The 144,179-nt window shown below is 36.4% G+C and overlaps 18 protein-coding genes and 1 pseudogene across 18 annotated transcripts in view; 14 read left to right on the top strand and 5 right to left on the bottom strand.

Moving 5' to 3' along the window:
• Positions 1 to 2,054: 2,054 nt before the first annotated feature.
• On the top strand, positions 2,055 to 2,981 carry LOC125353590 (olfactory receptor 2J3-like). The gene has a single exon (XM_048349279.1). It carries the CDS (start codon positions 2,055 to 2,057, stop codon positions 2,979 to 2,981), a length of 927 nt encoding a protein of 308 aa, XP_048205236.1.
• Positions 2,982 to 10,365: 7,384 nt separating this feature from the next.
• Positions 10,366 to 11,289, top strand: LOC125352212 (olfactory receptor 2J3). Its single transcript, XM_048347341.1, has one exon. It carries the CDS (start codon positions 10,366 to 10,368, stop codon positions 11,287 to 11,289), a length of 924 nt encoding a protein of 307 aa, XP_048203298.1.
• An 8,486-nt stretch (positions 11,290 to 19,775) lies between these two features.
• On the top strand, positions 19,776 to 20,705 carry LOC125352211 (olfactory receptor 2J3-like). The gene has a single exon (XM_048347340.1). It carries the CDS (start codon positions 19,776 to 19,778, stop codon positions 20,703 to 20,705), a length of 930 nt encoding a protein of 309 aa, XP_048203297.1.
• Positions 20,706 to 25,176: 4,471 nt separating this feature from the next.
• On the bottom strand, positions 25,177 to 26,115 carry LOC125352210 (olfactory receptor 2B11-like). The gene has a single exon (XM_048347338.1). It carries the CDS (start codon positions 26,113 to 26,115, stop codon positions 25,177 to 25,179), a length of 939 nt encoding a protein of 312 aa, XP_048203295.1.
• A 9,287-nt stretch (positions 26,116 to 35,402) lies between these two features.
• On the bottom strand, positions 35,403 to 36,341 carry LOC125352209 (olfactory receptor 2B11-like). Its single transcript, XM_048347337.1, has one exon. The coding sequence runs from the start codon at positions 36,339 to 36,341 to the stop codon at positions 35,403 to 35,405; it is 939 nt and encodes a 312-aa protein (XP_048203294.1).
• A 7,135-nt stretch (positions 36,342 to 43,476) lies between these two features.
• Positions 43,477 to 44,427, bottom strand: LOC125352208 (olfactory receptor 15-like). The gene has a single exon (XM_048347336.1). It carries the CDS (start codon positions 44,425 to 44,427, stop codon positions 43,477 to 43,479), a length of 951 nt encoding a protein of 316 aa, XP_048203293.1.
• A 3,988-nt stretch (positions 44,428 to 48,415) lies between these two features.
• Positions 48,416 to 52,528, top strand: LOC125353589 (olfactory receptor 2H2-like; the record flags this gene model as incomplete). The annotated part of the gene is made up of 2 exons (XM_048349278.1): positions 48,416 to 48,594; positions 51,808 to 52,528. Coding segments are annotated over 2 exons (900 nt in total), but the record flags the coding sequence as incomplete, so codon positions are not given.
• Positions 52,529 to 59,299: 6,771 nt separating this feature from the next.
• On the top strand, positions 59,300 to 60,274 carry LOC125353588 (olfactory receptor 2H2-like). Its single transcript, XM_048349276.1, has one exon. The coding sequence runs from the start codon at positions 59,300 to 59,302 to the stop codon at positions 60,272 to 60,274; it is 975 nt and encodes a 324-aa protein (XP_048205233.1).
• Positions 60,275 to 65,984: 5,710 nt separating this feature from the next.
• On the top strand, positions 65,985 to 66,920 carry LOC125353587 (olfactory receptor 2H2-like). The gene has a single exon (XM_048349275.1). It carries the CDS (start codon positions 65,985 to 65,987, stop codon positions 66,918 to 66,920), a length of 936 nt encoding a protein of 311 aa, XP_048205232.1.
• A 2,619-nt stretch (positions 66,921 to 69,539) lies between these two features.
• LOC125353586 lies at positions 69,540 to 70,128 on the top strand (annotated as a pseudogene).
• A 4,042-nt stretch (positions 70,129 to 74,170) lies between these two features.
• LOC125352206 (olfactory receptor 2H2-like) lies at positions 74,171 to 75,203 on the top strand. Its single transcript, XM_048347335.1, has one exon. The coding sequence runs from the start codon at positions 74,171 to 74,173 to the stop codon at positions 75,113 to 75,115; it is 945 nt and encodes a 314-aa protein (XP_048203292.1). The 3' UTR covers positions 75,116 to 75,203.
• A 12,510-nt stretch (positions 75,204 to 87,713) lies between these two features.
• On the bottom strand, positions 87,714 to 88,655 carry LOC125352205 (olfactory receptor 2G3-like). Its single transcript, XM_048347334.1, has one exon. It carries the CDS (start codon positions 88,653 to 88,655, stop codon positions 87,714 to 87,716), a length of 942 nt encoding a protein of 313 aa, XP_048203291.1.
• A 9,701-nt stretch (positions 88,656 to 98,356) lies between these two features.
• Positions 98,357 to 99,355, top strand: LOC125353584 (olfactory receptor 10C1-like). The gene has a single exon (XM_048349274.1). It carries the CDS (start codon positions 98,360 to 98,362, stop codon positions 99,353 to 99,355), a length of 996 nt encoding a protein of 331 aa, XP_048205231.1. The 5' UTR covers positions 98,357 to 98,359.
• A 6,412-nt stretch (positions 99,356 to 105,767) lies between these two features.
• Positions 105,768 to 106,736, top strand: LOC125353583 (olfactory receptor 10C1-like). Its single transcript, XM_048349273.1, has one exon. It carries the CDS (start codon positions 105,771 to 105,773, stop codon positions 106,734 to 106,736), a length of 966 nt encoding a protein of 321 aa, XP_048205230.1. The 5' UTR covers positions 105,768 to 105,770.
• Positions 106,737 to 107,855: 1,119 nt separating this feature from the next.
• LOC125353582 (putative olfactory receptor 2B8) lies at positions 107,856 to 112,629 on the bottom strand. The gene is made up of 2 exons (XM_048349272.1): positions 111,719 to 112,629; positions 107,856 to 107,892 (listed from the first exon to the last, which is right to left on the bottom strand). Exons 1-2 carry the CDS (start codon positions 112,627 to 112,629, stop codon positions 107,856 to 107,858), a joined length of 948 nt encoding a protein of 315 aa, XP_048205229.1.
• Positions 112,630 to 121,359: 8,730 nt separating this feature from the next.
• LOC125353581 (olfactory receptor 10C1-like) lies at positions 121,360 to 122,325 on the top strand. Its single transcript, XM_048349271.1, has one exon. The coding sequence runs from the start codon at positions 121,363 to 121,365 to the stop codon at positions 122,323 to 122,325; it is 963 nt and encodes a 320-aa protein (XP_048205228.1). The 5' UTR covers positions 121,360 to 121,362.
• Positions 122,326 to 126,930: 4,605 nt separating this feature from the next.
• On the top strand, positions 126,931 to 127,866 carry LOC125353580 (olfactory receptor 2G3-like). Its single transcript, XM_048349270.1, has one exon. The coding sequence runs from the start codon at positions 126,931 to 126,933 to the stop codon at positions 127,864 to 127,866; it is 936 nt and encodes a 311-aa protein (XP_048205227.1).
• A 5,774-nt stretch (positions 127,867 to 133,640) lies between these two features.
• On the top strand, positions 133,641 to 134,573 carry LOC125353579 (olfactory receptor 2G3-like). The gene has a single exon (XM_048349269.1). It carries the CDS (start codon positions 133,641 to 133,643, stop codon positions 134,571 to 134,573), a length of 933 nt encoding a protein of 310 aa, XP_048205226.1.
• A 9,287-nt stretch (positions 134,574 to 143,860) lies between these two features.
• Positions 143,861 to 144,179, top strand: part of LOC125352204 (olfactory receptor 2B2-like) — a 945-nt gene continuing 626 nt past the window's right edge. Inside the window, exon 1 of the mRNA XM_048347333.1 lies at positions 143,861 to 144,179. This exon is cut by the window's right edge and continues 626 nt beyond it. Coding sequence (XP_048203290.1) covers positions 143,861 to 144,179 — 319 coding nt within the window.

The raw sequence follows: 144,179 nt of genomic DNA, 5'->3' as shown, positions 1-144,179 counted from the left end.
GGACAAAGTATAAGGTCAGTACTGTGGGGTGGATGGAATATGTTTAAAAATTAAGCAGACAGCTCCTGTCATTCAAATTGCTAAAAAAAAAAATGTCCAACCACTTCTTTTGAGAAGACTGCTACAACCCAAATCATAGAAGAGATGAAGAAATATTGTACCTACCTCTTGCTTTTCATTAAGATAATGAGGAGTTCAGGCAACTATATAAGGGGGGAAAAATAGTCTGTGTCTGAGAATATGCACATAGCATTTGAATTCAGGTATTTTGTATATAGCCCCTTGGATCTTTCCTACATTTTACATTTAAGAGTCAAAATCATAACATTTGAGTTTTATGTATTTCATCAAAAGCCTGAAAGTGGATCTGTTGTGGTTAATTTTTTTCCCCCATGTTGTCCCAGAGTCCAATAGGAAGGTCTGGCTGTAGTGGGAAGACAGAGTCGGCATAACCCAGCTATTTAGAAATATTTAAATGGTAGGTTGCCATAGGGAAGAAAAATTACCTGTTTAACTTAAGATTAAACAGATTGATAATGCACAGTAGAAAATAAGCAATGCAAAGTCCAACTATTTGTGTATTTTATTTTTTTTTACAAAAAGATAAACATACAATGAATTTGTCATAGGACTACATACAATGTTCACATATATTAAATTATTTTTAGTATTCGTAAATATTAAGTTAGAAGTTGCATTATAAACAACAACTTCTGAAACACACAAAGTATAAATTATGGTTAGAATTTGTGGTCCAGTTACTGCCCTAGAGCATAAACTTTTTTTTACAAAGAAATTATCTTTAAGTATTGTTGTGCAGGTCTGACAGCCCGGTGGTACATTTATTTTACTTTCTTTTTTAAAATTAATTTTATTGTGAAAGTGATGTACAGAGGACTTAAAATTACATACAAACGGTAGTGAGAACATTTCTTAACTTGGTACATTTATTTTCCATTCTCCACACTACAGCCAGGACTCCTTTACTGTTTTCTGCACCCAAATATCCTCTATTTTTCTTGCCTATCTCTACATTTTCTCAAGCTCTCGAACTACCTTTTATATTATTTATTAATATTATTACATTTAATATTGCAAACATGATTTACTAGCTTCTCTAGGCTATATTACTCTCTATTAATTAGCATTGCTCATATCACAAAAAACTTATGAACTAGTATGCATGTGTAGATGTGTAAGTATCTGTTTATACTTCTATTTGGATATTGTTTTTATCTGGAACATGGATGCTAAAATGAGTAAATTGATATTCTACCTTTTCTTCTCATATTTGAGTAGTGTTGATTTTTTTCAGTGAATGTTCTGTTAATTCCAAATTTCATTTCTTCATATTGGAAACTCTCATCTGTCTATCTCTATTTATCCATCTATGTATAATGACAAAAACTATAGATACTCCTTTTTATATAACTGCAAAATTCAAATCACCTATAAGTGTAAAAGGAGAATAAATTTGAAACTTCTGTATAAAATAGCTTTTGTAAAAAAAAAGAAAGTCCTTTCTAGCCATGAAATACCTTGCTGTTTGAATATCTAAATGTTGATCATGTAAATAATGAAAAGAACTGGAGAAGGTATTTACAGTATCTATGACAGGATATATTTCTGAAAGAGACCTAGAAGGAAAATGATAAAGATTTTACTACTGTAAGACACACAAAATTACCTTCTTAAGAGACATGCCTCTATTTTTTTTTTTGCTAGTTCTAGGGCTTGAACTCAGGGCCTGGGTGCTGTCTCAGAACATTATTACTTAAGGCTAGCACTCCACCACTTGAGCCACAGCTCCCCTTCTGGCTTTTGTGGTGGTTAATTGGAGCTAAGAGTCTCATGGACTCATGGATGTTCCTGCCTGGACTAGCTTCAAACCACAATCCTCAGACATCAGCTTGCTGAGTAGCTAGGATTACAGGTATTAGCCACCTGTGCCTCGCTAAGTGGCATACCCTTTTCTCCCATTGTTTGCCAATGTTTGACAATATGTGGGCACTCTTTGAATTATATATGATTCTCTTTTCAGAAATAGGAAAACAATGAATGATGTGGGAAACAATGCTACTTCTGAAGACTATTTTATTCTACTGGGATTTTCTAAATGGCCTCACTTGGAAGCAGTTCTTTTTGTGGTCATCTTGATCTTCTACTTGATAACATTGATAGGCAATCTATTCATCATCATCTTGGCACACCTGGACTCTCACCTCCACACTCCCATGTACTTCTTCCTCTCAAACCTCTCCATTGTGGATCTCTGCTACACCACCAGCTCCATCCCCCAGTTGTTGTTCAACCTCTCTGGCCCTGATAAGACCATTTCCTATGCTGGATGCATGATCCAGCTCTATTTCTTCCTTGCTCTGGGAAGCACAGAGTGTGTGCTGTTGGTGGTGATGTCCTATGACCGCTATGCAGCTGTGTGCAAACCCTTGCATTACACTGTGCTCATGCACCCTCGTTTCTGTCACTTGCTGGCGGTGGCTTCCTGGGTAAGTGGCTTTACTGCCTCAGCATTGCATTCCCTGTTTACCTTCTCTGTGCCACTGTGTGGTCGTCACCAAGTGGATAATTTCTTCTGTGAAGTTCCAGCACTATTGCGATTATCATGTATCGATACCCATGCAAATGAGCTGACTCTCATGGTCATGAGCTTGGGTTTTGTTGTCATACCTCTCATCCTCATTCTGACATCTTATGGCGCCATTTCCAGGGCTGTACTGAGGATGAAATCAAGCACTGGATTTCAGAAAGTTTTTCGGACATGTGGAGCCCATCTCATGGTGGTGGCCCTCTTTTTTATTCCAGTCATGTATATATACCTCCAGCCTCCAAGTGAAAATTCTCATGATCAAAATAAGTTCATTGCCTTATTTTACACTGTTGTCACACCTAGCCTCAACCCTCTCATCTACACCCTCAGAAACAAAGATGTAAGAGAGGCAGTGAGGAGGCTAATTATGTGAGAGTGGGAGGTGTAACTCAACTCACATATCCTCCAATTAAAAAGGATAATTTTATTGTTATTCAGGTGTCGTGCAGAGGCGTTGCCATTTCATAAATCAGGTAATGAGTACATGTTTTTGGACCATGTCAACCCTTCCTTTGCTTTCCCCCAGTTTCTGCCCATTCACCAATTTTTTGCTCAAAAGGTCTGGAGAATTTTGGAGGATGACCTCTCCTTGAGATTTCGGTCCACAACCATCAAGCATAGATGACATTAGTTTAAAATTTTCAGTTTCTGTTGGCTAATTTGGAAGCTAGTATCATTTTGATGTACTCGTTAGCTTTAGTACTGACAGTTACCAATTTTTTTTTTATTTTGAAAGTTCTCTATTTCTATTCTTTGGAATGAAGTTCATATATATAATATTTTGACATCTATATGTCAATGTTTGCTTGTGTCAGTAAGAAGAGATAATTATAGACATTTTTGAAAGTATTATGAACTTCTGAATCTAACAGCAATTAATAATAATTAATACATTGGGGGGAATGCAAGTATATACAAATGTATTAACTGAAACACAGTAAAATCAAGGAAGATCTCAAATAATGCAATTCCTTAGAAAGGCAAAAATCAAAGTTCAGCAAAATAAAAGACCAGGAAGCAGGCACTCAAAAGGGGTGGGATGGGGCCAAGGCGAGAGGAATAAACAAATGAAGAGGAGAAGAAGGTGAAGATGCGATCATGAATCCAGTGTACAGCCTACAAAATTAAGAAGAGTAAGGAGAGAAGTGGGCAGGGGAGGGAAGGGTGAGAATGTTGAAGGCGATGACATTAATCAAGATGTATTGTATTCACAAACTGTTTTGTTAAATGACAACAGCAACCTCTTTGTACACTACTTACAGATATTGAATGAATAAACAAGTAAATAAATATAGAAAATCCAAAAATTATGTATTTTTCATACACTGAGACTTGGGCTAAAAGATGTTGTACTTATTGGACAGGCCTTATATTTAGATAAAGATGTCACAATAGAAACAAGTGATAAACACATTGACTAAACCATCTACTATATATAATACAGGTGTATGGAGAAATTCTTAGGTGAAACACATATTTGCAAGATACAAACTTAGTAGATCTAACAGTTTCTTGGAATTTTTTTTTTTTTTTTTGGTCAGTCCTAGGCCATGAACTCAGGGCCTTAGCACTGTCCCTGGCTTCTTTTTTGCTCAAGGCTAGCACTCTGCCACTTGAGCCACAGCGCCACTTCTGGCCATTTTCTGTATATGTGGTGCTGAGGAATCGAACCCAGGGCCTCATGTATACGAGGCAAGCATTCTTGCCACTAGGCCATATCCCCAGCCCAGTTCTTGGAATTTTTAAAATTTATTTTTAAGCAGTTCTACAAAGGAGTTGACATTTAACAATGCAGTTTCTGACTCCAGTGCATCTCGATTAATGTCACCCCTTTCAAAATTCTCACCCATCCTAGTCCATCACTTTGACAGTGCAAAAAGTTATCTGTTCAAATGGTTGATTTGTTCATCCATCTACTTTCTCACGTAACATTTTTCAATTTACTTCATTACTTAAGTCTCTTTCTTGTGTGGCACTAGATTTGAACTCAGGGTCTCATGCTGGCTAAACAATTGTTCTACCACTTGCATCATACTTCTAGCCCTTTGTCCATTAGTTTTTGTTTAAATAAGGTCTTCCTGTGTGAACAGAATATGCCTGTAGGAGCAATTGCATCATCAGATAAAAGATGAAATATTTGCATATGAAATAACTTGTTGGCAATAGTGCTAATAAGTTAAGGTAGCTTTCAAGTCATCCCAAGCGGAAAATTCCATGAAACTTCATTTCTCATTAAGGAGCAGAAATGTCAGACTGATAGCATTGCTCAAGTGGTACAGCTCCAGCTGTGAGTGAGAAAGCCAAGGGAGAGTGTGAGGCCTCGAGTTTAAACCCTAGTACAGTGAACTCTTAACATGATAACTTTTAGTCAATAGTACTAGTTTAACAATTGTTTATATTTATTTTTCAGAAATATTAAGTATTATTCACATAAAACTGTAGCTATTTAAAGTGCTCAATATGATGAATTGAGATACATGATTTGATATATGGCACATAGTAAAATTATTACTGAAAACGAATACAGCATTATATTGTGTGAATATGTGTTAGTATTAAAATTATGTGTGACAGTAAGTAGTAATTTTTTTTTTCAGAATCTCATGGACTTTATTACATCATGTGAAATATGTTATTTCTCCTCAGTTTTCAGAGAGTTTCTTTAGGAGTGGTACCCTGACTTAATAGTTGTTCAAAAGAATTCTTTAGCAATAAAGAATTATGTTAGGAAAACTTTTTCAATCTACTTGATGCTATTACCTATAAACTACCTTGTGGTATATGAAAGATAATGACAGGGAAATATAAGCACTGAAGATTTTATTTCCTGAAAGATAAAGATAAAGAGGGTATGGATGGTAAGTGATACCAGAAGTTGAGTTGTGGAGAGAAAAAGAAGTTAAGTGCCACATTGCATGCACAGTAGGGCAGCATCTGTATCTAGAGTATGAATGTGAGAGCATTGCCAAGTGTGTGGTCTGTGATGTCATCTACTGGAAGGTCTTGCAGATGGTAGCACATTTTCCATGGATGTCAACCGTCAGCAGGCTGTGCATTACCATATTCAGTGCCAGGAATGTGCTGAAGGGATTCCTAGGTAGCACTAGGTTGGGGTCCTATTTGGGTTTTAGATAAGACTACATAACATTGGTGGGATAGAGCCTGTTGGGAAGCCCATATTTAGTAGTGAAAACATGGCTCCTTGCAAAACACTAGTAGGAGAATCTGACAATATATACTGAATGGAGGAAACCATTCCTGCTTCTCAGGACAGTAAGCAAATGAAATGTGCGAAAAATCACAGAGAAAAATAACTCTAGAGAAGGATAGTCAGAGTAAACTGATATATATTGATATATATACACACACTAAATATAATATAACATTACGTGTAATGTGTGTGATATTAATATATGTTTCTGAAATATTAAAAGGCTGATTTTTTAACAAATTAATCACGAGCCCTTATTGTAACTGGGAATTAGGAAGAAATACTTAGATAACCCAATACAACCCATTGCTTTCCTGGTGCACATAGTTCAAAGCATTTTGCACTTCGGTTGGATTATTGATTCATTGTAATTTTGGAAAAACTGAAATAACATTTAGACAACATTGCTGGGAAATGATTCTAACCAGAACAGGTCCTTGCAGGACATTAATTGACACTTTGGGATTTACCCTCCCAATGGCCCAGTCAAGGAAATGCATTCATGTTCTTTGTTTCCACAAAGGCTCCATTTTCTTTTAAACGCAAATCTATCCCCTGATACATTGAATACTCTAGTGAGCTACAAGAAAATATTTTCACCTTATTCATTGCTTCATTTTCAGCATCAATAATGATCACAGATAGATTCAGAATCTACTGATCTTCAATAGTGGGCCAGATTCTAAGGAGCAGGCAGCCATTGGTGCTAGTGACTTTAAGAGAACAACAGTGACACTGGACAGACATTGGAGAGAGACACTAGTGGAGTTGTGCAAGTACTGCTGAAGATGAGGTAAGAATATGAGAGAAGTTATAGGATCAGAAAAATAAAAAAATATTGTCCACTGACAGAGTGGGGGAAAAACGATTGCTTTTATCTCTACAATATTGACTGCTGACCCTAGAGAGGAGAATTTATCCTCAGACTCCCAATGCAACTTTTAATAAAATATTTATTTCCTATACTTTTCAGTAAGAAGAAAATAAAACCACAAACTCCTAGTTTCTTCCTGGTTTTATGTGATATTTTATTCCTTATATTCTATGCTTTGTAAGAATGCAACTGATGGTTCCTACATTGAATCAGTCAACAGCTGACTTTAGCCAATGTATTGAATCATGGAAACAACAAACTAAATATATAATAAAAAGTAACTAAATTTGGGGCCCATATGTCTCATGGTATTTTGTTTCCCATTCTAAGGAATTAAAACCCTGAAAAAATATCCATCCTCTCTCAAATGGTAGTAATTTCTGAGTGGGGCAATTCTCTTTATTTACTGTTTGATTATTGCTGTTTGGAGTTTCTGTATTTCTGAAGATTAGCCATTCCCGACATCTTTTATAGGGGCTGCAGTTATAGAATATGAGAAATTAAGAAACAGTGCAAAGAGTACACTACCCCGGGTGTCTTTACTCCGATTTCTGTCTTCTTGTGTCTTAGCTTAGTAGGAAGCATGATATCATTGGCCATTGAAGGATGTGACAAAGTTGTAGGCAGAGAGTTCAGAGAGAAAGGAGACATAAAAATGGTGGTTCACTTTGCACAGTCACAAATAGCTATATGACAAGAGTCAGTATTCATCTTTCCAAGAAAAGATTAAAAACTTCCATGAGAAAAACAATCAAACCCACCTATAATCCAAATGACTCAGGAGGCTGAGAGTCAGAGGATTGTAATTTGAGTCCAGCTTTAGCAGAAAAGATCCATTAGACTCTGTTTCCAAAATAACCAGCCAAAAGCAGAGTTAGAGACAAGGCTCAGGTGGTAGAGGACAAGCCATACTACCAAGTAAGCCAGGAAATCTCAAGGCTCTGAGTTCTAACCCTAGTACTTTACCTCCCAACCACATGTAAGGACATGTGGATTATATTTTTCTCTATTGGCATATATTAAATTGTTTATCAGGATGCTTCCACATGTACATATAATATACTCTGATCTTATTGTCCCTTCTATTATACTTTCTTACTTCCTCCCCAGTTCCCTTTTACCTTCCACCTTCCTAAAATTCCTTCTTTTACCTTACTAACCTTGGTTGTTTTGTTTTGTTTCCCTCTAGCTTCCACGGATGAAAGAAAACAGGCAGTACTTTGTGAGACTGGATTAATTCACTGAACATGACATTCTCCAGATTGCTTCATTTTCAGAGAATGACATAATTTCACTCTTTCTGATGCTGAGTAAACATCATACTACATTTTCTTTGTACATGCATCTGTTGATGGCCATGTAGACTGATTACAGAATGTGGCTACTGTGATAAACATGAGTGTTGAGGCATCTGCATGGTAGGTTGACTTTGATTTAGGGAGGAATATTCCCCAAAGTGGTATGGCTGGATCATATAAGAGTTCTCTTTTTAATTTTTGAGGAACCAATACACACACACACACCATCTAAAAACAAAAACACCAGAATCAGTCACAGTACACAAAATGACAAGAATCCTTTAATTTCATTAACTGTTCATATTTCCTTTCTCCCATCCAAGTACTAACCAGGCCCGACCCTGCTTAGCTTCTGAGATCAGACAGGGTCAGGCTGGTATGGCCGTAGACTCATATTTCCTTTCTGAACATGAGAATAAATCCTCTGTAGTCTACTTAGAATTGACATCCTGTTTGAGTTATGGGCCACATGTAGTGCAGAAGACTTCCTCAGGCCTGTGTTTAGTTCCTCCAGTCCTGTAGCTGATGCACCTCCCACTCTAAGTTCTGTCATCAGCTCTTCTTCCTCCTCCTTCCCTTCATACCTTTCCTTCCTTCTATGTTCTCTCAGTGGGTTTTTTGTTCCTAACCTCACATTTTTCTCTTTTAAAATGTATTTATGCCCACTTCTCCTTGAGGAGCATTCCAACAATCTTTTCTCCAGATTCTGAGCTTTATAAGAGACATTAAAAGGTTCTTTAAATTCATTGCTCTCCCTCTATTATATTCTTTTTTTTTATAGCACATTATCTTTTATTTATTTGTGTGCCTTCTGGCCTCCCATCTTCATGTCTGATCCTCTATTATATTCTTTCAGATGGAAAACAAATTAGAATATGAGGTTCTTAAGTAGTACATCTAATTGGAAATAATACATTCCACCCGGTATAACAAGTGTGAAATCACTTCTAAATTTGGCATTCCCTCTCTTTTTTATCTTCATAGAAGATTGTTTATTTGTGATTATTACGTTTTCTAGTAGCACATAAATAGTAACACCTTAAAAATTCTGAAAACTAAAGTCAGTTATTTCTTGTCAAATAGTACATTTTTTTAATGTAAATTGTCTTCCCTAGATAGATGAGGTATTTCTTCACTTACCAATTATATGAGTATAATCTTAGGATTAGAAGAATTGGATAGTTAAGATATTTCTTTCTGTAAAAGGTAAGTTATTGTATGAAATGTAAAGTATCTTGCACTTTGGGCAATCTTTTATTTTGAAAAAAAATCTCAAATTTAGAGAACAACTAGAAAAAGCAATACAAAGAACTACCATTTAGCCTAAATTCAACTTGAGCATCTATAGACATTTTTTGGAAACCTTTATTATCATCTGTCTGTCTGTCTGTGTCTCTTTGACTAACATCTATATCTGTCTCTCTATCCTCTATCAATCTATCTATGTCTATACATCATCATACCTTTATCACCTACTGGGCTAGCTATCTAGTAACATACTTATTATCACTTTTCTGGACCATTTCAGATTAAGCATAGAGATTCAGCATTGTTTACCAATTGCTACCTTGGCTTTTACTTTTTATGAACAGGGACACTATTTTACATAAACTCTGCACAATTACTAACATTGGCCATTCTAAGTAGGACACAACTATGTAATGAAATATTTAGGTATTTCCAGCTATCTAAATAATTTTAATATGCCTTTTTTTCGAGTGCTAGATTACACACTGAGACACCAACCACATTGATTTTCTTTCCTCTGCACCAACTTGTAAATCTTTATTGCCTTACTGATCTTGAGTTTTTCATTTTTTTTACTTTTTAATTTTTTTTGCCAGTCCTGGGGCTTGAACTCAGGGCCTGGGCACTGTGTCTCTGGCTTCTTTTTGCTCAAGGCTAGCACTCTATCACTTGAGCCACATCACCACTTCCAGCTTTTTCTGTTTAAGTAGTGCTGAGGAATCGAACCCAGGGCTTCATGCATGCTTGGCAAGCACTCTACTGCTAAGCCACATTCCCAGCCCCTGATCTTGAGTTTTTGAAAAGTCCAAAAAGTCTTGGCTTGAAAATGTATGTTTATTGACAGAATTAGGCTGTGTATTTTTGACAGGGTATTGCATCAGTGATATCATGTTCTACTCTGGGAGCCTCACATCAGCAGACACACAATGTATGTTCCACACTGATGATGTTGGCCCACGTTACCTGAATTGGTGAATGTCGATCTTCCACACACAAAAAAAACCTTACTATACTTCACACTACAATTAACAAATAATTTGTGGGGTTTCAATCAATTACCACTGATGGTTTCTCTTAGTGCTCACACTGTCCTAGAATTGAAGAGAAAAAAATTAAAAAATACACAATGATGGGTATAAGTAATATGACTTCTGAGAACAATTTCATTCTAAAGGGCTTTTCTAATTGGCCCAACCTGGAACTCATTCTCTTTGTGGTCATCTTGATCTTCTACTTGCTGACGCTGATAGGCAACCTGTTCATCATCATCCTATCATACCTGGACTCCAACCTCCACACTCCCATGTACTTCTTCCTCTCAAACCTCTCTTTTCTGGATCTCTGCTACACCACAAGCTCCATCCCCCAGTTGTTGTTCAACCTCTGGGGCCCAGACAAGACCATTTCTTATGCTGGCTGCATGATTCAGCTCTACTTTGTCCTTGCTCTGGGAAGCACCGAGTGTGTGCTGTTGGTGGTGATGTCCTATGATCGCTATGCAGCTGTGTGCAAACCCTTGCATTACACTGTCCTCATGCACCCTCGCTTCTGCCACCTGCTGGCTGTAGCCTCCTGGGTAAGTGGTTTTACTGACTCAGCACTGCATTCCCTCCTTACCTTCTGGGTGCCCCTGTGTGGACATCGCCAAGTGGATCACTTTTTCTGTGAAGTTCCAGCTCTGTTGCAATTAGCCTGTGTAGATACTCATGCTAATCAGATGACTCTGCTGGTCACAAGCTCTATTTTTGTCCTCATACCACTCATCCTCATTCTAACATCCTATGGTGCCATTGCCCGGGCTGTACTGAGTATGCAATCAACCAGTGGGCGTCAGAAAGTCTTTGGGACCTGTGGAGCCCATCTCATGGTGGTGTCCCTCTTTTTTATTCCAGCCATGTGTATCTATCTCCAGCCTCCAACAGAAAATTCTCAAGACCAAGGCAAGTTCATTGCCTTATTTTATACTGTTGTCACACCTAGCCTCAACCCTCTCATCTACACGCTCAGAAACAAAGACGTAAGAGAGGCAGTAAGGAGATTGATGGGATAAGAATAGTCTGTTTACCTGTGACATTTACCTTACAATGGTACATATCCTTACCAATGGATTATAAGTCCATCCATTTATCAGCACCACACCTTCACCCAGCTCTTAGTCTGCATGTATGACATTATCAATTTAAACAATCTCTTTTCAACTTCTTTCTTTCTAGGCTGAATGTTTTTATACTGTGTTTCTTTTCCATTTATGTAAAGACTAGATAAAATACCTGATGTATTGTCTCCAATACTCTTATTCATTTTTGAATGGCAAATAATCAGGAGAATTTTACCTATTTTCATACCATATTTAATTAGCAATAATGTAACTAGTAAGACTATAATTTTATGAATCATTGCAACTTCATTCTGAAGCACAGAATGGAACTTATCATCTCACATACCTTTTATGAATAAGGCATTTTGAAGTATATTTTGTATGGAAATATAGCTTGCCAAGCAATAGACTTCAGTAAATGTTTAGAATCTCTTTGAGACTGGGACAATATCCAAATATCAGACATAGGAAAAGAACCAGGGAACTGACAAGGGAGCCAATTTTTTTGAAAATAAATTAGTAAATTTATAATAAAGATGTTATATAGGAAATTATTTTTCTTTATAAACTTGGACTAACTTGAATATTGGTAGTTAAGATGAACATCATGAAAGTAAACATGCATTTTCAATAAAAGAATGTGTTTAAAAAATGAATACTTTTTATTGTCTGATTTATTATCAATAATAGCCACTTGCAATAAGTGACTTTCTATGTCACCCTTTGAAATGTCAGTCATTTCAACTATAATAAACTAATGACTAAAGGACAAGTCTATGTAAAGTAACATCTGAGCAATGCTAAACTTTTATGGACAGATAGATATCAGTTGTGTTCCTTTAGGCCTTTAGAACTTTAGATCTGTGATGGATTAAAACATTACTTAGCACTTTGTAAACCTTCACCTAAAACTTCTTCCTGATTTCCCACATGGGTATCAGTGACACTAATTCACTTTGTTCTTTATCCACATCTGTGACCCATCTCAGCATGAAAGACATGTAGTGTGTCCCTTTGTCCATAACCTGATAACTATAGCTGTGCTTATAAAATAAATTATAGTAATAGTTAAACCTATGTTGAGTGAAATACACACAACTATCAATTCTTCTTTTTTGGGGGGGGGTGGGGGGGGCAGTACTGGGCCTTGAGCTCAGGGCCTGAGCGCTGTCCCTGGCTTCTTTTTGCTCAAGGTTAGCACTCTGCCACTTGAGCCACAGCGCCACTTCTGGCCATTTTCTATATATGTGGTGCTGGGGATTTGAACCCAGGGCTTCATATATAGGAGGCAAGCACTCTTGCCACTAGGCCATATTCCCAGCCCACTACCAATTCTTTAGGACATTAAAACAGAGTTCATTGATCTCAACCCCTTAGCAATGCACAAATCTTTTGTTTTTGGAGAATTCTGCACAACATACTGATCTTTCAGTATTGAATTCTTTTCTGTCATTTTTCTGAAAATATTTATTGTAAAGGTGATGTACAGAGGGGTTGCAGTTATGTAAGTCAGGTATCAAGTACATTTCTTTTTGAACTGTGTCACCCTCTCCCTCATTTTCTCCAAGTTTTTTCCCTCCTCACCCCCCAGTCACTCAAGTTGTATAATTCATTTCCAACATAGCCTTTAGTGAGTATAACTGCTGAATTAGTTCACCCTTTGTCCCACCATTTGTGTGCTTCCCCTTCCCCTCCCCAAATCAGATAAACTTACACACAGGACAAAAGATGCATAAATAAAAAAACAATGACAGTGTGTTAATGTGATATTTTGATGTATACATATGTTATGGACTTATTTATTCGAATCAATTACCATTTCTAGCATCATGTTGTATAATACATTTCAAAAGATCTAATGATATTGAACTGAAGTTTTGTTCCCTTTTACTAACCCTGTCTCCCATTTCTGAATCCCCAGCATCTATGGCAAATAGCATTCTAGTAGCCCTCTGTGCTTTTAATGTTTAACTAGTTTAGATTCACATATAAGTGAGAACAGGAGGGATTTTTCATGGTCCACATAGCTTATTTCACTGAATATAATGTTCTACAGGTCTGCTATGTTGTTGCAATACCAAGTTTTTCTTCTTTTTAAAGGTATTGTACTGTGTGCATGGATGCATGCATGCATATTACATTTTATTTTTTCATTCATCTATCAATAGGAAGTTTTCTTCTGTAGCTTGGCTACTGTAAACAATGATGCAATGAACATAGATGGGAAGATGTCTTTTCAACACAGTGATTTCATTTCTTTTGGATATATACATGTATACATGCACATATATGGATATATATAGATACACACATCTATGCAGAAGAAAGATTGTTGGATCACCTGGTAGATCTGTTTTAAGTGTTCTGAGTCATTTCCATAGTGTTTTCACTAGATTCATAGTCATTTCATTGTGTTTCCATCCGTAGCAAGAGATTCCTTTTTCTCCACATCCTTGGCAACACTTGTTACTCTTTGCCTTTCTCACAGTAGAATCTGTAAAGTATGAGAAAGCAAGTCTTCAGAAAGGGCTGCATTCCATATAAATTGGAAGTTCAGGCCATGGTGGGGATGGGGTTGGAGAACCGAGATGCTAAATACTAGATGGGCTGCCTAGACTAGAATTTTCTTGTGGAGGGGAGTGGAGGGAAATGTGTGATGCATAGCAAAGTTCACTCTCCATCCCCCTTGTGGGTCAATCTCTCTTTGCTAGATTGCCTTTAGGACCTTGAATAACAAAGGAATGGTCATACAAAACTGCTCTTCTCTTCTCAATGTGACTTTTCTTATTTCTGTTTTATACTAGGTACTGTGCTATCTGGATTCCTTAGCTGTCATGAGAATTTTTTTTGTACATGTGTGCATGAATACAATTCAAATGACTACTTCTGGGTGTAGGAAATCAAAGTCCCCTGGAAATATTTTTTAAATTATCTTTAGGTAGTTATAGAAAGGAGTAGCCATTTGACAAAGCAGTTTGTGAATATACTATCTCTTGATCAATGCTACCACTTTCAATGGAAATCTTTTTTAAAAGTTTTATTGTAAAGGTGCTATACTGAAGGCTTGTAGTTACATAAGTCAGGTAATAAGTACATTTCCTATTGAACAGTGTCATCTCCTCCCTAATTCTCTCCAAGTTTTTTCCCTCCTGACTTCCTACCCCACAAAGCTATATAGTTCATTTCAACATATTGCCTAGTATCACTGCTGAATTGGTTCACCCCTTTTCCCACCACTTCCGTGCTCCCCTTTCCCTTCCCCAAATCAGATAAACTTATTTGTTTGTTTTGTTTTTTGCCAGTCCTGGGGCTTGAGCTCAGGGCCTGAGCACTGCCCCTGGCTTCTTTCTTTTTGCTCAAGGCTAGCACTCTATCACTTGAGCCACAGCGCCACTTCCGGCTTTTTCTATATATGTGGTGCTGAGGAATCAAGCCCAGGGCTTCATGTATATGAGGCAAGCACTTTACCATACTCTCAGCCCTAGATAAACTTAAATACAATACAAAGAGTGCAGAAATCAAAAACAGCAACAGAGGGAATAAGCTGAAGAAAAAAGGAAGGAAGAAAAGAAGCAAAAAGAACTGCAAGCAGTACAAGTAACAAAAGACCCTCTTGCCTCCATTTCTTGGAGTTCATTTCAATAAGCATCATTTCATATTGATTATATGCACATAGCTATTGAGTCCTCACGATCATCTCCTAAGGATATCCTCCTTTTTTCTGACTGTGTGAATATATTTAGACTACTGTTTAATCACATCCAGATGTAATTATTTGTCTTTTACGATCTTCAATGGAAATCTTTATTCACCATCTTGTTAATATAACTCTCTAATTTTTCCCATTTAAAAATGTCCCATGTATTTTCTTTTTTCTTGCATTCCAAATCTGTTTTCTTTTAATGCATAATATATATTTCCTTAGAAATACTGTATCTATAACATATGTTGTATTGAATGCTACCCACACTTGCATTGTTTTACTTAATTAATAATGTAAACAGAATCAGTTAACACAACCTTAAAGATTACCACAGGATTGTCTTTAATTTTTTGTAGATATTGCCTGAATCTTGTTGAATTTCTCACAATTATAATTTTGTTCACTTTGTATATGAGAAGATTGCCTATTAATTCCATCAGGTAGAACAGCAAGAGGAGAGAAAAATAAGGGAAGAGATGTGGCTTACTTCTGCTTAAATAATGTCAATAAAAATTAGGGAAGGTGAATAGATAGTTCTGAAACTTTTTAAGATCTGCCAATTTTAAAACACACCAATGTGTAATGGTCCTTAGTGGTCCAAACTCCAACATAGTATTCTTCAGAACAAATCTGGATTATAAACGGTTTTTGTTTGGAATAATGTGGTGCTATTCATACTGATTATTTACTTCAATCTTGATTATAGAAGGAATCAATCTTTGATGATACAAAATTTTATTTCCACTTGGATCTAAATTTTATATCACTAAAAATAATACTGGGATTCCCTCATAAGTAATAACGAATCGAGGGAAATGTTTCAAGTAAAGGTTTCAGATAAAAATTTCAGGTTTCAGGTTTCCCTTTTGGTTACTGCCAGTATTTTGCTCAGTGGTGGTTTGAATATAAAGCTATGTCTTGATTCAGCAGTGTTGTATTACACTGATGACATTCCAGGGAAATGCTTCTAATGAGGACAATCCCTGAGGGACATTACTTGACACTTTGGGATTTACCCTCCCAAGGGCCCAGTCAAGGAAATACGGCCACATTCTTCTTTGTTTCCACAAAGGTCCCAATTGCTTTAATATAAAGGTCCATCCCCTGATACATTCAGTGCTCTAATGAGCTGCTTCTTCTGACTACAAGCACATAACTTTTAGTAGAGTAGGTTCTCTGTAGCTGTGATAATCACAGTTTATTGTCAAACTTTGCTTTACTAACTGGATGTATGGACCAGAATCTAAGGTGCAGGCAGTTACTCATTCTGATGACTTTATGAGACTAACTCTAGCCAGCAGATCAATCCACACAGGGAAGCAATAGACTCAGAAGATAAACACAGCAGAAAGAAGAGAAGGGGTTCAAGTACTGTAAATTGCTAGGTAAAAGCATAAAAAAACCCAGTTATATAATCAGAAACAAAACATTCTGATTAATGATTAAAAATATGGGACTACACACTGTTTTCACCTCTAGCATGCTGCCTTTGAATCCTAGAAAGCAGAATTGATCTGTAACCTCCCCCTATGGTGAAAAGAAAATGATACCATGAAAGTCCTGTCTTTACCCTACTTGCTTCCGGTATTTTGTCTTGTTTACTCTTACATTCTTTGCCAAGTTGTCTTTATAAGAATGTCGAGTGAGTCATGAAATAGAAAGGCATTTCCAACGTGGTGCTATGACACTGTGGAACCTTGTAAGGAAGCAGAAAGTTAACGTCTGTGTGAGTGGAAAGGACTACAGCTTCTTAAAAATGTATTGTTTCCCATTCTAATGATTTTAAAGAAGTTTTAAAAAAAACTCTATCATTTTTCAAGTGGCTCTGACCTCCAAGGAGTCTTCATGTTTTATTCTTTGATTATTGCTGATTCAGAATTCAGTGACTTCTTTTTAAAAAATTCTTTCTACTTAAAAATTAATTTGTTGTTATTTATAGAGGTGATGTACAGAGGGATTACAGTTACATGCATCAGGTAATGAGTACATTTCCTTTCATACGGTGTCTTCTGTTCCCTCTTTGTTTTCCAGTCCTTCCTTTCTGTCCCCTCATTGTTTTCCAGTCCTTCCTTTGCTTGCACCAGTGTCCAGTGAGCTCAGTTACTGCACTTTTCACCTTTTCCCTAGGTCTGTGCCTTCTCAACTCTCCCAAAGACACACACTTGAATATACCATACATAAGGTGAAAAGGCAGGACCACCAAAAACTTAAAAAGAAAAAATGTGAAAGAAATCTTTTGTTTCCATATCTTGGAGTTAGTTTCAGTATGTATATTCTTTTATATAAAGGTGAAGAGGTCTTTAGGCTTTGTGCCTTTGTGTTTCTCTCCTAAGAGTACCCTCTTTTAGTCTCACTGAGTGTGCGTATCTAGAATCCTGTACAATTTGTCAGATACCAGTGCATTTTAGATCTAATTTCCGCATACCAGAGAGAACATGCGCCATTTGTCTTTCTGAGCTTGGCTTACCTGACTTAACGTGGTTTGTTCTAGTTCTATCCATCTCCCTGGAAAGGACATTACTATTTTTTTCTCATGGTATGTAAAGTTCCATTGTGTACCTCATTTTTGTTTTTGTTTTTGTTTTTTTTTTGGATCCACTCATCCATTGTGGGACATCTGGTAGCAACTTCTTATAGAGTTCCTTTGTAAAAATGTTTTGACTGATTATTCCTGGATGGTTACTGACTTGTCAGAAATAGTCCAAATTAGTGTAGCCTGGTAGGTGATTATTTGCACTATTAATAAATTATAAACTATGAGAGCTGAATAATGTTGCAGTCTTTGAGCCAACCTGAATGTTACTAGTTTTTCTGCTAAAACACAACTACATTTTTGAGAGTTGCATTTTTACCAGAGTTACATTTGCATGCAGCACAGAGGCAATTATAAGACACCTTTCCCCTAAAGAGGACACCACAAGTGATTCTAATGTGATTATTTTTTTCTTGTGCCACAGCCTTTGAAGAAATAAGATAGAACCTGCTGACCATAGTACAAGTAGCGAAGAAGTATGTGGTAGAAGTGGAGGAGACAGGACTCAAGGTAAAAATAAAGATTTTAAATGGTTGAATCTCTTAACAAAACAATTATAAGATAAAATTAAATGTTAACCTTTCTGCTGAAAAAAATTGAAAACTCATAGAAGAAAAAGAATCACATATGAGTTATAGCTCTGTGAATTACAGATGGTAAAAAATGGGAACTAATGCTCAATCAGGTTAAGAAGTAAGTAGTGGTTATTTGTATCACACTTTCTACTCTTCTGTAAGGTAAACATGTGACCACATAAATGTATTTACAAAGTAACAACAATGAAATTTTATATTTCATATAGATATTTGTGTTATAATAGAATAAACTACTTTCTAAGCATCAAGGGTGACAGCTGAGTTAATGATAATGAAAGGTCTCCTTAACCTCACTAGGGAAGATAATTGTCACAAAATAGTCTGATAATATATTAGTAACTTCAGCTTTCTTTTCAGCATTTTCAAGGCTATTTCTATTTAGTGCATTATACAAAAGAATGATAACATCAAATAGTCTCACAGAGGGACGAAAAGTCAGAGAATGTCAAATTTAGTAGGATATCAAATGGTCTATGTAGAATAATGTAAATATAACCCCAATTAGATGTGCTTACAGAATTATCTTTATATTATGATGTGTTTATTCCACTCAAAGCTTATTTCTAAGTGAAAAATAAAACATAACTAGGGATAGTAAGAGAAAGAAAGACACAAAGATGCCTGCACAATAACTTATGAGTATGAAGCATAAGAATACTTTTTTTTTTTTTTGCCAGTCCTGGGGCTTGGACTCAGGGCCTGAGCACTGTCCCTGGCTTCTTTTTGCTCAAGGCTAGCACTCTGCCACTTGAGCCACAGCGCCATTTCTGGCCATTTTCTATATATGTGGTGCTGGGGAATTGAACCCAGGGCTTCATGTATATGAGGGAAGTGCTCTTGCCACTAGGCCATCTTCCCAGCCCGGAATACTTCTTAAAGGATGTGTGAATATCACTAAATTGGAAAAGAAAAAAATATAGGAGAAGATAAAAGTTCTGTGACAAAGCATAGAAAACCAAAAAGATATGGTAGTTAGGGTAAGGTAGAGGAGCAGACAGTGTTTAGAGTGGCAAGAGTGTGTACCACAAGGCTGAGAAATCAAAACACAGAACCTGAATACAAGTCCTACATAATATCATTTCCCTGTTGTATTTAAGTTATGCAGAATTTTAAAAAAATTGTTTATTGTCACTGTCACAGTGAGGTAGAGAGGGGTTACAGTTGCATATGTCAGATAAAAAGTACAATTCGTTCTTAGCAATGACACCTTTCCCTCTCTCCTAGTTTTTCCCTCCTGTCCCCACCCACAAGCTGTATAGTTAATTTTCAACAAACTATCTAGTGAATACCAGCGCTGCATTTACTTGTTCACCCTTTGTCCTACCATTTCTGTGACCCTTTTACTGTTCCAAAGCAGATAAACACTCAAGACCAAAACCTCAAGACCAAAACTCAAGACCAAAAGAAAACAAGAATTAAAATTCTAAACATAAATTTAAATTATGAAAATTTTGGTCTTCAGTTTAGAAAAGAATTATGAATCCTTAACAAAGGCTACCAAGTGGATTTTGCCATTCACTGTACTGTCCCTGTGAACCTTAGAGTATTTAATTACATATTTTTGGAGATGATGTGACATTTTCCTTCAGGTCACAGGGAGCAAATAATGATGGAAAAAATCAACACTTCTTCTAATGATTACTTCATTTTGCTGGGTTTTTCTAACTGGCCTCATCTAGAAGCAGTTCTCTTTGTGGTCATCTTGATCTTCTACTTGCTGACACTGATAGGCAACCTGTTCATCATCGTCCTGTCATACCTGGACTCCAACCTCCACACTCCCATGTACTTCTTCCTCTCAAACCTCTCTGTTCTGGATCTCTGTTACACCACCAGCTCCCTCCCCCAGTTGCTGTTCAACCTCTGGGGCCCAGACAAGACCATTTCTTATGCTGGCTGCATGATTCAGCTCTACTTTGTCCTGGCATTAGGAGCCACAGAGTGTGTGCTGTTGGTGGTGATGTCCTATGATCGCTATGCAGCTGTGTGCAAACCCTTGCATTACACTGTCCTCATGCACCCTCGCTTCTGCCGATTATTGGCTCTAGGCTCATGGGTTTGTGGATTTACCAACTCAGCACTTCATTCCCTCTTTACTTTCCTGGTACCCCTGTGTGGACATCGCCAAGTGGATCATTTCTTCTGTGAAGTTCCAGCTCTGCTGCAAATATCTTGTGTTGATACCAGAGCCAATGAGATGACCCTCATGGTCACAAGCTCTATTTTTGTCCTCATACCTCTCATCCTCATCTTCACTTCCTATGGTGCCATTGCCCGGGCTGTACTGAGGATGCAATCAAGCACTGGACTTCAGAAAGTCTTTGGGACCTGTGGAGCCCATCTCATGGTGGTGTCCCTCTTTTTTATACCAGTCATGTGCATATATCTCCAGCCCCCAACAGAAAATTCTCAAGACCAAGGCAAGTTCATTGCCTTGTTTTACACTGTTGTCACACCTAGCCTCAACCCTCTCATCTACACCCTCAGAAACAAAAATGTGAGAGGGGCGGTAAGGAGACTGATGGGGCGAGGGTAATCTGTGTGCTTGTTACACTGACTGTAATCTGCATCTCTTCTTGACCAGTGGTTCATAAATTCATCAGTTCACCAACTACACTTTTACTCAATAAACATTTATTAAGCCAAAACAAGCAAGGAGTTCTTTCTGGCAAATATAAATTAAGCACAATCTGCCTAAATCATACTGTTGTGGAGAACACAGCCATGTAAATTCAGGATTGTCACACTTTTTTCAATATTGCAATTAACATGAATCTAAAATCTTAATTAAAAATATTGTAAAACAAATTGTAAATATTTTTAGAAGAACAATTTATAATTTCATTGAAAAGTGAATATTTTAATTAAGAACATTTGTACAATGTATCCTAAATATGTTGTTTCTTACATAGCCAAATTAAAGACGTGAAATATTTTACATAAAGCTGTATGTGGTGGTAATTCAAGCACTCAGGAGGCAGAAGAAATATCAAGTTTCTGGACAACCTAGGTGCAGGTGGTTCATGCCTGTAATCCTAACTCCTCAAGAGGCTGAGATCCTTAGATCTCAGTTCAAAGCCAGTTCAGTCAGGAAAGTCTTTGAGACCCTTGTCTCCAATTAACCACCAGAAAACTGGAAATAGCACTGTGGCTCAAAGTGGCAGAGCACTAACCTTGACCTAGAGCTCAGAGTCAATGCTCAGGCCCGATTGACTGTACCCACTTCCCCCTTCCCCCAAAGAAAATTTTCAGGCCACTATTAGCTACACAATGAGTTCTCTTCCAGCCTTGGCTACATAGTATGATTCTGTTTGAAAACAAATTAAACAAAACAGAAAAAAGGGAGAACAAAACAGGAAAGAGATTTTTTTTTTTACAACATTAGTCTTTGTCGAGTAAGGCTGTTACTTGGGTATGAATTAAGTATCCCACAAAGGTTCCTGTGATTAAGTTTGCGTGTCACTGAAGCAGTGTTGAAAACTATAGATCAACAGGTCATTATTGAGTTGGCTGTTCTCAGAAGGGATTAATGTATGTGCAGAAACTTGGTTAAGACAGCAAGGGGTTATCACAAGAGCATGCCTGGCTCCTGACTTCCTCTGCCATATTTCTTGTCACATGATCTCTCTCTCCCCCACTACCCTTGACTCTTGCTATGTATCTATCAGAGGCCATCACTAAGCTCCTGGACTTCCATAACTTTGATATGAATAAATGTAGGTTTATTCCTATGCTCCCAGTCTCAAGTGTTTGTCACAGCAACATTACGTGGACTAATACAATTAGAGAACACTAAGAGAACTTTTGGTCTAGATTCTTTCATACACCATCATCCACAGTAAGAAAACAAGTTTTAGGAATTGTAACTAGAATAGCTCTGAAGTGGTACAATTATAGTATTTTTTATGAATCACAAACTGTGGAGGAGAATAAAATAATTTGGAAGCCCAGGACATCTGCATATTCTAAGGAACCACAGAGACAGATAGAGAACTGGGCTCTGAAATGATTTGAAAGGACTTTTATGATACAAGAGATTATAGGGCAAACATTTATTTTCTCTTAAAACATGACCTAATTTAAATATGTGTAGTTAAGAAGTGCATTGCAAAACCACCTTATATATCTTCTAAAAAAGAAATGTATTTTTATAAAAGAATATTTTTCTCTGACATTTTATTGGCAGCCATCTACATGTGAGCTAACTTGAATATGATGCTATCTCTCTTTTTTTTTTTTTGCCAGCATCACTGTGTATTAACAGATGCAACTACAACAATAGCATGGCAGACACCTCAGTTCATCCTTCTCATAAGCCAGTTGATGGGCTCTTCCCTGTTGCCAAGGGATATCTTCATTCCACCTCATGAATTTCAGTTTCCAAGATTACATGTTGGAAAAAACATTGGATTTATATTAGTTGTAAATGAATTTATTCTCCTCATCTTTCTTATAAAAAGATGATATATTTTTTTGCCCAGTCAGTATTATGCTATGCAGATCTACAAGGTTCTCTTAAGAATTGAGGAAACCATTGTTTAACCACCTTAAAGATTTTCACCCACCATTTTCTTTCAGTAAAGTGTTAACTGTTTTGATGCCTGCCTTTTGTTCCATAAGAAAGGCCTGATTGGCCTGCTTGGCCTTAAGCAAAGTTTTTGGATCTCCTTCAAGGAAAGTGTTATCTCAGCATTTGTTTTATCTCCTGCTTAGTTTCAAAGACAGAGCATATCTTTCTCACTCAATATATGCTTTCCCTTTAACGTATTTTTTTCTCAAACTTAACCAAAGTTAGCGTTCATGCTGTCTAGACTGAATATACATTCCAGAAATATGATATTTTTCTAGGACCTATAAAATATTACTGTGATTTTTGTACCTTTCATCACTCATAATATTTTTTATCTTGTGATATTCAATACAATTCTTAAAATTCCTCTATTTTCACAGAATTTGGATAAGATAAGAATATCTGCAGACTTAAACATGAATGCACACTAGCCCAGGAGAGAGGAAGACTGAAGAAAGTACACAGAGCATCTGTAACCTGTCTCTATTGTTATGCTTACAACACTCACACCTTTCTAGTACTAATCTCTGAAACTAAAAGCATACTAGGTTTCTCTGTATGTAACACTGACAAAAGTACCTTAACTGATTTTCCATCAGAGAATTTCAACTCTTAATATGGATATGATTTGTGTGTGAATGCAAAATTTGAAGTTTTTTGCAAATAGTCAGGAATCTGCTAATTTTTAATTACTTACAATTTGTTCTAACATCAGGGACTATTGGCCTTGAGAATTAAAGTATACTACATAATCTGTTACTTTACAGAATTAATATGGGTATATAGTTGTTTCTTGTATGGAATAATATGAAATTAATTTTCTTTCCAACTATTTGCTTAGATTTCTGGTTATACCAGAAAGTATGTCAGAAAAATCCTAAAAAACTGCTTCTTTCTTTTCTTATTTATTGTCAAAGTGATGTACAGAGAGGTTACAGTTTCATATGCTAGGCCTTGGGTATATTTCTTGTACTGTTTGTTACCTCTTCCCTCAACAAACTGTTTCTATTTACAAATGTTTATTTATTCATTACATAGGTATTGAATTCTCAACACAAATTCAACACCACATGACTGTACAATCAATTCATTATTTTTATAAGTTGTAACTAATTTAAGAATACAGCCTTAAATTTTCATTGTGAGTCTTACATATTGTTTTTAACATTTTCACCTTTTAGTGATACAGACTTTGAACATTCTTATTCTCAAAACATACATAAATAAATACAATTCAAATTGTTGGTTGAAGTAATTAATTGCATTCTAATTAAGGATACATTATTACTTTTGGATTAACAGTTTTATTTGAAGGGTTTCCTTATAATATTGACCATTTATGTTATTTATTAAGCTTATCACATGTATTTTAATTTTGATTAAATTCTCTTTTCTATGCCCCCTTCTACTTAAGGTTGTGGTGTTTTTCATTGTGTAAATAATTTTTGTTTCAATTAAACACTGGAATATTTCCAAGTGGTCAACCCAAGTATCACATCTTTCTTCAACTGATTCAGAAAACTCATGCTAAAATAGTTAAAAAGAATTTCCAGAAATGTATCAGTAGTATAGTTTCATTTATACTGCATGTTTTATAACTCAATGATGAATTCTTTACTTAGGAAGGCAACCTTAATTTTTTTGTGGTGTAGTGTTTAAATTCAGGGCCTCATAGAGCTTGATAGGGTCTCTTCGGCTGAGCCATCTATCCAGCTTGGTTAGTGTGCTGGTTGTCCTTGAGATGAAGTCTTGCTTCCTGCCCTGTCTGAACCTGGAATGACAACCATCTATTTCAGGCTTCCTGCCCATGGCTGGGATGGCAAATGTGTGCAGCTACCTCTCACTTCCTCGGAGGAGATGGAATCTAACAAAAGCTTCTGCTTGGCATGAATTATAGAGACTAGCCATTTGCACATGGTGTAATATCCTTTCTTAATTAAATAAAAAAGATAAAGCATCCAAATATATTGAAGTTGATGAAATTATGACTCGTGACTCTTTGAAACCTTGCAATGCTTTCCAAATGATGGCCTGCACGTGAGGCTGCTCCAGCCTCCTGGGAAGCTCAAAGAGTCATGGAATGTTTCTTCTGTGGCACAAATACGAAGCCCTCATGAATGTTTGATATGCTGTTTTGATGATTATCTTAGAGTATTGGAATTATATCATAGGTAGTATTTTAATATTTTTGTGATTTCAGAAGTTACTATTTCTGATAATGACAACACACATAGAATTATCTTAATATGTGTTCAAATAAGAGTGTCCATACTGGAACATTTTAGCCAAATAAAATCTTGACTGATGTGATTAAAACAATACCAGTAACACGACATATTTTACGAAAAAAAACATGTAACATTTAATGACACATGAGTCATGAGAAAGAAGCCTTTATAAGCCTATTCTACTTGTAAAATTAGAAGTCCACAAACTTTCACTTCAAACTGAAGATGCTCCTCGCCAGATTGCCCAATGCCCCTTTGACATCCTTATTCCTCAGGGTGTAGATGAAGGGGTTGAGGGTAGGAGTCACCACTCCATAGAAGAGAGCCATGAACTTGGGCTGGTCCCTTGTGATAGAGGAAGGAGGCTGAAGGTACATGCTAATGGCTGGGCCATAAAATAAGAAAACGACAATGAGATGGGAAGAACATGTTCCAAAGGCCTTTTTCCTTCCCTCGGAAGATTTAATGTTCAGTACAGCACGCCCAATGCTAGCATATGAGGCAAGTATTAAACACAGGGGAACAGCTAACACAAAAATGCATACCACAGAGAGTGTGAGCTCATTGGCCTCCTTCTCACCACAGGCTGTCTTTATCAGGACTGGAATCTCACACACCAAGTGATCCAGTGTATTTCTGCCACACAGGGGCAACTGTAGTGTTACAGTGGCCTCTGACACAGCATAGGTAATGCCACACAGCCACACAGTGGACACTAGTAAGATGCAGAGGCGCTGGCTCATGATAAGGGTGTAGTGCAGAGGTCTGCAGATGGCCACATAGCGGTCAAAGGACATGAGAGCCAAGAGCAGGCATTCTGTGCCTCCCATGATGTGAAAGAAATAAAGCTGCACTACACACCCCATGTAGCTGATGGTCTTCTTAGAGCTCCCCAGGTTGAACAGCATCTGAGGGACGATGCTGGTGGTGTAACACATGTCCAAAAAGGAGAGGTTGGTGAGGAAGAAGTACATAGGGCTGTGGAGCCGGGGGTCTAATCTGGACACCAGGATGATGATGATGTTTCCCATCATGGCCAAGGGGTATGTGATCAGAAGAACAATGAACAGAGGAAGCTCTAGCCAAGGTCTGTCAGCAAATCCCAGTAGAATGAACTCCTTAGGATGACTTCCATTAACGAGAGCCATTCTCTTCAGTTTTTTTTCCTACAGTAATGAGTAGGCTCGGGATGTTAGCATAGCAAGAAGTGACCCATTAGTAACATAATATATAAAACATAATTATAATGCCACTTTGAAATATCATAAAGGATCTGCCACCAGGTAATTTAAATTTCCTTCCTGACACTTAAAACTAAAAGAAGTTATTTTAGACAAGTACTCCAATCTCTACATACACACTGAATTTCTTCTTCTGTAGGTGACAATGGCTGAAGTATTGAGAATAAAAAAATGTAAGAATAGTTTCTTTAAAAAATAACAGGACACTCGGCTTTGACTGCAGCTCTGCGCTTGCTGGGCGCCCAGTAGAGCTGGGAGAGGGCAAGGCACCTGGGTGCGCAGCATGGGGGCCTGGTGGACCTGGCCCTAGAACTTTGACGCTCCCTTGGTGTTTTACCTGACGGAAGAGCAGCAGACACGCGTGTTCGGCCTAGGGGATGCATTCCTGTGCCGCACAGAGGAGCACAGCCACACCCTCATCCAGCTGGAGCCCTGGTTCATAGTCGCGGGCCACATTCGAGTCACGGTAGTGGGGCCCCCCAGGGCCAGGCAGTGGCTCCTCAACATGGAGTAGTATGTGGGGCACCAGGATGCCCCCTTGCAAACCGAAGGTGTTAGAGAGCACAAATGAATAACAATCAAGAGGGCATAAGTCTCAGTTTCAGTGGATTGGAAGTGGCTGTGTCTTCCATCCCAAACCTCCTGCTGGGTTGCCTGCAAGTTTCTACACACACTGGTTAAAGACATTTGAAATCTCCCAGTATGCCCTGGTTGAGGACTCTGAGTACTCTGGCTTTTGTAAGCTGGTGTCATACTGATTTAAGCAAGGTGACAACTTTTAAAACATTTTAGAAGGCTTGGGAGCACTCTAGCTAGGGGCTATGAGGGGCAGCCTGAGCTGTCAGTCAAGGTTGGAGGGCCGAGGGACCAATCCTAAGAGGCGGCCTAATTCTATGTCACAGCCCACAGGACTGCCTCTGGGTTCAACTACAGCCGCCATCTTGGCAACACATGGTCCCAAGGCTGAGGGTGGGACCAGCTAGAACCACCTTTCCAGTTCTGCCTAATCACCTAGGGTCGGGGATACACAGGCGGGGCCAGTGGGGCATGCCCCACAAACAACAACAACAACAAAAAAGCAAAGCATGAACTTATACTCCAAATAGAATTTGTTGTTAACTGAGGTTTAAAATCCTTCCTAAACACTAAAAAAAATTCTCAAACTAGGGGCTTGGAAAGTGGCTTAGCGGTAGAGTGCTAGCCTAGCATGCAGGAAGCCCTGGGTTCCATTCCTCAGCACCACATACACAGAAAAAGCCAGAAGTGGCACTGTGACTGAAGAGGTAGAGGGTTAGCCTTGAGCAAAAGAGGCCAGGGACAGTGCTCAGGACCTGAGTCCAAGCCCCAGGATTGGTTTAAAAAAAAAATCTCAAACTAAATAAATAAAAGGACACTTCGGCTGAAACTTCCGGGAAGAAGGCAGAGGCGCAGCAGAGCCCTAGATAAGATCCCTCCCACATCCCAGTTTTCCCACTCCAGGGAAAATTTTACTCCAAGAAAGACAGCCCAAGTAAGTTATAACCGTACAGGGATTCTGGTCAGAAAGGAAAAATCGACTTTGCTTGTCTGAAAACACAGATTTGAGCTCTGGGCGGCGTCACACCGCCATGCCAGTGCCGGCACCGACACAGCTTCCTGCACTCCGCGCAGCTAAAGCACTCAGCAGAGACCAGGGAGAAATCCTCCAGACGGCAGCAGACACATGCGGATCACAGGCTGAGCATGGATGGGCCGAAATCACAGAGAAAGCCTGAAGACCCCACAAAAGACATTCTCACTTGTGCCCACAGAGCAGCTCTTGAAAGTAGCCCTTCCCCGACCACCAGAGCAAAGCGCCATCTTTGAAACTGGCATAGGGTCTGACCAGACTGGAACTAAAGCAGGCCTGGGGAAAGTGAGAACGAAGGGGCCATCTTTGAAAAGGCCAAGAGGGACCAATGAGAGAGAGCCAGCTCCCCCCAGGAGAAAGACCCCTGCCCAGGCGGGAGGCTCGTCCTGGGCCCCGGCTCAGCTAGAGGTGCCCTGCCCTGTCCACCAGAATTACTTTTTTTTTCTAACTTTTTATTATCTAACTGATGTACAGAGAGGTTACAGTTTCATACATTAGGCATTGGATACATTTCTTGTACTGTTTGTTACCTCGTCCCTCATTCCCCCCTCCCGTCCCCCCATGAGGTGTTCAGTTCACTTACACCAAACAGTTTTGCAAGTAAAAAAAATAAAATAAAATAACAGGACAGAGAAGGAGAAAAGCTGGAGTTAATTATCAAAATAGGTATGCCAAGTTCAATCTAGTTTCTTGAAAAATCATACCATCTCTACAGAGAGGGAGATTGTGAACTTAATCAAATCTATCTTTGGCATTATAAATTAAGGAAGAAATTAAAAAGCTGATCACATCCTATTTCAGTAATTATTGGTGATCCACTTGTTTTCAAAGTTGGAAATCTTAAGGTTCTGAGGATTCTTTAAGGAGGATTTTGTTTTCTTATTTATTGTCAAAGTGATGTACAGAAAGGTTACAGTTTCATACGTTAAGCATTAGATACATTTCTTGTACTGTTTTTTGTATGATGTACTCCATATGTTTGCTGAAGCTTTTGGTGTTTGATATTTTATGTTGAATTTTAATTGCTTATCCATTCTGAAGAGATTTTTCTTTATCAAGTGACATATTTATTTCCTGTTATACTAAGTTCAACTGCTGGTGACCCTGTCCAAAGAGATCCTCAATTAGACATTGAGTGACATTAAAATCTAAAAATTATTTTGCAATTTTATATTTCTTTGTTTCTTCAACCTAACAATGGAATTAATGTAAGTATGAAAGGAAGAAAGGAGTGCTGTAGGAAAGGAAAAGTTAAATTTCATTTACCCATTTTCCTTCATTAGTGTTTCAGAAAAAGTACAATCTTCTGTAGAATGGTAGGTATTTAGATATCTAGTTGAGATAACATCTCATGGATTATAGTCATTATTATTCATGTAGTTAGAGATTTCATTGTTCTGGATTATATTGTGAGGGCTACAAACTAAAATTTCCTTATTCTTTATTTGGAGAAAGTCTCAAAACCATCACATGAGCTGCCATTCAAAGTTACTATGTGCCAAGATGCAAACCTTGCTTTTGATTGTACATTATTGTGAAGTAAAAATAATGATAATGTCACAACTTACATAACAATAAAACAATAATTCCAACAGGTTCTTAATGTGCAATTTATGCTAAACTCTTCTATAAAGATTTTCATCCTTTTAAATTGATTGCTCACCCCAAGTATTTCAACATACGAAATGCTATATTCCTATCTTAAGCTATCGTAAAATATTTAATCTGGTGTTCTGCTAAATAACTGGGGGTAATATAAATATCAATCTGTTCTCTATGCCTTAAGTGAGATATTGTGATCATCAATAAACACATCACTTTGATAGTCTACTGAAAGCATCAGTATTCTAAGAATGCCACTCGAAGCACTTGTGGCCCCTACGAATTGGTGACCTCAATGATCAAAAGGTAATGTGAACACAGTCAATTTAGGATCATCTTTGACCTAAATTGTGTTTCATGAGTATTCAGTTTTGTACAAGAGATACAAAATGAAAGCAGTATTACTTAGATTGACTTTGAAATGACAATCATAATAAATACAGTGATCTACCCATGTAACAGAAAAACTGTAATATTATACCTACTATGAATTCATTTAGCATGGCTGGATTCTTGTATTGTAATATACTAGATTTAGTCATCAACTGATGTTTTTAAAGAGAAATCCAAAATTTGTATATTCAACATGTTTTTCTAAAATTCCTCTTGATTTAACCCCAAAACAGGGTTCATTCAGATTGCCTCAGAAACTATAGCAAATTGGTGTTGTTTGAGAAATTTTTCATGTCACAGATCTGGTTAAGAGCAATTTTGTTTGTGAATGGTAATCTCCTTGAACTTTGCTCTTTCCTTCAGATTTACTCTTGCAGCTTATTATATAAAGGCTTGTGTATATTCTTGAATTTCTCATATTTTATGAAATTTTCATGACATTTCATTACATTTAGCTTATGAATTCCATAACTTTTGAATTTCTGTGATTTTTTAATTTATTATGTAAATGCCTAGAGATCTACTTATTCAGTAATATTCAACATTTCCTTAAAAAATCACCTGGCTGTAACATCTTGTTTGTATTTCCACATATTTTTATTCCATTGTGTCTTATTCCCACTTTATTTTCCTCACACTATATTTTATTTATACTTAAGATACATTTTAGCTTTATACATTGTAAAGTATAAGAAGAAATAAAAAGTAATTTTGATATCCTAGCATTTGAATGAAATGCATGTCAATTACCAAATTTTGAAAATATATTTCAGAAACTGCAGTGATTGAAGACTTCATACTTGAAGATTTAGCATTTTGTTTCTAGGAAAAACAGCACTTGCTGAAACTTAAGTGCTTTTTAAGTGAGAGACTAAGAAATAAATTAATAAGAAATAAAAGTCTAATTGTTTCTGAAAGCCACTAAATGAAGTCTTTCCAAAGTTTAGAAGAAGATCTTTGGAACACAATGCTTTTTTCTTTCTTAAAATTTTTTACTTTTTCTTTTTGTTATCTTCAAGCAGTTGTACAAAGGAGTTGTCATTCAACAAAGTAGTTTATGACTATAATATATCTTGATCAATGTCACTCTTCTTCTCAACACTATCACACACCCACCCCCTACCTACTCCTTTCCTCGCTCTTCTTAATTTTGTAGACTATGCATTAGATTCTTGACTGCATTTTCTCCTTCTCCTATTCATTCGTCTATCCTTCTCCCCCTTATCCCACACTTCCCCTTTCAAGTATTGGCTTCCTGGTGCTTCATTTTGCTGAATTTTTGTTTCTTTAACATGCACACATAATTGCTCACATTCTAACCTTCACTGAGAACATAAGACTTTGGAAAACAATGATCTTTTTACTCACCTTATTTTGATAATCTTTGATAAAAAAAATATGAAGCAAGACACTTGAATTGTTCAAACTTTGAGAGACGGACAGAGAAATTTTAATAGAACTTGTATAAGAAACTTACATAGGAAAATGCTTAGTTAAGGAAGGCAATATAGAAAAAACTAACAGAGATTTGTGAGTATGCTATTTGACTGCTATGCCTGAGGTCCCTTGAGCATTATTTCTTCATAGGACACTCATTAATTCCTCTCCCAAATGAGACAGACCCTAGGAATAGAACTCTCTATGGAAATGTTCCAATTAGGTATCTACTGAACTGAACCTGTAGCAAGCATCTTCTGTTGTTGGATGTGTTTTGAAATAAACTGGTTCCTTTGCCCAGCCCACTGAACACACGCTTAAAATAATTCTGAGGAATTTAAGTGAGGATTTATTTAAACTTTTACTTTATTGAACAAGAATATTTTTTTAAATGGATTATTTCTGATCACAATATGATTACAACATGTAAATGAAGTTAAATATTTACTTGTCATAACATACAAGATCATTGACTTTCTGTTTCTACCCATATCCTCTCACAATACAATCAAACAGTAATTTCTTTACAACAAAGTATTTACCCATTTTCCACTCTACTTTCATTCCTCAATGGACTCTTGCGAAGTATTTTAATTCTGAGTATCACATCCTCCTCCTCCTCCTCCTTCTCCCCGCCTCCTCCTCCTCCTCCCCATCCTTCTCCTCCTTCTCCCCCTCCTCCTACCTTCCCCCTTCATCCCCCTCCTCCCCCTCCTCCCCCTCCTCCACCTCCTCCCCCTCCTCCCCCTCCTCCCTCTCCTCCCCCTCCTTCCCTTCCCCCTCCTTCTCTCCTTCCTCCTCTCTTTTTTGCTGCCAGTCCTGGGCTTGAACTCAGAGCCTGAGCACTGTCCCTGGCTTCTTTTTGCTCAACGCTAGCACTACCATTTGAGCAGCTTCCAGCTTTTTCTGCTTATGTGGTGCTGAGGAGTAGAACCCAGGACTTCATGCATGCTAGGCAAGCATTCTACCACTGAGCCACATTCCCAGTCACTGAGTATCACATTCAATAAACTTAGAGCTCCCCTGTGATCCAGCAATCATACTTCTGGGCACTTACCAAAATGAACACAAACAAGGACTCACAACAATGCTCATTGTAGCATTATTTAGCACAGCTGAGAAAGATTAAGAAAGATTTGATTGGAATAATGAGAAAGGTTTTGATTACTTTCCTTGAAAATATAATCGTAGCATTGATCATGCTTGGTGTCAAGAACACAGCATATTTTCACCATCAAATATGTGCCGTTTCTACAATACAGCCTTTTAAAAGTCAACTAAAGTAATATATTGTTGACATGGAATATATACCCCACAACAACTGAGAAACATTCTGGAACCAATAAAACATTTCTATGATTCATAGTATTCCCTACTATCAATATTCTTCACTCTGAGACTTTTCGTGTGTGTGTGTGTGTGTGTGTGTGTGTGTGTGTGTGTGTGTGCCATTCCTGGGGCTTGAACTCTGTGTTTGAGTGCTGTCCCTGAGCTTTTGTGCTTAGGGCTAGCAGTCTACACTTGAGCCACAATTCTACTTTTATTCTTTTGGGTGGTTAATTGAAGTCTCACAGACTTTCCTACCTGTGCTGGCTTCAATCCACAATTCTGAGATATCAGCCTTCCAAGTAGATAGGATTGTTAAGTGTGAGACACTGGTACCTGATCTATTATTCTTATGATTCCTCATATTGTCAGCATCCAGATATCTAAACGCTCTTGAAATAAGCAATCTTCATAACCCTAAATGCTAGTAACAAACTTACACTACTGGAGAATGGAAGATGATTGAAAATAAATCACTCTGGACAACTTTAATCAACCTCTATCAATGTGGTTATGATGCACTAAATCTGCATTTCACCTCCAAAATTAAAATCACTATTTGTATTTATGTAATAATAATGTATTTTTAAGATATCATTATACATTATAGAATTATCATTCTTTACTTGCCTACCTATGTGAAAAATTTAAAATACTCTCAAGCAATAAGTCTGAATCTGGCAATTTAGTTTCTTAGGGTTTTTTTTCCTCAACTGTACAAGGACAGAACACAAAATGGAGAGACAAAGGGTAACATGTGAACCAATGCAACAGCAATACTTACAAGACTATATGCCATAATCCAACTGTACAACAGGGAGGAATATGGGGAGGGGAGAAGGGGGGAGAAAAATGAGAGAGGAGGTAACAAGTTTGATAAATGTATGCACTGCCTTATGTATGAATCTGTTAACCCCCCTGTACATCAATTTGACAATAAATAAATTAATAAAAAGTGAGTTGTTCAATATCAGATAACCTGGAACTTTTCAGAGGGAATCTGAGTTTGCAGTTAATTCTCATGTGGAATAGCATAAGGCTTTTCATCCAGTTATTTTTTTAGATCTAATTATATCTAATTAATTTGTTTTACATTAGTTAGCACTTTCAAATTGTAGCAATGCAGATTTTACAATTCTTACATCCAAAATGTGTATCAGTAGGTACTCATATTGTTTATCAAATAAACAATTATAAAGGTTTTGCTTTTCAAGTTCAATCTTTTGTACATTTAAAAGACATTTCTTCTTCTTTGAATTTATGCATGCAAAAGTTTTCAGGTTGTCAACATTTATACCAGCCAGCGTCACAGCCCAGACTCGGGAGCTGGAACTGTGCACCTATATCACTTTTTAATCCTTTCACTGGTTCAAAAGACTCAAAATATTTTTAAATATATTAGTAAAAACGAAAAAAACTCTCCCCTTCTTAATTCTATCCCTTTCAGGTTTTAGTGATACTTTCACTAAGTAGCTATATAAAATCACTGCATATTTATGCGTTCAGCATTTTTAAGGAGCTGATCATCTACATAAATTAAAGTAAACATATAAAACCCAGGAATTAATTTTTATTGCTATTGTAAAGGTGATGTACAGAGGAGGTACAGTTACCTAAGTCAGGTAATGTGTACATTTGTTTTCTTTTTTTCCTGATTTATTGTCAAAGTGATGTACAGAGAGGTTACACGTTGATACGTTAGGTTTTGGGTACATTTCTTGTACTGTTTGTTACCTTCTCCCTCATTCCCCCTCCCTCCCCCCTTTCCCTCGCCCCCCATGAGTTGTTCAGTTGGTTTATACCAAATGGTTTTGCAAGTATGTACATTTGTTTTCAAGCAGTGTCATCTCTTCCCTCATTTTCTCCCAGTCCCTCCCCTCCCCAAGTTGAATAGTTCATATTCAACATAGTGTCTAGTGAGTACCACTACCATACATGTTTACTGTTTGTCTCACCATTTCTGTGCTCCCCTTACTCTCCCCCAAACAGATAAACTTACATGCAAGACAAAAGATACAGAAAACAAAAACAGTGACAACTGAGATAAAAGAAATCCCAAGTAACACAAACTTTTGTTTCCAATTTTTGGGAGTTCATTTAGATAAACATGATTTTATATGCACATATGCTCTTAGCTGTTGATTGGGCCTTTGTCATCCTCTCCGAAGAATATCCTCCTTTGGTCTCACTGGAAACAAGGTATTTTTTGAAAGCCATTAGTGCTTGGCAAGGAATGATCTGTATAGCCAGGCTTCCCAGAGACATAGGACAACTAGAAGAGAGTGACGAAATATAGGAAATCAGCTGGTAAATGCTTGTAATGCTGTTTTATCTGACCATTAATTCACTGTAATTCAATAAATCGACTTAATAATTAAATCCTTTATGTCTATTATTAATAGAATGGTATGTAATAATATTCTATATGATTAATATTTGTTAACTTAAAGAGAATGTTTCAAGGTATACTAACTCAAATGGAATTTTTATTTTATTACTTTTGGTAGTATTGAGATAGAAACTCAGTGTCTTATGTTTGTGATCTATTTTGCTTCTAGTTTATTTTCAGAGAGAGTCTCATTTTTTTTCCATCAAGATGGACTTTAACCAGAATCATCTCTCAAGTATCTCGGATTACTAGGTCACACATAGGCCTAACTTAGATTACTTGTAAAATATCCACAACACAATGCCATAGTAATGCGAACTAGCTAAGTATAATCATTAGTATCATGATTACAAAACAACATAAGTAAAATGACATATTTTAAGGGTACGTGGTCTTTATAATAGAGTGTTAAACTATTAAGTTAATGTTTACAAACTTTCACTTTGAACAGGAGATGTTCCTTGCCAGTTTACGTATTGCCCCTTTCACATCCTTATTTCTCAGGGTGTAGATGAAGGGGTTCAGGGTAGGAGTTACCACTCCATAGAAGAGAGCCATGAACTTGGGCTGGTCCCTTGTGATAGAGGAAGGAGGCTGAAGGTACATGCTAATGGCTGGGCCATAAAATAACAAAACTACAATGAGATGGGAGGAGCATGTTCCAAAGGCCTTTTTCCTTCCCTCAGAAGATTTAATGGTCAGTACAGCACGCCCAATGCTAGCATATGAGGCAAGTATCAAGCATAGAGGAACAGCTATTAGAAAAGTGCATACTAAAGACAATGTGAGCTCATTGGCCTTCTTCTCCCCACAGGCAGTCTTTATCAGGACTGGAATCTCACATAATAAGTGATCCAGTGTATTTGTGCCACATAGGGGCAGCCGCAATGTGAGAGTGATCTGTGAAACAGCTATGAGAATTCCACACAGCCACACAGTGGACACTAGTAGGATGCAGAGGCGCTGGTTCATGATCAGGGTGTAGTGCAGAGGTCTGCAGATGGCCACATAGCGATCAAAGGACATAAGAGCCAAGAGGAAACATTCTGTGCCTCCCATAATGTGAAAGAAGTAAAGCTGCACTACACACCCCATGTAGCTGATGGTCTTCTTAGAGCTCCCCAGGTTGAACAGCATCTGAGGGACAATGCTGGTGGTGTAACACATGTCCAAAAAGGAGAGGTTGGTGAGGAAGAAGTACATGGGGCTACGGAGAAGAGGGTCTAATGTGGACACCAGGATGATGGTGATGTTTCCCATCATGGTCAAGGGGTATGTGATCAGAAGAACAATGAACAGAGGAAGCTCTAGCCAAGGTCTGTCAGCAAATCCTAGTAGAATGAACTCCTCAGGATGACTTTCATTAATGAGAGTCATATTCTTCTCTTTATTTCACCTATGACAGAGAAGTACCAAGGAAGTTTAACAAAGTGGTGAAAAGAGAAGGAGGATGGTACATTGTTCACATAGTCATTAAAATAGGGCACTCTTAAAATAACATACATGATCTAACACTAGGTGATTTAGGTTTCCTTCAAAGGAAAGTATTTGAGGTAGTTATCTTAAACAACCAAGATATTCAGGTATTGGGTATCGTCTTTTGTATGGAGAGGCTGTCAGTTCCTCTTTTCTGGTGACAATTACATGAAAATAAAGTGTGTTTGATAAAATCCAAAACAATGGGTTTCAAACTTTTACCACCATAAAGTCAGCTGAGAAAAGAAATTAATATCAAATTTAACATTTTGTGTTTCCATTTTTTCCATAGAATACCAGAGGCCAAGGAACTGGGTGGTTTAATTTGAAAAGCTTGGCTGTGAGACATTACAAAATCTTAGGAAGAAATAACGTGCTGATGGAATAATAGAAAAGAGAGAACATACCTTTATACGAGAATTAATAAAATAGACTTATCCAACAATTTCTAGTCAGTTGAATAATCATATTTTCTTTATGGGGAAAAAGACTGTGAATTTCAACAAATGTATCCTAGATATGTGTAATGAAACACATTTAAACACCATGAACATGCATTTCCTCATGTTTGTTCAGGATGGATGAAATTCTCACCAGTTGGAAGAGCTAAGTGACAATAACAGATTTTTTTTAAGCACTGGATTTGATTTTGTTTTCTTTTAGAATATATATTTTATTGTTATTGGAGAGGTGATGCACAGAGATGCTATAGTTATGTACACCTAGTAATGAGTACGTTTCTTTTTGTATTCTTGTGCTCTTTTGCGTAACTAGTTTAAGCTTTGAGAAATTAATATCTACTGTAAATGGTTAGCTAATGTATTCACCTTGTAGGGACTTTTTCTATCAACAACAAATTTAGTATTCTCTTCTGTCTAATAGTTTAGGTATTTATCAGGGGCCCACTGATTTTATCTAAGTACCAATACAGATTTCAACTTCAGGTAACTTAAGTCAAAGAAATCCTAATTTAGCTCTAGCAACATTGAAATCTCAAATTATAAATTTTCAGCTTTTTCTTTTTCTCTCTCTTTTTTCTTTTCTTTTCTTTTTTTTCTTTTTTGCTCTTCAGTTAAAAGACAAAAAAATCACTGAATTGAGTGAAGCAGTATCTTGGAAAAGAAAAATCATTTTTATCTACCAATTTTACTTTATTACTGTTTTGTTAAAAAGAAAAAGCACCCATCATCTTCTGTATGATAAGGAGTATTAAATTGAAAAGATGAGATTATATCTCCCTGACAAAATTAGGTCTTACTCTTTCAGTCAATCAACAACCTCATGGAATCAGGTTATATTGTTAGTTTTACAAACTCTAACTTTTGTGTTCTCTATTTCATTAAATTCTCAAAGCATTTCTATGAGTTTTAATACAGTTTTCATACAAATCGACTACTATTAACTACTCAATGGTAAGACGTGAATGTTGCCCTTTGATTATACATTATTCTACATCAGATATGTGCTATGTTAATTTGATGATGTAATCAGTTATAATAATAATTCGAAGAAATTCTTAATGAGGCCTTTTTACTAAACTCTAAAAAGTATTTATCATCCTTTAAAGCATTTAATATGCATCCAAAATATGTTGATAAATATTTGTTGTAGTAGTTTGTTAGGCATAATCTAAATATAAAACAGTTCTCAATGCTTTAAGCGAGGTAGCAAGATTGTGGACTATAAAAATCATTAATTCTAGATTTCACAGAAAGCATCTGTTTGCTAAGGATGTCATCTGAATAAGTGTGCCCCCATACATATGGATTAACTTCCATTTTTTTCAAAATATAATATATACACAGTTAATTTAGGACCATTTCTTGGCCTAAATTATATTTTTTCAGGAACAGTTCTGTGTCAGAAATAAGATAGAAAACTCTGGTATAGATTAATTTGATATCAATTAAATTAAATGAATATCTTAAAATTCTAATTCCATGCTATTGAACAACTAGATTATGACAACCACTGCATATTTATTTAATAGTGTTGTAGTTACCTTTTTAATCCATCAGTTTTCAAAGAGAAATTTTAGATTTGGTCCTCCATGAATTCCCCCATAATTCCTTTGATCTAACCTTATTAATAGTGTTCACTACAGTATGTTTTCAGTATCCTCATTAAATTTGTAGTTTGGAGCTTTTTTTCATATTATTCGCTGTATTTGGTTTGTGTATAGTGAGTCATCCCAGGATTTTTTTCTTTCTCTTGGTATTTTCTGTTTTCTTACCAATCAATCAATTTGATTTACTTTGGTAATATATTTACAACCCATACTACTATCTTTGCATTTTTCATTGCTTATGTGTTATTCTAATAATATTTTAATATATTTAGCTCTTGGATTCCATTATTTTTGAATTTCTACTTCCAGTGATTTTTCTTCATTTCTTATTTCAGTGCATAAGGAATTACTTATTTAGGCATGTTTAAAATCACTTTAATAAGTCAGGGCTCCATATTTCTGTTGATGCCTCATTTTGTCTCCACTTGCATTTTTATCTTAGGATATGTTATTCACATTTTATTTCCAATGTACACCATATTTTACTTATATTTGTAGCATTTTTAGCTTTATTGGTAGCAAAAGATAATAAAAAATAAAAATCATGTTACCTGAGACCATATCAATTGGACAGATTGACATAAGTAAATTAATTTATCAAATTTTAACCATAAATTTATAACTTTGACTGATTGGTAGAGCACTTCACAGTTTATTCCAACATTTAAAATCTGAGTGTTGGGCTGGGAATATGGCCTAGTTATAGAGTACTTGCCTCATATACAAGAAGCCATGGCTTTGATTCCTCAGCAACACATACATGGAAAAAGCCAGAAGTGGCACTGTGGCGCAAGTGGTAGAGTGCTAGCCCTGAGCAAAAAAGCCAGGACAGTACTCAGGCTCTGAGTTCAAGCTCCAGGACAGGCAAAAAAAAAATCTGAGTCTTTACTAATATTTAAGGACTTTTTAAAGTCTAGTTGAAGTGAAAGAGGGAGAGCGTTATGAGAAAGAGAAGTGGATTTTCTAAGAGCCAACGAAATAGGAATTTCTGAAGTTTGTGAATGCTTCACTGAAGATATTTGCTCAGTCTGTCATATGTGTATTGGGTGCTGAGCGCAACAGACATTCTAACTTTCCTAAGAAGGCCTGACCTTCAAAAGCAATTCTCTTTTCGCTTACCCTCTTTTGGTAAGTATCTCTCAGCAAAAAAGAATTGTGAAAGAAAGACACTTGAAATTTTCAAACTTTGAGAGGACAGAAAAACTGCTGTAAAGAGATGTAATTAAGAATTTGCAAACAGTGTAATTCTTTAAAAAGATTAAGTGATAGCCCAACAAAATAAGTACCAGGAAATGGATACTTGCAAGAGGGGTAAAGGGGAGAGGGGTAGGAGAAGGCAGGCAAGAATTCATTGTATAATGACAGAATTGAGAAATATAAAGAAATAGGTGGGTCGAGGGGGGGGGAGATATTGAAGTGGTGACACAGATCAAGATGCATTGTACACATAAACTGTTAAAGTGCCAAAAATTCAATATATAACCTAAAAGATGAGAATGGGAAGGGGTGGCTTGCAAGGAGTGGGTGAGAACCTTGAAAGGGTAATATTGATCAAGATGCACTATATTCATAAACTGCTTTGGTGAATGGCAATTACTTAAGGAATTGTACAATTACTTAAGGAATATATATATATAATAAATAAGAACTTACCATAGAATTTTTAATATTTCAGTTCACATAAATGTCCCTGACTTAGACAGGAAAGAATAGAAAATGTCAGGGATGTTTGTGGGTATGATATTTGTATATTATCCTAGAGAACTCTTGAGCTTTGTTTTTACACAGGACATTTGTTTTTCCTTCTCCCAAATGAGTTAGCAGAGATAGTTCCTGGGGACAGAACTTTCTGGAAATGTTCCTTATGTTGTGTGGTGAACTGAGATTGATATCATGTGTCTTCTGTTGTTGGACGTGTTTTGAAATAAACAAATTCAATCCCAACATGTTGAATATCATTTTTTAGCAGTATAAAATTGAAGATGAGCTTGTTTGAGTAAATGATTCTGGAGAAGTTGTGCGTTTCTTGAATATATTACTTCATTGACTCTTATAGTATGCCACATAAGATAATTATCTCTAGCCATAATAATAAGGGGCCCAAAATATAAGCTGAGTAGAAAAGCTACAATAAAGAAAGATATGTCCAAATAAAAAGGAATGAAGTTATGCTTTAAAACTTTTATTATTTTGTAGCAAAAGATGAATGAATGATCAATTAATATTTTTCTTGATATAAATGCACACTACATAAGTCAGATATTTGGATAATAAGATTTTTAATTCCATGTTAGTAAAAAAATACATTGATTTCCTCAGTGAGAGTCGTCAGACTTTTCTCTGGTTTCCAGGCTGCCTAGAGTAGAAACCTATCATTCAAACAGATAGCTCCATAACCCTCAAGGCTTGTCTAGCTACTTTGAAAAAAGTAACAACTGTCATTAGAGAATCAAATTGTCCATTTCCCAAAGCCAGGCTTATTTAAAGAAAAAGTAAATACTAAATTTTTGTTTATGTATTAGTAAGAATAATAATCTTTTACTGCCATTAATACCAATGTAGTTATCAGCATGTTTATTTGTTAAGAATTTTAATGGGGTGTTTTTTTCAGTTTCAACCTGCTGTATTTTTTAATCTAAAATAAATTTCTATTAGCTGGCATGTTCATGGATCTTTTTTTTTCATGCCTTCATTGAGTGTTATTCTTTATCAGTTAACTTGCTATCTAGATTTTTATCTGGTTCTTTTAAAAACAATTTGTATACTTTATCAATTGTATGTAAATATGATTTTCAGACTAACTTCTGGATATTTACCTTTTATTTATCATCCATACTTCCTTGTTTCTTTTCTAATTTTGTGTTAAAAATAAACATCTGATTATAAATGTATACTCATATTTTATCTAAAATAATGCATGATATATTTTATTAAACATAATAGCTACACATTAAAGAGTTACAGTTTCAGACAAAAGGCACATTTTCAGTAAAATAATATTTTATTTATTTTAATGTTTAAAACATAACTAAGTCATATATGTAATAACTACTCTTATATTACTCTTAGGATGAACAAATTAAACTAGGAAATATGATCTTTAAGACTGCAAACATATTTAACCACAACTAATATCTTAAAATTATAAACACTATTGGTGCTTCAGATACTTGGGAAGATATAACGTGTTTGTAGGCAGCTTTCTCTTAATAGCCACCAAGATTTAATAGAGTTGACTACATATTCAACTCACAAGTGGGATTTTCCTGCCCCTTTCAGTGCTGCTGCAGTGTGAGGATTCTCTGTCTTCTAAGGCATCATTTTCTACACTACTGCTATGATTTACCAGTCCTCGGCTACATGGTAGTTCTAGGAAATCAGCTTCCCTCCAAATTACAGACAAAGCCCTCAATAAGAGCAAAACTGGAGCCTCCCTCTCTTGAGGTCTAATAGGAATGGGTTGTTTGTTGTAATACATAAAGCATGAATTGAAGAGAGAAATTACATTTTAGTTCCTGATTGTAATCGGTGCATCTCTGAGTCAGAGCCTGTAAGCTATGAGTCAGTAGATGTTGTTCTTGCTGCTCTGAGGCAGATATATCAAGGGTGAGGAGGTATAGAAAGACTTTCATAAATAGACTTAGCTGTGAGAAAACACTTTGCCTTAAATAAAAGCTGAGAGAAGGTATTGCAAGCATAGGTCATACAACTATGATAAAATGACTAATTTTAAAGGTTAAATTTGATATTATTGATAAAATCCAACAGGATACCACCTCCTACATCATCACCCTTTCTACTGGTAGTCTCGTAAAACTTTTATTTTTCTGTTTTTCTCTACTGTCTTACTCTGTTTCTCCAATGCTAACAACCTAACAGTTTGATTCCTCATTGATGAAACTATTCCATTCTTTATCTATCAAACACATAAAAATTATCATTCTGTGTAGATGAGCAACCCAATGGAACTATAAGTGATTCTCAGTACTAAAAGCCACATATTATTTTTGTTGTTGTTGTCTTTGTCATGGGGCTTGAACTCTGGGCCTGAATGCTGTCCCTGAGCTCTTCAGCACAAGGCTAGCACTCTACCACTTGAGCCACAGCACCGTTTCTGGTTTTCTGGTGGTTAATTGGAGATAAGGGTCTCATGGACTTTCCTGCCTGGGCTGGCTTTGAACTGCGATCCTCAGATTAACCTTCTGAGTAGCTAGGGGCCTAGCCACATATGAATTTTTAACAATTTGTATCACCAACACAGGAAACATTGAAAGAGTTATGCAAATACTTCAGAAGAAAGGAACTCCACTGAGAACTACAACAAATAACAAGTTGGATAAGAAATGTACGCACTGTCTTAAGTATGAAATTGTAATCCATTCTGAATATCACTTTGACAATAAACAAATAAATAAGTTTAAAAAATAAATCAGATCTTATTCTGAAATGATTAGTGGGTGTGTGGCTGTAAAGGTCAGTTATAGAATATATGCATCTGATCCTGCTGGTAATTCACAGAATGAGTTTATTTGCATATAAAAGATTAACATATTAAAAGATTTAAATCTTTTCCATAAGAACAAAAGGATATATGGATCTGAGTTACTACCTTTCCTCTCGAATTGCACAAAATGGTTGTTTTTTTAATGTGTCACTTTTTAACTTGACGAAGTGTATCCAGCAATAAGTATTTATTTATTGCTCACTCCTTAGATTTCTGCAAAAAATTCTTTAGATGAATACAAACTAACTTAATTACATGGTCCTCACTCATAAAATTTATAGAAAAATGGTATTAGGATTGACACTTGATAGTCAGCAAACCACAGCAATATGGTAACAAAGCCATATGTAAACAGAATAAGTATTAAAGGAATCCAACAGTTCAGAGGAGCTTAAGTACAAAGGTAATTTTTACAGCTACAGATCTTCTGAGCCATATATGGTGGGTGTGGAACAGAAAAATGATTATGTTTCATTTCTTCCCCGATGGTAGAATGAGAAAAGAAGCCTCTTCATTGCTCCCTTCATGTCCTTATTCCTCAAAGTATAAATAAAAGGGTTAAGCATAGGCGTGACCAAACTGTAGAAAAGAGACATGAGTTTGTTCTTATCCTGGTAGTTTGTCGCAGAGGGTTGTACATACATGATGATTACTGGTCCATAGAATAGAGTGACAACAATAACATGAGACCCACATGTATTAAAGGCCTTCTTCTTACCCTCGGAGGAACGGATCCTAAGCACAGTAGCTACAATAAACCCATAAGAAACAAGGATAAGGGACAGAGGGACCAAGGAATAGAATGTCCCCACAATGGAGAGCATGGCGACATTAAAGGTAGTGTCAACACAGGACATCTTGATCATCACTGGGACTTCGCAGAGGAAGTTATCTACCTTGTTGTTGCCGCAAAGTGGTAGCTGGACGGTGAGGGATGACTGAAGCAAGGAGTTAGCTAAGCCACTTGTCCATGCCACAGCAACCAGGAGGATACAGAGTCGCTGGTGCATGATCGCTGAGTACCTCAGGGGCTTGCAGATGGCAATGTAACGGTCCAAGGACATAACAGCCAGGAGAATGCACTCTGTAGCTCCCAGGAAGTGAAACATATAAAACTGGGTCACACAGCCCCCATAACTGATAGACTTATCTGGACCCCAAAGGTTCAGCAAAAGTTGAGGGATGGTAGTTGTAGTAAAACACAGGTCCAAGAAGGAGAGATTGGAAAGGAAGAAGTACATAGGGCTGTCTAGGTGAGGATCTACCCTGGATACCACAATAATGGAAATATTGCCCACCAGTGTGAAGACATAAGCAAGGAGCACCACTGTGAAGAGGGGGGTTTCTAACCAAGGGTGATTGGAGAAACCCAAGAGAATGAAGAAATCTGGAGCAGTTGCATTGTCTAGGTACATGACTGGTGGTAGTGGTGGCAGATTTAACTGAAAGTGGAGACTTGTATTTTGTTATTACATGTCTGCAAGGGTCAACCAATCCAAGTTAAATAAACCTACCCAGTTAAGTAAAATGAAGGGAGTTGAGAGATTTTTCTTTGTGATGCCACTCCACCAAAGTGAGTTGATACTTGTGCAAGCTCAAAAATGATTAATCTAAAAATAAATATTGCTTTGGTAATGTCTCCCAAAGAACAACTAATGAATGTATTTCACCAAAGAAACAGAATACCACAGAATCTAACATCATCTAACAGGGTAAAGAAAATCAGTAACTGATGTCATGTAGAGGGGAAGAATAAAACGGATGAATAACTGGTTCTGAATGCTGTCCAAGAACCACCTCTACTCACTTACCACATGTTCCTTTCTTCCATCTATGAGCAGCTTGTCTTTTCTAGGTACTGCTTAGAATTAGGAGTTGATTTCAGTGATCTTAGAATTCCAGGAGCTCCAGATGGATCAGCCTGATTTGCATTGAAGAAACAAATATTATTATTCTCCAAACCCTAGCCTAACTTTTGCAACATAACCTTTTGCTATAAAAGAGAATACACAGGTGTAAGGAAGTAAGTGATCTCTTCAAATACACTCATAACTTAAAAAACAAGATGAACAAGCCTAGAGATCAAAGGCTCCAGCACTACCACAAACTTTGATATTTACTATTTTTCTGCAGATCGTGAATTGTAATCAGTCATATATTTTTACATTCATGTTATTAGTTGGCTGTTTTTATTTCCATTAAAATGTAGGGATTTAAAAAATTTGAATCATGATGTAAATATATTTCTTATTACAGACAATGGTGAAGAGTTTGCGAAACACTGGTGTAATAAAAAAGAAAAAGTTAAGACATCTGGAAAAAATGGATCTATTTTATCAACAATAGTTAGTACATATATCTTTTAGGTGTTGCACAAACATCTGGAACTCCCTTATTGAGCTTGTTGTGAGAATTAATTAGTGCAATGTGTGTTGCCACACTTTCATAAGTGCACTGCTTAATGGTCAGTTAGATATTTTCACAAAATACAATGTCATATTGATTATGAGTCTATATATGCAAGATAATTTCCCTTCAGGTTGGCACCAAATATTAACAGTGTTTCATCCTCTTATAAAAAATATCAGAAGGATTGAACTTTTTACCTTCCATTTCCTTAAATGACTTAGGTCATCTGATTCAACTCTGTTGTTAATGCCTTCAAGGTTTGTGGGTTTTTTTTTTATCCCACATTTGTTTTAATTAATAGAAATTCCCAGTAATGCAAACAATACTCCAACATGACTTTCAAAAATCTGATTTATGTTTTAAATTCTATTGATTTTCATTAGCATTAAAAGGCATCCACTTATTTAACCATTTTCTTTTTTACACATTTTCTAATATGCAACTTTCCTACAGAGATCATAAGAAAAATGGAGTTGTCCCAAGATTAAGTCCTACAAACTGAATAAATAATTTCCATCAGTATGGAATGCCTACCTTAAACAATATTGATGTTCCATTGTGGCATCACATTTTCTTGTTATCATTTCATTATTCTCTTTCTTGTTGATCTTGTAAGAATTCAATGTCAATTGGAAGATTACATATCCTCCCTTTGTATGATAGCTTTGTGTAATATCATAAATCCTTTCTTACATAATGTAGCTCCTTACTTTAAATGAGGGAAACATTTTTCCCTAAATTATAGTTAAGGGACTACTCTCTTTTTATAAAGCTGTGGGACTTTAATCTCCATATAGATAATAAATCTCAGTGGAAATTTCTCAGCAAGACTCCCTATAGAAATTCCCTAGTGAATATAATTCCCTCTAACATTCTTATACCAAAAATTGAAATGAAAAAAATATTGACTCATTGTTGAGAATGAGTTTAGGTTGAAAAGACTTTTAGAAATCTCAATATAACTCAAAATTTTTTCTTACATCACCAAACAAAAATTAACAAAATTATTTTTGGTGTCAATATCCATTATATATATATATATATATATATATATATATATATTCTCAAGGGATAATTCTTAAGATTCCAGATATGCTAATGGTATAGTAATACTGGTTCTGCATACATATGGTGCATATGGTGAGGTAGTCACCTTACAATACAATTTTGTTGTTTTGTTTTGAACAAAACAAAAACTGGTGTTTTGAACCTAGGGCTTTGTGCTTGCAAGGACTCTACTTAAAATTATGATTTTTTTTTTAAATCCAAAGGCTCTTGTTTTCAAATATTTCTTCCACAATAGCCTACAGGTTCATAGATCTTAAAAAAATCTTATGTAACATTGATGTTACTAAAGGGCCTTATCTGGTTTAAATAGTAAAAGCATTGCAACATTAGTGTACATCAGTGCTTCGTTCACTCAGTCTATAAATGCCTATTGTGTGCTATGTGCCAATCACTGCTAGAGGTTTCAAATAAGTACTGAACATCAACATCCAAAATCTTGCCAAAATCTTGATTCTGATAGAAAAGAAATAGATTTATGGTCATTCTCAGATTAACCTGGTTCTACAGCAATTGAAAAACTGTAAATAATTCACAATGCTGCAAGTTGACACACAACATAAATGTTATATCAACTGGCTTTCAACATGGAGTCTGGAAAGTCCAAAAATATAACTTGTGAAGATTTTTGACCATGTCATTCTTATTTATTTAAGTAATTGCTTTCTTTTCTTGGGTGCTAACAAACTGGAATTCTTCTAGAGAAGTTTGCCTCAATCATTTTAGGTTTGTTTTCTATATTTGCATTGTGTTCTTCCCATGTCTTATATTTTAGAATTTTATTCACCTTTTGATTATTTAAAAAAAATGTACTAGTCACTGTTGTGGGTATAGTAAAGGCAGAGCAGAAGGGACATTTTTATGATTTAAGACAAAGAGGGGATAGCAATTGGAGTATTGTTCATATAAGAATAGAGGAAATTATATCTCAGACTCAAGTGGGAAAGTGTATTCTTGTATAACTAAATGAGTATAAATAAATCATATAGCTTCATGTAGATAAACCATTTTATCACAGCAAATGCAGACTTTATTTGCACAGTTTTAAGACCAAGGGCAGTTATATTAGCAGGAAACTTGTAGATATTCTCTGGTCGGCCTTTATTATTTCAAGATTTAAGCAGTCATGTGATGCCTAAGAGTGAGAATGGTAATAAAGAGGGAGAGGTGGGGCTGGGAATGTGGCATAGTGGTTGAATGCTTGCTTAGCATGCATGAAGTCCCAGGTTCAATTCCTCAGCACTGCACAAACAGAAAGAAACAGAAGTAGCACTGAGGCTCAAGCCAAGGACAGTGCTCAGGCTTGAATTTGGGGCCTGAGACACATTTCTAATATGAATATTCCTGTGTGTGTGTGTGTGTGTGTGTGTGTGTGTGTGTGTGTGTGTGTGTGTGTGTTTTCTGGTCCTGGGCTTTGAACTCAAGGCCTGGATGCTGTCACTCAGTTGTTTTGGCTCATGACTGGCACTCTATCATTTGAGTCACAGTTCCATTTCCAAATATTTGGTGGTGAGCTTTCCTGCCAGAGATGGCTTTAAACCATGATCCTCAGATCTCAGCTTCCTGACTAGCTAGGATTATGGGTGTGAGCCACTGGTGCCAAGCACCACTATTCCTTTTACACTTATTAATTAGGATACAGAGTATGGATCATTTTTTGTCTTTGTCATTTTTTGCCTTTTAATTTTATTTTAGCATAAGCTTGAAAATTCTACAATATAGGAAATTAATTTTGTTAATATCCAAATTGCTCTAGAATTGAATAGTCATAGGCCCTTAAATTTGGCACTGTATAATTTCATTGGTCTCTATGACTTTTAGAGCATTTCCTTCCTTTTTATGAGTTTATGATATTCTTTTTTCATCAGGTATCAGAAAACAAATGATGGAGAATAGCATTACTACTTCTCAAAGCTCCTTTAATTCCTGGGTTTTTCTAACTGGCCACACCTGGAAATAATTCTCTTTAGGATTATCTTGATCTTCTACTTGGTGACCCTGATAGGCTACCTGTTCATCATTGTCCTGTCATACCTGGACTCCAACCTCCACACTCCCATGTACTTCTTCCTCTCAAACCTCTCTGTTCTAGATCTTTGCTACACCACCCGCTACACACACACACACACACACACACACACACACACACATTGCTCTTCAACCTCTAGGGCCCAGACAAAACCATTTTTTATGCTGGCTGCATGGTTCAACTCTACTTTGTCCTTGCACATAGAAAGTATAGCTTATTACTTTGAACTGTGTTGGAGTGAGAAATCTGTGGGCAATTTATATAGCACTCTCACCTTAGTTTTAGTAGGATGTAGTTTACAAAAATGGCACATGGTTGTATTATTTAAGATGAATTTTTGACGTGCTAATTTTTTTTTATCAATTGATTTTGTAAGTTCTCACTAAGTCAATTAACATTTTCATTAGCTCCCATACTTACCAGATGGTGTCTAGTAATTACAGGATCTCCTCTGGCCTCTGTTCATTTGAAATCCTATCATCCACTGCAAAAGCAGAGAGCTCAAGCCCATGAAGGAATTTTCTATCATCAATGTTACTATATCAAGATTCTTGGAGTCATTTTGTCTCATTAATTAGCAGATTCCCTATTCTTTTTCATTTTATTTTATTTTTGCAATTTTTTATCTTTCTCTTTTGTACAGGAGGTTTGAATTTATTTTTATAATGCATCATGATCAGAGTAACCCTTTCCATCATTCTCTGCCCCTCACCTATCCCTTCTTCCCACTTGTCTAACCAAGTTTTCTAGTTCAGTTTTAATGTACATACACTCTTAAATAGTTTTCTATTTTTTGAGATAAAGGGGGTGTCCTGTGGGATATCAGAGGGAATGAATGTAAGTGGGAAACTCCGTTTGTACCAATCCATGTGATACTTACCTCAATATGCTATCAAAGCATGCAATAACTCTACCTCATTCAATAGAACTGTCATTGCCTCAAAACCTCATAGAGATAGTCTGAATTATAAAGCTGAATTCACAATGAGTGTGAATCCTGTAGGTTGAGGCAGACAGATCTGGACTCAAGGCCAACCTGATCAAGATAGCCAAACTCCATTTCAAAAACCAAATCAACTCAAAGTAAGATACGACACTAGGCCCAGAAATGGTCTCCAGAAGGTTGTTCTAATACTATAGCAAGATAAAAAATAAAAGAAATCTCAGGGTTTAATGGCCAGCTTGGGAGCTCAATTCTCTCAGGGCCTTCCTATAAAAGGAAATGTTCAACTATAGGAAGAGTGGCTGAAGTATTTATCCACTTGCTACCATAGCTTTATAGTTTGAGGGTTTTCCCATGTGTCATTAAATCTCCTTTCCTTTGGGGCTGCACTTGCTTGTGTGCCCAAGGGGTTCCTTGGTGTCAGGCAAGGACTTTGGACATAGCTGGAAGATATATACCACAGTTGAGATTTAACACCGTCAGTATATGTGAGATGAGTCAGTTCACACAGAACTGCTTCATAAAGTCTGGACGGAGGAGGTGATCATCTTCAGCATTGGAAGCAATTTAGTGGGTGAATTGCAAATGCTGCCAGAAAATTTGGAGTGTACTGGATTTCTGCATGAACTCCCCTGGGTACTGTTCCAAAAAGCAGAAGAGGTGAGCTGAGAAAAACCAAAGGGACATTTGATGCTTTCAGGGAGAACTATCTGGACAGAAACAGATAATGATACATTGGTGAAGTAAAAATGAGCTAGGTTGAGACTCTGCCCTCTAGCACAAACCTGCTGAAAGTATTTGAACTAGCGAAAAAATTCATTTCCTGTCACAATTAACAACTAAGGAGGAACTGGAAAAAATAAGATAGATGATGGATGGGTTGTAAAAATAGAGCATCAGATTGTATCTATACTACTACTGAAAGATGAAAGACTAGAAAAGAGCAGTCTCAATAGACAAAGAATATAAACAAAGAATATAAAGAATATAAGATGTTAGTCACTAAGAATTGGATAAAAATCAAAGGATGACACAGGAGGCACAAGCTTTGGAGCATGATAAAAATCTATTAATACTGAAGTTTATTAAAACTCCCAACTATTCCCCTATAATATCAAACTCAAATTCACAGCCAAGGTACTAAGATTTCATCACTAAATTCAAATAAAAAGTAAAGGAACACAGAAATTAAATGATGATTTTCTAAAGTGTGTACAATGGGAAAGAAAAATATAAATAAAGTAAAAAGTTGACATTTTAATTATGAATAATCAGTGCATCTAAATGCCCTTGTTTAGGGATTGCTGTAGATTTTGATTATTTAATCAGAACAACTACTAATTGTGATAACTTGTCCTGAATCTGTTTCTAGTATGTGATTAAAGTAAAATTATAATTTAATAAATTATGAGTAATAAGCCAAAGCATAATTTTTTTCTTAAAATGATAGTCATTTATTTGATAAGCTAAGAAATGAAAAGTGCAAAGGAAAAATGGAAGAGATAAGAAAGAGAAGGGGTTAAAAGAATGTGGGGCCCATAAGATGACAGAAGAGATGAAGAGAAAGGGGGAAACATAGGAAAAAGACAGACACACTGAGATCCACAAAGAGAGACAGACCAAGACAGAGACAGGCAGATAGGAAAAGATGATACACACGGAATTGCATTGTGGGCATAAATTATTCAAAGAGGTGGTAAATAGTCAAGCTTTGAAAGCAAAAATACAACAGAAATGCCATACTGAACAAAGTAATAATATGCACAATACTTAAAATGGACAGGAATGACCAGAGACAAAACTAAAGATGATGTAACAGGAATAGAGAGGAAGACAGAAGGCAAGGGAGACAGAGAGGCAGGCAGGGAGAGAGGGAGGGAGGGACAGACAACGACAGAGAGAGAGAGAGACAGACAGAGACAGAGAGAGAATGCTGGTTATCAAAGTTTAAAATACTTAACTAAAGGTATTTTCCCTCAAATATAGGACCTGAAATCTTACTCTTATGTTGAAAAGAATCAAGTAGTCATACTGCCTATCTTCCTGTTTCAGTGCTTGAAGAATCCCAAGCCTTGGAAGCACCTGTTCAAATCCATCCTCCAAAGAGGCCATTGTCTTAGAAGCTATGATTACACTTTGCAATGGCAGCCACAGTGATTTCATCCTCCTGGGCTTCTCTGACAAGCCATATTTGGAGAAGGTCCTTTTCTGGGTCATTTTGATTTTTTATTGCTTGAGCATTTCAGGAAATATGATCATTATTCTTGTTTCCTGGAAGGATCCAAAACTCCATAATCCTATGTATTTCTTCCTCTCCAACCTTTCCATCCTAGATCTGTCCTTCACCAGCAGCTGTGTTCCTCAGATGTTGGTGAATTTCTGGGGTCCAGAGAAGACCATCAGCTACACTGGCTGTGCCATTCAGCTCTACGTTTTCCTGTGGCTTGGAGCCACTGAATGTGTCCTTCTTGTTGTCATGGCCCTTGACCGCTATGTAGCTGTGTGTTATCCTCTACAATATACAACTATCATGCACACCAGAGTCTGTGTGCAGCTGGCCATCCTTGCTTGGGGAACTGGCTTGGTTCATTCTGTGATTCAGGCCCATGCCACCCTCCAGTTACCATTCTGCTCTCGCCAGATGCTAGATGGCCTTTTTTGTGAAATTCCAGCCCTGATTCAGATCTCTAGCTCAGATACTACCTACAATGAAATCCTGATGTCTATAGCCAGTATTATTCTCCTCGTGGTGCCCTTGATCCTTATCCTGTCCTCATATTGTGCTATTGCAAAGGCGGTGCTGAAGATAAAGTCAGTAGCTGGACGGAAGAAAGCCCTGGGCACCTGCACTTCTCACCTTCTGGTGGTCTCATCCTTCTATGGTACTGTTACTAGCATCTACCTTCAACCCAAAAATCACTATGCTCATGAACGGGGCAAATTTCTCACCCTTTTCTACACTGTAGTCACACCAACTCTTAACCCCCTCATCTATACTCTGAGGAACAAGGAAGTAAAAGGGGCATTAATTCGATTAGGTAAGAAAGCACAGGATTCTCAGAATATCTAGTCAGGATAATCTTTGTTTTCCTATTGCTCAACCTGGAAATAGAGAATAATCTTACCATGAAAACCTTGAGATTTCCCTACCAAAATTTGGAAAGTGCTGCATTTCCTAGGGGTGATTTTAATTCCGCTTTTAATCATTGATGAACTAATTTCTTCATGATACTCTTAAAACATAAGGTGATAAAGTAACCAATGTATTTTATAATCATTGTCTTCATTTGGGGAGAATGAAACACAAAACACAAAACTTGCAAATAAAATATAAAGTAAAATATGCATTATGTCCTTCCAGTTACTTCACCTTTTTCCATTTTCTTTTTCTATAATTTGAAGAACTTATCCAAGAACTGTGAACCTGCATGTTTTCTTAAGTTTGGAGACAGCTGCATTTGAATAAACTTACATGTACTTCTTGACTTAAGTCTTAATGCCTTTACTTTCTGTCTTCCTGGCTCTGTTTGACCACTGATGAGGTATGAGTTGCTAACTTCACCCAGAAAAAAAGTTCTGTCCAAGCAAACCTTGCTCACTGTACTCTGTGCCCATCTGCCTTAGTATTGATATTCTGGGTCCCCAATTATTGGAGCTCTATTTTCCCACTCATTCTAAGTTCCTAATTTAATGTTTGCTTTTTTTTGGTAGATGTTATTCTTTCCTTTCTTTCCTCCTCCTTTCTCCCTCCTTCCCTCCCTCCCTCTCTTCTTTCTCTCCTTCCTTCCTTCCTTCCTTCCTTCCTTCCTTTCTTTCCCTTCCTTCCTTCCTTCCTTCCTTCCTTCCTTCCTTCCTTCCTTCCTTCCTTCCTTCCTTCCTTCCTTCCTTCCTTCCTTCCTTCCTTCCTTCCTTCCTTTCTTGTTCCAGTACTGAGGAATGAACTCTGCTGTCCCGACCTTTTGTGTTCAAGACTAGCACTCTACCACTTGAGCCACAGCTCCATTTTTGGCTTTTTTTTGTGATTAATTGGAGATAAGAGTCTCGTGTCATGGCTAGCTTCAAAATGAAATCCTCAGATCTCAGCCTCCTGAGTAGCTAGGATTGCAGAGGTGTGAAACTGGCACCTGGCTATCAGGAGACATTGTTAAAAGGTATAATGCTCTACTCAGACCCTAGTTGCAGAAAAAAAGCATTATTGTCTCAAGGGCTGTATGTGATACTGATAGATGTCTTTCATCTGATACCTTCTTTTGGGATGGTCTTATTTAAGTAGAGCTCCATCATTTAAACATACAGTTCTTTTCTAGGAAGTCTAAATTAAATCTTGAAGTTTTAAATTTAATCTATTTTCCCAACTCAAGATGTCACCTAATTTACCCAAAGAATCACAAACAAGGCCATACTAAATGTACCAGCACAACGTTCATTGCACCATTATTTACCATAGCTAAAATATGGAACCAACCCAGCAGCCCCTCAGTAGATGAATGTATCAAGAAAATGTGATACACACACTCACACGTGCGCGCGTGCACGCGCGCGCGCACACACACACACAATGGAATTCTATCTATGCTTCCATATAAGGAAGGACATTACCCCATTCATAAGGAAAGGGAAAGTCTTGGAAAAAAAATCAAGTGAAGTGAGCCAGACTCAAAGAAACATAGATTGCATTGTTTCCTTCATTGGCAATAATTAGTACATGTTTACAATGGTCCTAGAAGAGAATCACAATAGTTCAATAGCTATGTACATATGATGATATAAGATGATGCTAAGAGAAACGAACTGTAAGACATGGAAACAAGAGGGTTTTCACTGTTGTTGTTATTGTTAATGTACCATGTGAAATTCTTTTTTTCCCTCATTTTTCTTCCCTATGGTTTAGCCCCTGTTGTCACTGTATTTGATTTTGGTGCTCTGGATACTATGTATATGTTTATCTGAATTAGGGAAGGGAAAGGGAACTTCAAAATGGTGAGACAAAGGATAAAGGGCAAACTAATGCAACAGCAATACTCACAAGACAACATGTTGGAAATTAACTGTACAACTGAGGGGGTGGGATTCGGGGCAAGGAAAGGTGGGAGAAAAATGAGGGAAGGGGTAACAAACTTGACAAGAAATGTACTCATTACCTTACATATGTGATTGTAACACTTCTGTATATCACTTTGATAATAAAACTAAATTAAAAAAAATAAAAAGGTGGAAAAAATGTCACCTAATCCTTCATTCCAGAGATGAATCTTTGTAGGATGTAGTGGAATTTTTGTAAAGCTGGAAATCTAACGTGACTTTACTCTGTCTTTAATCCCCTTTTCTTTTTATGATGCTGATCCAATAAACCTACATGCTCAACACTATCCCTGCATCTGCTTCCTATGAAACTTGGATTTCAATGTATATTGAATCAGCGGATCAAATGGCAACACATTTGTAGTCATGCTTCTACTAATATGACATATAGCCTAGGTTTCAGCAATTATAACCAAGATTAAATGCTAGAGAATAGGCATGGTTGTCAACTAAACACTGAAGGCAAGAAAGGCAAACATATATTTATAGAAGGTGTCAACTTTTTATGAACAAATGCTTCCATACTCCAGGGTTAAATGGTTTGGTGCACCAACTAGTCAAGAGATTAGTTGATCTAATTAGTGACTGATACCATTGGAAGAACACAGCACTAAAATCTGACTTTTCTATAGGCCTGTAAGCTTATACTTTCAGCAGTAGCAGTTTCTTCTTCTGCCCTCACTCAGATGGTCCATTGCAATAGAGCACAGGCTTTGCTTCCATCTTTTTGAGGCCATATATGACATTAAGGATTCATTATATTAAAAATAATTGAACACTCCTTATAATCAAAGTCCCTCATAGGTCTGCTTTTGCCGTATCCTTCTGTTTTTAGGATGACATGTGTTTACTTTCACTTGTTGCAAGGAATTCTTTCAATGTCTCCCCTGACTTTCTCAATGATCCACAGTTAATGTTGTATGTAATCTCCAGGAGTTTGTATAAGCTCTGCAGTTTCTCTTATTTCTAGTTTTGTTTCATATCAATCAGCAAAGTTAACTTATGCTAGTATGCTTTGTGGCTCAATTTTGAAGAAAAAAGAGAAATATTTCCCATCAATAACCTAATGATAAAGACTATCATTGCCCCAAGTGCTCACAAAGTGCAGATAGCAGGCCAAAATAGGATGATGATATGGTCATATTTGGTCCAAGACAAGATCACATTACATTAGAGGAATGGTCCATGTGAGAGACATCTAGTTATGAAGGCATGACTCCTTGAAAAAACATTGATGAGATGAGATAAAAATCTAAGCAGAAAACAAGAACATATTCATTTTTACCGATGCATTACAACTAGGAAAAAATATAAGGAAAATTACGAAAATGATCAGCTCTCGGCAGAGATGGAGAAACCTGACAAGATGCACCTTTATACAGCTATGTAACTGTTCTTTCTCATCTATACTCTTATTTTACCTTTGGGGAAAAAGATAAGTGTCTGGGAAAGGATGTGATCAATAACTGCAACATAAAATGGCTATTGGGAGACCAGAAGTTTCAAGGAAGAGACATTGAACAAGTACAACGTCTGAGATTCACAGCTGTTTCAGGGAGGGTTGGTAATAAGTTTAGGCTATGAATAATTACTAATTTTCATGTCTTCCATTTTTTTGTGAGGCACACACAATCTTTTTTCAACAATCTAAATACTAGGGTGAGAACATTCATAATTCCTCACTTTTTTGTAGTTGGAGCAGATTTAAATGATCATTTTTCATCCATATATGACACGAGTTGTCTCTGTCTAGATTCTTTGCATGACTTTTGACCTTCATAAGAAGACTATGCTCCCTGAGACAAGTAGGACCTTTCTATTCCAAAGGTCCCAGCCAAGTCTAAGAAACAATGGAAGTGGACAGAACTGGACTATTTGGATAAGTGCTATCTGTAGGACGCTATTGTCTACTAGAAAAGAACCTCTTCCCTTGTACCTTTCCTCAACAATGCAGGGCCTGGACTTGTGCATAACTTATTTCCTGAATATTCTTCCAAGGGTCTCCTTTCTAAGTTTACTTCTAGAACCAAGTATCTTAGCTTAGGTTCCATAAACTGGATAAAGAATTAGATGTAAATTACTAACTTTGGAAGTGATTAGAAACAAAAATTATGTAAAGGGAAGAGTAGGAGAGGTAAGAAAGGGAGGAAAATGGGGAGTGAAATAGCCAGGCTGTGTGCAATGAGAATTCAGTTCTCTCAGGACTATTCTGACAAAGGAAACTGTGAAGAGTGGCAGAGACATTTATCTACTTGCTTCTACCTTCAGTTGTCTGAGGGTTTCCCTAGGGTAATTAAATACCTTGAAGTTGGGGCAGCGCTTGACTGTATGCCAAATGGACTCCCACAGTATCCAAGAAGGCATTGTGGCACAAGTGGAAGAAATATACAGCAGTTCAGGGACATCACTGTCAATATGCATGAGACGAATCTGAGTTCATATCAAGTCGCTCAGCTCATCACAGCCGTACTGAAATACAAGCTGTGCTGAGGAGATGAGTAATGTGGGCACCAAAGCTTTCTGGAGGATGAAATGCAAACTCTTGTGCACATTTGCAAGTCTGGGAATGAGGACACTAAATGCCTTCTTGAACTTCTCCACTTAGTCTTTGGAAAAGTAGAGAGGTGAGCTAAAAAATAAAGGGTGTTTGATATTTTTAGCAAAAATATATTATGAGATACAATACAGAGATGCAAATTCTTGCATTTTTTTTTCATACAGGAAACCAGGTAGGCCAAAACTCTGCCTCTAGCCAAAATGCTTTTGTAAGTATTTCATTGTGGGGAAAAACGCATTTCCTTCCATGATTAGTAATTTATTAGGAAAAGGGAAGAAAAAAGGGAATTGGATGTGAATGTAAATATATGTAATCATCATGATATAGTTATACATAAACTATTGTTAAAAAAAGAAAATTGAGGTTGACATCGATCAAGATATATTGTATTTATAAACTGTTTTGTTAAATGGCCACTCTTTTATATAACTACTTAGAGATAATAAAAATATTTTAAAAAGAAAACTGGGGAGGAACAATCTGAATAGATAAAGATGAACTAGAAGGAGGTTGCAGTGCAATGGGTAAAAGTGAAAGGATGGAATTAGAGACTATAGTTTGGATATGCGAAAGTCTAAAATCCCTTACAGTATCAAAATAAATCTCTCTTATAATATCTAACTCACATTCACCACCAAAGGAAGTCTTAGCAATTCAGAAATCAAATTACAAAAAAAAAAGAAACAAGAGCCATCAAGCTAATACATAGATTCCCCACAATGCATAGAACCTTAAAGAAAATTTTGAGCAAGTAAACATAATGTGGTGAAATTTGAACTACAAAGGCCCTTGTCTATTTAAGATCTGAAAAATATTTATATTATTAGAGATAGCCTATATATTAATGTTACTGATGATTATGAAAAATTTAAACAGATCTTCTTATAGTATATATATATATATCAAGTCATAAGTATGACTATGTGATAGATGGTTAATATTAAGCTACATCAAAGTGCTATTTAGAATCATGTCATTGCCCATTTGACACAATGTATTATTTTCAATTTTTTCATCATAATCCCACAGTTTTTGTTTTTATACAATACACTTTCTCCCTCATTCTATATCACTACCCCCTGAGAACCATCCTCATATATGAAATTTGGATATCATTAAACAGGAATCAAGATTCCCTAAAAGTGAAGAATGTGAAATACCTTAAGGAATGACGAAATGATACAGTTCATTTAATGAAAATGATATTCCATACAGATGTAAATGCCCCATAATACAAATATCCATAAACTATGAAAGGTAGGAAATTGTGTAAATGAAGTTTTCAGGTTCTTTTTCAATGAAGATAATCTAGAGATATGACACCCTCATAACTATTACTTTCACTTGTACTCATTGAAAAACACTGGTTGCATATTTTGATGCTTTATATTTGGAACAATCCTTTCAATAGTATCAACATTTGCATTATAGCTAACCTACATTGAAGAGTTAATGAATACCAGACAGTCTTTTTCAGTATGTGCCTTGTGTTTTCATCTATATCCTTTCCAATAAGCATAAGTATGTTAGGATTTATGAGCTTCAAAGTGTACACTCTAGGAAAGACAAATTAAGGAAAAGTTATAAACTTCCTGAGATTGGACAGCATGAAAATGTCTGAGGGACAATTTAAGCTCAGAGATTCATAGAGAAAATGAAAAGGTAAATGGAGGAGATAGGAAAGTGGAGGGGAAAAGTGGAGAACACAGTAGGAGAGGAGGGATGAAGAGAAGAGAGAAACATGGGAGACAAATTGAGAACCAGAGATACAAAAATACAAGGATGAAACAGAGAGATGAAAGACAATAAACACGGAAAGTACCATATAAATGTATAAAATATTCAATAAATGTGATAACCGCTAGTCTTTAACAGCAAAGATGCACCCTGTCTCATATTCAGCAAAGGCATTGATGCTAAAGTACATTTTGGAAAATGTTTACAATGAACATCTATGGTCAGGTAGAAATTGAAGAAGGTGTAAAATGGAAGACAGAGACAGTGGTGGCTATTAAACACAAAAGCACTTCACTAAATCCTTTATTTTACCCAAAATACAGGAGCTGAAAATTTTACCCTTAGGTAGAACAACAAACAAAACAAGTGATACTCTTATTTTCCTGTTGCTGTAGTGAAAGCATCACAGGCTTTTGAGCATCGACTTTGGAGCCATCTCTGAAAGAGGCAATTGTCTCAGAAGCTATGATCACACTTTGCAATGGCAGCCACAGTGATTTCATCCTCCTGGGCTTCTCTGACAAGCCATATTTGGAGAAGGTCCTTTTCTGGGTCATTTTGATCTTTTATTGCTTAACCATTTCAGGAAATATGATCATCATTCTTGTTTCCTGGAAGGATCCCAAACTCCAAATCCCCATGTATTTCTTCCTCTCCAATCTTTCCTTCCTGGATCTGTGCTTCACCAGCAGCTGTGTTCCTCAGATGTTGGTGAATTTCTGGGGTCCAGGGAAGACCATCAGCTACCTTGGATGTGCTATTCAGCTCTATGTTTTCCTGTGGCTTGGAGCCACTGAATGTGTCCTTCTTGTAGTCATGGCTATTGACCGCTATGTAGCTGTGTGCCATCCACTGCAATACACCACTATCATGCACACCAGAGTCTGTGTGCAGCTGTCCATCCTTGCTTGGGGAACTGGCTTGGTTCAGTCTCTGATCCAGTCCTCCACCACCCTCCAACTACCCTTCTGCTCCCATCGAATGGTAAATGATATTGCGTGTGAAGTCCCAGCCCTGATTCAGCTCTCCAATATAGACACTACCTACAATGAAGTCCTGATGTCTATAGCCAGTATTATTCTCCTTGTGGTGCCCTTGATCCTTATCCTGTCTTCATATTGTGCTATTGCCAAGGCAGTGCTGAAGATAAAGTCAGCAGCTGGACGGAAGAAAGCCTTGGGCACCTGCACTTCTCACCTTCTGGTGGTCTCCCTTTTCTATGGCACCGTCACAGGGGTCTACCTTCAACCCAAAAATCCATATGCACATGAACGGGGCAAGTTTCTCACCCTTTTCTACACTGTAGTGACCCCAACTCTTAACCCCCTCATCTATACTCTGAGGAACAAGGAGGTAAAGGGGGCACTAATGAGATTAGGGAGGAAAATGTGGGATTCCTCAAAGCCCAGTGAACATTCACATATGTTTGTCTGTTGTTGAGCTAAAAAAAAAAAAAAAAAAGGGAACTTTAAACATCACAAAGCCTGGGAGATAGAATATTCCTAAATAGGAGAGAGGTATGTGTGATTGCAGTTTTGTTATTCAATCATGTATTGGGATCTAATTTCTCTACTCTTAAAGCACAATATGTTATAGAAAATTTTATATCGCGATGTTATTATCCTTGAGTTAGTGGAAAAAAACATAGTTGCAAAATAAATGATCAAGTCTTAAGTATCATATCTTTCCTTCTATTTGATTTTTTTTTCAATCATTTGTTTTTATAAATTACAGTAGTTCATTCATCCCAAAGTCGAGTCCCTACATATTTTCTAGTTTGGCGTCAGAAGTATTGAAACAAACTCACTTGTATGTCTCTACTTAAATGTTATGATTCACTGCTTTTTGTTTCTTCTCTCCTTGCCTTAGTTTGACCACTGATGAGTGTGAGTTGTTAACACTACCCAGTGAAAAAGTGTTGAACAAGCCAGCCACACTCACTGTTCCAATGTGATTCTTTGCCCATGTGTTTTTATTATGCTTGATGTATACCTGCTTTTCAGTTATAGGATTCAAGTTTCGTTTTTCTCCCTTCTGGGTTCTTAATTTAATAAAATGTCTTTAAACAAATTCTATTCTTATTCTTTCAACTTGTAGACATTTGCTCATTTGTTATTCTCAACCTGTTATGTACTAGGTGCAGTGTTAAATGGCATATCAAGAATACAAAATCATCAGTGTCAGGGAGATGATTTTCCAATGGCAGAGGCAGATATTAATCAAAATAATTTGTACTTACTGTCCTAGTGGAAAGAATGGTTCTTCAGTTATTGCATAAAGCTTATTACTATATCATTTGATTTTCTGGAGGGGAGGTGGGCAGAACTCAGAACCTCACCTTTGCTAAGAAAACACTCCACTGAGCCATGTTCCCATCTCTTTTTGCTTTAGTTGTTTTAATAATAGAGTCAACCTTTTTGCCTGGACCATCATTAAATCATTATCCTCCTACTTTTGCCTCTCACACAGTTGAAATACAGACAGACACCACCACACTTGGCTTCCTTGCTGTGATGAGGTCTCCCTAAGATTTTGTCCAAGGTAGTTTCAAACTACAATCCTCCTGATTTCTACTTTATGATTAAAGACATGCACCAGGACACCTGCTGCAACCTGAATTTTGACTTCTGATTATCACCCAAGAAAAAGAGGTTTATTATTGCTATTCAAGCCTTGCTTGACTTTTACATTCCTTTATTAGATAAAATCATGATTCAGAGTGTTGATCCATGATTGTTTTTCTAATCCATTGTACCCAATCTTCAATATGTATTCCCCATGTGCTACTTCCTCTCACACAGAATTAGGATCAAACCATGTTCCTACCTGCTTTCTAGGTTAAATGCACTTCCAATCTCATACAAAATATGTAATAGTGAATTTTTCAGCATGGATTTTTATTTTCAAATAAAAAGAAAACTAATCATATAGAATAGCACAGTTGCTAGAAAGATGTGTCTTGACTTTTTAAAGTCTGTAAGAGAATCATATATATATATATATATAGTTTGGTCCCTCTCTTCAGTTTCAGATTATATCTAGTTGATTATATATCTGTGGTCCAACTTCCACCAATATGACATATATCTCTAGTTTCAGGCAATCATAATCAAGATTAAATGCCAGAGAATCAGGCATTCTCAGCACACAAGAAAGACAAACACATACTTTTAGAAGATGTCTCTGTTTTATGAAGAAATGAATCCAGCCCATGGTTAAATGATGTGGGGAGATCAACTAGCCAAGAAGTTGGTTTATCTACTTAGTGACCTTCATACGAAGGGCCCAGGTCGGCACCCTGATTTGTAGGGATCAGTAAGATTAAACTTAGAGCAGGAGATGTTTCTTCATGGATCCTCTCACAACGCGGCCAGTGCAATAGAGTGTGTGGCCTGCCTTCCATCCATTAAGCACATTTACTACATTAAGAGTTCATTGCATGAAAAAAAAAAAAAAGATAGTGCTGGGTGCCAATGGCTCACACCTGTAATCCTAGCTACTTAGGAGGCTGAGATCTGAAGATCACGGTTCAAAGTCAGCCTAGCAGGAAAAATCCACAAGACTTTTCTTTTTTTCAAATTTTTATTATCAAACTGATGTACAGAGAGGTTACAGTTTCATACATTAGGCATTGGATACATTTCTTATACTGTTTGTTACCTTGTCCCTCTAAACCCCTCCCTCCTCCCTTTCCCCCCATGAGGTGTTCAGTTCACTTACACCAAACAGTTTTGCAAGTATTGCTTTTGTAGTTGTTTGTCTTTTTTTTACCCTGTGTCTCTCAATTTTGGTATTCCCTTTCAATTTCCTAGTTCTAATACCAGTATACACGGTTTCCAATACACTCAGATAAGATTACAGAGATAGTGTAGGTACAACCACAGGAAGGTGATACAAGAACATCATCAATAATAGAAGCTACAGATACACATGGGATGTTGAAAGTAGTTAAAACTGTGATATAACAATTGTCTCCATAACATGGAGTTCATTTCACTTAACATCATCTTAGGTGTTCATAAGGGTATAGCTATTGGGCCTTGTGATGCTCTGCTATGACTTGCCTAAACCTGTACTAATTTCAATTAATTACTCAGAAAAAGCCAGAACTGAAGCTGTGGTTCAAGTGGTAGAGCACTAGTGTTGAGCACAGAGAGGCTCAGGGACAGAGCTCAGTCCCTGAGTTCAAGTGCCAGGACTGGTAGAATCAACAATAACATAAACCTTAGACTTTGTTTTCTGGCAATTTCCCTCTTAGTACATTTGTCATGTCCCATGGGTTTTGGTATGTTGTGTTTCCACTTTCTTTTGATTTAAGGAATTTAGAAATTTCTCCTCCGACTTTCTGAAAGATGCAGTTTGTTGAAAAGTGGGTCATGTGTTTCTACTTCTGCAGTATCTCTATTGAATATTTCTACAGTCATGAAAATCTTTTTAATTACTTCTACTGGTAGGAATTGAAAACCAGCCACATCACTGGACTATTGGTGATACTGCTATAATGAAACATGGGTGTGTAGATATTTTTATTGTATGCTGATACAGAGCCCTTCAGATATATGCCCAGAAGTGGTACCACAGGACCAAATAGTGGTACTAAGTTCTGATTTTTCAAAAATCTCCATTTTAATTTCCAAAGTGGCTGCACTCACATCCTCATAAACATGTCTTTTATCACATTCTCAATAAACCTTTTTTTTTTTTTTGCCAGTCCTGGGCCTTGGACTCAGGGCCTGAGCACTGTCCCTGGCTTCTTCCCGCTCAAGGCTAGCACTCTGCCACTTGAGCCACAGTGCCGCTTCTGGCCGTTTTCTGTATATGTGGTGCTGGGGAATCGAACCTAGGGCCTCGTGTATCCGAGGCAGGCACTCTTGCCACTAGGCTATATCCCTAGCCCTAAACCTTGTTTCTTGATAGTAGTCTTTGTAGCTGGAATAAGATGTATTTCAGTGATGGTTGGACTTTCATTTGCTTTATGGCTAAGGTGCTTGAAGATTTCTTTATATATCTATTGACCAAGTTTACATGTTCTTTTGAGAATTTTGTGATAAAAACATTTGACCTTTATTACTTGATATATTTATTCTATTTGGTGCTGCTATTTTTTGAGCTTCTGTGTTTTGAGCTTATGTTCCCTAAATTGGATAAGAAATTCTGTGCAAATCACTGATTTTGGAAGTTTTTCATAAAAAAATGGATGGAGGAAAAGAAAGTTGGCATAAAGAACAGAAGATTATAGATGTGAAATAAATAGGCTATGTGCCACAGGAATTCAGTTCTCTCAAGACCATTATGAAAAAAGGAAATTGTGAAGAGGGGCTAAAAACATTTATCCACTTGCTTCTATCTTCCATATTTTGAGTGTCCTCCCTAGGGTAATTAAATCCCTTGCAATTCCAAGTAACACTTATCCATGTGCCAAATGGACTCCCATGGTACCTGGTACATTATGGCATAGACAGAAGATATAGCATCAGTTTAGGCATATCTGTGGTAGTATGGCTGAGACTATCTGAGTTTGCCTCAGGGCATTCACTTTAGCACCACTTGAATACTGATGCCTTGAAGAGAAAAGCAACACCAGTACCAAGGCCTTCTGCTTCTAACAGTGTGAAATGCAAACTCCTTTGCACATGTTTGCAAACACAGGAATAAAAGGGCACTAGATTTCTTCATGAACTTCCTTGGGTAGTCTTTGGAAAAACAGAGAGGTAAGCTGAAAAAAACTCTAAGGATGTTTTATATTTTCAGAAAAAAAATACAATCTCAGTCAAAACAGAGGTATGAATTCCTGAATTTTGCATACTGAAAACCCACTAGGACAAAACTCTGTCTCTTTTATTCATTAAGTTATTGATATTTTGAGGGTTGTATGCCCTGGGTATTAGGCATTTGTTCAACATATAGAGGGCAAAGATATCCTGTTCTGTATGTTCTCAGATTAGCTAAATAACTGTCCTTTGCTGTGTAGAAACTCTTAAGATGATATACTCCCATTTGTCAATTCTCTTTCCTGTATGCTGAGCCCCAGAAACTCTATTCAATGTTTCTGCCTATGTCAATAGGTTCTAATGTTTCTCCTACTCCTTCCTATAGCACTATCCGTACATTTTTGCATGCAATATTTTCAACAAGTATAACTAAATCATGGGAAGATTGATCAGTATCCAAGTATAAGCTTCAAGGAAACACAAGAAAAAGATTAAATATTTACTAAAGACCAAACAGTGCAAAATGGCTGAGTAATAATTCAAGCTCAGAAATGTACAGAGGAAGTTAAAGGAAAGAATGGAAGCAATGACATTGTCCAAAAGGAAAGGTATAGTTGGTCTGACTTATGTACCTTTAATCCATTTGTTTATAGTATTTTCAAATAAAAATTAGAAAAATAAGAATGGGAGAGAGGAGAAAGACAGAAGAGTCCAGTTGAAAACCCAGTAAAACAGGAGAGATGAAAAGGAAAAAGAGAAACACAATCAGATAAATTAAGATATAAATACAGACGGGGGCTGGGGATATGGCCTAGTGGCAAGAGTGCTTGCCTCGTAAACATGAGGCCCTGGGTTCAATTCCCCAGCACCACATATACAGAAAACGGCCAGAAGCGGCGCTGTGGCTCAAGTGGCAGAGTGCTAGCCTTGAGCAAAAAGAAGCCAGGGACAGTGCTCAGGCCCTGAGTCCAAGCCCAGGACTGGCAAAAAAAAAAAAGATATAAATACAGAGAAGTAAAAGGACAAAAGAAACAGATAAAAAACAATAAGCATGGAACAGTACCATGTAAATATATAAAAATTCAATAAGTGTGATAAATATTTAATGTGTAACACCAGAGGAGCAATATATTTCATACTGAATGAAGTGATTTACGTAAATACTTAAATATGCTTTGGACAATGTTTACAATGAACGTCGATGGTCAAATACAAAACGACAGAAGATGTAAAGGAGAAAATGTAAATTGTGGCTATAAAACATTAAAGCATGTTATAAATTATTTTACCCACAACACAGGAGGTGAAAGTCTCACTCTTAGAGTCCTAAGGCAACAAGCAAGTCCTACTGCTCATCTTGATGTCTTTACTGGAACCATTACATGTTTGAAGCATCAAATGTTGAGAGACCCTCCAAAGAGGCCATTGTCCTAGAAGCTATGATCACACTTTGCAATGACAGCCACAGTGATTTCATCCTCCTGGGCTTCTCTGATAAGCCATATTTGGAGAAGGTCCTTTTCTGGGTCATTTTGATCTTTTATTGCTTAACCATTTCAGGAAATATGATCATCATTCTTGTTTCCTGGAAGGATCCCAAACTCCAAATCCCCATGTATTTCTTCCTCTCCAACCTTTCCTTCCTGGATTTATGCTTCACCAGCAGCTGTGTTCCTCAGATGTTGGTGAATTTCTGGGGTCCAGAGAAGACCATCAGCTACACTGGCTGTGCCATTCAGCTCTACGTCTTCATGTGGCTTGGAGCCACTGAATGTGTCCTTCTTGTTGTGATGGCTATTGACCGCTATGTAGCTGTGTGCCATCCACTGCAATATACCACTATCATGCACACCAGAGTCTGTGTGCAGCTGGCCGTCCTTGCCTGGGGGACTGGCTTGGTTCAGTCTCTGATCCAGGCTCCAGCCACCCTCCGGCTACCATTTTGCTCCCATCGGATGGTTGATGACCTGTTGTGTGAAGTCCCAGCCTTGATTCAACTCTCTAGTATAGACACTACTTACAATGAAATACAGTTGTCCATTGCTAGTTTTATTCTCTTAGTGGTACCCTTGATTATTATCCTTGCTTCTTATGCTGCTATTGGAAAGGCAGTGCTGAGGATAAAATCAGCATCTGGACAGAAGAAAGCATTTGGCACCTGTACTTCTCATCTCCTAGTGGTCTCCCTCTTCTATGGCACTGTTACAGGTGTCTACCTTACACCCAAAGATCCTCATGCCCCTGAGCGGGGCAAGTTTCTCACCCTTTTCTACACTGTAGTGACCCCAACTCTTAACCCCCTCATCTATACTCTGAGGAACAAAGAGGTCAAAGGGGCATTAATGAGACTGGCAAGGAAGACATGGGATTTTTAGATTAACTTAACTGGCTGATATATGTTGGCTCGCTGCTGAACTTAAAAACATAGAGCATAATCTTTTCCTAAGACTTTCCTACCAAAAATAGGAAGAATTGCACTTTGTGGTAGCTATAATTTCAGTTTGAATCAGCAATCATTGATTAAGCACTTTCTTTTTGTTGCTCTTATTTAAGCAAAATACAATGTCAATTTTAATGATTTTTTGAAAAATATATTTGACATAGTTCAACTGGGTGAAGAAACTATCTGTGTAAAATATCTAAATAAAACATCAAACAGTATGCATCTTATCTTTTTGCATTCTATTTTCTTCAATTACAAGTAGTGCTTTCATCCAAAAGTGAAGTCTAACAAAGCATCTAAAGTTCCTAGACATTGACTTTCTAGACTCTCACATGCTTCTGTGCTTGACTCTTATTGCTGTTTGTTCCCAGTGGCTTCTGTCTCCCCAATATAGTATGGACCATTACTGATGTGTAAACTCCTATCATCACCCAGGACAAAGTGGCAGGCAAGCCAGCAAAACTCATGTTCTGTGTTGCTTATCTAACAAGATTCTATGTCTGTGGTTTTTGATACTCTGGGCCCACTATTATTAAATTAGGCTACGTTTCCTTCATTCTAAATCCTTTTAAAAAAATTATGCTGCTTTAGAGTCTTGAAATTTGCTTTTTCATTCACAGCTGATGATCTACTATTTGAGCCATATCTTCCCTTCTGGCCTTCTGCTAGTTAATTGGAAATAAGACTCATCAATTTTTCTACCTGAGCTATTTTTAAACTGGAATTTTCTGATCTTAGTCTCCCAACTAGCTAGGATTATAGGTGGGAGCCATAGACAACTGGCTTGAAATTCCTATTTTAATGGAACATTTTTCATTTACCAGATATAATTTTATTCTAATTGAGGTTAATTTGGTTTTATTGTCTTTCTATTATGTATTAGGTGCAATGGATATAATGGCAGACCAAATCATGGTGCTTATATTGAAAGACTGAGACAGATATTAATCGAAATTGATCTATATGGTAACTTGTGTAAAACCTCTTATTCTTCAACTCTGCCTGGAGCCAGTTCCTGTGCTATCTGAAACTATTTTTTTGAGATGGAGTCTCCCTAACTGTTTGCTTATGCCAGCCTCAAACAATTACCTCCTAAACTCTCTTTATTGAGGAAGTTGTGATTACTGGTGTTTACCATCATGCCCAGTGTTAGATGAGTTTTTACTTTGAATAGCATTAAAAGATAGTTGTATTGTGTTTTCAGTCATGCCTAACTTCCACTTTCCTTCTTAACTAAAATCATGAGTATAGATTGCTGATGTCCCTCTTCACTGCTTGCCTCCTATGCAGCAATGCATGCTTGTCACAAGGAAGGAGGATCAGGCAATGTTCCAACCTTTGCTTTCCAGATGAACTGTACCACTAGTTTCTGATGCACAACATGTCATACTCAATTTTCTCTACTCTTCTATTTCAGAACCTAATATTAGACTGACCATAAAAATACATAGTTGCGAAGAAACCAAAGGACAAGGTTGCTTAGTGGCATTTTAGTTTAAGGTTGTAGACAGTGAGGGACTCTGGAGAACAAAGTAGTTCCTAGGGTAACATGGCAATGTGTATGTCATGGTGAGAGGCAGTGTCTATCCATTGAAACAAGGTTATGGCACGTCTACAAATTCTTCCTACTTTTAAACAATTCCAGAATAGTGACAGGTTTATCTCTACAGAGGAAAATGAAAATTCTTGCCAAAATTTATGTGAATGCTTAGGGAGTAAGTGGCATCAGAAAAGACTAAAAACACCGGAGCATAAGATTCACACATCATAGCTGTTACAATTAAGAGTCTTCAGAATTACGGAGTTCAACCATCTGCCTGAGCCTTGAAATGTTTTTATGCAATGGGCATATGGATGGTGTAGGTGATGGTAGATGTAATATGGAGGTCAGATCTGGCCAGTGAAAGAGGGCAGAAGCTGACTCCATCTCCACTATCTCCCCAGCCCCATCTGCTCAGAGGCCTGGGAAGATTCCCTTTCCTTGTAAACAATAGTGTCCCCAACCCCCCCACCCCCCCACCCCGAATCTGCACGCCAATTCTTGATGGGTGTGCCTGGATTCCTACAGGAAGGGAAGCCCCATCCCCAGGTGATGTGAGTTCCTGAACCCCAAGAGACAGGGGTGAGCACATGGCCTATAGGTTTCTGAACCTGTCTGTCAAGTGCTTGGAACTGGGAGCTTCCTTTGACCCTGCCCCCTGACCTGATCCTATTTAGGGGCAGGCCAGCTCAGGCACCATTACACCAGGCCACATGTTTGAGTCTAGTGTCTGTCATCCCTATGACGACCCAATTCAGCTCTCCATTGGAGCTGAATTGGTTTGTCAGTACTTAGAAATTCTCCGGAAGTAAGTCTCTGTGCCACTGTCCTGTATTGTGTTATATGTTTTTCTGAAACCTGGGACCGGTCCATCTGGAACTTCCCCAATAAATTCATCTTTTTACTTGAGACTGTCTCTGAGTGGTGAACTCTTGGAGGGATGGGGGACCGCCCCCTCCCTCAGACGCCATTACAGTAGAGATTATATTGACCATTCCTGTGGCTGCTTGCATGGTTCAACTCTACAGTGCCCTTGCTCTGGGAAGCACAGAGTGTGTGCTGTTGGTCGTGATGTCCTATGACCACTATGCAGCTGTGTGTAAACCCTTGCATTACACTGTCCTCATGCACCCTCGCTTCTGCCACTCCTTAGCTTTGGCTGCTTGGATAAGTGGTTTTTACAAATGCCACAGTTCATTCCCTCCCTATCCTCTGGGTACCCCTATGTGAGCATAATCAAGTAGATGATTTCTTCTGTGCGGTTCCAGCACGATTGCAATGATCATGTGTTGACATTCATGCTAATGAGATCGCCCTCATGATCACAAGCTCCCTTTTCATTCCCATACCACTCATCCTCATTTTGGCATCTTATGGCGTCATCATCTGGGCTGTGCTGAGGAGGTATTCAACCAGTGGATGCCAGAATGTCTTTGGGGCATATGGAGCCCATCTCATGGTGGTGTCCCTCTTTTTTATCTGTGGCTTATGCACATATTTCCAACCGCCAACAAAGAATGCTCGAGATGAAAGCAAGTTTATTGTCCTATTTTACACTGTTGTCACACCTAGCCTCAAGCCTCTAATCTACACCCTTTGAAACAAAGATGTGAGAGGGTCAGTAAGGAGATTGATGGGGTGAGAGGAACCTGTGCAACAGTGATATCAATAGTGCAAGGGTATCTTAATCATACTTTCTCTCACTTCATCAGATTTACTGTGCAAACACTCTCACAAAGTTCCAGAACTCTTTCTAACAGGGATAATCACAGCAATCCTAAATACCACATACTTGTGGGCAGCTCAGAGACTTATCAATTCAGAATTCCTTCAGTATGACCATAATACTCAAAGTAGATGTGAGATCAAGAAAGTAGGCAACTTAATGTGATTGGCAAGTGAAAAGGGAGGGAAAAGGGGGAAGGAAACAATGGAAGGGGTGACTCTGATCAAGATGAATTGTATATATAAATGGATATATTAAACTGTAGCCCTTTGTACAACCATTTGTAGATGAAAATAAATTATAATAAAAAGATTACAATTTATAGTTTACTTAATTGAAACATTTTTCTTACTGGAGAATATGCTTTCAGGTTGTGGTAAATATGGGTAATCAAGTAGTTTATAGGGGAAGATGGCACTATCAACTAAAACACTCCATAGTGTTTCTTTCATGCTTTCTTTTTCTTTCTAGGTAAAATGTTTTTGTATCTTCGGTTTATTTAAAGTAATAGTGAAGCAATGAAATTTGCCACAAACATCATTACTCTTTGGTGACTAATAAATATTGTGATTCATTTTGGTCCATAGTCTTTATATCTCATTATTGATAGGTGCAAATGTATAGAGACGCACCATGCTAAATATCAATGTTTGACTCCTTTCATTTCAGAGTCCTCTGTTAGCATAAAAAAGTCTGAGTATTTATGCATTTTTTGTAACTCAGTAACTCTCACATTTAAGTCCTAAGTCTGGTTTTCACTAGCATTCCATTAGGCTATAGGAAAAGAGAATCTCATTATAGTTGATAGTTGTCTTTACTTATTTATGCTATTCTTTTTCTTCAAGCTTCCAAAACATCTGACCAAAACAAACCAAGTTAGGTGTCAGTGGCTGTAATTCTAGACACTCAGGAGGCTGAAGTTTGAGAATCAAGGTTCAAGGCAGCCTGGGCAGAAAAGTCCATGAGACTCTTGTCTCTGATGAACTACTCAGAAAAAGCTGGAAGTGGAACTGTGACTCAAGTGGTACAGGGTTAGCCTTGAGCATGAAAAGGCTCAGGGACAAAGCCCAAGCCCTGAGCTCAAGCCCCAGGGCTAGCAAAAAAATAAAAAACAATTGACAATCATCTCCTGACCCTTAGTTCATACCATTAAAGGATTAAATGTACCAGAAAACCAAGTGCTTCTCCTTCCATTTATATTTTCTTATAAAAAGTCACAATACACAAGTGAGAATAAGCAAAAGAATGATATTGAAATGCCAAGGGTGACCAATATTCCTCAATAGTAGAGGACTTGTTACAACCTAATACACAATTCATTCCGGAATAGTTTGTTTGGTTTTTGTTTTTGTTGCCAGTCCTGTGGCTTGAACTCAGGGCCTGAGTGCTGTCCCTGGCTTCTTCTTGCTCCAGGCTAGCACTCTGCCTCTACTTTTGGTTTTTTCTATATATGTGGTGCTGAGGAATTGAACCCAGGGCTTCTTGTACACTAGGTGAGGACTTTACCACTAGGCCATATTTCTAGCCCCAGCATATTTTTCTTAAGGCCTTATTTCAAGAACCAATTTCAGAGAAAAGGCTCTTAAATTAGGTAGGTATTCTTTTTTTTTAACTTGGTAACAATTTTTTGTTTTAATTAAATTTTATTGACAAGGTGTTGTGCAAAGGGGGCACAGTTACATAAGGCATTAAGTACATTTCTTGTGATATTTTACACCCTCATTTTTCTTTACCCTCCCTAGATCAGGTAGGCATATATACAAAATCATACAGTAAGCAGAGGTTGGGATAAGAAATAAGGTGTCAATTGCCGATTGCTGGGATAATACATGAGGGAAAAGAACAAAATGAGACAGATAGGAAAGAAAAGCCATAAAGGGATGGACTAGGCTGTGGACAATGGGAACTCAGATCTATTAGAAACCATCAGAGGACCTTTTCATCTGACGGAAGAATGACTGGAATTTTTATCACCTCAGTATCATCTTCAATTGTCTGATTTCCCTTAGGGTCATTAAATCCTTGCACTTCTGGGCAGCACTTGTCTGTGTGCCAAAAGGGGTCCCTTGATATCAGTCACAGACTTAGGATAGGGATGGAAGATAAATGCAGTGCTTGAGGTAGATCACTGTCAGTGTGCGATGAAGCTAAATTCACACAGAATTGTTCCCCAAATCTCTACTTGAACAGCATTGGTTTGAGGAGATGGACTATATTGCTATCAGAAGCATCTGCTTCCCAAGGTGAAAATGCAAATGTGCTGGCCTGCATTTGCAAAGGCAGAAAGCAGGGTGCATGGACTTTTTACATGAATGTGTTGGGTCACGTTTTCAAAAGCAAGTGAGGTGAGCTAAAAGATAGGAGGGAATAATTGAAAATTTTAGAAGAAAATGGTTAATCGCAACAGAAATAGAGATGAAGAAATGTCTCGCATTTTACATAGGGAAAGCCAGTTATGTTAAGACTCTGTTCTCTAATGATATTCCCTAGCCAGTATATTGGAAATGAACTATACAACTTGGAGGGGGATAGGAGAGTAGGAAGGGTATAAGCAGGAGAAAATGAGGAAGGGGATAACAGTGCTTAAGAAGAAATGTACTCATTACCTTACTGTGTAACTGTAATCCCTCTGTTCATCACCTTTACAATAAAGATATTAAAGAAAAAGTTTTTTGAAACTAGTTGATTCAGGGGAAAATATATTCCCTAAAATGTTTGGTAGTTAATTAGGAACAAGGAGAGAGAAGAGTAGATGGATATGTACGGAATTAAGTAGATACAGATATTAAGATACTACAAAAGAAAAACCATTTCAACCAACAACAAGTTGGTTGCTATGAAGTGACTAGCAATTAAAGGGAAGGTTTAGAGGGCATTGATTTTGAATATAGAAATGTCTTCTAGACAAATTTCTTAAAACTTTGCATTTTTTCTATATTGTAAAACCTAAATTCACAAAGTTCTAACATTAACTTACACTAACATTATCTACACAAAACAATATAGAATCAAAGAGAATCTATAGATTTTTTTCTAGGATGATAAATAAACATTTTAGTAAGTAAAACGTATGGTGTAATTTGAACTGTAAAGTATCCATGCAATTAAATTATTGCACAAGGACTTCTCTGGGAAATTTCCTGGAGATTTAATATTGCTTAATCTTGAGGATCACTAGTTGTGAAAATTTCAGTGGAATGTGGACAAAGTTAAAAGTATGATTGTGTAGTAATTTCTGAATGCGTGGACAATAGTATAATTTTATTAGAATCAAGCTATCTATTTTATATAATATATTTATTTTCCTGATTTTAAATGTTCTAACCTTCATGATAAGATTTTTGGTTCTTCCATATAATGCTGTCTCAATCAATCATCATCACAATTTCCTAAGAATAATTTAAACTCACAAAACTATGCTATTGCATGGAATTAAGGAATTATTAAACTGAAGTCAACATGATCTAAAAAGGGAGAATGTGAAAGAGTATAAAAAGTGATCCATTGGCATTTTTCTTTGGATAAAGAAGTCATTATGCATGTATAGGTCTGTTCTATAATATAAATATGTGTAAGTTTTGAAGGAAGGAAAGAATGTTCACTTCTAATTTTAAGAGTAAATACACAAGCATCAAAGATTTGGCAAGTGGTTTTCTTAGTAATGATATATTTTGCATAATATTTATAATGAAGTGATACAAAACTGAAGATATTGAAAGAAAAGAGACAATAAATGATGGCTATCAAAGATGAAAATACTTCACTAAATCTTGTATTCCTTTCCCAAAATACAGCAAATGAAAATCTAGCGCTTCAGTAAAAAAGCATCAAGAGTCATATTGCTCTTCTGCCTGTCTTTGAGCCTCAACTTTTGAGCAATCCTTCCATCTTCTAAGAAGCCATTGTCCCAGAAGCTATGATCACACTTTGCAATGACAGCCACAGTGATTTCATCCTCCTAGGCTTCTCTGACAAGCCATATTTGGAAAAGGTCCTTTTCTGGGTCATTTTGATCTTTTATTGCTTGACCATTTCAGGAAATATGATCATCATCCTTGTTTCCTGGAAGGATCCCAAACTCCAAATCCCCATGTATTTCTTCCTCTCCAATCTTTCCTTCCTGGATCTGTGCTTCACCAGCAGCTGTGTTCCTCAGATGTTGGTGAATTTCTGGGGTCCAGGGAAGACCATCAGCTACACTGGCTGTGCCATTCAACTCTATGTCTTCATGTGGCTTGGGACAACTGAATGTGTCCTTCTTGTTGTGATGGCTATTGACCGCTATGTAGCTGTGTGCCATCCACTGCAATACACCACTATCATGCACACCAGAGTCTGTGTGCAGCTGTCCATCCTTGCCTGGGGAACTGGCTTGGTTCAGTCTCTGATCCAGTCCCCTGCCACACTCCAGTTGCCCTTCTGCTCACACCGGATGCTAGATGATTTCGTGTGTGAAATCCCAGCCCTGATCCAGCTCTCTAGTGCAGACACTACTTACCTTGAAATCCAGATGTTCATATCCAGCATTATTCTCCTGATGGGGCCCTTGATCCTTATCCTGTCCTCATATTGTGCTATTGCCATGGCAGTGCTGAAGATAAAGTCAGCAGCTGGACGGAAGAAAGCCTTGGGCACCTGCACTTCTCACCTTCTGGTGGTCTCCCTCTTCTATGGCACTGTCACAGGGGTCTACCTTCAACCCAAAAATCCATATGCACATGAACGGGGCAAGTTTCTCACCCTTTTCTACACTGTAGTGACCCCAACTCTTAACCCCCTCATCTATACTCTGAGGAACAAGGAGGTAAAGGGGGCACTAATGAGATTAGGGAGGAAAACTTGGAAATCCAAGAATAACTGAGCAGGTTATCAGGTGTTTATTGGCTGCTGAACTGGAAAATAGAGAGTAATTGCATCATTCAAAGTTAGTATGTTTTTTAAATTTTTTTTTTTACTTATTTATTGTCAAAGTGATGTACAGAGAGGTTACAGTTTCATAAGTTAGGCCTTGGGTACATTTCTTGTACTGTTTGTTACCTCCTCCCTCATTCCCCCCTCCCCCTCCCCTTTCCTTCTCTCCCCATGATTTGTCAGTTGGTTTACACCAAATGGTTTTTCAAGTATTGCTTTTGAGTCGTTTGTCTTTTTATCCTTTGTCTCCAGATTTTGATATTCCCTTTCACTTTCCTAGTTCTAATACCAGTATATACAGTTTCCAATGTACTCAGATAAGATACAGTGATAGTGCAGGTACAAAATAAAAACAAATAAAATATATATTATCTAAAAGAATAGGTATAAATATCATTATAATTACACAAACAATTACACTTTCAGTACAATGGAAAACAAAATTTGTGTCCTAAGTTTACAGAGGAAGCCAGCAGATTTTTTTCTGTCAGAGAATAGATAATAAATATTTTAAGTTTTATGGGCAAAAAAAACCTTAGAGAATAGAAAGAACTTCATCTTCTTGTAGATGTGATTTGTGTTTCATTCTTCAACTATTTATTAGATCCTTGATTATTTTTATTAAGGTGTTATCTTAATCACAATATGGTCTAGAAATGAATATGTTTAATAATGATTTCTTGGAAAGCCATAATAAAGTTACATTGAGTGAACAAAAGAAACTCAATATTTCCAACACATGCCAAATAACAGGTTTCCTGGATTTTCATTTATTCTCCTTTTTCATTCTATTTTCTTCCACCCACCTAGTGTCTGAAAAGCCTATTCTAACAAGGTTCCTATAGGTCTTAGAAAAAGACTGTTAAAGAAATTCATATATGCTTCTATCCTTTCATTTTAATGTTTTCATTATAAGTTGCTTTTATCTCATGCTTAGTGTTGCTATACAAGGCACCTACCACTATTCAATGCAAAAATACCTGCCAAACCACCCACGTTTAGTATTCCCCAGTGCTGCTTTCCTAATAAGATTGGTGTTTCTTTAATAATTCATATTCTTGGATTGTACTTCCAGTTCTTTCATCAATATAACCTCCTGTTTTAATGAATAATTTGCTTTTATCAGAACTAAATCATATTCAGTCATCTTATAGACATCATATTATATACCTATTATACATTAGATACGCAAAAAATAATAATGTAGACAACATGCAAAATTATCATTGTGGTGCCCATGATCAAATGGCAGAAACATAAATTAACAAAAATAATCTTTTTATCATAGTGTGGAAAAAATTGTTCTTCAAATCTTTTTCTGGGACTGATTATTATTCTTTTTTTTTTTTTTTTTTTTGGCCAGTCCTGGGCCTTGGACTCAGGGCCTGAGCACTGTCCCTGGCTTCTTCCCGCTCAAGGCTAGCACTCTGCCACTTGAGCCACAGCGCCGCTTCTGGCCGTTTTCTGTATATGTGGTGCTGGGGAATCGAACCTAGGACCTCGTGTATCCGAGGCAGGCACTCTTGCCACTAGGCTATATCCCCAGCCCTGATTATTATTCTTTATTTTAGCCAATTCTGGGGCTCAATGCTAGTGCTCTACCACTTGAGCCACAGTGCCACTTCCAAAGACTTTCTTGCCCAAGCTGGCTTTGAACCAAGATTCTGAGTTCCCAGCCTCCTGCATAGCTAGGATTATAGGCATGAACCACCAGCACCCACATGGCTGATTATTAACCTACCTGATTTATTACCTTTGAATATCATAAAACAACAAATATTTATTTATTGCTGCTTTTTAGTTATTGCTTATGTTCTTTCCACTTGCACTAAATCCTGCTATAAGTGGCTGACTTTTCTCTGATGATTTTAAATATATATATATATTTATTTATATTTATCGAACTGAATTACAGAGAGGTTACAGTTTCATACATTAGGCATTGGATACATTTCTTGTACTGTTTGTTACCTTGTCCCTCATTCCCCACTCCCCATCCCCCTTTCCCTTCCCCCATGCCATGAGTTGTTCAGTTCATTTACACCAAACAGTTTTGCAAGTATTGCTTTTGTAGTTGTTTGTCTTTTTTTACCCTGTGTCTCTCGATTTTGGTATTCGCTTCCAATTTCCTAGTTGTAATACCAGTATACCTGGTTTCCAATATACTCAGATAAGATACAGAGAAAGTGTAGGTACAACCACAGGTAGGTGATACAAGAAGATCATCAATAATAGAGGCTACAGTTACATATGGCACGATGAAAGTAGTTACAACTGTGATATAACAATCGTTTCCATAACATGGAGTTCATTTCACTTAGCATTATCTTATGTGTTCGTAAGGGTATAGCTATTGGGCTCCTGTGATCCTCTGCTGTGACTTGCCTAAACCTGTGCTAATTATTCCCTATAAGGGAGACCATAGAGTCCATGTTTCTTTGGGTCTGGCTCACTTCACTTAGTATAACTTTTTCCAAGTCCTTCCATTTCCTTACAAATGGGGCAATGTCATTCTTTGTGACAGAGGCATAAAAATCCTCTGATGATTTTCTAATCCAGTGGGCTCCATTCCCAGCAGTCTCCTATGCACTAGCAACAGTGAGGGGTAGAGGTAGAACTGGGACCAGGTAATTTCCCTGCCTTTGCTTCCAGATGAACTTTACCACTTATTTCTACTCAGCATATTTCATACTGTATTACCTAAACTTGAATTTTTTCTAAGAAATTTTAACTTACCATAAATAGTAGCATAATCATTATGAGAAGTTATCACAATTCCTTATACTCTACAAGATACCAATTATCATAAAAATATCTGGTTTTCTCCCTGCTCAGGTGCAAGGAACATACAGAGTCATTGAGAAGAAAACTAAGACAAACATTTGTTGGTAGTATTTTATGTTAAAATTACAGAATAGTGATGATGCCAATGGCTACCTTAGGGATATGTAATAACTACTATGGAAATAGGGTTAGTGTGATAGGCTCGATATTCTACTTTGGTGACTGCTATGTGCATGTGCACATTTGTATGTTTGAATTTTGTGTGTAATCATATGCAAAATACAAATATATATATATATATATATAAAGAGCATATTAAAATAGCCATATATAAAGTTGCCATCATAAAAATTACATTATTCTATGCTGTTTCATTTTGACATTAGATGAATTCAACAAAAGCAATATTTGAAGAAAGCAAATAACAGTAATAAAAGCATATAATGTCTAGATTTTAACTGGGGTTAATTTTGCCTTTCAGACTATTTTCTTATTTGTTAAGATGTTGTCTGCTACAACAACTATATCAGTATTCCACACAAACATTGAGGTGTCATTTCCATTAATCTAAGTTCTTGCATTTCATTTTGAATCCAATTGTCAAAAACCCTTAGAAGCTTCCCATTCTTTTTCATCTGGACCAAATGCCTTCTTATTCTTATCAGTGTGCCACTTGTATATTGTCATCAAAAACAACCATTTTGAACACTGTGTGGTCAGTTCCAAATGTCTTAATTTATTGATATTGCTACTGAATTAGACTATAGGAATATGTATGCTCCTAATGGAATGGATGGTGTTTTCACTGAATAGGAAATACGAGTGAGGAGTTTGCTTTTCCCAAAAGTCTATATTTGGGTAAGGAAAGATGAAATAAATTTAAGACTATTGCCAAATCTACAAATAATTTTGCCTCAATGGCCTCATATGTCACATTCAGTATGATCAATATGCAGATATTTTAAGCTAGAGTGGAAAAAAGTGATGATGATACATGAGGCATTGTGCTATAGCTCAAAATTAAAGATGCTGAGAATGAAAAATCTACATGAAATTAAGATGGGATTCAGTTTTACCTACTCCATGTTCTATCCTAAATTAGGGAGAGAGAGAGAGAGAGAGAGAGAGAGAGAGAGAGAGAGAGAGAGAGAGAGAGAGAGAGAGTCCATCCTGGGATTTGAACTCAGGCCTGGGCACTGTCGTCTCTTGCTCAAGACTTCTTCTCTATCATAATTATTTCTTCCTGTCCATGGGTATGTATACATTTTGTGGAAGGAGAGGTTGGGAGGTAATTTTAGATAATTTCTATCCCACCATCTTGATGTTTACATCTTTTTAAATGCTTGCAATAGATCATGTTAATAGGTAAGAGGGAACCCACTTGTTTGTTGTTTTTTTAGAATCTTCTCTTGAGGTAACTCTGGTTCCATGACAGCTTTCTTGCTTTTGTGGCCTTGTATTCCTCCATGAGATACCTATGTCAGAACCATATTTTGGAATTTTAGCGTTTGAACCTCCCAGTTTCACATGGTTAGTTAACATTCTCTTCAAAAAGTCTCCTCAGAATTTATCGTTATTTCAAAGCTCAATGTGAGGTTTGAAGTTAGACACAACAGTGGTAGAAGAGACTTTCTAGAAGCATCCCAGGTCAAGAAGGAGTAAGCAAATAAATGTATCTTATTTGTTTCTGCTTTTATATTCAAAATAAACTACAATAAATAGTTCTATTTAATTTTTTCAGACCACTACATTCTGGTACTCTTAATATGCCCATCTCTGATTTCCTCTAAAGTATAATTAATCAATCTTGATCGTATTGAATAATTGGTTTATTTACATGATGGTGTTTACATTGCATATGTGAAAATTTCAAAGTGGAAGTGCACATTGGGATTGTTGATGTATCAGAGTATGATTCCACGGATTGCTATACATCTTTGGATATAGGTAGTCCATTTCTACTTTCTGAGGGAAAATGGATTGTGTTTGCTCTTGTTATCATTCTTGATAACTGGGTGGGGGATTCTGAAGACTGGAATTCATATATTATGTTTAAAGTCAAGACTAAGAGAATATCACTTAAGCACTTAGGAGAAGTGTGACCTAAGGGATCTAATTATATATTTGAATGCAGTTACTACTGCTTATGATTTCATATCCTATGGGATTTTTGTCACTTTGCATTTTAACTTCTCCCAATACTATTTGACACTATTAAAAAGTTTCAACTGGATTTCATGGCAGCTCATTCAGTAAAATTACATTTAAAGATATTCCTTATTTTAGGCAATGACAATAAAATCAATGTTTAGAATGAAAGTGAATCAGCTAACACCTAACCCTGTGTTTTCTTTTAGTTTCATGTGTCAGGAAGTTATCAGTGTGGCACTAATGAGTCACTTAGTAATGAAGGACTGGTTAATGTTTGGAGCTAGTACTTAATGACCTTTCAATGCAGTGTATAGTCAACTTATTAACAGGACAAAATAAAAGAATTTTCAATAACATAAGAAATGAAATAAGGTTTTTTATCTCTTTTAATAAATTTTCTTTAAGTAGTTGTACAAAGGGATTACCATTCACCATGTACCAGTTTGTAAGTACAGTGCATCTTGATAGGCATCACCTCCTTTCATCATTCTCCCCTATCCTTCACAAACCACGCCCTCCTTTCTCTCTCTACTCTTATTCAATATAGTGATTGACTTCCGAGCCCATGCAATAAAGCAAGAGAAAGAAATGAAAATAAAAGTCAAATCACTGCATTTTCCATCCTATACTTAAAAAATAATAGGGTAACTCTTAAATTTAAAACAATACTTTAAAAATGTCACCATATACAAAATCAACATGCAAAAACCAGTCTATATACCAATAATGAACCTATTAAGAAAATAATCAAAGGAAATAACCTCAATCACAACAACCTCAAAATTATCAAGAAATAAATTTAACTAAGATGGTGAGAGGTTTCTATAGTGAAAATGATATAACTAAATAATGGCATTTAACAAGACACTACAGAAAGACCTCCTAGTTCCTGAATTGGCAGAATTAATGCAAAGTGGCTATCTTTCCAAATGTGATATATAAACTGCAATAAAATCCTCACCAGAGTTTCAATGACATTCTTTACAGAAACATAACTGTCAAACCTAATGGCTAAAGCAACCCTGAAATAAAAGAAAATACTGGAGATTTCACTGTATCTGACTTCAAACCACATTGGCAATCCATAGCAACAAAACAGGATGATATTGGTGCAAAAGTAGATATGTTAAGCAATGAAATGATGACAGTACCTAGAGATAAGTTTGCATAGCACAGTATCTAATATCCCATAAAAGTTCCCAAAAAATACTTACATCAGGTGGTATGAAGGTGTAAAATGAATCAACGGAAATATGGTTAGATTCAAGAAAGAACTCACACAGTGTAATTCCTTAGAAAGACAAAGTCAAAATTCAGCTAAATAAAACACAAGGAAGTGAGTACTGAAAGGGTTATGGTGTGATCCAGGGGAAAGGAGTGGACAATGAGGAGAAGAAAAGAGGGAGAAAGCAGTCAGAAATCCAATGTTTATCCTACAAAATCAAGAAGAGTAAGGGAGGGATGGGTGAGAATGTTGAAAAGGATGACATTGATCAAAATGTATTGTATTCATAAACTGCTTTGTTAAATAGTCGCTCTTTGTACAACTATTTAAAGAAAAATTTAAGTTAAGAGGAAAAATGGTACTTGGAAACTTGATGTCTTCATGTAAAAGACTAAAATCACATGCTTGTCTCTCTCTATAGAAATGAATTCCAATTTTTATTTGAATGGAAATTGGAAAATTCTTCTGGACCACAATGTGAACTTTGGAAACACTAAGAAAAAAATACAGTTTAGAAAAAATTTAAACATAGATACAGGCAAAGAAATAGCAGTAAGAATTGAGGTGTAGGAATGCATCAAATAAAAAAGAACTTCGGTAAATCAAAGGAAGCAATTACTAGAAAGAACAGATATTCTACAGAATGAGAGAACAATCTTTCCCAACCATTCCTCTGACTAAGCCTTAGTATCCACAATTATTTAAAGTGCTCAAACTTAAATGGAATAAAGCAAATAATCCAGTTGTTCAGAGAACAAATAATTTGAGCAGGTATTTTTCTTCTTTATGATTATCTTCCAATAGTTGCACAATGGGGAAGGTTAATTTACCATGTTTATTTATGCATACAATGCATCTTGATCAGTGTCATCCCTCTTATCATTCTCCTCCCACACTCCCATCTGTCTTATCTCTCCCACATGATTGTTCAAGCTTCTTACTTCCATTTTCATAGATATACACAGAGTGTTGCACAATGGGGAAAGTTAATTTACCATGTTTATTAATGCATACAATGCATCTTGATCAGTGTCATCCCTCTTATCATTCTCCTCCCACACTCCCATCTGTCTTATCTCTCCCACATGATTGTTCAAGCTTCTTACTTCCATTTTCATAGATGTACACAGAGTGTTATGACTTGAACAGGCAGCTTTTAAAAGAAGAGGCCTAAATGACTAATAAGTATACCATTAGTTACAAAAGAAAGTCAAATGGAAACAATAATGAGACTCTCTCACATCAGCCAGAATGGCTATTAAGAAGAAATAAATAAGTGATGGCAAGGCTGTTGGAGAAAGCGGATCCTTACGGACTGTAAGATACTATAGCCGCTATAGAAATAAGTAGGGAAGTGCCTCAAAAAGTCTAATTACCATATGATCTTGCTATAACATAGTTGGATATTTATTGGAAGGAATGCCAACATACAAGTAGAGGTACTTTAAACACTTATCACAGTATGATTTGTAATAGCCAAGGAAAGTGTCAGCCTATTTGCCCATTAAGAGATGGATGGAAGTCAGATGGAAGCTCACATCTGTAATCCTAGATACTCAAGAGGCTGAGATCTGAGAATTTTGGTCCAAAGCCAGCCTGGATAGGAAAGTTTATGATACTCTTATGTTCAATAAACCAGCAAAAGGCAGAAAGTAGAGGTGTGGTTCAAGTGGTAGAGCATCATCCTTGAATGAAAAACTTAAGAGACAGTGACTAGGACCAGAGTTCAAGCCTCTTTACCAAAACAACAAAGGGAAAGAAAAGAAAGACAAATGGATAAAAACAATGTGGTATATGTATGCCAAGGAGTATTATCACTTTACATTATGTGTATGTATGAGGGTTTAGAACTATTGAATTTTTTGTTTTTAAAATTTTATTGTAAAGGTGATGTACAGAAGGGTTACAGTTACATAAGAAATTGATTACACTTCTTGTCAAACATTGTTACCACTCCTCCCCTTGTTTGAGTTATTGAATTCTTAAGTCTTGCCCCTGGTTGTCTTGCCATTGGTAGCAAAAACTATTTCATGGTCATTATATAGCCTAAGGGCCAGCCACTCCCCAACCCTGTGTAAACAGCGTTTTCTCCCCCAAAACACTGTTGATTTTGCAATAAATTATCTTAGAGAATTTAGAAATTACTTAAGTAATAAAATGGATGAGTTCTCATTAACCAAAGAGTCATAGTTTTATGTACATTGCTTTTAATCTGAAAAGAATGGCTGGCAATTTAGGGGAACTACAAATTCACTTTATAACAGTTAAAACTACAGACTCACTTTATAACACTTTATAACTTCACATCAACTTTGCTGACTTGACCCTAAAAATGTTTCAGTGAGGGTTTTTAAAAATTATACTAGTTAAGCGGCATGAATAGTTTTTTTTTTTTTTTTAAATTCATAGAAACTTCTTTGTTGGGGTATTTAGCCTCCCACGGTCTCCTGTCCTGCGGGAGAGACAGGAAAACACACCCCACCTGGACGAGCCAAGAAGAGGAAAAAAGGGCAGACAGACTGCCACCCCAGCCCCCCTTTCATCGGGGGACAAACAGACAGTCCAGGAACCAGTCAGCGCTACTCACTTTAATGGCGGAAATGAGCCTCTTTTTAAACGGGTCAGAGGGCAGCAGAAGGGGAGGGGTAGAAACCCCGCTTAATGATACAAGGCATCTGGGGCCGGCATGCCCCACACTTCTTTCCAAGAGTAATTTGATTAAGCATCCAGCTCTCAACTATGTCTTTTTCCATTAAAGAAAAAACAAACTTTACTCTTAAAGAAAACAAGGGAGACACTTTCTAATTATTAATATATTTACTCAAGAGAACAAATTGTCTAAATAAAATTTTGAAAAGAAGAATATAATTAAGAGTTGAAATAATTTCTAGTTGAGCCCGGTGGCCCACCTGTATTTCCAGATTTGCACAAGGAAGGTACAAGAAGATTGTAAGTTCAAGGCCAACCTGAGCAAAGTTAAGAGGCCTTATCTCAAAATCAAAATAAGGACAAAAGCAGTTATTTGTAGCGCACTTATTAGGCAAGTGCAAGGCCCTATATTATGTCTATGTATCAAAAAATCATTAATAATCTCAGATGAAGAGATAATTATTTTTATTATGTGCTTTTTCATGCTTATCTATGCATATGTTTTTGTAATATTAGACGAACAATTCCCCTTTTACATTGTGCCTTAGTCATGAACTAAAATGTTATAAGGATTATATGCAAGTTTAAAATTCATTTTATTGACTATACAATAAATATGGCATTATTTTCTCTTGAAGACATGAAAGAACCACACATTCAAACTGAAATGGACCAACAGCCCCTAAAGTGATGTGTGAAAATTCAGCTTGAGTTTAATGAGTTTAACAGATATTACAGACAGGTGACTGACAACCAAGAACGGCACAAATCACCCAAGTCACTGAAGTTGCCATCACCTCACCTGCTGAAATACTTTACTTGGTGCTGACTCTATAGCAAAAAAAGCTAGTCTTTGTTCGCCACCTAGTGTCAATTCGGCAGAAGTGGCTATAGGCTCACATCACAAAAGAGAAGCAACAATAGACTGGGGAAATCATACTATGCAAAGTCTATCCTTATCCTTATTAGAACCTCTGCTGATCTCCATGAAGTGTTTGAGCACAGCGAGTAAGGCTTGATTTGCTACATTATGACACATAGGACAGTGAATGGTTGGATTGTGCAAGATTAGACTTACTCTATCTTAAATTCACAGGATTCAACTCATGAAACTACTCAATTGATAAGCAAAGGACATGAAAAGATGCTCACAATTCTCAGTGCTGGAACATTAAGATTACTTATCCAATATTTCAACAGTATGTGAATTATATATATATATCTTATTATGTAAGTATGTATGTGCATTTGAGTTTACACACACATATATAGTTATGTACATATACATATATAAGTATTTATAGGCATTTGATTATATATGAAAAATTTGTAGATAAAATATTTATTTTTTCAAATAATAAAAATATTTTATTCATTTTGTTTCTTGATGATTCTTAAGCAATTTTTAATCATTTAATATTTTGCTTTTATTTAGGAACAACTCTCCTTATAAGCTTAATGAGATTTTGAAATAGCTTAGTCTCAGGATTGTGATTATCTAGAAATTATACTTCCTCCTAGAATTTGTGCTTTTAATTTACTGTTACCATTCCATCATTGTTCTTTTTATTGTTACTGTAGAGTTGGTATACAGAAGGGTTACAGTACAGTTTCATAAATCAGGTAATGAGTAATGAGTGTAATTCTTTTTGAACTATATCTCCCCTTCTGTTGCTTTCTCCCAGTCATTCTTGTTCTTTCCATGCTGCCATCTTGCTTTGCCTAATGCACATTTTTATCTTCCAGTTTAGAAAACAGGGACTTTAAATATAAGCATGTAACTAACTGGAGAAGGCAGACTTTATATTTACCTAATAATATCCAATTGTATGAATAAGTTGCTAAGTGAATGTTTAATTATTCACACACCACAAGTTTATCTATTAATTACTACATACAGTAATTATTTTTAAGGGATTTTGACTGCGACAGACTAAGATTCTGAGACTTAGTCTGAGTCTGCCTTTTGCTAACTATATAACAGTAACTTGCAACACAAGTTCTTTAGCTTTTCTGAAATTCAGTGCCCTTGTGTATAATCTGGATATGATTAGTGAATTTGTGAGGCTTAAACAAATAAGCACAAAAAGGACAAATATGATGCATTCTCATTCATATGTAAAATATGAATATCTGACCCTCAAATATACCTTTACACTTTCACTAGAAAACCTAAACTAAAACTGACTGAGGATTCTTAGTGTTGGCAAGAACATTGGCAGATAGCTGGGCATTTTAGTATTCTTAACTGGTTAATTAATTTATTATTTCAGTAATAGTAAGATAAAAACTAAATGTACAAAATTGGGATAAATGTGTCATCAAGATACAAATTTTGACTAATTGTATTTATGCAAAAACATCATAATGATACAATCACGTTATCATTCAATCAGTTTGTCACTAAATAAATTACCATGCTTAAGGTTTAGGGGATAATAAAATTATGTAAATAGTTGTAAGAAACACATTTTTTTTCTGACCTAATTTGTCCATCTTGAAATGTCAAAAATGTTTTTGTTGTTGTCCACCATGAAACAAAACTGTCTTACAAGTTCAGAAAGAACCTGAATTTCACATCATTTAGTCATTTAAGCATTTTAGCAACCAAACCATAGAAGGCTGAATAGGAGAGAAAACAGTCAGTTCCATGCTAAGACTCCCTTTTAGTACACAATTTTATAAAAGCTAAAATATTTATGAGCATGGCATATAAAGATCATCTTTGATATACAGTCTTTTTCCACAGACACAAAGTTTTTTGTGATTGGTCAATGAGGCCAAAAGGAAGAGAGTGCTTATCTTTACAATTAGAGACACATATTGATGTGAAAAAAAAAAGCCCAGAGAAGATTCCCTGATATATCAGAAAGACAAACCACATAATCCTACATGCTCTGAAAAAAAGCTTTATAATTCCTAGACACTCGAATTTTCAGGTATATTAATAAACAGGCACAAGCAACTGCATACACAAAGTCCCAAAAGAATTAGTTAGATTTCTTGCCAATTTTACCCAGCAAGGACTGGATTCCTATGATCTTCTTGACAGAAATTATCTAATAATCTAAATGCCATAGATTAAAACTCAAAACCTACTATCATTTGGCTATGATGGATAATCAAAATGTTACTGAAAAACCTACATTGGCAAAGAATCAAACATAGAACAGAGAAAGCCAAAGAGTCCCATAATGGAACTTCCCAGTGCAGCTGGGGAAGGGACGGAAACAGGAGTACAGTGTAGACAACCTGCATTTTCATATGTTTTTGGGCCAAGGATCCAGATGAGGAATATATTGTTATGCTGACAGCCATAAATTGTTAAAGATGAACTCAACCACATCTAGCTATTTAGCAGCACATGGTTTATTTTGTGCAAAAGAGATAGACCAATAGAGATATTTGGGCTAATAAAACAGAGCCAGAGTTTTATAAGAAAAATGAATAGAAAAGGAAATCATTAGAGGGTTTTGAAGCAAGCCTTGTTTGTTGGCAAACTTATTGTCTGGCAGATAGCAAAGATGTTGATCTAGATAGTATATAACTTTGAATGCTCTGACCAGAAAAATGAAAGGAATTAATTTCAGTTGTTTATAGATTCTGCCCCCAAAAGTTGTGAGTTGAGTTATTCAACACAAATCTCATGCCAGGCTGTTGTAAGAAATACCCTCCTTGCCTTCATCACCATCTCCATCTTGGTCGAGCTCTATCTGCATCTTTACTTCAGGAGAATTTCTCACTCTCCTGTGTTCTTGTCTTTCCTCACCAGCCTCCTTAAAGCTCCTTTTACATCTTTGTTTCTCAGGGTGTAAATGAGAGGGTTTAGAGTGGGGGTGACCACCGTGTACAAAAGCGTGATGAACTTCCCTTGGCTGTGAGCATAGGAGCTGTTAGGCTGGATGTAGACAGCTGTAATGGTGCCGTAGAAAAGGGATACAACGATGAGGTGGGATCCGCAAGTTCCAAGAGCTTTGCGCCAGGCTTCAGCGGACCTGATCCTCATCACTGCTTGAGCGATGCACCCATAGGAGACCAGGATAAGTGTCAGGGGAAGGAGGAGCAGCACCAGGGAAGCCATGAAGAGCTGGACCTCATTGGCATGAATATCCACGCAGGCCAACTTGATCATGGCAGGAACTTCGCAGATGAAATGATAAATTCGATGGTTTCCACAACGAGGCAGGCGAAGGGTGATGGTCCCTTGAATCAGCGTGTTGCCCATTCCACTCAGCCAGGCTACTCCTGCAAGAGACTTGCAAAGTCGAGGGTGCATTACTGTGGCATAATGAAGTGGTCGGCAAACAGCAGCATACCGATCAAACGCCATGACAGCTAGGAGAACACATTCCGTGGACCCCAGCGCCAGAGACACATAGAGTTGAACAGCGCAGCCAATGGGAGAAATTGTCTTGGATGGACCATGGAGGTTCCAGAGCAGCTGGGGAACAATACTGGTGGTGAAGAAGAGGTCAACAAAGGAGAGATTGGTAAGAAAATAGTACATGGGTGTGTGGAGCATGGGATCCAGGCAGGAGACAAGGATGATTGCTGTGTTGCCTACCAGTGTCAGGAGGTAAGAGATCAACACGGCCACGAACAGGATCTTCTCAAGTCGTGGGTGATCAGAGAAGCCCACCAGGACGAAATCGCCGCCTAAACTCCCATTAATCATATTCATCACTCTACTCCTGAAAAAAGAGGAAGAAAAGTACAAAAATGTAGGCATTATTGGAATGCAATCAGGATTGAATATACAACCGAGAGACGTTAACCGTAAAGATGAAGAATCAGTGCATGTTATGTATGGGGAGAAGAAAGAGACAGAGACAGAATCCAATGGACAAAGACAGATTTATTTGGTCTCAAGAGGAACGAAAAGTAATCAGAGCTCCAGACAACTGTCAAAAGATATGCTGAAATATAAAAAGAAGGACCAATAAAAGATCAATATTTATTGATCAGTTATTGCAGTTATCTTTTTTTTTTCTGGAAATCTTTTTATTTCCTCAACAGCATCTATAGGAAAAGCAGATGTACTATCAAATCAGCGAACATCTTTGTAGCTACTTAAGTGCAAATAATAAAAGTAACAAAAGTAGATGTATGTTTGAAAATGTCAATACTTTAGTACTTTCTCTGATATATGCATTTGTCAATATCATGCGAACTAGGGTGAACTATCCAACCTTCATGTTTTAATTACCTATTTGATACCATCTTATTAGTGTTCTATTCATATTTTTCACATAATATAAAAATTGACTATCTGTAGTATTTTAACAGAACCCGCTGAGAGTAACAGTAATTCTTGTAAGTTGAAACAAAATTTATGTTTGCAAAAATAATTTTTAGAGCTGTTAATTTTATTTTAGTAAAAGTAAAATATTTCAAATTTTGTTTTTTCCTAAGGTTATGTGTAGAGGATAAACTGCATTTTTTCTTTCATAACTTCATATTATATAGTAGTGAATGGCAAATCCATTTAATTCCTTCTTTTTTATTTTATTTAAAAATAATTTTATTATCTTTAAGTAGTTGCACAAAGGAGTCACCAATTCAACAAAGCAATACAACGCATATTGGTTCCTTCTTAATTCAAAGAATTTCTTCTCAATTTTAAAGAATTTTTTATTCAATTTTATTAGAGTAATTTACTTGCTAAGGCAATCCGATTTTCATTTCCTAACATTACTGAATTCTATACTAAAGGAATATTTCTAATTGATGTCCTAGATAGGAAAACATTCTAAGTAGTCTTCCATCTTTTGGCTTTTAGTCTTGCCCATTTCTTGCTCATATGTAGTCATTAGAATCATTCAAAAATAAGATATTTATCAATATATTTTTATTTCAATAAAATAGATCATTTTTTTGCAATTTTTGTGTCTTAACACTGCAAATTAACCAACTCTGTTTTTAAACTCAAGGCTTAAATTTACCTCCTTTCTGTTTGTAGAATTATCAACCACCATTTGTAATTTCTTTCAACCAAATCAAATTTCTAAGTCCTTTTTCAAACTATTTGCTGATTCTATGTTTCTTTATGTTAATTACCCATATCAAATTTTACTCACCTGTTAATATTGACTTTTTTTTTTTTTGGTCAGTCCTGGGCCTTGGACTCAGGGCCTGAGCACTGTCCCTGGCTTCTTCTCGCTCAAGGCTAGCACTCTGCCACGTGAGCCACAGCGCCGCTTCTGGCCATTTTTTCTGTATATGTGGTGCTGGGGAATCGAACCTAGGGCCTCGTGTATCCGAGGCAGGCACTCTTGCCACTAGGCTATATCCCCAGCCCCTAATATTGACTTTTTAATGAACATCTTCAAAAGAAGTACTGTGCTCCACTCCAGCAGAAACTTCTTTTCTGAAAAGTAGAGTTTTCTTTAACTCTGTCAATTTATATAAGGAGCTATTTAATTAAACATGTCAAGTGACCTAAAATGAAAAGGGAACTCCTTATTGACAATGATATTTCTTTTAAATGTCTGTTTTTAAGTGCTTCTTCTTATAGTAAGCATGCAAGCCTGTTTTGGAACAGGTTAGATAATAAAGGCATATTTTATAATGAGCTGGTGCCATTATTAGTTCTCTTCTGCTATATTTTCCCTATTGCCTGTCTTACTCTCTGAAGTTGTATTTTAACCATATTTTAAATGTATAGCACTATACCATGCATATAATAGTGCTCCTATTTCAAAGGATACATGTGTTTACCTATCCATTATTTATGGAATTTTTCATTTGTTTGTTTGTTTTTGCTAGTCCTGGTGCTTGAACTCAGGGCCTGAGCACTGCCCCTGGCTTCTTTTTGCTCAAGGCTTGCACTCTACCACTTGAGCCACAGCACCACTTCTGGCTTTTTCTATATATGTGGTGCTGAGGAATCGAACCCAGGGCTTCATTTATACAAGGCGAGCACTCTACCCCTAGGCCATATTACCAGCCCCTATCTCTCCATTATTTAGCCAAGGAATTTCAATTTTCTTAGAAACTATCAGATCAGGTTTAATGCTTTGAAATAGACTTAACAGAAAGGCTACGGAGCTTTCTCAAGTTAACTACTATACATTTATATCTGCAAGTTTTCCTTCCTAAGCAGTCAAAATGTCCATATGTAATTCAGTGTAATACCATTCAATCATTAATCCCTAGAAATATTGAGCCTATGAGTGTCATAATTTACAATACCCCACTTCTTTAAATGCATATATTGTAATATAAGCAAATTCTTTTTTAGTTTTCTACGTAGATTGGTTTAGAATTAGTGAACAAAAACAATTACTATATATACATATACACAAGCATAACTTCTGCCCAGTTACATGTACAAATGCAAAGGTATAACTGCATCGGAAAGATATTGTCTTCAGCATCACATCAAACCACATAATTTGAAAGAATCTTTAAAAACCAATAGTCAATAGGATATTGCACAAAATTTCCTGAAACTACTTGTTTTTCCTGTTTTTGTATTCTCCTGTTGATAAATGTACCCCCTCAAAAAGTTAAGAGAACTAGAAAAGTAATTTATTTCAAATACAATTCTTTTATAATATAAACAGTAAAGGTCAACTTAATATGTTATTTAATAATAAAACATTTCATAAAAAGCAGGAATAAAAACAGATTAGTTATTGGCTGGATGGTTTGAAAAAGGCTGACATAAATACTCAAAGAAAAAAATTATATTTTCTCTATAGGGATGTTACAATGAATGTAGATGGGGAAGAAAAAAAGACATAATCATTTCATTTTTACCTCTACAAACTTTGTTTCTTCATATTAGTTCTGTAAGGCAAGAAGATACTTATTTATGGAGTCTTAAAATAATGAAATTTTTTTGGTAACAAGAAATGATGATATGTGGCCTAGACTGGCACTCAGGGAACACTATATTCCTCATAGGGCAATTAATACCAGCACAAGAGTGACCAAGAGCAGCGGTCTCCTAGGGAAAGAGCACAGAAAGAAATGCTTTCCAACACTTACAGCTTTGGCCTGAAAAGTTATCAGGCCCTCAACTCACACTCTGCAATAAAATCTTGAAGAAAATGAAAATAAAGTTCTCACCTTCAGCGAGATGCATGTACAAGGTTGTGATTCCCATGGAATTGTCACCTCATTTACCTCCACGGTTAAAGAACCACTGTGTAATCAGGGCATAATTATCAAGACCTCTTAAAAATACATTTGCATATGTCATATACCAAGTTAGCCACTAAGAGAGACTTTTAAGTGTAGATTCTGTTTCAAGGAAATGAAAGTGAATCATTTGGTAGTAATGCATTTGTCTTGTCACTATTTCTTAAACTTTGTAAAAGGTTCGCTGATCAAATAAAGTTTTGAGACGCTCACATACAAAGTTCTTCAAACCTGACAAAATATATTGGGACTTCTCAGAAATTCAGATAATGCAAAGGCTAGGCCTGCTCACATCAAATTTCTTCCAAAATAGCTTCTAATATGCTAAAACTCCTAATCTTTTAGTTACATAACATTTTGTTCAGTAATTTAACAATGTGTGTGAGTAGGCTGTTAGGGTAAATGTTAAGAGACCTTGTCACTGAAATAGGCAATTGAGAACTAAAAGGGCATCTGCCCTTTCTAGACTCAGTTCATCATGTGTCATTATACCTAGAAACAACTAGAAACAGATAAATATTATAAAACTGATGTATAGGTGACAATTTGATACAAAACAAAGGCATTACAATATTGAGACAGTTTTGAGTGACCTATCTCTTTGGGAGGGAATCAGCACAGGAGTTAAGCATTGTTAGGGCTTGATGAAGGACTAATAAATTGCTGCTAATCTTGATAAGGTGTCATTGTAAGGACCCCTTTAAAGCTTAATTTTCTTTTAAATAAGCTAAGATATTGGAGATTGAGCCAAAGTAACTGCCTGATTGACAGCTGTTGGACCCTTGCTAATGCTCCATTTGCCTAGGATGAAGAACAATCAGCCAACCCAGATATCCCTCAGTAGATGAATGGATCAAGAAAGTGTGGTATATATACACAGTGGAATTTTATGCTTCTATCAGAAAGTTTGACATTGCCCCACTCATTAAGAAATAGAAAGACTTAGAAAAAAATCATACTAAGTGAAGTGAGCCAGACCCAAAGAAACATAAACTCTATATTTTCCCTCATTGGTAATAATTAATATATGTCTAGTATAGTCCTAGCAGAGGATCGCAATAGCTCAGTGACTATGCATATATGATCATATAAGACTATGCTAAGCGAAATGAACTCCAAGATATGGAAACAAGTGGTTTTTCATTGTTATTTTTAACATACTATCTGAAATTATTTCTTTTTTGTTTTGTTTGTTTTTCCTATGGTTTAGCCTCTGCTGTCACTGTATTTGATTTTGGTGTATACATTTATCTTAATTAGGGAAGGGAAAGGGAACATCAAAATGGTGAGACAAAGGATAAAAGGAGAACCAATGCAACAGTGATACAAGACAATATGTTGGAAATTAACTGTACAATCTGGGGGTGGGGATTTGAGGAGGGAAGGTGGGAGAAAAATGAGGGAGGAGATAAGTTTGATAAGAAATGTACTCACTACATTACATATGTAACTGCACCCCTCTGTACATCAACTTGACAATAAAATTAAATTTCAACAAAAGAAAATAAGAAGAGCATAGAATACTTTTTCTCTCTGTATCAGGCCAGTTTTACCCTGAAAGTCAAACTAAACAAAAACATATCATGAGAAGGAAACTTTAAAACAAGACACCCTATAGCATAGACTGAAAAAAGATTCTAGGGAATGCAACCAGTAGAATATTAAAATATTTAAACACCATAAGTAATCCATATTTACCTTGGGAAGGTAAGTGTAGTTTAAACCATCAGAAAAGTAACGTAATATACCACATTAGAAAAGACAAAAAAACTTCCTAATTATTTTCGTTGAGTTATTTCCTAAAATCTAAAATATTTTCACAAAGAAAAGCTTAGTGGAAGACAACAAAATAAAGATACGGAGGATTTCCATTTAATTAATAGATCCAGATAAAAGACTTTTCCACCTCAAAGGGATTCTGAACAAGCTGAGAAATGTAAGCACCTCAGCTTAGCAAGTAAAGGATGGGTGGCCCGTGGCTCCACCCTTTCAGACTCTTTTGCTTGACGATCATGGCAGAAGCCACCATTTCATCATATGCATGCGATCAAGTCCTAACTCAGGAGAACTATCACCCAAGAATAGAATCCAGACTGTGAAACATGTGCCTTATGTGGAATTTCAGAGTTAAAGAGGCTGTAAAAAGGAGGATCTCCTAGTCAAATGATGCTTTGATCTTTCCTCTTCTTTCTCTTTTATATCATTAAAATGCATATATCCCATTACTAGTCTTTCTTTATTATAATAAACACACAGAAACCTTTTTGTGGTCATTGCTTGTTTTACTGTACTACTTACATCATACATACAGCCCTTTTTTGTTGTTGTTTTACTTACCTCAAACTATGTTCCTCCTTCCTACACCTGGTTCACAGTTGTTTACTACAATTGTGTACATCTGTGCCTGGCTTATTTATGAGCTCTCACTAGCTATTTGTAGGAGCTGATCATACACCATGAACCTGCCAGCCTCTGCTGCCTAAGCAGGTGTGATTGCAGATATGTTTGATCCAGCAGTAAGTGCACCTTATCCTGTTCTTTGGCTATCCTTGCAAATACTTCTAACTCTCAGTACTTAATACTCTTAGCAATAAGTAGGTGCTTTGTCAGTCTTCTTTGTTATTGGATGATTAGGCACAGTAGTCCTACTTTATTTGTGGACTTATTTAATGTGGTTTTGATAAACTTTCATTAAAATATACACTTAATTAAAAAAAATTCTAACGTGCACACACAGCTCAACTGATGTGAAGAAGTTTTCAGTTTCATGGTGTTATCAGTGGTGATTCAGTTATTGTAACTATTTCCACATCCTTAACTTTGTAAAAATATTTACTTCCCACCAAGCAAATGGTGCCCAAAAGCACAGTAAATACCAATCCTTCCAATTCTACAAGGGGCTTGGAGGGTGCTTAATTTAACTTACAAAGTAAGAATTTTAATTTTGTTGGAAGTTGGTACACATTTGGTCACTGTGGGTAGTATTATTGGAAAAATGAACTGGGCATCCACAGTACACTACTAAATTATATGTCCTGAGCAGTTAGTTTTTCCTCTACTGTTTTTGCCTCCAAACCATACATCCCGGGTATCCAAGGATCTACTATAATTTATTAATTTAAGTCATTCATAATAATCAGAACACATATTAGTTTCATCAGTATGTTATGAATAAACTTTTCTTACATAGTTTTCAAAACTATTTCCAATGACTATTTAAATAAAACCTACTATTTAATTTTTTTTTCTTTTTTCTTTTTTTGATATTGGGGATCAAACCCAGGACGTTGCACTTGCTAGGCAAGTGCTTTGCCACTGAGCTACAGCCAGCCCACTATTTAAAGTTTTATGTTAATAGGTTGCAATGGTTAAAGAATTGATGGTGAACAATCAAGAAAACCAACAACAACAAATGTTAGATACAATGGAACTCTATTACACTGTTGGTGGGAATATAAGTGTGTTCAACCACTTTGGAAAGAAGTGTGGAGGTTCCTCAAAAACCAAACATGGAGCTTCCCCATGACCCAACAATTCCACTCCTAGGCATTTATCCAACAGACACAAACAAGTCTAAAGTAAAGCATTCAGCACAGCCATGCTCTTTGCAGCACTATTCACCATAACCAAGATGTGGAATCAGCCCAGATGCCCTTCAGTGGAGATGAGTGGATCAAGAACAGATGGTATATATACACAATGGAATTTTACTCACCTATTAGAAAGAATGATATTGTACTGTTCATAAGGAAATAGACTTTGAAAAAAATTATATTAAGGGAAGTGGGCCAGACCTAGAGAAGCACAGGTTGCAGGATTTCTCTCATATTCTTATAAATCTATAAGTGAGCATATTGGACAGTATGCAAGTAACTACAAATGAATTAACAGAAGTATTACTTTAGCCTATGGAGAGCTCAACTAGTATAATCTTACTTGGTCAAACCCCAACAAAACAAGTAGCAGGAAATGATGATATGCAAGAGGCGGGATGGGGCCAAGAGGAGAGGAATAGATGAATGAAGTGAGGAGGAGGGAAGAATGAAGGTGATAATTCATTGTATATACCACAAAATTAAGAAAAGTAAGTGGAAAGGTGGGCTGAAGGAGGGTGAGAATGTTGAAGGCAGTGACACTCACCAAGATACATTATATTCATAAACTGCTTTGTTAAATGGCACCTCCTTTGTACAACTACTTGAAGACAGTAATAAAATTAAAAAAGAATTGATGGCAATAGTATAATTTCACTACAGTGCATATCACGCTGAATGTACAGCCTATGGTAGTCATTCCCATTAATATGTCATTTGTCACATTCAACTGTTGATGTTTCACATTTGCTTCTTAAGCTTCTCTAATAGTAGCCTTTGCCTTCAAACAGAGATTCATGTCCAGAACAACTCTCCAGGGGTAGAATAAAAAAAATCTTCCCGACACTCTCCAGTGAGAAGAAATTATCTAAGTCCCTTGGGGAAAGGTTAAGGATTTGGAAGACAGAGAGAATTGCAGTGTAATATACTTATATACCATTGTTTCTCAGTAAGGAGGCAATCTGACCTGTATTATTCTGTGATCAGTATAGCTTTGTAATCTCTCTGTCTCTTTCTGTCTCTCTGTCTCCCTCTGTGTGTCTTTCTCTGTCTCTGCTGTGTGTGTGTGTGTGTGTGTGTGTGTGTTTGTGTGGGTGCGTGCGCAGCTGGAGGTATTTCCAAAAGAGCTGATTCTCTCTTATGAGATACACAATCTTCTTGTGATCATGCATGAGCCCTGACTTCAAAAAAGACAAAGACTTCTCATTGTACAATCCTAGAGATGATGGGGGGAGACTTGAATTTCTGATGCCATGAAGAGAAGGTACAGAGAAAAATTAGGAAGTGGTTCGTCCAAAGCACTAACCATCTTCTTCGTCCCATCATGTTGAGATTAAAGGTATGTGTCACAGCTGGTATCTTAGAAATAGAAGGAGACGGAGACTTAATATATGAAAATGGATGGCAGATGAGACTCAAAAGTATTTTCTAGTTTTTGTCCTCATGTGCATTAGTAATTATTCCCTTTCCCAAAGAAGATAGGTATTTCCTCAGATCCCAGGTCCCATTTGAGGAAATAAAGCTGAAAATTTATCTACATGAATTATTTCATAGCAAATTAATTATAGTTTACTGTTGGGTAGCATAGATGCCCACATTGTCCAGCACATGTAAAACTAGCCAAATGATTAACCAAATTCTGCTGGGCTATTTTAAAGTGTATCTCAGCTAAATATTACATCTTGAAGAACTGACACTTAGGAAACTAGAAACTAATGGGTAATGCTCTCAAAAAACTTTTCATCATTGAAATTGTGCCTATTAAAAACTTTTAGAAATAATGATCACATAATAATTAATATTTATTTTTTGTGCCAAACACTACACTGAGGGTTTATTTTCTCTATATGATTCATCATTCTTTATGATCAGATCATTGAAAATAGAAACTTATTTTACCCTGTTTCAAAACATTCTTCAGGTTGACATTTTTTCATATTTTAGTATATTCTTCATCTATCTTATTTTATTTTTGTGTATTCTCCCAATGGACTTTTGCCACCCCTAGTTGCTTACCTATTGAGCTGTCTTTGTATGTTCAACTTACAAAATAGCTTTTCTTTCTGCCTAGGGATTGTCCCTGATTCTTCTTCCTTAACCCTGACATAAGTCAGCTATACTCTCCATTTACTATTTAATGATCATTTAAATCACAAAATTATATAAAATATATAAATTGCTCTAGTACAACTCTTGGGAAGAGAGACGTTCTGTTCATTGGAGAATCCCAATACATACAAGGGTAAGTGTAAATTTTTCTGGGCTCAAGGACTGTTGAAGAAATGCTGAGAGAAACAAAATAAGGAGCAAAGGAAATGGAGAGAAATGATCAGGTACGAGAAACTCTTTCACGGCAAGTATTTGGTAACTAATGTCAGGAAAGAAGAATGGAGGTAAAACAAACTTGGGTTTTCTTTTCCCATTTTGTGACTAGGAAAAAAGTACGATTTTGAAACATCGGTGAATATACAAAACATATACTGTGACTTGATGTAAAAATATGAGGATAAGTGGTGATTTCTGAGCTTTGTGAAGTTTGGAAATGATAGAAATTCCCCTCTTTGATTTAATTAAGGGACTAAAAGGAGCAAATTTTCCTCAAGTGAGAAAACACTTCAGATGACTTTGCTCTTCTCTTTTCCAGGAGATGAGCCTCAATTGCTCCCTGTGGCAGGAAAACAGCTTGTCTGTCAAACGTTTCACCTTTGCCAAGTTCTCCGAGGTCTCTGAACAGTGTTTCCTGCTGTTCACCCTGGTCCTCCTCATGTTCCTAGCATCCTTGACAGGCAATGCTCTCATAGCGCTTGCCATCCGCACCAACCCAGCGCTCCACACCCCCATGTACTTCTTCCTGGCCAACCTGTCTCTCCTGGAGATTGGCTACACGTGCTCTGTCATTCCCAAGATGCTGCAGAGCCTCGTGAGTGAGGCCCGGGGAATCTCTCGGGAGGGCTGCGCAACACAGATGTTCTTCTTTACCTTCTTCGGTATCAGCGAGTGCTGCCTTTTGGCGGCCATGGCTTTTGACCGCTACATGGCCATCTGCTCTCCACTCCACTATGCCACAAGGATGAGTCGTGGGGTATGCGCCCACTTGGCGCTGGTTTCTTGGGGAATGGGATGCATAGTAGGCTTGGGCCAGACCAATTACATTTTCTCCTTGGACTTCTGTGGCCCCTGTGAGATTGACCATTTCTTCTGTGATCTCCCACCAATCCTGGCGCTGGCCTGTGGAGACACATCCCACAATGAAGCTGCTGTCTTTGTGGCGGCAGTCCTTTGCATATCTAGCCCATTCGTGATGATCCTTGCTTCCTATGCTAGGATTCTGGCTGCAGTGCTGGTCATGCCCTCTCCTGAGGGCCGCCATAAAGCTCTCTCCACCTGTTCCTCCCACCTACTTGTAGTAACCCTCTTCTATGGTTCAGCATCAGTCACCTACTTGAGGCCCAAGGCTAGCCACTCACCGGGAACAGATAAACTCCTAGCCCTCTTCTACACAGTGGTGACATCCATGCTGAACCCCATCATCTACAGTTTGCGGAACAAGGAAGTGAAGGCAGCCCTTCAGAGAACTCTGGTCAAGAAACGAGTTTTAAAGTCCCAAACCCTTTCATTTCATAACTGCAAAATACTAAAATGAATGTTGCTGCATTTCTTCTCAAACTTCTATGAAATGTTTTTTAATTTTTTTTCTTATTTATTGTCAAAGTGATGTACAGAGAGTTTACAGTTTCATACGTTAGGCCTTGGGCACATTTCTTGTACTGTTGTTTTTTTTTAAAGAAAGAAATAACATTGGAATATATAAACTGAAGAAGAAAATGTGGGTATCATTCAACATATAGAAATCATTTGTAAGATTTCTGTGAAATGTGAAGAATTGTCCCAGGTATATATTTATCAGCAAATATGGATACTATCCAACAACTTGCTCTTAAAGGAAATGAGAATTTTTTAAACCTAAACATCAAAACCTAGATTGCTTTGTTTTGGATTCGATCTAGTTTCAGGGGGTGACATGTTAACATTTGTTCTATGAGGCATTAATAATTATTTGTACAAGAGTACCATTATAAAAACCACTGGAAACTGTGGGTTCTACCATTTCTCAAGTGTATGTCATTATTTGGGATTCACTGAGAGTTCTGCTATTAAATGGTGGTACTGATGCTCCCTAATGCATCTGCATGTCCACACAAATGAATGATGGATCAGTATTCAGTCCCTGCTATTGGTCTCCAGAACCTGGAATGGCAGGATTGTATTCAGTTCAATAGTAATGAATTAGCACTGTGAGACTCAGGTAGTCCTGGACTTAAAAGTTAGTAGTGTATATCAGTTGAGAAAGTTGAGAAAGGGAATTTACCACTGTTCTAACTCTGAGGGCTAATTTCTATATCAAACTATAAAATCACTATGCCTGATTAATTTCCTCAAATTATCTTTCAACAAGTGGTAACGGGCTCATTTGTAAATCATGTAATGGACTTAATCTTCCCTGCTATTTGTATAAATAAAATTTTAATGAGAAATACCCACTCAACTATATATTCTATATGACTATTTTCATACTTTGAATAAACCAGAGTTTCCCATTTCAGAGAAATTACAGAGATTGTTTGGGCCACAATGCCAAAAGTGTCCAATATGTGCTCTATTATAGAAAATACTTGCTGACCCATTACATGTTAAGAGTAGCATGAAACATGTAGGTAGGTCATGTTTCAGTACCTAAAGGATTAATGAAAGACATCATGACCAATGGATGTAATTCATGAAACTTGTATTTTGTTTTGAATGAAACAAATGAACAATTTTAAGTCAGATAAAATATGTTGCTAGATAATATGGAGAATATTGTTAATTTTGTCTTTAAATTGAGTATAACTTCATTGATACTATTCTGACAGTTCTTTGCTTTTAATAATAAAATTTTGTGGCAGTGAATAGATGAAACAATTGGCAAGATATTGATAATAATTCATGTTGACATCTATTATTCGGTTATTGCTTCTCTATGTTTAGAATGATGTTATAAATGTATTAAGAAAAAAGATTGCTGATTTCTTAGCTTGCTTTCATTTTGATATATCAAATGGTCTATAATTTTAATCTTATATATATAATTATTATCTTTACATAGTTGTAGAAAGAAGTTGTCATTCAACAAAGCCGTTGATGAACAAAATGTATCGTGCTCTTAAGTATACCCCTTTAAGTGCATTCATATTTGATTTATTATTCAATATATAGACAACTTTTTTAAGTGTTCTGTGTATGCTCAAAAATTATGTACATCTTTGGTGATGTCCATGTTGCCTTTAGGCTAGGTAATTTTTGTTAATTGTGCTTTTCCTATTGGCATTTGTTTATTCATTGTATTTACAGGAATAATTACAAATTACTCAATTATGACTATGGACTTATCAATCTATTTTTGTGCTTGCCATATTTTGGTTTGCCTTTTAAAATAATATTTTGGGAAACTCATTAATTCAGAGTTAGTGTGAATTCCTAATTGACAAAAACTTTTATCTTAAGGAATTGGCTCTCCCTGCTCCTAATAACAGTTTTCATCTAATATTTGAATTGTATAATTGTAAGATGACTGTGTCAGTTATGTTTGGTATAACATTCATGTGTGGTCTTTTTTAATCCTTTTGATATAGACAGTATTTGTCTTGTTAGCTTTCAATCTACCCTGAAAATACTTGTGTTTTTATTTAAGATAGCAGGCCACTTTCATTGATATTATTACTGCTATATTGGGGCTGACAATCTAGTGTTTATCATTCATCCTTCCATTTTTGAATTCATATTTGGTTAAAAATTGTTGGGGCTGGGGATATAGCCTAGTGGCAAGAGTGCCTGCCTCGGATACACCAGGCCCTAGGTTCGATTCCCCAGCACCACATATACAGAAAACGGCCAGAAGTGGCGCTGTGGCTCAAGTGGCAGAGTGCTAGCCTTGAGCGGGAAGAAGCCAGGGACAGTGCTCAGGCCCTGAGTCCAAGGCCCAGGACTGGCCAAAAAAAAAAAAACAAAAAAAAAATTGTTTTATTATTACATTTTGCCATTTTCTTATAGGAACTTTTTATTTAATAGACACTGATTTCTTTCTAGTCTTCCTCAAATGAAAAGAGAAAAGTATAAAAAGTATCTACAGTAGGTTTCTTTTCTTTTCTTCTCTTTTTTCGGTCATAGGGCTTAAACTCAGGGTCTGGACACTGTCCCTGAGTTCAAGGCTAGAGCTCCTACCACTCTGAGCCACAGCTTCATTTCTGGTTTTCTAATTGTTTTCATGGAGATAAGAGTCTCACAGACTTTTCTCCCCAGGCTGGTTTTGAACTGCAATCCTCAGGACTTAGCCTCCTGAGTAGCTATGACTGCTTTGTTTGTGGATTTAATATGTATAGTTTTGACCAAGTATGGTTAAAAATAATGCATTAAAATCAAAATAAATTCAAAAGTAAGAAGCTTAAGTTCCCACATGTGCATTGCACAGCCTTGTGCTTTCATTGGTTGTGTTTAAATCATTGGTTTTTCTACTTGGTATTTTCCTAATTTTTCCTAATCAGAACAGAGAAAATGTTTCTCCCAACAAGCAAATGGTGTGCCAAACAAGGCAAATGCCAGTCTTTCCAAACCTAACAGAGGGCTTATTTTATGCTGTATTCAACTGAAAAAATGAACATTTAAGATATGTTGGAAGGTGGCACAGCTTTACTGGTTGTAGGTGGTGTTGATAGAAAAATAAATCAAGCATCCACTGAATCCTATGAGTCTTGTGCATTCCCAGCTTTTCCCAGATCCAGAAAATCTACTATAATTTATTTATGTAAATTTTGTATAATAATCAGAATAAATATTAATTTTATACATACATTATAAGTAAAAATTGCTTATGTAGTTCTCAAAATTATTTTTGGTAATTGCTTAAATAAAAGGGACTCATTGGACAATTAAAATTAATAGTTGACATAGGTTAATTTGTTGTTGGAAGGGAAAAACTGGGAGAGAGCTAGGGAAGGGGAGACATGGTTCAAAAAGAATTGTACTCATAACCTAACTCACGGACCTGACCACGCCTCTGTATATCACCTCTACAATCACAATAAAATATATTAAAATAATTTGCTTTCAGAGTATAATTTACCATAATTTGTACCATACTATATACACATTCTATGATAATGATTTCCACTAATATGCCATTAGATTCACTGTTCATTTTCTTCCCATTTACATTTACTTTTCTGGCTTCTCCAGGTTTGGCATTCTCCTCCAAAGAGAGATAGAACTGTCCAGAATGACTCTCAAGAGGGAGACTCGAACTGCTTCCTGACACTCTCCAGGGAGAAGAAATTACATGTCCCTCGGGGAAAGTGAAACAATAAGGAAAGACAGAGAATTGCAGTGAGATATACTTATATGCCATTGTTTCTCAGTAGAGAAGAAAGCTCAAATACACTACCATATGATCAGTATAGATTTGTAGGTCTCTTTCTCCTTCTTCCCCTTTGTCTCTCCATTTTGGTGTGTGTGTGTGTGTGTGTGTGTGTGTGTGTGTGTGTGTGTGTTTCTGAAGCTGAAGATATTGTCAGGAGAGACATGATTCTCTCTTGTGAAGTATACCATCTTCACACATGATTCTTGATTACAAGAAAGACTTCTCACTACAGTCTTAGAGATGAGGCAAAGGAGGCTTACCTCCTCTGAGCTGTGGGCTGTCATGAGGCGAGGGTGCAGAAAATATCAGGGAGTGGCTCATCTGAAACAGTAACCTTCTTCTTCTCCTCCACTTCAAAGGTCAAGATTAAAGGTATGTGTCATGGCAGATATCTTATCATGGCTTTAGCAGACAGCAACTTAACATGTGAAAATGGATAGCTGACGGTCCTCAAAGCATTTTCCTATTCTTGCAGTTATTTTTAATTCATTATTGTCTCCTCCAAAAATAGACAAATAGCCTCAGATGTTCAGTTCCCATTTCAGATAGAAGCTGAGAATTGCTTTACACAAATTATTTCACAGGAAAATTATATATAGTTTATGGTTGGGGGACAGAGATGCCCCCTTTTAAACCAAATTCAACCAGACTATTTCAAAGCACCCCTCAGCTAAATATTACATCTTTATGAAATGATTACTGGGAAACTGTGAGAAGTAACGGGCAATGATAGTTATGAACTTTTCCATACAATTGCAAATAAAATATGTGTACTGTAAAAGGATTTTAGGGATTATTTTTACATAATAATTATTAACATTTGGTTTCCTGATAATAAACACTGCAGTGTTTCAAATTATAATATTTAATACTGTGCTGCATAATTTTCTTCAGTGGTTTGAAAACAAACATTTCATTAGAAAAAACAGCAAATAAATGTTTGAATCACTCAGTGATGTTTCCAAATCTGAGACAGTCAAAAATAATGATTAAATAAGTCATTATAATTGGATAATTCTAATAATTGGATTATAATTGGATAATTCTAATAATTAAAAGGCACATCCTTAGAACTAGGTGAGAGGGTCTTGAGAATTAGAATAAGCTGTAAAGTGAACCCCAAGAAGGCTAAGCCATGTTAAGACTTCACCACAGCCATTTATATGACGTCTGTGTTGTCCACGGGAGAATCTCACCTGCATAGCTTTACCTGGATGTTTCCTATCTACAATCGTCTACCACAATTTATCTTCTAAAGGGAAATTACCGCTTTTTTATAAACTGAAATTTAATTTTCTAAGTATGATTCATGAAAATCTATGAATTTGGTCATTGAAAAATGACCGATTTCTAAAAATTTGCTTTATTTTGACCCAGTGAAATGACTTCATTTTATTAGTATGGACATTATTTTCATATTCTTAAATTCCTTGCATTCATTCTACCACTGGGTCTTCACATTTGCTTCCTGGTTGTCTACTAGTCACTGATCCTTATTCAAACTCCAGCATTATGGTTTCTCTTACATGGAATTTTCCCCTGGCTTTTTACTCTAATGTTTTCCTGGATTATACACTTATGTCCTTCACTGACAGTTTGATGACAGTTAAATCATGAAATTATAAATAAATCAGTCAGTAAAGCATGAATCTCATTTGGAGAGTGAGAATCTTTTTTTTTTTTTTTTTTTTTTTTTGGCCAGTCCTGGGCCTTGGGCTCAGGGCCTGAGCACTGTCCCTGGCTTCCTTTTGCTCAAGGCTAGCACTCTGCCACTTGAGCCACAGCGCCACTTCTGGCCGTTTTCTGTATATGTGGTGCTGGGGAATCGAACCCAGGGCCTCATGTATACGAGGCAAGCTCTCTTGCCACTAGGCCATATCCCCAGCCCTGAATCTCATTTGGAGAGAAAGAAACTTTCCCCCCCTTGGAGAATTCTAGTACCTGTAACAGTAAGTGTGAACTACTCTGGGGTAAATGCTTATTGAAGAAACCCCAGACAAAGCAAGAAACAGACAATGGAAATGAAGAGAAATGAACAGGTATGAGAGAATCTTTAGTTAGAGGATTTGATGACTTATTAAAGGAAGGCATGAAGGGAGAATTGAGATGAAATGATCACTTTTCCATTTCATTTACACAAATGGAAATAAACACATGTATATACATTTAAGTACATACATTTCAGAAAGTTCACGGAACATCTCAAATATAAAATAGGATTTCATTTGAAGATCTGTGAGATGAGTGCTGATTTCAGAACTGTTTAAATTTTAGAAATATAGGTCAGAAAACACTCTCATTTATATTGTAAGAAAAGAAAAAGAATAGAAAGGGTAAAAGTCAACACAGCCACAGGCTTTATTTGGGAGGAAAGCCTGGGAAGGGCTGCCTAAGTATCCTTCAGCCTGGCTGAAGGGGAAATGGCATACTTCTCTTACAATTATGCTCTCTTGAAATAAGGGGCAGAAACAGTGAACTCAGGTGGGGCAGATGGAAGCAAGATGAGATGGAGGTGGAGTGGGTGAGCCACGTTATTTTGACTGTGGACTCATTTTCCTCTGGTTTAAGAAACCTCACGATGTCTTTGCCTTCTCTTTTCCAGGAGATGAGTCTCAATTGCTCCCTGTGGCAGGAAAACAGCTTGTCTGTCAAACGTTTCTCCTTTGCCAAGTTCTCCGAGGTCTCTGAACAGTGTTTCCTGCTATTCACCCTGGTCCTCCTCATGTTCCTAGCATCCTTGACAGGCAATGCTCTCATAGCGCTTGCCATCCGCACCAACCCAGCACTCCACACCCCCATGTACTTCTTCCTGGCCAACCTGTCTCTCCTGGAGATTGGCTACACGTGCTCTGTCATTCCCAAGATGCTGCAGAGCCTCGTGAGTGAGGCCCGGGGAATCTCTCGGGAGGGCTGCGCAACACAGATGTTCTTCTTTACCTTCTTTGCTATCAGCGAGTGCTGCCTTTTGGCGGCCATGGCTTTTGACCGCTACATGGCCATCTGCTCTCCACTCCACTATGCCACAAGGATGAGTCGTGGGGTGTGCGCCTATTTAGCAGTAGTTTCCTGGGGGGTGGGATTTGTGGTAGGCCTGGGCCAGACCAATTACATTTTCTCCTTGGACTTCTGTGGCCCCTGTGAGATTGACCATTTCTTCTGTGATCTCCCACCCATCCTGGCACTGGCCTGTGGAGACACATCCCACAATGAAGCTGCTGTCTTTGTGGTGGCAGTCCTTTGCATTTCCAGCCCATTTGTGTTGATCCTTGCTTCCTATGCTAGGATTCTGGCTGCAGTGCTGGTCATGCCCTCTCCTGAGGGCCGCCATAAAGCTCTCTCCACCTGTTCCTCCCACCTACTTGTAGTGACACTATTCTATGGCTCCGGAACTGTCACCTACTTGAGGCCCAAGGCCAGCCACTCACCAGGAACAGATAAACTCCTAGCTCTCTTCTACACAGTGGTGACATCCATGCTGAACCCCATCATCTATAGTTTGCGGAACAAGGAAGTGAAGGCAGCCCTGAAGAGAACTCTGAGAAAGAGGGAGGTTTTGACCCATGGATTGTAACAGAGTCTGGCAAATGTGCACTTTGGAAAAGTGTTCATCCAAGTAAAGAAACCAAGGAAATTCTGTTCAATCTTTCCTCTGTCCTGCGATGTACCTCTTTAATAACTCGCTGGGATTTTAGAAGAATCTCGACTCAGTGTTATGTTGAACGCAAATTATTAAAAGAAGCTGTCTACTAAATACATTTTTTATGGGACTCTAACTATACAGAAAAGTGTTTCCACACTGCTGAGATTTTTAACTTACCAGATTTATAATGTACTAATATGTCAGAAATTTCTCAAATTCTCACTTCAGATATTTAGACATATTGTGTACCTAAGGGTTCATCTAATTTCTGACCTCCACACATATCTGTTCCATTTGTCTTTTACATTCTTAGTGACATTATGAGTCACATTATTTCTTTCTGTAAAAGTATTTTAAATTTTTTGAATTGAACTTATGGGTACATATTTCAGAGTGATAACTTTTATGTGTGAATTTTGTGTACTTAAAAAGTATTGATGTTTCTTTACCAAACTTTAATTTTAGAACTATTTGCTATAGAACCTTCAAACAAAATTTTCACACATTTTCATCAAGTTACCCACAAAAATGTTTTCAAAGACAAAAATTAGTATAGAAATGCAATGATGGATGAAATTTTTATTAATAATTTAAAAAGTCATTTTAAGATTTTTTTTTGCCAGTCCTGGAGGTTGGACTCAGGGGCTGAGCACTGTCCCTGGCTTTTTTTTGCTCAAGGCTAGCACTGTATCTCTTGAGCCACAGCATCATTTCTGGCTTTTTCTGTTTATATGGTGCTGAGTAATCGAACCCAGGGCTTCATGCATGCTAGGTAAGCACTCTACCACTATGCCACATTCCCAGCCCCATTTTAAGATTTTAATGTAATTTACATATGGGCAGAGTTATCCTGACTCAGCATATTTGGAAAACACTCAATAACTTGCCCAAAGAGAAACTAGCATACTTACTATATAATCCAGAAGCCCTAAGAACTTAAAAATGCATATTTTTGAATTAGAACATCTAGTTCTAGGAGAGGAGCAGAGTCAATAGCTGACCTATGCACAAGTAATAACTACATTAATCACACTATCATATGACAAATCTTCATAAACTACTCTTGCTATCCTTGTTTTGACCCGTCCTGTATGTACTTTGGTCTCTCAAAGTGCGATAGTTCTACTTTGATGTGATAATACTGACGCTCATTAATGGATCAGTATGTGTCCACAAGTGGAATGATGAATCAGTGTTCAGTCCAGGCTGTCTGATTCCAGAACCCAGGAGATCACATTCCATTTCAAGATTTCTGTGGTCTGCTCTGTATTTCTGTATCCGTTTCTCAGTGAAAAGAATATGGAACAGAACCAAAATGTACTTAGAAAATATCTTGACACTGAAATTTCTCTCTAATTCTTGAGGATTTTTTTTGGCTGATTTTAGTTTTCATCTGAAAATTTCTCCCTTGACTTGAATCATATGCAATGCAAAAAAATAACTTTACAGTCATATTTAACAATACACTTAAGCAACACCTAAGCAATATTTAAAATGACAATCTTTTAAGTATGAAATAAAAATCTAAAACCATACCTTCTTTTTGCATAAAATTTCAGCACAAGGGTATTTTGTCTTCAAGTAAATTTCTCAAACAGATAATTTTTTAGAATCTATGAAGGTTAATTTGACTCAATAGTAAATGGTCAGGAACCAGCTCTCACCTATAATTCTAGATACTCTGCAGGCTGATACCTGGGCAGGAAAGTCAGTAAGACTCTTATCTCCAATTAACCACCTAAATAAAGCCAGAAGTGACCTATGGCTCAAAGGATAGAGTACCAGCCTTGAGTGAAAACACTAAAGGAGAAAACCACAGTACCAGCACAAAACAACATATTAAGGTTAAATAAGGTCATTAGGATGGGCATTTTTTTAATTAAATATAACTGGTGTTCTTATGAGATGAAGAAATTAAGACACAGACAAGTTCAGAGGGAAAAACAAGTGAGGACATAGGAAAGATGACCAACTATGTGCAAGTTTATGGTTGTGAAAGATAAGAGTTCCAGCCTCTAGAATAGTGAAAAATTAGTTTATGTTATATGAGCAAAACATTTTTTTTTTTTTTGCCAGTCCTGGGCCTTGGACTCAGGGCCTGAGCACTGTCCCTGGCTTCTTCCCGCTCAAGGCTAGCACTCTGCCACTTGAGCCACAGCACCGCTTCTGGCCGTTTTCTGTATATGTGGTGCTGGGGAATCGAACCTAGGGCCTCGTGTATCCGAGGCAGGCACTCTTGCCACTAGGCTATATCCCCAGCCCCGAGCAAAACATTTTTGAAAAAATATTTTGACTACTAATGTAATGACATGAGAGTGAGAAAAATCCATGGAGGCACAGCTAAAGATGGCAAAGAGTTTTATTTACAAAGGCGCTTTATTTACAACCCAGAAGGCCTCACAGAGGCCTGTGACTACCTTGTCCTGAGCTGACTACCTTGTCCTGAGCTAACTACCCAGAACCCGGAACCCAGAACAGCCCCTACCTCCAAACCTCCAACAGTCTCAACCTCCAAACCTCCAGAGGAGAGAGCTTCTTTCTATTCTTCCCTCCTGCAGGACTGGCCTCTCCTCAGGCCTCAGGCCTCTAGGCCTCTCTGCAAACCTAAGGCCACAGGCCACTGTGATGGTGACACCAGTGTAGGGCCGGACTTCCTGCCACGCCGGTTCCCACACTTATCCTATGGCTAAAACGAAGAACTCTACTCAGAAGCCTTACTCTAACATCTATTTCTCATTGAGTTAAAGCTAGCAGTTCTAAAGCTATTTTACACGTTTACTAAAACGGAATACCAATGATTCCACTTCCTTTAGTGAAGGACTACCAGCCAAGCAGCTATCCTGGCTACTCTCATGACAACACTGGTATGCTGAGCATTCCACTGTCACCTAGAGGAAGTTACATAACAACTGCATCTGTCTGCTGACAAAACTCAGCTTTAGCTTCAGAGGACACAGTATCAGTCATAATATGTTGAAAAGAGCCTGGACAAAGTGCCATGACAAGCTTCAGTCAATTCCAAACATTTTTCCTAATCGACCAGCAGAAGGCCTATGGTTAGTGAGTACATAGAACAGAAGGCCTGTGACTGGTTTAAACACAGCCCTTCATTTGCATGAGGCCTTCCATGTTTTGGTCAAAAAAATCCTTGCCACTACCTCTTCCCCCATGTTTCTTGTTGTATAAGGAAGCTATTCCTCTTGCTTTTTGAGCCATCTGAGATACGACTGTCTATGCTGCCTCCTGGTAGCGAGATGTCTACCTATGCTGCCTCTTGCAACACTGAGCCCAATTAAAGATTTCCCTTAAGTGATTTTGTTTTCTTTTCTTTGGATCCTAGTCAAAAGCAGTAGAATGGGTTGAACTGGTAACACAGAGGATGGGAGTAGCAGCAGCAGCAGCAGAATGGTACAGTTTTGCAGCAACAAGAATGGCAGCAGAAATAGCAGTAGTTGATACCTTTTCTGTAGTAGTGGCATGAGTAGCAGTAGGGCAACTGAAGATACACAAGGTAGACTTTGCATTTTTAGGTTAATCTTTTATATATACAAACACACATACATACATATATTATCTTTAAATAGTTGTACAAAGAAGTTACTATTCATCAAAGAAGTTTATGAATACAAGACATCTTGATTAATAACACCCCTTTCAACATTTTTTCCTTAACGTTGTTAATATTTGGTTACTTGATATGAGTGTTAGTAACATCCTTTTCTTTTGGAGAACACAAAAATAATTATGTTCTTCATGTGTGTGATATTGCAAAAAGTTAAACTAAATAAACTATGCTCTTCCAGAAGTTCACCTAAACTATTAACACAAAGGAAAGGGCAGAGGCACACAACAGATGCTTGCCAAGTCTTTCATAAAGTTTCGAATAGTTCATTGGCCACATATGTGAAAACAAACAAGGGTGATATTATACACATCAAGGGAGGTGGGTGCTACTCCCCAAAACCAGCCTATAGATATAGCCCAGGCACATCTGGAAGAATCTATACAACTCAATACACTGATGGCATTGTTGTAAGTAATTTAAAAAACAGCTTGTTACCAAATATGTAAACATAGATATCAAGAACACAAATTGTGTTTGTGCATTTTGTCTTAGAATCTGAGTTTAGAGATTGAAGGTTGATCAAAGGTAATGAAAGTGTGTATATGGTGACAAGAGATGCTTGAGTTTGGCTCCATTGCCTTAGCAACATCTTCCTATCAGTAGCCAGTTTCACAGCTCATCTTTCTGTACAACTTTATCTGTGGTGAGAATGATTTTAAAAATCACTTGTGAGTCTGTTTGTGCTCAAACCACGATGACCTTGCTAAAATGAACAAACATCTCCCAAAATAAGGCAAAATTTGAGATAATGGTGGTTTAATACTAGGTGGTATTCTCTACAGCATCCAAAAACGATAAACAGAACTCGTACTGACTGTGGGACTAGCCCGTGTGAGACCTAACACGTGATAGGAAATGTTGTCAGGTAAACTTAAAGCTGAACAGTTATGGTTCAAGCTGTTCTTCCATGAGGTAGATGATTGACTGTTCTGATGAGAAAGTAGATTTGTCCTGTGTGTCATGGGTCATGTCATTAGTCACTGGAGAAATAACTCTGAAGCTTATAAATGTGTGATACATAGGCACAATCAAGTACCAATAAAGTAATTTATTCCTTCATTGATTTCTATGAAGTATCTAAACATTATACTATACAAGATTTGCAGAAAGAAGCATAAAAAAGATCAAAGTAGCCAACATCAATGTATCATGGGTGACAATTTACCACCTAATTTTAGTTAGGAGGTTTACTAATGTTAAAGAAAAGCATAATTACATGATACATTAAAATCTGAGAGCCTAAATGGGTGTGTTTCATATTTTCCCCTAACTTGTGTCTTTTGACAACAACTGTTTTATTGCCCATTTAACTTCTTTGTTTCTCAAGGTATAGATCAAAGGATTAAGAGAGGGAGTCACTACAGTATAGAAAAGGATAAGGAATTTTTTGTGATTTTGTGTGTATTTGCTCTTAGGTTGAATGTAGACAGAAATTATAGTACCATAAAACAAAACCACAACCATCAGATGGGACCCACAAGTCCCAAATGCTTTCCGCCGTCCTTCTGTGGATTTTATCCTTAACACACTTCTAACAATGCAGCCATAAGACACCAAAATTAGCCCCAGAGGTAAAACCACATAGAGGACAGTAGCGATGGCAAGCTCATTTTCTAGAAAAGTTGTGTCCATGCAGGCAATTTTAATCAGAGCAGGCTCCTCACACATGAAATCATCCACCCTGTGGTGACTGCAGAGTTGTAACTGGAATACAAGACTGCTCTGCACTGTGGATTCCACGAAACCACTGGCCCAGGCCACAGCTGCTAGCAGCTGGAGAAGTTTGGGATGCATGATAATGCCATAGTGGAGAGGTCGACAGATAGCATTGAAGCGATCATAGGCCATGACAGTCAGGAGGACACACTCAGTAGAGCCCAGGCCCAATGTAATATATAGCTGGGCCACACAACCAGCATAGCTAATGGTCTTCTCGGGGCCCTTGAGGTTCCAAAGCATCTGTGGGACAATGCTGGTAGTGAAGCAGAGGTCCAGAAAGGAGAGATTGCAGAGGAAGAAATACATAGGTGTGTGGAGTTTGGGGGTCAAGAGTGACACAAGTATTATCATTGAGTTTCCCAGCAGTGTCAGAATGTAGATGGTAGCAATGACCAGAAGGAGAACCATCTCCAGTTGGGGCTGGTCAGAAAATCCCAGTAAGATAAATCCTGCTGGGTAGCTAAAATTAAATTCTTTCATCCTTTCTTAATTGGGAGTCATCTTTCCTGACAATTCCTGTTTTCTTCCTGTGAGAAGAAAGTCAGTTGCCATAAGTGTTACACATAAAATTAGCCAAGTAAAATTTAGGCTTATAAGTAGTGGAGTGAGTAAAGAAACCCAAATACAGAGATAATATAATACAAAAGAAATGATGCGTTTACTTGTTACAGAGAAGAGACAAGTGAATAGCTTTAAAACAGAAAATACAAAGCATACAAAAGTCACTAAGACATGCACTAAAATGAGTGTGAGATGTATGTCAAATTATCTAATATTACATACATATACCATCAATGTGTACCCTGTCAAATAATCTAACACACTAAAGAAAAGCAGTAACTAAACCCATAAATCTATGATAACTCTAATACATATATTTAAAAAGAACTCAGAGTAGACAAGACTTTGAGAGAGAAGGTTTATATAGTTATAATCACAAGAAGATGAGGTTTAATATTAAGGAGGTACCTTAATATGTGAGTATAATAAATATTCCTTTGTTTTCCTAAGAAGCAATCAATTACTGAAAGTAGAACCAGTGATAAAATGGAGAGAAACTTCTTTGATGTCTCTATATTAGTCATTGGTACTCTGTAAATATTGCTCTACAGAAGATTCTAATTCATTATTCTCAATTAGCAAGCTATTTCCCCAGGTGAAAGACATGCTGTAAGACAGTATTGATCCAAGAATACATGAATTCAATCACCTAGTATAGTATAGTAGCCTCTTGATATTTTTTGAATTATGGAATAGTTTACAGTGTATTTTATGCAATTGCACTGTAAACTAGTCTCTTGAAAAGATTAAGGTATGTAGTTATGATTGTCTGTATCTCTGAGTGGTCCATTTAGGATCCCCCAGATTATACCTGATCCATTAACTCTGTGATTCAAGTTTGAAAATTTCTTCCCTAAGGAAAGGCCTTTGGAAAGTATCACAAAGGCTCAATAATTATCAACATATGGTCACATAAAATGATATAAAAGGCAAACCAATGCAGCAGCAATACTTACAAGGCAATCTGTTGTAAACTAACTCTACAACTCAGGCTGAGGGAGTTGGGAAGGAGTGAAGGTGGGAGAAAAATGAGGGAGGAGGTAACAATTTTGACAAATGTACTCACTACCTTATGTATATAACTGTAACTCCTCTGTACATCACCTTGACAAGAAAATTTTTAAATGATATTTATGTAAATGAACTCCAAGAAATGAAATCAAGAGCATTTTTGTTGTTTTGTTTTTGTTTCTCCTATGTTGCTCTTTTAGTTTTCTGTACCTTTTGTCTCTCGTGAATTTATCTCTTTGGAGGAGGGTAAAGGGAAGCAGAGAAATGGTGGGACAAAGGATGAACTAAGTCAACAGTGATACACACTAAACACTATGTTGAAAATGAACTTTACAATAAATGATAGGGATGGGAGAGACAACCTGGGAGAACATGTTGGAAGTGATGACCTTTTCACAAAGAAATGTACACATTACCAAATTTATGTAACTATAATCCTCTGAATATCACCTTTACAGTAACAATTTCAAAAAAGGGTCTTGCAATGAAATTTTTTAATTTTCTCTCAATGATCCTAACTAGAAAGTTAACATTTCTAAGAACCTTGCTTATATGTGGTCTCAGGTCATTATTATACATTGCCGTGTATAGAAAATTTGTGCTAAATTTTATTTGGAGCTCACAATAGTGAATTGCATATTGAAATTTTGTGAACACAAACTATTATGCTTTTGAGTGGAGGATAATTATCCTTAAACAAAAGAAAGAGATTGACAGTGGTGGTTACATGCTCAAATATTTTAGTGGTAAGACCAAAACACTTAACACTCTCAGGCAATAACTTCTAAAATAAACACTGAAAGAATCATATTCTTTCAAGGAATTAAGTATCTCCCGCAGGAAATACAGTGCATAACTAGCTTCACTTCACTTGTACAGCTTCATCATCACAAGATTTGTCTTCATGGGTCTGTGTGCCCCATAAATGCCTGGTATTTTCCAATGAGACTCAAGAACAGCACTATTCTCCCTTCTCACATTCTTGTTAACCAAAATGAGGAAATGGTGGTTTTAGGTCACTGAAAATGGGGTTTCCCTGGATTTCCTCAGCTTTCACAATAAGCTTTCCTTGTTTATACTTAATGTTAGAAAGAATGTCATACCTTCCCAGAAAATGACAAATTCAGCTCTAGAGGCTGTTGGTGGCAGAGATGAAAATTTGAGTCATGGCTACAGTTTCAGTATAGGCCATTGAGTAAGGATGCATGTTCAGCTTGCTACCACAATCATTCTTCTATGATCTCTTGGCTTGAATTATCTGCAGGTGGATGCTATTTAGCTTGTTTATTCAATGGGCACTGTTGGAATTCTCATCAGGCTAAGTTTAATCAGTGTATTCAAGAGGGAGACAAATCTCCGGGGAAGAAAAGACAAACAGAGAAATGGGAATCCATTTCTTCTGGAAGACAAACTGTAACTATTTGGAGAAAATGAGATCTTGTAGTGAACAAAACCCTTTAGATTTAAAAAATTCTACTTAAAAAATTTCAGATATGATTCAAAAAATCTGGCAAAGTGGTATGATACATAATCAACTTAGTGAAAATCACTAAAATTGTTTATATCACAACAACCAGTAAGTTGCAAAGCAAATCAGAGGAATCTCATTTATCTAACAGACTCAGAATGATACTCAGGAATAAACTTACCTAAGAAGGAAAAATATCTAACAGAAAGTATAAAACATTGAAAAAGTAATTGAAGAAGACACTAAGAAAGGAAAACAGCCCATGTACGTGGATTAGAAGGATTAATATTTTGAAAATAACCATATTGCTAAAAGCTGTCTGGAGATTCAATGAAATTTCCCATCAAAAAGTCTATCTCACTGTAGTCTCAGAAGTAGAAAAAAAATCAATCTTAACACTGAAATTGAACCATAAAAGATTTACATGTAGCTAAGGGATTTCTGTGCAAATGGAACAGTGCTAGAGGAATTTAATAACTGACTTCAGATTTTTCAGGACCATACTAACACCAACAGCATGGTATTGGCACATAAGAAGTACTGCCAACCAATAGAATAGAATAGCTCCCCAAAATAAGTCCATCAACTCATAACCATCTTGTTTTTTGTAAAAGGAGCCAAAAGCACACAATGGAGAATAGACAGCCTCTTTAAAAAATGATACCGAGAAAACAGGATTGTCACATATAGAATATTGAAACTGGAATTTTACTTCTCATGTGGTAACAAAATGAATTCAAAATGGACAAAAGATCTTTTTTTCATTATTAGGGTTTGGAACTCACACCCTCCTTGCATTTTGCTCGGCAGGCAGTATATTGCTTCAGTCATGTCCTCAACCCCTATTTTAAAGTAATTATTCTTATAAGGACCCTTGTTTTGGCCTGGATCTGGTTTCACACCATGATCCTTCTTCCTGACCACAGACGAGTAGACCAGGCCCAACCGGTTTCAGATGGATTCTCTCAAGCCAATTCTTGAGTTTGTCTGATGCCTTCATTTTGATTAGTTTTGATTACAGGCATAGCTACAATATCACCAATATCTTAATGTAAGACTTGGATCTTGAAACGAGTATAGGGAAACATAGAGGAAATACTACAGAGTTATAGGTATAGTTAATGACTTTATAAATAGGGCTGTATTTTCTTAGGAAATATGAGCAGGAATTTACAAGTGAGATTGCATCAAACAAAAATATTACTCACATGAAAACACAATTTCAAGAACAAAAAGACATTCTATACAATGGGTGGAAATCTTTTCAAGGTACTCATTAGATAAAGGAATAACACAGAGACTATACAAGGTCTCAAAATATTGACAGAAATAACCAGCTCAAGAAATGAACCAGCAAATTGGACATCTCTCAAAAGGAGAAATACTAGTGGCAAGTAAATACATGAATATATATGTTCAACACTCAGTCATTAAGGAAATGAAAATTAATATGACATTGAGATTCCATTTCAACCATTCTGAATAGCTTTCTTCATTTGAAAAAAAAGCTGGTGAAGATGCAGGAAAAAAAAAAACACAACCTCTTACATATTGATAGTCAGAATGAAAATCTGTGCGGCCACTATGAAAATAAGTATGAAGCTTCTTCAGAAAATTAAGCCGGCAATAATACTCTTTGACATATAGCCAAAGTTAACATACCTGATAATAAAGATACATGAACATCTGTGTCTATTTCAACACAATTCATACGAGCTGAACTATTTTATTAGCCTAGGTGTCCAACTGACCAAAGAATGACAAAAATGTGGTACCTGTAACCAATGGAGAATGCTCAGCAAGAAAGACAACTAAAATTAGGTAGCAGGTAGAAAAATGAATAGAACTAGAAATCATTGTTGTAAGCAACATAACTCCAGGTCACAAAGACAAATATATATTTTCAGTCATACCCAGAGTGCAGTGTTGCTAATTAGAATCAGGGACAGAAGAACGAGTAAATACTGGGATCAAAGAACTGAGAAAGGAAACAGAGGATGGAAAAGGGGGAGCCAGGGGCTCCAGCAGTCACCAGCTTCTGAAACCCCAGTTCCTGTGATCAAGCTTATTTATTTAGTTCAGTACAGGAGAGGTGACTACAGCTAAGTGCAAAAACTTGGTTTTCAATCTACCTTTGTAGTTACAACCATTAACATGAGGTATAGTTCATATACATAGTGATAATTGATTTCTTTATCATTAGGAAGCAGTGGGCAGCAATAAACATTCCAACTGTAATAGACTTTCATCTTATGTCCGTGGTCTGAAGCTTTTAGTGTCCAAACAGCTCTAACATAATCACCATACTTAGGGTAGTAACATAGATGGCCTTCCAACCTCTTAACCCTTTCCAGGACTAACAGCTCATCTCTAGAGTTCCTTACAGTGTAGACATTTAATAAATAGCATATTTGTAAAATTAGAATGGTCATGTGGGGATGTGGGGAGCGGAAAAGGTTTTGAAACCAAAGGGCATAAGTATGATCAAATTAAATCTATATCTATGTATGAAAATAGCATAATGAAACCCAGTAAAAAACTGTTTGAATGGAAAGGGCATGAGGGTTAAGAAATATTCGAATAGAAGGTAAATTCAAAGTACATCCTAAAAATACAGTGAAACATAATGCAGAAACCTCTTTGTATAATTCACTTACACTAAAAAGGTTTTCAAATACTGATTAGGTAGGGAAAAACTGATAGTAAGGTGTGGTTTTCAGTTCCACATATAAAGAGCTTAGGTATCACTGTCCTGTAATCACACGTGATATTTACAAAAACAACTCTTGTATTAAGTAGAAAGATGACAATACAGATTGCTCTGCTGCTCTGAATTTTAGAGAAGTTGAAGTGATGACAAGGAGTTACAGCTCATATAAACAGAGATTCACAAAAAAAAAAAAGTTGTGTAACCAATTCTGAGTTCAAAGACCCTGAAAAATAATTGAATTTCTGAGGGGTTCAGTATGTTCAAATGTGGGGCTTAAAAAACTACTGCAAGGCCAATTCATGTAGCACCACAACATTTTTTGTGATTGTTACTATTTCCAGGATCTAAATCAGTTCCTAGAGTTAATATCAGAGAAAAAAATTCCTTCAAGATTTTGGCAGAGGGAGAAGAGAAAATATTGTTTAGAAGTTCATCAGAATTATCTGTTCTTAATAAGACACATCCGCAAAGACAAAACCATCACAACAAAACATCACCAGCCATAGTGAAAAGAAAGTCCAAGATATCATAGATATAAATTATATATTATATATGATATGTATTTGTAACTTGTCTATTTGTTATCCTGTTTATTTATTACTCTTGATGAATATTTGATAGTTGTTGAATTTTTTTAAACTTATAATAATACTGTAGAGTGGTCAAAAAATTAATTGCAATAGGGTATCGCACTATAGTTTATATCATACTGTGTACATAGTCCATCATACAAATAACATAAGTGTGTCATTCATTACAGTACACTGTAGATTTTTCTCCATTTTACATTTGTTTTGTTTCCTTACCTAAAATTAGAGCTAGAACTGTCCATGACAACCCTCAAGAGACACAATCAAACTACTTCCTGCCACTCTCCAGTGGGAAGAAATTATGTCTGTGGGGAAGTTAAAGGTTAAGGATTTGGAATACAGAAGAAAATTGCAGTGTGATATATTTCGGAATTGTTTTGTTGGCAATTTCAAATAATAGTCACATGATCAGTATATTTCTATATAGCTTTGTATGCTTGTGTGTATGTGTGTGCACACATGCACATGCACACGTGTGTGTGTGTATAGGCAGGGACATTGTTCAGACAGATATAATATTCTTTCATGAAAACATATAATCTCCATGAGATCAGACACTGCCCCTGACTGTACCAAAATTTTCTCAGTACAGAAGTTTTAGAAATGACAATGGGGAAGACTTATTTTATCTGACTTTGGGGATGTTACAAAGAGATCAAATCAATAGATTGGCTCATCAGAAAGAATAACCATCTAATTCTCCCTAACAAATGTTGTGATTGAAGGTATGTTTATAGATAACATCTTGCAAGTAGTGTGATCTGTTAGTTAATGACAAAAATTTGGTCATCTGATACACAAATGTTTTTTCAATTATTGCCATTATTTTAATTTACTCTTGTCTCCAGTGAAGAAGATAACAATTTATGCAGGTATCTAGTTCTACTGTCAGAAAATAGCTATAAGTTTTTCTAAAGTAATTAGCTAAAAAGAAACTAAAGTATTTATATATTTTATTGTTTGGAAATGGGAATTATCCAGAACATAAAATTTACTCATCTTAAATTAGTTTCTACTATCTACTAGACTATGTTAATGAATCACTTTATACATATATGTATATATATACATGCATACACATATGTGTGTACTAGTAAAAAAACATTTTAGAAATAGCAATTACATAATAATGGAGCTTAATATTCATTATCACTGAAACCTACACTGCTTCAAATGCAATGCCTAATAATGTGTCATAGGTTCTAGCTCATAGAAAACAAAGGAAGTTTTAGTATAAAAGCAGACTCAATAAGAACTGAGTCAATCTATGGTCATTCCTAATGATCACTAGCACAAAACAAATCAATGGTGCTCCATTATTGTCAAAGCAGCCTACTTGTGGCTTTGAACTTCTCCATGGGGAAGTCTTTTAATTGAGCAGGAAGTTTAGAATTTCAAAGGCCATTCTTTACTATTTATTTCTGACATGCCCCCAAAGTTCCATATTTCAGTATACCACCCAAAGAGTAAGTAAGAGTTGTTCATCAGGACTTGATAATTATCACTTGGAGAGCAAAAATGACTGTCATATTTGGGACACTTGAGTGAAATAAAATTTAACTTCATAAATTATACCATACAACATAGACAGAATTCATAAAAAGCTGGAGTAATTTTTGGCAGTAGAAATTTTTTTCAATACCCAAGAACTTATTTATTGGAAAGCATGGATCATAGAGTGGTAAGAAAAAGTTAACTAAGTGAATAAAACTCTTGCTTTGTGCCAATATCAGGGGCTACTTTCAGATTTAAAGAGAGAGAGAGAGAGAGAGAGAGAGAGAGAGAGAGAGAGAGAGAGAGCAAGGGCTACCAGATTGATGGAAATGCTTTCAGAAAGTTATATGGTAGTGGAATACAATGCAGGGGATGGAACTGACCAATACAAAAACATGAGAGGGCAGAATTCAGGAAGAGATTTCCAGAAAAGAGATAAAGCTATGTTGATACTTAAAAGATATTTCACTGTGTTTCACAGCCATAGATGCATACCCATGAGAGAATAATATATATGTATATATAAGTAAGGTACATACTAGACAGTGTATATATTTAGACAGGACTTAATATTATGTCCAGTTTCATAAAAGATGAGATCACATTTCTATTAGTTATCAGTAACTGGAGTCATGGATTTTCTGAATCATATTAAGAGAGTTGAGTTTTAATTTACCAAAGAATGCTCTCATAGAGTTGCTGATATCTCTCAGTAGTACAGTGGAGAAACAGTGTGAATGGCTACAACAATGTCTTAACATCTCAGGATGTTTCTTGGTCTCAACAACCCACTCTAATCATCTGATCAAGGTTAGTTTGTAATCAGGACATGTCCGGGTTATAATTAAAATCATTGCTGAAACTATTTATTTATTCAGAAATTATTTCAATTTCCCTTTTCCTTCACTGAACTATAAATGCCACTTGTGGAAAAAACTAATTTTATGCATTATTGAATCTGCACAACAAAGTAAAAACTGCTCTGTTCTCAATAGTTGTTGAATACATGTCTGGAGAGAAGAAAACCAACAGCAATGGAAAATTAAGAGAACTGAATAACTTGGAAAACCTTTACTTTGCATTTGACAATTCATTAGAGCAAGGAATGGAGGAAAAACAGGGTGGCAATTTTCATTCTTCCATTTCAAGGTGACTGAGTACATCAAAGAAACCTCAGAACAGTCAACATAGAAAAGAATTTATTTTTTCTTTGAAAAATATGATGATGATTGGTAATTTCTAGAGTTTGGGAACTTTAGAAGAGATTTATTTGATTTATATAAGACCCTAAAATTAATAACTAATGTCCCTCATTTGAAAACACACACACACACACACACACACATCTCAGATGACTTTGGTCTTCTCTTTTCCAGGAGATGAGCCTCAATTGCTCCCTGTGGCAGGAAAACAGCTTGTCTGTCAAACGATTCTCCTTTGCCAAGTTCTCCGAGGTCTCTGAACAGTGTTTCCTGCTATTCACCCTGGTCCTCCTCATGTTCCTAGCATCCTTGACAGGCAATGCTCTCATAGCGCTTGCCATCTGCACCAACTCAGCGCTCCACACCCCCATGTACTTCTTCCTGGCCAACCTGTCTCTCCTGGAGATTGGCTACACGTGCTCTGTCATTCCCAAGATGCTGCAGAGCCTCGTGAGTGAGGCCCGGGGAATCTCTCGGGAGGGCTGCGCCACACAGATGTTCTTCTTCATTTTCTTCGGTATCACCGAGTGCTGCCTTTTGGCGGCCATGGCTTTTGACCGCTACATAGCCATCTGCTCCCCACTCCACTATGCCACAAGGATGAGTCGTGGGGTGTGCGCCCACTTGGCGCTGGTTTCTTGGGGAATGGGATGCATAGTAGGCTTGGGCCAGACCAATTACATTTTCTCCTTGGACTTCTGTGGCCCCTGTGAGATTGACCATTTCTTCTGTGATCTCCCACCTATCCTGGCGCTGGCCTGTGGAGACACATCCCATAACGAGGTGGCCATGTTTGTGGCGGCAGTCCTTTGCATTTCCAGCCCATTTGTGTTGATCCTTGCTTCCTATGCTAGGATTCTGGCTGCAGTGCTGGTCATGCCCTCTCCTGAGGGCCGCCATAAAGCTCTCTCCACCTGTTCCTCCCACCTACTTGTGGTAACCCTCTTCTATGGCTCCACATCTGTTACCTATTTGAGGCCCAAGGCTAGCCACTCACCAGGAACAGATAAACTCCTAGCCCTCTTCTACACAGCGGTGACATCCATGCTGAACCCCATCATCTATAGTTTGCGGAACAAGGAAGTGAAGGCAGCCCTGCGGAGAACTCTGGGCAAGAAACTGGTTTTGACCCATGGTTAGTAACAGAGAAGCATGCAAAGCTGCTCTTTGAAAAGGATATTAAATGAAATATAATTCCTGTGCACTCTCTCTTCTAGTCTGTCTTGCAAGTCTCTTCCTTAGTGCCTTCCTGTAATATGCAACTCTAAGCTATATTATAAATTGCAAATTGCTGGAGGAACTTGGCTAGGAATATGTCAGTATGTCTCAGAAGTTCACCAAATTCTCACTGCACATTCTCAGACATCTTCTAGACAGCAATAGACCAGCTAAGTCCTACCTCCTCGCATATCTGTTCCATTTAGCTCTTTATTCTCTATACTTCTGAAACACATTATTCCTTTTTATAAAAATGTTGAAAATTTACTTAGCTGTATATTTTGGCACCTAATTGACACTTGTCGCATTTATAAATTTTGTGTGCTTAAGAATGATTAACATTCTGTAAAAAATTCTTTAGTTTCAGAACCTATTAGCTGCACAATATGAGTCTATTTGTTCAACTTTTTGAAAATTGTATCTGTGGCTTACAACATGTAAAGTCCTTATGTAAATATGTCACAATATGCTAACATGTCTAGTTGTAAGTATTTAATTTTAAAATCCTTTTAATTATAAAAATATTTTGTCTCAGTAGTTTATAATTTATAAAGAAATTATCAACAAATCTAAGTGTGGAACTTGTTAAAATAATTTGAACTGCCTTATAATAAAACATCATTTAGAGATTCTTATTACAGTTAATTGATACTGAAAATACTTGTAACAACCAACAAAAATAATTGGATTTGAAAGAAATATAAATCCTTTTGACTCAACATTATACCTAACTCATAATAGCTAAGACATGGCCTAGTTTTCATTTTTTACATACTTTCAGGAATGACAGATGCATTTCAGGAATGTAAATGTGGATGAGAGAACTTTCCTATAACATTGTCTGACAAAAGAAACAGCAAATAATATACTATTGAGAAAGTCCTTCCTTTGTGTTTTTCCCTTGAGAAAGCAACGTTCTGGACACTAATCAACTCTGTGATAATTAGGAATTTGGAAACAGTGATCCCTAAAGTCTTAGTAAAACCCATAGCCAATGTATTTTTTTTTATTCTCATTGATTTTTCCCCAAGGAAAATTGCATAAGAAATAGTTGCATTCCCATAGCTTGTGGATTTTTTTCAGTGATAGTCAATCCAGGGGAGAAACTCTAATATGTTAAAGTTACATCACCAGTTACTTTCTGTCCATGCTGACAATACTGTTGCATGATCAAGAGGATGCAAGTCTTTGCATGAGTCTCTCCCATCACATCTGAGTTGCTTCTAGTCACATATTGGTCCTCTCTCAACTGGCCACTTTCCTGGCTGATTCACTGTGTCTCTCTTATAGGTGATGTCAGGAGTATGGCCAAAGTTCTGACCTCTGTGCATCTTTGTTTAAAATTATCATTATTCATACTGTGAGGAGAACCAGTAAAACTGTTAGGAGGAAGAGAAGTCTTGATCCTTTTGCCAAAAAATAGAGGGGGGGTGGGGTGGATGGGGATTTTCCCCTAGACAATTCTTCATTTCCAAATGTCACTGGATAGTCTTTTTATCGGCAAGATTTGAATGGTATTTTCAGAAGTCTATTTTGAGATGGTATTGTATGTATACATGCATGCATTAATTTGTGACAGCTCTCACTAGACTCCGTTCGGTGGCTCACTTCAAACCACAAGTCAGGCTTGAGCTTCAGAGAAGACCAATGTCTACCGATCTGAACTCTACTGTGTAAGCTGTCTCTGAGCAAACTGAAGAAAGTGAAGTTACCCTTTGAGACAATCAGAATAAAAACTAGGGTAAGTAATGTGTAAGAATAGAAGGCTCTCCTTGAAAGATTCCTTATAATCTAATGTTATTAAAATATTTTAAAAATCTAGTATGGCCCTAGGATGGAAGATTTGGGAGGAATAATTAGATTATTTTGGTATTACTTATTATTCTTGTAGACTCATAGTACATAAGCTAATGATATCCTCCTTTGTAAAATTAATTGACTAGTTTGTGGTAATCATTTCTTACTGTATACATATATCAAAGATAGCACAGTATATAATAAATTCAGTTTTTGTCAATTATCGATCAAGGAAGCTGAGGAAAAAGAAAACATTTCAGTAAGTCTAGTGACAATAAAATGCTTACAAATTAAAAATGAATTCAACAATAATTAAAACAGACGAGATCGGGAGCGATCAGGGTGGTATGGCCGTAGACTACAATAACTAAAACAGTCTAAAAAGTTATCAAACTCATTCAGTTTTAATATCATCTTTTTAGTACCTATTATATTACTTAGTGAATTTTTAGTCACTGAAAAATGAAATAAATTATAATTATTTTTCAAGTTATTTCTATGTTTAGCATCTTATCTAATCATGTGACTTTAAAATTTGTACAAAATTGGAACTCTAGTAATACCTAGATATATGTTTATGAATAAATTCATGTTTAGGAACACAGTCCATTGCACAAGACTTTAAATTGAAGATGGATTCTAAAATGTTTAAAGTAAGTAAATTTTAATATTTTCTTAAGGTGTAGGAATAACTGATGTTTAATTTCAATCTGCTAAAATAATTTGCATACTACTTTAGTGATTAAAGCTGAAACATATCCATCTGAGATACATTGGCTTTTACTTGGAGTAGTATTAAAGAAGTGTGTAGAAACTGTAAGTTTATGTAGAAAATGAGAATCTATATGGCATACTAGTTGGGATTTTCTGAGTAGAATTCTTTTCTTAATTATCTTTAAGTAGTTGTATAAATGGTTTCAATTCAAAATGTCTTTGAGTTCAGTGCATCTTTTTTGACAATTTATTATGTTTTAATTAAAAATAAAAACATACAGTACATACAAAATACAAAAGAGTGAGAAGCAAGTTGAATATTTTACATCTTCTATGATCTAGTATACATCTCTTACAGATACATATTGTTTAATCTTCTAGATTATTAAATATTACCAGATGCTCTAGGACTTGATTCAAAACAAAAGTAAAAGAGAAAACTAAACAAATTCATTAGTCATTAAGAAAGGCTAACCATCTGATCAATGTCACCCCTTTTATTATTCTCCTCATCCTTCCCAACTCCACTCATCTTCTCAATTTACTTGGTTCCATTTTCACATATATATTAAGTATTGTGTCTGTCTATCTAGCTATCTAGCTCTAAACATTTGGCTCCAGCATTACATTTTTTAATAATTTACTATTCCTCATTCTGATAAAAGTTTATTTTTTAAAATAAAAAATCTGAACAAAATGACAAATTCATGCTTTATTTTTCCTAGAAGTAAAAGTAAATAAGTTATTATGATAAAGGAAGAAAATTTGGAATCATAGATGATAACATCATTAAAAAACAAGTAAAAATATGGTGAAATAAGTTACAACCCAAACTTTTTCTTTCATTAAAAGTATAATGGCAAATGAATTGACAAATATATTTTTTACTTTCTTATGATCCTATCAAATACCAATATATTGTCTTTAAGTTAGTTAGTATAAGTGACTTGCCCGTTACTTTAACCAAAGGAGTATCATGTAGCTATGTGTCTCAAAAAGAGATTTTCACTTGAGTTGTGTTTTTGTATGTGTGTGTGTGTGTGTGTATGTGTGCGTGTTTACTTATTAATTCCCTAGAAAGGCAAAAGCAAAATTTAACAAAATAAACACAGGAAGGGATGAGATGGAATCAAGGGGAACTGGGTAGATGAATCAAGAGGAGAAGAGAAGAGAGTTTGGTCAAGAATTCAATGTATATCCCACAAAATTAAGAAAACTGAGGGAGGGGTTGGGTTGGGAAGGACAGGTATGAATGTTAAAAGGGGTGACATGGATCAAAACACATTGTATTCATACACTGATTTGTTAAATGGGAACTCTCTTAGGCAATTACTTAAAGATAATCTTTAAAAAAGGAAGTATGACATTATTGATCTTCCCTGTATACGGAAATCCATCTGTTTCTGACTCTGTATCACTCTGATTAAAAAATTAAATGTAAATAGTATCACATCCTATTCTGTGAGACTTTAAAGACAAGGGATGGATTCTATTTGCTTTCCTCACCAAATGCCTGACTCCATTCCAATTTATTTTGGTATGAATAGTCACTCAAAGTCCTTTAAATAATGGATATTTAAATTCATCACATCAGCTACCTAGATGTATATACATACATACACATGACTATGACACAGTATGTATTATATATTGTATAATTACATATTTATATAACTAATTCCTTCTTTTTGTAAGCAGTATCTATTCAAATTGGAAGCCTTTCTTTTCTTAAATAGATTATCTTCAATAATAACTATTGACAAATATGAGGGAAAGAGAGTGAGATGGTAAGAAAAAAGTCCAGTATGCCAAATGTATACTGAGATAAAAACGATGACCGCAAAGAATGACTTTATGTCTAAGAGTATCTTTTTAGTAGTCACTTATTTTATTCTCTGTGTAACTTCAAAGCTCAACCCCTTATCAAAAAGTTTGTGTCAAATATTGTAGATAAACAGCAATAATGCTCTTTTGCTAGAATGAACTCTCACCTTTTTCTCTTCCCTTAGAAGAGGAATGGAACAAAACAATGACACTTCCGGGGGCGATTTTATTTTGCTTGGCTTCTCAGACCAGCCTCAGCTGGAAATTATCCTTTTTATGGTGGTTTTGACATCCTACCTTCTGACCCTTGTGGGTAACACAGCCATCATCCTGGTATGCTACCTGGACTCCAAACTGCACACCCCCATGTATTTCTTCCTCACAAACCTCTCCTTTCTTGATCTTTGCTTCACTACCAGCATAGTCCCACAACTACTATGGAACCTGAAGGGACCTGCCAAGACCATCACATCCTCTGGATGTGCCATCCAACTCTACGCCTCCCTCTCCTTAGGCTCCACTGAATGCGTTCTCCTTACTGTTATGGCATTTGACCGCTATGTGGCTGTGTGCAGGCCTCTCACTTACACTACTATCATGCACCCATCACTTTGCAAGGCTTTAGCAGGCATCGCCTGGCTGAGTGGAGTAGGAAACACTCTTATCCAAGGTACCATCACCCTTCGGCTCCCTCGATGTGGGCATCGCCGTCTCCACCACTTCTTGTGTGAGGTGCCTGCCATGATCAAGCTGGCGTGTGTGGACATCCATGCAAATGAAGTCCAGCTTTTTGTGGCTACCTTGGTTCTCCTCCTTCTTCCTATGGCCTTCATCTCAATCTCTTATGGATTCATTGCACACGCTGTGATAAGAATCAAGTCATCTCACGCTTGGCGCAAGGCCTTGGGAACATGTGGTTCTCACCTACTAGTGGTATCTCTTTTCTTTGGGACCAGCTCTGTCATATACATCCAACCAAACCGATCCTATGGCCATAGCCAGGGCATGTTCCTCACACTCTTCTACACTGTGGTGACCCCTACTCTCAATCCCCTCATATATACTCTGCGGAACAAGGACGTGAAGGGAGCTCTGAAGAGACTGCTGAGGAGGGAACAAAAATTCTAATGGGAAAAAGTCGGGAAGTGGCGACGTTCTCTTCTGGAAAGGTACTTAGGAGATACAATGTTAAATAACCACTTCCAAATGTGCTTACTTATCTCTGTAACTGTATATCGTGGCTACCACTGCCTCCAAAAAGAACAGATTCCATAGAACCTCATGCATGAGCTTTTGTAGATCTTCTCCACAAGTATACTCCAACATGCATACTAAAGAGCTAAAATGGTGCTTACTGCTAAATTAAAAGGAAATTGAAAGATACAGATTCATGTGCAATCACCGGGTTTTTTGTTGCAAATGAACCCAGTTGTAAAATCTTTTGCTCTTTACATGACCTGTGTATTCATCAGCTCAATCACTTCATACCTTTTTATTCATGCAAAGTGTCAAAAAGTCGACCATGGCACTATTAATCATTAAGTAAATCTTTAAGACTACTCAAATACTTTCCAAAAGTACTGGGACATTTAGAAATCTCCAAAGGCTTCACACACTTACTCCATCACTCCCTGTATGTACTTGGATGATTGGTTTACAATTGTTTTGTATATTATATTGTGCTATGCCTGATTTATTTTTTTCCTGGAAACACTGAAACTAATCAAATTTTTTCTCCATACTCTTTGTGTGAGCATTAATGTGCAGTTTTGAATCTGTGTTATCATGAATATGATTTAGATTTTTGAGTTAGAGTGGATAGGATCAAAGGCCAATTCTACCAAGCTCAGTAACCTAAGTAGTATTTAAAAACTTGTGTATGTTATGTCAAGTCAATTCCCTCATATATTGCATGCTATGTCCAGACTAGTGAGAACACTTTTCTAACCTCTGTGGCTATTAGAAAAGGTAAATTTTACATCCAAGTAGAGATTAACTCATCACCTCTTGCATGTTAACAATTGCTAGCTATTTCTAAATTATTTAAGTGAAACAAAGCTTAATGAATTGGTACCTTTCACCAATTTGATTACATATTTAGTCACTTCTGAATATCATTCTAACAACCTTTATATATGACAAAGTAGTTCCTTTCTTTTGAAAGTCACCGTAAACTTTAACTGGGTCCTACATTACATTTAGATCAATCTTACTTTCACAGGCATAGAACCTCTTCTTTATCCTATCTTCTAATATCATATTAACTCATCTCTTCAGCGCCTTTCACCTAACATTGCTCCAATTCAGATCTTCTTCACTAACAAAAATTAAAAAATATGGCTCTGAGCTGAAATGGGATGGTAGTTATATTTGATTGGAAAACCAGAGTTTAATTCAAGGATGAGGGGTGCCTTCAATTGTGTAATAACTTTCTACTACAAACATTCACATCTCACTCACAGAGCTCCTGTGGAACACCTCCTACCTTCAGAGTGTAGGTTCCTGTGAAGAATTTTTCAAAATATTTCCAGACTTTCTTTTTCATCTTGTCTCAACGATAAGTTCGATTATTCAACAGGAATTTTCTGCCATATATGATGATGCTAATTTAATATAAAATGGCTCCTAAGTGGTTATGGAATTAATTCAAAAATAATATTAACTTTTTCAGCTTCTCTGTTGTCTTTTTAAAATTTGTCTCTTTTCTCCTCAACATGCTCACTTTCATCCCATGCTCCATTCTTATGGTTTCTGAAATTTTATCAATCTTATACATGATACCTACTATTTCTCAAAGGTCAAAATTATATTTTATTTATTCTACAAAGATGTCCTTACCACTTGATCAATAACTCTGTTCTGCATTGCTGTGTCATTTATCATGTAGTATTAATTAGTAAAGATAAAAAATGTATTTTTCTGGGAATTCAAGCTTGTTATTATTATTAGATAAGAAATAGAATCAGAAACCATAGGAGATATGATCAGGAGAGTAGAATGAATTTAATGACTGAATAGATTATATTAGTGATGAGGATTCCATATTTGTATAAACACTAGAATAATACCTTATTGTTTAAGGCCTTGCTGTACTTGTTCTATTTTCCAGAACAAGTTGCATGATCATTAAAAGGATAATTCTCCAAATTTAGAATGGAGTAACAGTACTGTTTTTATAAAACTGAGATGGGGAGTGGGTGAGATGATGCACCCCAAGTACTTGACAGTGCCTGGCACCTCCAAAACTTAAAGACACCTTTCCATGTTTTTGACCACATCTTAATATGTCATATAATTTTGAAATGCCAAAAGGCCATTCTTGGCAATTTCATATGAGTAATTCAAATATCTTTTTTCACTTCACAAATACAAGTGCAGGAATAAAATAGAAAAGGCAATTAATAGAAAAGGCAATTAATAGAAAAGCTAATTAATGATGTCAAATGTACATTTTTGAGTAATTAGTAAAACTGGAAAAGTTGTTAGCAGTATTCTACAAGATGAAATCAAAGAAACTAGTAGCAGTAATATAATAAAATTCCACATTATCAACTCTGAAAACAATAAAAAAAACGATTATAGAAGAGCATTAAGAAGAATGGCATTGTAGCAGCATGTTGTAACTGAACCTTAAGAAAACATACCTGTTCTACTGATCTAAAATGCCACATATTTTTTAATGGATTAGGTTTTTTTTCAATTATGTTTATTGTCTTTAAATAGTTGTATGAGTAGTTAACCACTCAACATGTCAGTTTATGAATATAATACATCTTGATCAACATCATCCCTTTTATCATTCTGCCCCATAGATTTTTCTTACTAATCATAGTTAACTAAATTATTTTGTCATTCTTGTGGACCTTGACTTTTATGACATATTTCATTTGAGATCTAATACTGTGATTAAATAAATTTTCTCCTTTATTGGTTCTCTTAGTGAATTGTGTTTATTTAGTGCTACTTAGAATAAATTCAATTTGGGAAATATGTATAATTTTTTTAAATAACATATTTTGAATTCATGTTAGCATATAATACTAGCCACAAACTTACTGTTTGTTTGTTGATAAAGTTATACTTTGAAATTTTCTTCTTATTTTTCACATTTCTATTATATATAAAGATTCCTTAAAATTTTATTTGGAAAAGACTAGAAACTTGAATAGGTATAGCACAAAAGTCTCTTAATACCTACCATTCCGCATGTCATAAAATAAACTGGTCAACCTTTCTAGTCATTGAGGAGTGCCAATTAAAATAACAATGAGATAGTAAAAAATAACAGAAAATATTGAGTGTGGGCACAGATATGGAACAATGTAAATATGAACTATATCTAGAATACACACTAGTGTCCAAAGTTGATGATCTCTACTAAACCTGAAGGAATGTATAGGTAATTCTATTCCAAAAAGTAGTACCCAAAGTATTTTCCCTTTCATTCATCAAAACATAAACATGAAAATATGTGTAACTTTATTTATAAAAGATAAAACACAGAAATACTCAAATACTGGTGAATACTACAATAGGAAAAAAGTTGTACATTCATACAACAAAACACAGACTATTGAATGAAAATACTGAAATAATGCAATAGGTAGTGGAAATTTAACATTGAAACAACTAAAATTAAAAATTACAACCTAATAGCAGAAGTTAGTCATCTTTATATGGTTTGGAGAAGACTTAAAAAGTATTAAAGAATCAGAGAAGCGAAAGAGTGATTATCTTTCACAATGACTTCCTCAGACAGTGTGTCTTTGGATACTACAAAGCCTGAGGTTAATTGGGAGATCTGTGTCCCTGGAACATTCTTGGATTCACTGGTCTGTGTCCTCTCCCAGTCCCTCCTGATTTTCTGGTCTTTAGGGATCTCCAGTCTCAGATAACAGCTCTGACAACACACACATTCAACTCATGCACTGGTTCATCAGCTCAAAGTAATAACAGTTTGAGCTCCATGGTTTAAATTTCCCTTTTGTTTGGACCTGTGATTATTAGTATGAAAAAATTATTACATCTTAACTAATTCATCACTATTTTTATGGCTGCTTTTATGGCTACATCATAGGTATGAGTCAACTTTTAACAGCAAGTCTAGATTCTGACTTTATAATTTCATATGGGTAAAGGGAGATAATATGGATAAAAAGTTGTTAGATATTTTTTCAACCAAGTAAAATGTAATTCTTCTAATATCTAAATTGAACATATTCTAATGAATAAGAAACTAGTCCAGGACTGGTCTCTCATTGCATTCTTTGGAGGTTTGTGTGTGATTGTGTTTTAAAGTAAATGTAGGAAGCCTCGTTTGACTGAGACAGGCAAGGCAGCTATAAACAGGAGTAAAACAAGTGTTATATGTCTAACATTTTGTTCCATAAGAATAAAATGACAAAATGGAAAGTTATGAATGTAATTTATGTGATTGTGTTCATGGATGTTTCCAATTGTGAGAACATTTATTAGTATTAGAACTGTATATTTAATACATGTTAGATAACATTTATCATTGGTTAACACTTATATGAATAGCACATTATATTGTATATTTTATGCTATTATTTAAATACTATTCTATATTGTATACATTTACATATTAATATTGTAATCACCATTGTTATTATATATACATATATTAGATCATTCACATACTTTTATTATTGTGCTTCTCTCTTTCCACTTTTCTGATCACTCAAGGACTTCATGAAATTATTGATTGTTAGTGTCCTGATTTTTCACCTGGCCCTGTCCTTACTTAGTTTGGTTTACTTAGTTTTTCATGATAAATGAAATTTATATCACGTATCAATATGAGAATGCTTTCATATATGATTCATGATTAATTTTTATAAATAATGTAATGGTCATATGATTGGAGTTATTATTAGGAAAAATATGATCCTTTAGGGCCTGAGTAATTTTTATTTACACCCTGTAGAAAGTGTTTCTTGTTCTAGACATGAGATATAGTTTGGTCCTTATATATATGCACTGAACCAGTGAATATATTTCTTCACTACTGCATGTAAAGCTATTTGGAGTTTTAAGAAGGTGCCCTTACAGTCTTCTAGAAGGTAAAAATGTCTGTGAGGTCTTGCTGAGTGTTGGGACAACCTCTTTCAACTCCAGAAGGATTCTCCTTGTGTTGAGGTCTACTCTCTGTTCTCTCCATTCAGATTCAGCCACCTTTTCACCATACAAGATTGGAAAACTGACTTCCTTCCCCAATACCGCAAACCAAAGGAGGCAGAGAGTGAATGTTACTAACACAGTGCATAAATTCACATCCATAAATATGTTGTCAGGCTAAACATGAGTAATTCATCCCTAAGTGAACAATGCCTCTGAAATTTAGTGTCCATGTAGATAAATATTTAGATATAAATGCAATATTTTAATTTTGATAATCAAATGTTTGGCGTTTTGTAGTCAAAAAACCTCTATCATCTCTAGAAACTGATTCAAATAAAAGAAATCCTCAAAACTATTTCAGTTCAATGTTTATGAGTGAAGAATTGAGACATTATATATGTATATATACATATATACAATTTGCTTATATTAAACTTCAAGGACATTGAAGTGTACATTTAATTTAAATAATTTGTCAATCAGTATAAAGGACTTTTTAATTCATTTAACATTACTTCATTTTCTTCTGTGGCACGTTTTCCCCTCAGATTCTAGTATTTGTCAGTAAGGAAAAGCCTTTGTTTCTAAAATAGCATTCTATGCTTTTCTGCAGACTCTGAAAGACACTGTGCCACAATTCATTCCTACGGGCACTATAATTAGGTCCATCATAGTCAACGTTTCAAATCGATATTTCATAATGGCTGATATTCAGCTACCTCTTAATTCTTGTAAAGTTTCCTTCTTGCTTACATAAGGTAATGATCATGACCAATAGCAGTATGATAGGCTTCATTTTGGTGGGCTTCTCCCAGCGACCACAGCTGGAAAAGATACTCTTTGTGATCGTTTTGGTGTCCTATCTGCTTACCTTGGTGGGAAATGCAATAATTATCCTGATCTCCGCCATAGACCCTAAACTCAAAACACCCATGTACTTTTTCCTCACTCACCTCTCCCTAGTTGACATCTGTTTTACCACCAGTATTGTTCCTCAGCTGCTGTGGAACCTGAGAGGACCAGCCAAGACCATCACGAGCCTGGGCTGTGTCATCCAGCTCTATGTCTCCCTGGCACTGGGTTCCAGTGAGTGTGTTCTCCTGGCGGTCATGGCTTTTGATCGCTACGCTGCTGTGTGCAAGCCTCTCCACTATGCAGCAGTGATGAACCCACAGCTGTGCCAGGCTCTGGCAGCGATTGCATGGCTGAGTGGAGTAGGAAATGCTCTTATCCAGGGCACGATCACGCTCCGACTACCTCGCTGTGGACACCGCTGGCTCCATCATTTCTTCTGTGAAGTGCCTTCCATGATTAAGCTTGCCTGTGTGGACATCCATGCGAATGAGATCCAGCTCTTCGTTGCTTCATTGGTCTTGCTCCTCCTGCCCTTAGCACTGATATTTACATCGTACGGACACATAGCCAAGGTGGTTATAAGGCTCAAGTCACTCCAGGCCTGGCGTAGAGCAATGGGGACCTGTGCGTCCCATTTGGTGGTTGTGACCCTCTTCTATGGGAGCATCACCGCCGTCTACATCCAACCCAACAGTTCTTACGCTCACACTCATGGGAAATTCATTTCTCTCTTCTACACCGTTATGACCCCCGCCCTCAATCCCCTCATTTACACACTGAGGAATAAAGAGGTGAAAGGCGCTCTGGTGAAGCTATTTCACAGAGATTTGGGTGCATGAAAATGAAGCAGAGCTTAGCACTGCTCAATTCAGCTCCAAGGCACATTGTAAATTTTCCATTTACGGTACTATGTTTCGCTTGTTTACTGTCGTCTCCAATCTCCAAACTATCTTCTTCAATCTGTTCCCAGGCTTCTTTTGGATCCTATGAAAGGCAATTTTCCTCCAAAGTCTTTAATGCCTCTTACTCGTTTCCCAGTTTCTCTGCCTTCATTTCATTTTAATTTGCCTTCCCCTTTTCATCTTCTACCTTTTACTTCTTCTTTTCTCCCAATCTATATCCTGCACTTTACAACCATTTCCCTGATGGTTTTACATTTTTATCTTTTCCTTCTAATATTCTAACTATTGCTGAAAACAACTATCTCCAAATAAACTCACCTCATTTTTCACCACCACAACTATAAAAAAAAAAAAGCTGTCACCTATCTGCCTGTTGAGGAATTTCTGGCTCAGTACTGAGGCAGGTAAGGAGAAGCTGGTAAGACCAAAGAAAAATTGTAGTACAGAACACCAGAATTGCAGCGGGGCTTAGAAGAGACAAAGGCTTTACCTTACACCATAGAGGGAGACTAAAATGAAAACACTCCAAGTATTTCCCTAAAACATGGCCATTCTCAGAGCCCATATAACAAGAGTTTTTCTGGTATCTGTTATGAAAGCAGAGGAAAGTACTAGTCCTCTTAAAAAAAAAGCTAAAATCAAAAAACCTCTAGACTTTGCCACCACTGCTAAGATTTGACTGCCTTCTATCAAAAGTAGAAATTCTGTTAGATGCAGCATTTGGCAACCTTTACTAAATATTTTTCTCATTCTACTCTCAGCACCCAGGCAACCAACTTTATAATTCTCTAGGCCAGGAACAAGATGTAATATCGATGGAAGATATAAAAAATACTTATGCAAAAAGACTCAAAGAGTGCAGACATCTGTGTTATGCCATGATGTGTCGTCATCACAAGGGCATGAAATCCCATTCAGCAAGCTTAGATCAATGTTGCTTTCCTTTATTTCTGAATAATGCAACTAACTCAGAGACATTACTATTAATCTAATCAAGGTACACTGGATGCATATATGGACATATCAAAATTAAAACTTCTATACAACTAAGTGATGATAAATTTTTTAAGGAAAAGAAAAATAACTACAGCATCATAGAGATTTTCATTGATGGGAGACTTTTCACTGTTGATTTGAATGTTGCTACTCATTAACGAGTAATAATAAATTCTACATTTGTATTCCATCATTCCATTATGTATGCTTTATATAATTCATTATTTTAGTGTACACATTAATTGAGCAGAATAACATGCTTCTTTGTGACATTTCCATATATTGCATGCATATACTTTAATCATATTCTCTTTTACTTTTATGTTTCTCCCTCATTCCTAATCATCTCCTTTTTTCTTTTTTGTATGCTATTTCACACATGAGAGAAAACATACCATACTTGTTTTTAGACAGTGATTAATTCAGCTGTAGACAACAAGAGGAAACTATGTGTCTGTCCTGTCATGTACCCAATCACTCTACAGGCCTCATACAGCTTACAAGCTGAATGTTTCTTGAGCCAGTTCATTTGCTTACCAAAGCATTGAATTCATTCTTCTTTATGTCTGAATAAACTCCATGTGTTTGTGTACCAAGCCCTTTAAAATCTGTTCATCTGTTTTTCGGTACCTAGGCTAATTTTATAACTTGGATATTGTAAATAATAAAAGGATATTTATAAGTATGCACATATCTCTATGGTAAGGTGATTTTTAATCTATTCAGAAAAAAATTACTCTTACTGCTCTGATTATCCCCTAATATATTGTTATGTCCCTTCTTTTCCTAGCACGGATGTCTGGAAAGGAGAGAACTGTCTTTGTTCACTGAAGCATCCTAGTGCATGAAACAGTATTTGACCCTCTACACACCAAATAAATATTTTTTGAAATGCTAAATCAACTTAGAAATGATCAAGAAATGCAGAGTGCAAGATAAAAACCCCAAAAGACCAGAAAACACTTACCTTGTGACAATAACAATGAGAGGCAGCATATAGATAGTAAATGCACATTAAAAAATACATATAGCACAATTGACTTTAGACACATACATTAGGTTCAGAAATAAATTTGCATGTAAAGCCACTGAGTTTAAAAATAAACTGGTGGGGCTGGGGATATAGCCTAGTGGCAAAGAGTGCTTGTCTCTTATACATGAGTCCCTGGGTTCAATTCCCCAGCACAATATATACAGAAAATGGCCAGAAGTGGCGCTGTGGCTCAAGTGGCAGAGTGGTAGCCTTGAGCAAAAAGAAGCCAGGGACAGTGCTCAGGCCCTGAGTCCAAGCCCCAAGACTGGCAAAAAATAAATAAATAAATAAAAATAAAAATAAAAAATAGTAATAATAAACTGGTGTAGGAAGGAAAATTTGATTAATGTATGATGTTGATTTATTTCTGACTTTTAAAAAATTTTTATTGTAAGGGTGATGTACAGAAGTTTTACAGTTACATAAATCGGGTATTAAGTATATTTCATTTCGAACAATATCACCACTCCCTCATTTTCTCCGTTTTTCCTCCTGAGCACCCCCCCCCATTTCTGACATTAAACATTCATTTTATAGTTGTCATCACATTCTAAATAGGATCCTCAGGAAACTGCTTATGAAGGATACCAGTGGGTTACTTTTTTGCTCTACTATATTTATAAATATTAACCAACATGAAAAATATTAGACAAGAAAAAACACTGAGGGCTGGGGATGTGGCCTAGTGGCAAGAGCGCTTGCCTCGTATACATGAAGCCCTCCGTTCGATTCCCCAGCACCACATATACAGAAAATGGCCAGAAGTGGCGCTGCGGCTCAAGTGGCAGAGTGCTAGCCTTGAGCAAAAAGAAGCCAGGGACAGTACTCAGGCCCTGAGTCCAAGGCCCAGGACTGGCAAAAAAATAAAATAAAATAAAAGAAAGAAAGAAAGAAAGGAAGAAAAAAGAAAAAACACTGAATAAGGATGTTTACAGTTTAGACAAGTCCTCCTAAAATGCTTCAATCATCTCTTTGTTCTCTCTGCTCAAGATATTACATATCCATGTGTGGGGCATTTGTGTAGTTGTGCATAAATATTTTTATTTGTATGTCTATATTGGTAAGCAAATTGATAGATAACATCTTGTTTACTTTAGCCCTACCATCTTGTAATTGTTTTTCTCCTTAAGTATAGAGAGAGGCCATTCTAATTCTTTAGCTATAGACATGCTTTATTATCTTTAGTAAACAGGTAAAATTATACTATTAACTTAGAATGAACAACTTTAGGTCGAATACTTCATCTGCTCCTTATTAACACAATTAACTTTGTAGTTAAAGTCTTCGGGCATGCTCTTGTACATGAACGTGTGAGAATCTGTCAGGTGAATGTCTACAAATGTAATTGCTGTTCTTACAGGCAGGCTCATTTTCACATGTTATAAATTACTTTCCAAGAAGGCTAAAACAAAGTAGCTATCCAACATAGTACAAAATAAAATACTTTGCTCTTTGGAAATTTAAGTAAAAATTGTATCATATTGTGACTTTATATTCCTTATCTATATAAAGTTACACTTTTTATCATATATATGATAGTCATGTTAAAACCTCTCTCTTGGTCATTTGTGGTTGGTTTTTTGAGTTCTGGTCTGTCATAACAAACATGCAAGAATCTTAGCTTTTTTGTTTTTCAAGTTTCTAAGAATCTTAGCTTTTTTGTTTTTCACATTTCACAGATACTCGAAGTTTTTCACTTGTTTTTTCTTTCAACTTTGTTCATATTTGTCTTCAGGAGTTTCACTCTTCTGTATTAAAGACATCAATCATTTTAAAGTCTATGAGATTTTAGTGATCTTGGATCTTTTGAAAGAGTGTAGATCTTTTGCCAAATATTATGTTATTTACAATTGAAGTTTGAATATTTTAGAATTGCTCTGAGGGAAGAAATTTAACATATGAATTTTTCAAAGATTAAAGATTAAAGATTTTATTGAAAAGTTTCCTTGTTACCTAATAATTGGCATGACAAAGCAAATCTCTATGCAATTTCAGTTTATTTCTTAAGATGTATATCAATCATGTCAAAAAAGTATTTTGTATCATACTTTAAGGTTAATGAAATGCAAAATTTGATATTTAGGGTTATTTATTCAAGAACATAGATTTGATTTTTATAAACAATCTTATTGGTTTCCTATCCATTATTTTTCTACTAGTTCAGAGACAGAAGGAAGGTCGGAAAAGGAATAAAATGTAAACTTACTTTGATTACCAAAGTAAGGAGTTTTGATGGGTTATGCTAAGTTAATTGAAGGAGGAGACACTTGATCAAATTTGAATAACTTTGTTTGTGTCCCTGACCATGATCTTAGGCAATTCACTTGATTTTTCTGTTTTAGATTATGCACCTTCTAAATATGAGTGATACATGTATTTCACTGAGTTATACAGTGATGATGCCTACCAAATGATTTAAAACTTGTTGCTCTTAGAAGGTATTTCATATAAATAAATATAGAGAGTAAGGAGCCATTATGGGAAGAAATGTGGAAAATTGGTGTTGTGGAAGGATTTTCATAACCACGTGATGTTGTCCCATTTTTATCAAAATAGTAATTACCTACAAATGGAAATTTTATCTGTTTTATAATGTAAATTATGTTTAAAAAATGGTGAAACCCTTGAGACAACCCCAAGTCTTATTGGAATTGGTTAAATTTCTTTTTTAGTGACTGGCCAAATTTGGATGACAAAGTTTGCATTTGATAGGAACACTTTCTTGATTACTTCTGAGGTTTTCTCACCTCCAGTCCCTCTGGTTATTTTCTCCTGGACATATTGGCGGCAGCAGGTACTAATTATGCGGAATCTCAGAGGCTTAAAAACAGGATGAGTTTAAGATGATAATGGCATGTGAACTCAAGGGAAATCTCCCTATGTATTGGTGGATTTTAAGGATTTCCATAAATTGGAGTTGGTTTCTTAAAATTGACCTTTTGCCAGGTCAGAGAGTGCTTGGTCAGTTAATTCTAAGAAGAAATTCAAACAAAAACCAGTCTGAATATCATGTCTAGCCACAGGGCACTCTTCAATCATTCTTCATCCTTATGTTACAAACTTGACCAATGGATGGACTGCATCCTAGATCCTAGAACCAGGTGAATGCAGAGGAGATATGGGAGGGAAGGTGAGTCACAGTTATTGAACTTGTTTTGGCCTCATAAAATGGGCTAAAGGGATTACTCATGGGTAGAACCACAAAATAAAAATTTCTTTAGAAAACAAAAAGATTGCTTCTATTAGTTGTCTGCATTTTCACTTGAAGGCAGAGCAATGATACTCATCAAGTTTACAAATATTTTATATTATTCAAACATGTGTTTCTGAGTTTACTAACTCTATAAACTTGGGCAAGTGCTACAGTACCTCATGTTTATACATAGCCCAAGCACTGTACTCTGTAATTATCAAGAATTAACTAGCTATATGACACTGAGCTCTGTTTTGGGGTGGGGAGGATAAATCCCTTATACATAAAAAAATTTTGGAACAGATGACAGCTATGATGAAATCTCTAAGATTCCTAAAATTCCAATCAGCATCATATATATATATATATACATATATATATACGTGTGTGTGTATGTGTGTGTGTGTGTGTATCACCAACAGACAGAAACTTATGAATCAAGACACAAAAGCAGAAACCTGTGGAAGCATTCACAAAGTGCTTGAGAAGACCATCTCATCTAATGGTAACAAGTTTTGTACATCAGTTTTGTCAGGGACAGTAAAAAATATGAGTTTTACTGTACAGGCTTATGATGGGAACAAAATGAGTATGCTTGTGAGGTGTATAAGATTATATACAGGCATGCCTGTGTGTATAGTTATATACAATCTATATATGCAGAAAATCTAGTGTGAATCTTCTGATTCTGAAAATACTTGTTACGTGCTGTTTTATAAAGACAGCTATGAGGAATATACATGTATGATCATTCATATTGTTGACTTTGGGGACCTTACACCTTCATTAAAATATTCTTTTTTCAAATTTATTCTTATTGTAATGGTGATGTACAGAAAGGCTACGTAGGTCAGGTAATGAGTACATTTCTTTTTTAACAGTCATTAAAATATTTCTAAATGTGCTCTGTTAGACTTTTTTACCTTTTTGTTTCCATGGTCGGGTATTTAGGTTACAGGTTTGGAGATATTAAAATACTGAGTTTGTCTGCAAGGCTTACCATTCCAAATAAGTTAAAGGTTGTTTAAATGTATGAAAATCAAAAATAAAAGAATCATATAGTCAAGGCAAGGCAAGGAATTAAAACCATAACAAGTATTAGGTTGGAAGTGGATTGAACACAGAAATATCAGACCAATTTTGTCTTAATATATCTTATCTGACTATTTAGAAAGTTAATAAAGAGTGCATTAAAAGGTAAAAGTACACAGTAATGGCCTCTCTATGTCTTCTTAAACTATGTGGAAAGATAGTTTGTTTCCTGCTTCCTTTCATTCCTTTGCATACCCATTTGCTTGAGACCCACAGATCTCCATCTCCCAGCTCCAGTTTCTCCCCCTCGGGGATTTGCAACATATTTTTACTTTGTATTTAAGTAAATTAAACCCTACTAATCCCCATAATTTTCTTATATACTTAGAAAGGCAAGAACTCCCCATAGTCCTTTCCAGGCAAATAAACAGAATTTCCTGTATGAGACTTTTGTCTTCAATCTTGGTTTCCTACTTGGCTTTTAATAACATTCCATGCTTAAGAGTTGACAGATACTTATCAAACTAAGCATTACTATCTTTATACATTTATTTTTCCTCTCTTGTGCTTTCCTCTGTTTTTCAGTTTATTTTTTAGTTAATTACCTGATAAAGGCTAAGACCATGTCTTATTATGTAGCTCAGACTTGCCTTGAATTCACTAGGTAGCCCAGGCTGACTTTTGACAAGTAACACTCTTGCCCTCACACCCTCCAATTTTGAAATCACCACGTCTGCCTTAGCTCTATTTATTTTATCTTATTGCTATTATTATTATTTTTTTTTGCCAGTACTGGGGCTTGGACTCATGGCCTGAGCACTGTCCCTGGCTTCCTTTTTGCTCAAAGCTAGCACTTTACCACTTGAGCCACAGCACCACTTGTGGCTTTTTTCTGTTTATGTGGTACTAAGGAATCGAACCCAGGGCTTCATGCATGCAGGGTGAGCACTCTACCACTAAGCCACATTCCCAGCCCCATTGCTATTCTTTTATTACTTATCTTACATATATTATTATAAACATTTAATGTCAAGTTATATATCAAAGAATGACATTACTATTCCCTTGGAATAAAGAATGTAATATGATTTTATGCATAATGATCCAGGCTTATCTCAAACGTAGCATTTAACAGAAGGAACAAATGGTTGTGACTATTTAGAGAAACATATGAAGACTATAAAATGATACGACATTAATTTAAAATCTAGAAGAAGAAGCATGGCCTTCTTGAAATTTACAAAAAGCATTATCTGAGTGCAGGAAAGTGAATAATGAAAATCTGAAAGGGGCTTTAGCCAAATAATTCACACACGATGAAGGTGGTGTTCCATAGTCATTCTTCCGAGGATTCCCATTGAACAAGGCATTGAGTTCTGAATGAGAGGATGTCTTTCTATAAATAAGCTATCCTCTACTGTACAGAGGATATCTTCTACTGATAATAATAGATAAGGCAAATTTTGGGGAAAACATATATTTAAAGTAAAAATTTGTCTTGATGTCAAAGAAAAATTGATTTCTACAATGATCCTCTAATTTGACAATGCTCTCATTTCTTTGAGAATATCGCTTCATACAAAAAAGCTATGTTCAAGGATGTATTCCTAAATATAGAGGTCTAACAAATATAAATTCAGATTTATAAAGAGGAGAACAATTGGTCATTGTGGTTATTTTTCAAAAATTACATCATAAAGGAATTGCATGGATTAGATAAGAGAGAGCAGACAGGCAACTCAAGTGATAAAATAAAAGAATTAATGGGTAAGACACAAAAAAGTGAGATAGGGAATATTTTCATACATGCTTATGAAAACCTTAAGGGATTAGAAATTCAATACAGCTTTAGATTTCAAAGAAATATATATATATATATATATATATATATCCATCCAGTGATTTATAATAGAGATTCATTTTTACCAAGTTTATCCAGATATACTTAAATAGTTTTTCTTAGCAAGCGAATTTCTAAGGCCTTACTGTTCTGTTACCTTGTTTGAATGTTTTGCTTTCTCTGCCTTGCTCTCTCTTTCTCTTTTTATTCTTTACCTTTCTCTCTACGTTAGTGCTCTTTTAGTAGTATTTTTATCTTTAATTAATTGTACAAAGAAATTGTCATTTAACAAAGCAGTTTATGAATACAATGCATCTTGATCAGTGTTACCTCTTTCAACATTCTCACCTCCAACACACCCCTTCCCTCACTTCTCTTAATTTTGTAGGATATATATTGGATTCATGACAGCATTCTCCCTGCTCCTTCTCCTCCTCTTCATTCATTTACCTCTCTCCTCATTTGTTTGTTTGGGTTGTTTTTTTTTTTTTTTACAACAAGCTCTAATTAATGCTTGGAAGAGGTTAAAAAAATATCCTGACACACCATCTTCTCAACATGCAGGTTTTATGAAATTCTCCAGTTTCCACTATGTGTGTGGACAAGATCAGTGTGATGAAGATAAGCATGTCAAAGTGTTTTGGCTGTGGCTCTGCTGCATACCCATCTGCCTTCCTCCTATCCTTTGTTCAAGCTGTTTTGAAGAAAGATCGATCATTTCCCAATCATTTTAATCCACATTGTGTTGTCAACCACTGAATACTCATCCCACATAGTACTGATGACAGTGCTACTGAAACTTTATAGAAAGGATGTACCACAATTCAAAGAGAGGGAGTAGATACCCAGAGGTCATCATGAAGTAAGCAACGTTTCTGAGCTACACTGCTAGTGCTTTATTTGTTCTTTTCTCAAAAATCCTTCCATATTTCATTTTACCATAATCTGGATAGATGTGCAAACAATAACCTGCTATCATTGCCATGTAGGTACAAATGGCAGAAATAATGAGAGTTTTATCTCAGCATCTCTGGGCTCGAATCCTCAGTGGCTTCCTCTTAGCACTAATACCCATTCCAAACAGTGACAATTTAGAAGTATTAGCTGTAATTTCACCTATGAATCCCAACATGTGGACTAGCAATCAGAGCTCCCCAAATGATTTCATATTGTTGGGATTTTCTGACCGCCCTTGGCTAGAGACACCACTTTTTGTAATCTTTCTGATAGCTTACATCTTTGCCCTATTTGGAAATATATCTATTATCCTAGTTTCCCGCCTAGATCCTCAGCTGGACAGTCCTATGTACTTTTTTGTATCAAACCTATCCCTTCTGGACCTCTGTTATACAACCAGCACTGTCCCACAGATGTTGGTCAATCTTAGAGGACCAGAAAAGACTATTAGCTATGGGGGTTGTGTTGCCCAGCTCTACATATTTTTGGCCT

This window comes from Perognathus longimembris, chromosome 6 (genome assembly GCF_023159225.1).
Source record: "Perognathus longimembris pacificus isolate PPM17 chromosome 6, ASM2315922v1, whole genome shotgun sequence".
In the NCBI taxonomy this organism is placed as follows: Eukaryota; Metazoa; Chordata; class Mammalia; order Rodentia; family Heteromyidae; genus Perognathus; species Perognathus longimembris.
Note: the sequence above shows the minus strand (reverse complement) of the source record. Positions and strands in the feature narration are given on the sequence as shown.

Excerpts from the sequence above, each read along its gene's own strand:
- LOC125352212 (XM_048347341.1), top strand. The coding sequence starts at position 10,366 with ATGATGGGTATAAGTAATATGACTTCTGAGAACAATTTCATTCTAAAG.
- LOC125353590 (XM_048349279.1), top strand. The coding sequence starts at position 2,055 with ATGAATGATGTGGGAAACAATGCTACTTCTGAAGACTATTTTATTCTA.
- LOC125352210 (XM_048347338.1), bottom strand. The coding sequence starts at position 26,115 with ATGGCTCTCGTTAATGGAAGTCATCCTAAGGAGTTCATTCTACTGGGA.
- LOC125352211 (XM_048347340.1), top strand. The coding sequence starts at position 19,776 with ATGATGGAAAAAATCAACACTTCTTCTAATGATTACTTCATTTTGCTG.
- LOC125353588 (XM_048349276.1), top strand. The coding sequence starts at position 59,300 with ATGATCACACTTTGCAATGGCAGCCACAGTGATTTCATCCTCCTGGGC.
- LOC125352206 (XM_048347335.1), top strand. The coding sequence starts at position 74,171 with ATGATCACACTTTGCAATGACAGCCACAGTGATTTCATCCTCCTAGGC.
- LOC125353583 (XM_048349273.1), top strand. The coding sequence starts at position 105,771 with ATGAGTCTCAATTGCTCCCTGTGGCAGGAAAACAGCTTGTCTGTCAAA.
- LOC125353580 (XM_048349270.1), top strand. The coding sequence starts at position 126,931 with ATGGAACAAAACAATGACACTTCCGGGGGCGATTTTATTTTGCTTGGC.
- LOC125353579 (XM_048349269.1), top strand. The coding sequence starts at position 133,641 with ATGATCATGACCAATAGCAGTATGATAGGCTTCATTTTGGTGGGCTTC.
- LOC125353587 (XM_048349275.1), top strand. The coding sequence starts at position 65,985 with ATGATCACACTTTGCAATGACAGCCACAGTGATTTCATCCTCCTGGGC.
- LOC125352208 (XM_048347336.1), bottom strand. The coding sequence starts at position 44,427 with ATGTACCTAGACAATGCAACTGCTCCAGATTTCTTCATTCTCTTGGGT.
- LOC125352209 (XM_048347337.1), bottom strand. The coding sequence starts at position 36,341 with ATGACTCTCATTAATGAAAGTCATCCTGAGGAGTTCATTCTACTAGGA.
- LOC125353584 (XM_048349274.1), top strand. The coding sequence starts at position 98,360 with ATGAGCCTCAATTGCTCCCTGTGGCAGGAAAACAGCTTGTCTGTCAAA.
- LOC125353582 (XM_048349272.1), bottom strand. The coding sequence starts at position 112,629 with ATGAAAGAATTTAATTTTAGCTACCCAGCAGGATTTATCTTACTGGGA. Across the intron at positions 107,893-111,718 it reads AAATGGGCAATAAAACAGTT|GACGGGTCAAAACAAGGATA; the intron begins GTTGTCAAAAGA and ends AAGTACATACAG.
- LOC125353581 (XM_048349271.1), top strand. The coding sequence starts at position 121,363 with ATGAGCCTCAATTGCTCCCTGTGGCAGGAAAACAGCTTGTCTGTCAAA.
- LOC125352205 (XM_048347334.1), bottom strand. The coding sequence starts at position 88,655 with ATGAATATGATTAATGGGAGTTTAGGCGGCGATTTCGTCCTGGTGGGC.